The 144,179-nt window shown below is 43.1% G+C and overlaps 6 protein-coding genes across 9 annotated transcripts; 4 read left to right on the top strand and 2 right to left on the bottom strand.

Moving 5' to 3' along the window:
• Positions 1–28,056: 28,056 nt before the first annotated feature.
• On the bottom strand, positions 28,057–30,107 carry LOC138629874 (perforin-1-like). The gene is made up of 2 exons (XM_069713851.1): positions 29,575–30,107; positions 28,057–29,497 (listed from the first exon to the last, which is right to left on the bottom strand). The coding sequence occupies exons 1-2, from the start codon at positions 30,105–30,107 to the stop codon at positions 28,321–28,323; spliced, it is 1,710 nt and encodes a 569-aa protein (XP_069569952.1). The 3' UTR covers positions 28,057–28,320.
• Positions 30,108–35,112: 5,005 nt separating this feature from the next.
• Positions 35,113–37,152, bottom strand: LOC138629877 (perforin-1-like). Its single transcript, XM_069713858.1, has 2 exons — positions 36,632–37,152; positions 35,113–36,487 (listed from the first exon to the last, which is right to left on the bottom strand). The coding sequence occupies exons 1-2, from the start codon at positions 37,150–37,152 to the stop codon at positions 35,323–35,325; spliced, it is 1,686 nt and encodes a 561-aa protein (XP_069569959.1). The 3' UTR covers positions 35,113–35,322.
• Positions 37,153–44,810: 7,658 nt separating this feature from the next.
• On the top strand, positions 44,811–47,067 carry LOC138629868 (myeloid-associated differentiation marker-like). The gene has a single exon (XM_069713846.1). It carries the CDS (start codon positions 45,053–45,055, stop codon positions 45,944–45,946), a length of 894 nt encoding a protein of 297 aa, XP_069569947.1. The 5' UTR covers positions 44,811–45,052; the 3' UTR covers positions 45,947–47,067.
• Positions 47,068–47,163: 96 nt separating this feature from the next.
• LOC138629867 (testis-expressed protein 2-like) lies at positions 47,164–81,957 on the top strand. Of its 4 annotated transcripts, none has more exons than XM_069713842.1 (13): positions 47,164–47,957; positions 48,504–48,594; positions 64,507–66,091; positions 67,903–68,103; positions 68,971–69,301; positions 69,451–69,689; positions 69,890–70,054; positions 71,566–71,665; positions 76,243–76,369; positions 78,098–78,211; positions 78,326–78,535; positions 78,971–79,091; positions 80,035–81,957. In XM_069713842.1, exons 3-13 carry the CDS (start codon positions 64,532–64,534, stop codon positions 80,155–80,157), a joined length of 3,291 nt encoding a protein of 1,096 aa, XP_069569943.1. In that variant the 5' UTR covers positions 47,164–47,957; positions 48,504–48,594; positions 64,507–64,531; the 3' UTR covers positions 80,158–81,957. The 4 variants fall into 4 exon arrangements, with proteins under 4 accessions (XP_069569943.1, XP_069569946.1, XP_069569942.1 ...); XM_069713845.1 differs by having other exon boundaries at positions 48,501–48,594; positions 78,104–78,211; XM_069713841.1 differs by having other exon boundaries at positions 48,501–48,594.
• Positions 81,958–82,786: 829 nt separating this feature from the next.
• On the top strand, positions 82,787–95,129 carry ccdc40 (coiled-coil domain 40 molecular ruler complex subunit). The gene is made up of 18 exons (XM_069713860.1): positions 82,787–83,055; positions 83,185–83,239; positions 84,247–84,344; positions 84,659–84,742; positions 85,064–85,283; positions 85,997–86,154; positions 86,249–86,371; positions 87,117–87,238; positions 87,895–88,138; positions 88,254–88,436; positions 90,020–90,265; positions 90,362–90,575; positions 90,796–90,965; positions 91,053–91,144; positions 91,317–91,437; positions 93,000–93,188; positions 93,297–93,455; positions 94,705–95,129. Exons 1-18 carry the CDS (start codon positions 82,948–82,950, stop codon positions 94,975–94,977), a joined length of 2,859 nt encoding a protein of 952 aa, XP_069569961.1. The 5' UTR covers positions 82,787–82,947; the 3' UTR covers positions 94,978–95,129.
• Positions 95,130–98,174: 3,045 nt separating this feature from the next.
• On the top strand, positions 98,175–115,442 carry card14 (caspase recruitment domain family, member 14). Its single transcript, XM_069713883.1, has 20 exons — positions 98,175–98,531; positions 99,251–99,388; positions 99,464–99,789; positions 102,126–102,284; positions 102,923–103,042; positions 103,514–103,639; positions 105,898–106,041; positions 106,135–106,248; positions 107,231–107,328; positions 107,874–107,929; positions 108,115–108,160; positions 109,522–109,738; positions 109,951–110,077; positions 111,146–111,386; positions 111,489–111,552; positions 111,643–111,763; positions 112,389–112,553; positions 113,041–113,159; positions 114,285–114,400; positions 115,190–115,442. Exons 1-20 carry the CDS (start codon positions 98,318–98,320, stop codon positions 115,395–115,397), a joined length of 2,919 nt encoding a protein of 972 aa, XP_069569984.1. The 5' UTR covers positions 98,175–98,317; the 3' UTR covers positions 115,398–115,442.
• Positions 115,443–144,179: the final 28,737 nt, after the last annotated feature.

Here is a 144,179-nt window from a genome sequence, read left to right as displayed (position 1 = left end):
AGCTCTAAAAAAAAAAAAAAAAAAAAAAAAGGTGAGCCGGCTTTGTGTTTGAAAGATCAGTTTTGACCTTCACCTTCCGTCCTCCGTCCTCCGTCCACCTCCGGTGGCATCCGGTGCCGTGACTGCGGTGAACGAGGATTGAAGCATCCCACCAAGGTATAATGAGTGATGGGGCTTTCTTTGATTCCGCGAAAAGCTTTCATCTTCAGTCGAGGCCTCCGCTGCTAGACTGCACTTTCTCTTTTCTCCTGTTCTTCTTTGTCTCTTGCCTTGATGTTTGATGGCGAAGACGGAGAAAAAGATCTTTTAATATGGTCCCCATTCGATTACCACTCTCCTCTCGGCGCCGCTCGCATCCTGAATCCCTTCGCCCCCTTGTTCGTGGTTTCGTAATTGGGATACCATCACTGAACCACAGGAAACCAATTTTGCCCGTTGTCAGTGTGTGTCAGAAAGTTGGAAAGGCAACCTTTCGCGTATGCGACGGCTTCGAAATCATTACTGCCCGGGTTGGTAACTAACAACCCTCTGAGAAAGGCGCCTTTTCGGGGAGGGGGGCGGTGGTGGTGGTGGTGGTGGGTGGTGGTGGGGGGGCTTTAAGAGCACAGCGAGTCACTCGGAGGCGAAAGAAGAAAAAGGAACAACAAAAAAAAACCAAAAAAAAAAGATTTGCGATGGAAAAGAAGCAAAAGTTGAAAGGAAAACAACAAAGAAAAGCATTTGTTCTTTTCTCGGCGCTCGCACCCTCAGTCGAAGGTTCTAATCTCTTATTGTTTCAGACCCAAACGGAGACAAAGGAGTCGCAGATCAAAACAAATGACTATCAAGCTATCAAACGAGCACCACCCTGCTACGATTCCAAACGCTGACTGCGGGAGAGCGAGAAGAGAGTCGGAGTCAGACGGGTCGCGCATTGTTTCCAGTCACTTTGATGCAGAACTTAAAACGCCGGCAAAAAAAAAAAATCAAAAATCAAACGTGAAACCGTGCGAGAAGGAAGGGAGGAAGAGGAGGAAGAAGAAGAGAAAGAGAGGGGAGAGACAGCCTAACACCGCTCGCGTACGTGCACTCGTCTTTTGTTTCATTAGCGGTCCAGCTGATAACCTTTATTAAGCCTGATCTGGAATTAAACCGGCGGACCAGCGGCGCTTTGAAGCCACCGCGAGCTCTCTTCCTGTTTGTGCTGTAAATGCAGGTTGTGGTGTGAAGATAAAGCACTTCTGAAGGATATTAAGACTTGAAAGTCCCTCGGCTATTCACTGGTACATATTTGATGTTGTTCTTTTGCTCCTTGGCAAAATTAGCATATCTCTTTTAAAGCCTCCCCCCCCCCGCACACACCCCCCACACCTCGTCACCGCCGCCCCTCCCCTACTGACAAATGTAATCCTCAGCCATCATGTGTTCGCTAAAAGTCATAAATGATAGAAGTGCATTGTGTACGCCGCTGACACATCAAAGTCTGATAACGCGATTAGTGACGATGACTCGAGTTTGTTTTTTCTCTCCTCCCCCCCCCCTCTCTCTCTTTCTTCCTCATCATTGTAATCAGCACCCTCGTTTGCTCTCTCCCGTATTTTTTTTTTTTTTTTTTTTTTTTCTTTCATTTCGGCGCACATCACAGTCGACGTTTCAAAGTCGTCGTACCGGTTGCGGCGGGGTGACTCAACCTTTGCCTCGGTTTCGTTCGCTTTCATTCAGTCTCTCTCTCTCTCTCTCTCTCTCTCTATCCAGAAAAGAAAGTAAAAAAAAAAATTAAAAAAAAAAAAGGTTATCGCCGTCTAATTTTAGCTCGGATCACATCTCTCTCTCGACGTGACAGCTCTTTCTCACCGCGCACCCTCCTCTTCCTCTTCCTCTTCCTCGACTCGAGCCCTGTGCGGCGGGTGACGGGGGGGCAAGTGTGCCGCGCTACTGTAGATGAGCGGCAGTCTGTAAAGTTAAACTGCGAGGCACATTCTCCGGCTCATCACGGTGCACACATCAAAACAAAAGACAGTGACAGCCCCATTGTGATCTATTATTTAGCCCCCTCCGTATTTGATCACGAGCGCGTGCCGTAGTGATGATCATGCAGATTAGGGCCCTGTTTCTTCCAGCCGCCCCGCTGAACTCCTTTTTTTTTTTTTGGTTTTTTTTTGTGGATTTTTATTGTTTTGGGATTTTCATTTTTGCCTGTCTTGCAAAAGTGTCGTTAGGAGGCGAAGTGGAGTTTTTGGGTTTTTTTTTGTTCAAGAATGATGTGTTCTGAAGGAAGCCAGAAACGTGCGAAAGACACTTCAGGCCACCAGGTAGCAATACATCGATGAGTAAAAACAATACTTAAACTGTGTACACGCAAAACCACAAGGCCGTCAAGTGAACGTGTGTGTCCGTCTTTAAATATGTATTTCCTCATACTGTGCACTGATGACGATTTTCTTGTCTCCATTGATTTTTCTGAGATTTGTGGATGCAGCGATGAACTGTGTTCACAGACGACGGTTTTCACAAGTGTTCCTGAGCCCCTGCGGTGATTTCCACTACAGACTCCCAATAATGATTTTTGGCCTTGTCCTTTGTGTTCATAGATTTCTCCGGATTCTCTGAATCTTTCAATGATATTATGAACCGTAGGTGATGAAATCCACAAATTCTTTGCAATTTTACATTGAGCAACATTATTCTTTGATTGTTGCACTATTTTCCAACGCGGTCTTTCACAGAGTGATGAACCTCTCCCCATCTTCACCGCGGAGAGACTCTGCCTCTCTGAAATGTTCTTTTTATACCCAATCATGTTACTGATCTGTTGCCAGGTGACCTAATTAGTTGTGAGATGTTCCACTAGGTTTTCTTTTTTTCTTTATAGCATCACACAACTTTCCAAGTCTTTTGTTGACCCTGTCCCAACATTATTATGAGACGTGTTGTTGCTATCAAATTCAAACTGAGCACGTATTTTTCATAAAACAGTAACATTTCTCGGTTTCAACATTTAATATGTTGTCTTTGTTCTATTTCTAGTTAAATATGGGTTTACGTGATTTGTTTATCCTTACATTCTGTTTTTATTTACATTTTACACAGCGTCCCAACTTTTTTAGAAACGGGGTTGTATTGCTTTCAGGTCTGTATTAAAAGTAAATGCTGCACTGTGCGCTCTGAACTGCTTCATGCTGCCAGTCCGGCCTGCTTTTTCTTGGATTCTGAGACTTCTTGGTTACACAGGAGTAAAATCTGATTTTTTTAAATTTTTTAATTTTTATTTTATTCTCTCGCTGCAAACTGGGACTGTTGCAAATTTTCCTTGTCAATGCCTTCAAAGACGAGATTGGAGAGTCAGCTGCCAAAGAAAAGCCTGTATAATGCAATGAAAGATCAAACTCTTCGTACACTTTCAACAACTTCCATGTTCGCTCATTGTTTGTCTTTGATTTTATGACATCACTCATGAATTCAGGGCTTGTACCGGCAGAACAGCAACTCTTGGAAGTCAGAGTGTCCTTGAACGTATCCTGTTCTTGTGAATGCGAAGTCTCAGAAACCCCCGGAGGGAATTTCTTAACATGTTGCACGAAACATTCACATGGGTACTCGAGGATGAAGTGGTTCGAATTTGGAGGTCAAAGGTCACCGTGACCTCTCAGAACCACATCTCAAGAATTCATCCTCCAATGTCTCATAGGATAAAATGAGGTGATGACGTTCTATATTCAAAAGGTTAAAGGTCAGCGTCACTGTGACATCATGTTTCTGTCCATTATTCAGCACCAAAAAAAACAACAACAATCGTCCCGTATGGCAGCATGTGACTTATGCCAGCAAGCCCCTCCCACCTCCTAATACCGCCGGAAAAATCTCGTTTACTGCCTCTGTTGCGGAACCTTAGTCGCATTTATCCCGCGTCACATGACGTTTATATGCGTGTGACTGTCACGCCTTGACAGCCCGAAACGTGTCTATTTCACGCTTTGCCGTGATACTGCGTTGGTTTGTAAGGTGTCCTTTGGTCCTCTTAAAGGTGGCTATAAATAAAATGAACTGTTAATTATTGTCTGTGCAAGTTTCTGTGTCATAATAATTAAAAAAAATAAATGAATTGCTGCTTCACCAGATGGTAAAAAAAAAAAAAATCAGCTTACATACTCCGTGATACGTCCTGGGAACCTGTCAGCATCAATATAAAGCGCGCATGATTCACGGTTAAGAGGTTAAACATGTAAAAGAGAGTTTAGAGGGAAAAGCATAGTTTAAAGTGCCTGAGAACTGTTTCTGTTCTCACGTCTCTCTTTTGCTGCATTCCTCTCTTTTATCCTCCCAACTCCTGATATTTAGTCACTCATTATTTTGGCTTGAACACTGACAAAAGAGAGACTGCAGGGCGTTTAACTTGCACCAAATTAAAAAATAAAATCCTACATCTTGTTCTAGTTTGCTTAAATCTCGGTATATTTTTGCCCGAACATCTAAGTTGTCCGTTTTCCTTCGTTTTTTGTTGTTGTTGTTGTTGTTTTTTTCAAGCTTGACTCCAAAAAAGGTGGTTCAGGTACTTTATGAGGTAAATTATTCCTGAGAGGGGCTGAAGCGACACACCAATCACGGCTAATCTCGTTTGATTCCAAACACGAACGCTGCTCCCTTTAACCTTAACCACTCGGCTGTGCAATTGTTCACTCGGCAGAGAGAGCAACTCCGTGTGTAATTAGCGGAAGACCTCTTCATGAATGGAATTAGCATCATCTTTGTCCTCTCACCGGGAGCGGAGCCCTAATTACCCATCTGCATGTTGCAGGAGAGGCCGTATACGCCGGGCAGAAGGACGGAGGGGACAGGAGGGGGGTGGGGGGGGACGATCGCGCTCTCGGTCCTTCTGCTGGCCCACGTTCACTGGGCTGGAGACGAAAAGAAAGAAAGAAAAAAAAGATTTGGAAAAGAAGTGCAGACTTTTTGTCCAGTAAAATGAGGGCAAACTCTCGAGCGCTAATTGAAGTCTGAGTGCAGATGAGTCTCGTTAATTTTCCACCACCGGGTCACGCGGTAACCTCGGGCCCCCCTTCCCCCCCCCCTCACACACACACATGCGTGGAATATGTGTGTGTTTGACTAAATGTGTGCGATGTGTTTTGTGTGAGATGATATTTTAAGGGGAGAAGTGCGGGCAGCCCGGAGATTAAAGTAGCGGCCCAGCGCCGGGTTTGCCCGCGCAGCGTCCAGCCTCGCCTCTGATTAAAAATGCTAATTTCCCCTCGGGGATTAATAAAGTGAAATAAAAAAAAAAAATTAAAATTTTTTTTTTTTTAAATGTGGCTCCTTTGTGCTTTGATGTCGGACGAACAACGGCGGCGGCCGCGGCGGGGGGCGGAGGGGGGGGCGACGTTACCGCGAGACGACGTAATCCTTTATTTGTGGCGGCGCAGTGACGCCCAGCTGAGCGCCGTGACAGTCCGAATCAATCATGTCACAGGGAGCCGCCATGAGTCCACCAGCTAACTGCCCCCCCCCCTCCCTTCCCCTCTCCTCCCTCCCTCCCCACCCGCCACCCACTCCTCAACTTCCAAGGCTGCGCAGCAATAATTAGCTTCCCTCTCTTCATGATTCGGAAGGGAGGGAATCAAGAAAAGACAGAAAGTTCGTCAGCAGACGTTGATCAGACGTTTCAGGATAAAAGGGAAAACATATTTTGAGTCTGGATATTTAAAAAAAAAAAAAAAAAACTTTCAGAAACTCCAAAGTTGTCATTTATTTTAGGTGGCCAGTTAGGAACTAAAAGGTCGACGTTCAGAAACCGCCAGATTTTGAAGCTCGCTGCTAAAGGAGGCGTCAAAGGACCGTCAAAACAAACTGCTGCTCGCTAACTGCAACAACAGGAAGTGACGGGGTTTGTGGGAAATGTGTTCTTATGATGGGAAGGAGGAATATGTCAAACGAGTTTTCTCCACACTTCCAGCTGGAAGAGACTGAACTTTGTTTTAGTGTTGAATGAATGTGATTTAAAAAGCATGTAAAGCTCTTATTGTGACAGCAGATGGAGCTTTTGTTTTCTATATTACAGTCGCAGACTGTTCTGCAAAGCTACGTCACTTTGACTTGGGATTTATTTTAAAATTTTACTGCAAAAAAAAAAAAAAAAACTCACTTAAAACTCCACAAATTACATCAGAATTTTTGAGAAAAGTTGCTGCGAACTCACAACACCACAATCACAAAGACCCTGGAGGGACTCAGTGGAGTATTTTTGTGTTTTAAGTTCAAACTACTGCCTGTTTCTAGTCGCGTTGTCATTTTATAACCCTTACGTTGTCTTCGTTGTTCTCAACTTTTCTTTTGCAAGTGTAGCACACTGTATGAAAAATAGAATTTTTGCATTTTTCAACCTAACCAAGGAAAACCTACAGATGATTTTTTTGGTGGGGTTTTTTTGTTTTTGTTTCGCTGTACATTAAAACCGTTCCCTCTCTGCACCTCGGAGACGGTGTCACCGACTCTGTCATCCAGAGACGCCGCTTCACTTCTGCAGACGCTCGCCCTCGTCCTCCTATTGTAGCGCTCGCTTTCCCTGAGATTTTGACCAAAATTTCCTGGCATGTTTACCATGTTTACTCCGCTTTCATCCCGCCAGCGATCAGGATGTGACACCGCCGTGACTCCGTTTCAAGACGTCTCCTCAGCTTGAAACCGTCATCGTTGTCACACCCTGGCGATCCGTCGCTCAGCTGCACGCGCACAGAGCTTGAAGATATTCTCTTCAGAGAGAGCGCTGTGTGTGTGTGTGTGTGTGTGTGTGTGTGTGTGTGTGTGTGTGTGTGTGTGTGTGTGTGTGTGTGTGTGTGTGTGTGTGTGTGTGTGTGTGTGTGTGTGAGAGAGAGACAGAAAAGGGGGTGCTGGGATATGAAGTAGAAGGGCTTTTATCAGCCTGTGAGTTGGAAGTCTTTGAGGGCCTCCTCAGAAGCTCAGCATTTCTTCCATTGTTCTATTTCCATCCCTCGCTTCGCTCCTGTCACATGTAAAATTACAAAAGGCCTCCTATACACCCCCCCCACACACACACACACACACACCCCACCCCTTCCTCTCTACCACCACCACCCATAACCCTCCCCTACATTCCTCACACCCCTCTCCCAACCCCCCCAACCCCCCCCCTCCTCCCCCGCCCCCCATGTTCCAGCGTCAGAGAGGCGTATAACCCACTTAGATTATTCTCAAAATACTTCACAACTTTACAGTGTTCCCGCCGCAAATTGGAGTTCAGGCAAAGAGCTGCGACTGGAAAGCCGAGGTTGTGAACTTCTTTTGGTTCGACGCACGAAGCCCAATTTAACCCGAACTGTTCCCGCACGCTGCAAAACACGTCCTGTGTCATGGAGTGTTACGGGACGTTGTTTGTTTTTGTCCCCCAGATATAACATGAAAGATGCACTTGATCACACGCGTGACCCGAAAGGGGAGGGCGGGAGGAGTGGGGGGGGGAAGGGCAGACGGCCTGGTGGCCCGGTGTCGGCTCGTCATCCTCCGGCGGCAACGGTGTGTTTACTGTACACGGGGAGGTGAAATCCAACCACAATGAGAGCTGACTCTCGCACACACACACACGCACACGCACACGCACGCACACACACACACACACACACACACACACACATATGTGAGACGTTGAAAAGCCTGCCTGCAGGCCTGCACCCGTTAACAGGTGATGCCGGTGTGACATCTCAACTACACGAGACGCAGCACCTTCCTTCTGCTCTGCTTGTCTGTTTTCTCCTGTTGAAGGGATTGGCGCGAAGGCCCACGTTGTACCGCAAATGATTACTATTAATTAGGAAAAAGGAATCCCTTTTTTTGGCAGCTTTAAAACGCTCAAAAACTCATGAAAACTCATTAAAAATGAAGCGTTTCATAGATTGTTGCCACGGGCGTAGCAAAATGGCTCGCCGGCGCCCCATGAAATGAGACCTTTGGGATGAAAATCTATTAAAAGAATTTGTTTTCGTCGAACGGTGTACCCGTGGCGAGGCGGCCATTTTAAGCGTCTCCCCATAAAACGACGAGTTGCTGTAATTTTGATGTACGTTGTCCGATCTTCCTCAAACGTTACCTGTTTGATAAAAGTCCCGCCCTAAAGACATCTGCATGGTAATATTCGTTCATAGTCATAGCGCCACCTGCTGGCAACAGGAAATATATATATATATATATATATTTTTTTTTTTTATCGCGTTAAGACATTGCTGATCATATATTGAGAGATTTTTGGTAAAGGGCGTCGCCATGGCGATGCGGCAAAATGTAATGTTTCGCCATGACACAGAAAGTTGTTGTTTAAGGTCAAAGGGTGATTGAAACCTCCTTTTTTTTCACCTTGTCTCATCACCTCAGCTGGATTATTTCTCTTTTCTCACTCTGTCCTTTCTTTTCTCTCATCTCTGCTCCTGTTGTCATCCTCCCCCCCCCCTCCCACTCCTCTTTCTGCCCTGAGGTACCCGGTGACTTCAGGTTTCAGCGGCAGAAGCAGGAAAAGGGGATTAGTTGACCATTTCCCTAAACATAGACTGCAGCAGGTGCATTGGAAATCCCCCGCCCGGTCTCGCTTTTGTTGCAGCGGAGATTATACCTTTTTTGATTTTTGAGACGAATCGCCTGAGAGCACGTGAATGCAAATAGAGCTGTGTGTGTCTGTCGCCGCGCACCAAACGTTACAACGGCCCGTCGCCGGAGGTGGAACATCTCCGGAGCGCACCGCCGGCTCCTCCCTCGCTCCTCCCTCCCTGCACCGACCCAGCTGATCCTCTGTCCGATGTAATCAAAGACGACACCAGCTTGTGCAAACAACAACTCGGGCGGTGTAATCTCTGCCTTTTACCTCCTCCCCGGCCTCCCCTCTTCTTACCCGGCAACCCCCCCCCCCCCATCTTCATTCCTGCAGCGGAGATAACGAGAGGTGATTTCAAACCCGTCTGTATTCAGATGTGGAGCTCGTTGCTCTGCCTGTTGTGTGAGAGTTCATGTGTGTGTAAGGTGAATAAAGGTATCATTGTTGGTTGCAGGTGTGTGCTTGTGCCAGGCAGGCTTCAGCGGAGGATCCCGAGAACAATGGGCCTCTGTTGGAGAACACACCTGAGTCAGGAGGGAGGGGGGTGAGAGGGCCCAGATCGCAGCGAGATTACACAAGAGCAGACTTCATTAAACCAGAAGGAGGTGGGGCGGGGGGTGGGGGGGGGGTAAAAACGTGGAGGGAGACACAGATGTTGGGGAGAGAGTAGAGAAAGAGCTCGAAGTCAGCTGAATGTTGAAGGAAAACTAACGTTGAAGGTTTGAAGCCAGAAGGGCCGGTGGGGGCACAGCAGGTGCACGCTGGTGAGCTTTCTGCCTCCGTTTATTTTGCAGAAGAAGAAAGTAGCTCAGTCTGTGCAGATGTGGCCGCGGACGAGACACAAAAGAATTGGACCCAGTGCCGCAGCCCAATGCAAACTGACACGACATCAAAAACCAGCCAGATGGACTGAACTGATTTACTGAGTAATATCACAGATTATACCACGAATACAGGATTGGATTTTTCTTGTCAATCAAACAGACACGCCCCCAAAAACAGGTGTTTTTGAGGCTTATTTTCTAATTGACGACGGGATTATTTTCAGATCGAACTTCAGAAAACTAAGAAGGAGTGATTTTAGCCAACAACACTGAGATAACTGGTGGAGAAATGTATAGGATTAGCAATGAATTTATCATTTCTGGTTTTAAAAATGTTTTGGAGAATTTCTGAGAAATTGTTTTGTTTTTTTCTTTCTGGAAACATCTACGTAACTACAAGTTAATTAAAACTATGTGGTCGTTTTCATGCTAACAGTCAGAATATGATCAATCTATAAATTAACCAATAGAAATTAGCACTGTCCTGTTTTAATAATGGTCCTGGACGATTAAAAGTGTCAATATTGGAATAAAATCCCAAATCAACTGTGCTACTGTGCCTCTATAATCTTCTATCTCTTTATCCACTGTATGCCTGCACGACGCCTTCATTTCAACCTTCAGAAACACGTGTTATGGACGTAAACACGGCTCAATCCCACCACCTCATCCATCCCGTGAAAGTTTAAAGGAGAAACTCTGCGGCACCGCCTATCCAACCGTATTTACACTCAGTAAATTCAGGACTGAGGGGAACTCCTGTGCAACCGTCCGTCTGATGTCTGACGTCCGTCCACGAACAGCTGGAGGGATGCAAACACGGCGGCGCGCTCCATGTGGAGAATGTAGAGCACCAGCTCGTAAACGACAGGCTTTATAACAACACCGAAAGGCAGAAGGGCATGAAGAGTGCCCGTATATCCGGAGACGAGAGCAGATTTATGAGGATACACGGACATCTCCAGCTGCGAGACATATTTGATCATAACGAATCATACGAGGTGCTTTATGAAAAAAAAAAAAAAAAAAACTACCTTGTAGGTGATAGGAAGTAACGTCGAGGCAGACGTATCACGCCCATCGAGCTGGGTATCATTTAAAAATTCTGAAAATAATCCCGTCTAATTCGAAAATAGACTTAAAAAAGACGTGTCTGTTTGATTGACAGGCCTGTGGTGCAGTCAGGTTACAGCTATCGGTGGGCGGGACGTGGTATCGTCAGGTTTCCAATCAGATCAGTCGGACCCGCCGCTGGCTCCTCCCTCCAGCTCGTCCAAGTATGGTCACTTCCTGCACCGAACCGCTCCGAACTAGCGAGATGGCGACGGGCAAAATCCGAACTGGAGGCTTCATTACGGCCGTTCACAAACAGACGGGTGACGTCACCACCGGTGACGAGGTAGTAGATGAAGCGGCTCGGCTCAGTATTGAAGTTGTCTTCTCCTGCACGCAATTTAAACTCAAAGACAGACGGAGGTGACGCAGACGTTCGTTTGAGACGATGCTAACAAGAAACAAGCAAAAAAGTACTAAATTCTGCATGTCGATCTCATTTAGTTCTCTTTACTATCATCTCATACATTAGTCAGATAAAGGTAACTGCCGGTGTGCATCTCAGGTTTATTATAAAGCAGCAGACGTGAGGAACGTTCGGCTTTGTTGGATTACAGAGGGAATCTCATTCAAAGGCTTTTGTCACTAATTTATGACATGTTCACTCTAAAGTTGGACAAGAGGGAGGAGAAGCGGTGACAAGACGACAAAAGAAAATTGCACTGAAAAACTTGGAGAGTAATTTGGCTCCTCGTCTGTGTCCCTCCTCCTCCTCCTCCTCCTCCTCCATCCTTCAATCACGCCTCCCTCCTTCCCGTATCTCTCTCTGCAAAAGTTCAGAAAGTCAAAACATCCCTACTTTCACACAGGATGAACGCTGTTTCTGTCTCAACTCCTCAAACATGAAACGCAAATGGTATGTAAATGTCGTCTTTGATTCTGTTTAATGTATCCGGGGTACAAGGTGCGAAGAAGAAAAGATTTTCTCCCTCTCTCTGCCTATAAAGCGTTAACGGTACACCTTTACAGGACAGTGGACTCCCTGCTGGGAGGATAATAGGAAGAAATTGTTTTGCTATGAGATGAAGTGATAAAGGGAAAAGTATGATTTTTCAAAGACTTCGCCGCTCCTCTCCGACACCCTCCGTGCGCTCCTTCTGGAGTGCATGAGAGGGGAAATTTGTTGAGCACTAATTGAGTGATGGCTGATTGTTGAAGTGTTCATCTTTGATGTTTTTTTTCTCCTTTTTTCTGCCCATATAAATGAAACATCAAGAAGGAGGCGAATGTTTTTGAGAGGAATTAGGATGAAGTTGGAGTTTGAAGGGGAATAGTTTGCATGTGTGAGTGTGAGAGTGTGTTTTCATGGACGGCCAATGCAGAAGTGCCTTAAAGTGTAAAACCACTGAGGGCCACTAGGAGCTGGCTCCAATAGACTCCCATTCAAAAAGTTCTCTCCGGAAATACAGTCAGTAAATGTTTTCCGCAAGTCATTATGGTGTCATTAGATATATAATTCCAGCATTTATTAGATATTAGGAATCAAACACATATGTTTTGGGGTGTGACTGGTTTAATTGACAGGCCTGGGATGAAGTAAGGTTGTCAGTGCAGGTGGGCGGGGCATAGTCACACCATAGACTGTATATAAAAGTATATATATAAGTGCCGTAAGCTGCAATACCATCGAGTGCCACTAGAGGTTGGCTCCAAAAAGCCTCCATTGACTCCCATTCAACTTCTCTCGTAAAATACCAAGTCAATAAGATTTCTCCATGAGTTATTTGGGTGTTGTTAGCTAAAGTCTATCCTTCTTATTAGTTTTCTGGCGATCCATCTGAAAACGATCTCATCATAAGTTAGATATTAGGCCTAAAAAAAATTTTTTTTTAAAAACCTGATTATTTGGGGGCGTGTCTGTATGATTAACAGGCCTGTGGTGCAGTCAGGTTTCAGCTATTGGTGGGCGGGGCATAGTGTCTCCCCAGCTCGTCCAAATATGCTCACTTCTGGATCTAAAAATCCAATATAGCACAGTAGGTTGCCGCTTTTTCCCCAACTAAGGCAATCAAGCCCCACCTAAATTATTCTTTAATGTAAAATCTAAAACTCAAGTGGTCCAAACTAGACACTGCATTTTTTTTTTTTTTGTAAGGTCAAAAACACAAAACTCAAAGCTGCAAAGAAACTGACAAGTTAACAAAATACCAGGGAAAAATCTGGCTTTAACACAGACAGACTGGGAGAACATACACCAGGTGGAATGATGAAGAGAAGTGGGAGCAGGTGAGGTGGGCGTGGCCAACGGGATAAAGAAAGAGTGGCAGTGCGGAGAGAAAGGACAACAAAAGACAAAAGAAGAGAAAACCGAGGTCATGACAGTAAAATCTCTTTCTGAAAAAAAAAATAGCTGCTGGATGAATACAGTGGAGGAAAGAAATATTTCTGTCTGAGAAAAGTTGTATAAAAGTAACATAAAATGGAAAAAAAAAAACTTGAGTCAAGTCGAAATACCTCCAGCCTGTACTTTCCTCCACTGCCTTCCAGACATATGAAGGATGTGATGTGTTTGCCTGGATGCTGCTGTAGCAGCGCTGGGACAGACTGGGGGGGAGGGGGGGGGTAGGAGGGGGATCATAAAAAAATAAAAAAAAAGAATAAAAACTGCACCTTTTCACCATCATTTCAACACCGAATGCTAATGCCTCACATGAAACGCCTCGCCGAAACACACGAGTTTCTGCAGGTTTACCATCAGCGGTTTTAGCGCCCGCGCCGCTTCAGCAGCCAACAAAAGAGTGCATGTGACGCGGCTGGCAGGCCTGATCCAGCTGGGCTTGACAGCAGAGCACACATGAAAGAAAGGGATGGAGGGATGGAGTGGTGGAGCGCGGGGAGGAAGAGCGAGGGATGAACAGAATCACACACTGGGATCCTGCTGTTCACAGCAGCAGGTGCAAGGAGGGGGGGTGGGGTGTGGGGAGGGTGGAGGGTGTGTGTGTGTGTGTGTGTGTGTGTGTGTGTGTGTACAAGTGGTTTTGTGGAACGGAGAAAAAGAGCATGTGATGGGCTGGAGGGTGAGGAGGGTGAGGAGGGGGAACGTATGGGTCGCATTCACTGAATCACACTCCGGGGTCCCTGCATGGAGTCCGATAAATAGCGTTCCCGTTTGATCGTGCAGCCACGAGGCTTTTCATCACGAACCATTTGAACCTGCGACGACGACGCTGCGGACGGCGGCGGCGGCGGCGGCAGGAAGTGCCGCGCCGATCTGTCGGCTGCGCGAAGGTAAACAGCGCGTCGAGCAGCGAGCGGCCGTCAAATTGCAAAAAGACATCAAGAAGAAATAAAATACCTTTTTCCGCCCGAGTTGAAGAGCGCGAGTGCAGGATGTTCAAATAGCATGCTATAATTCTTTCATGGCACCTGAAATATGGGAACCATGTCGCCACAAAAAGTCCCATTTCTCCTTTCTGCTGCAGTTCTGAACCCATGAAACTCAACCATTTTTTGGGGAGAAGATTTGGTTTCAACCCTTTAAATCACCTGGAAACACACAAAAAATATCCACCTTTAAGCAATATTGTGCTTCATGAAAATGACGGTACCGGGCCACTGACTGTATACAGAAGTGTTTGTAGCTTCCGACCCAGAAAAATGAGGCCGATGCAGAAGTGCCTAAAGCTGCAATACCACCGAGGGCCACTAGAGGTCGGCTCCGAAAAGCCTCCACAGACTGCCATTCAACTTCTCTCGTGAAATTTGAAGTAAATTACATTTTTCGGTGTTCTTAGCTAATGTCGCTCCTTGTTATTCGTTTACTGGAGGTCCGTCTGAAAATAATCCCGTCATTAATTAAAAAATGAGCTTCAATAAGATGTGTTTTTGGGGGCGTGTCTGTTTGATTGACAGGCCTGTGGTGCAGTCAGGTTACAGCTATCGGTGGGCGGGACGTAGTATCGTCAGGTTTCCAATCAGATCGGTCAGATCCACCGCTGGCTCCTCCCCCAGCTCGCCCAAATATGGTCACTTCCGGCTCCAAACCTCTCCGAACTGGCAAAGACGGCGCCCGACAAAATCCGACCTCAAGACTTCATAACAGACGTTCACAAACCGACGGGTGACGTCACTGCTGGTTAAAATCACCTGGAAACAGCAAAAATTCCACCATTAAATATTGTACTCGTGTTTTTTATGAAAATGACGGTACTAGGTTGCAGGTAAAGTAACCAAGAACCACCTTTCTCTTTGTTTTTTTTGTTGTCAGTGAAAGAGGAGAACTAACTGACTGAACCGGAGCTAACATCTCCTGCGTTCCCCTGAGCCAGCTCACAAAGAAAAAAAAAGAAAACCCAAAAGTAGGGAAAGATGGAGCGGGAGGGATAAGCGGGTGGAGGGGGGGGGGAAGGGGGGCATCAAATTACAGTACATCAGTGTGGAGGAGAAGCATCTTGAAGACCGGGCGTTGACAGACAACAAGAGAACAGGCAAGGGAGGAAAGCTGAAGATCTCTGCGTTTGATGAGACATAACAATATCCAAATCCCCGACCGCCTCTTATTTAAGTTACTAAGGACTCTAAAAAAAAAAAAAAAAAAAAAAAGGAAGGAAGGAAGTTCTTCCAAAGTCGCTCAGAAGCTCGTGCGCTTTAGGTGAAGGGAGGGAGCAAGAAGTAGCATGGTGGAGGATGGGATGGGGGGGGGGGGGAGGGAGGGAGGGTGGGAGGAGGGGGGGGGATATAATGTTTATGCATTAGATTTTCAAAGCGCTTTTTTTTTTTTCTGCAAGGAAATTCAGATTCAAAGGTGTACTTCTCGCGGGGAAGATCTAAAGGATTCTTTCTCCCTCTCCCTGTTATTGCTTGAGTGACAAAGTCTCTCTGTAGCTTAGCCAGGACTTTGTGTGCACATGGTAAGTGAGCGTGAGCCGGGCCCACGCAGCTACAAGTACATCCGACCGAGGCGGGGACTGAGCGATGTACAACTGGTATATTTTATATATAATATTCTCTACGCTCAAACTACACATTTTGACATCAAAGAGAAGAGTAACGCCAAAGCAAGCGCCTTCAAATGCTGCCGTCAGCTCGGGAGTCGGGAACGCGGGCGCTCCACAATGGAGCCCGAAACCGCGTGGCCGCGCTTATCGCCGCTAACTCATCGGCGCAACAGCGAAGCGAGACTTTTCTCTAAGTGGAAGTTTGAGAACTTCACAAGGCGGAGCGCTTTGAAAGAGCTGAAGGAAAGCGGGGAGGGTGTGTGTGCGTCGGGATAGTTGCTGAGCGCAGCACTCGTACATACGTGTGATTAAAAATTCAAATGAGCGCCTTTAGAATCGATGGAAGGCTTTGAGGCTCCGTAATGAGGCTGATATGTGAAGTTTAAACATTGGAAGCGGCTGGAAGTGCCACCGTAGAAAAAGAGACAGAGGAACGAGGGAAGGGAGGCGAAGGGGAAGATTTGTGGCTTTGATGCGGGGATATCACCGCGGGGCATGGCTGGGTGGCTGGCTCCGCCTGGTACCGGGATCCGGAGCGCTTTCAGACTGTTTGCAACGCTCACCCAAGATACCATTTCCAGAAATCCCTCGCCAACAGCCCGGGACGAACTGGGAGGGAAGAGAGGATCGGAAGAAGGAGAAGAAGAAGGAGAAGAAGAAGAAGAAGAAGAAGAAGAGAAATCACGGGGTGAATAAAAAAAATAAAAAAAAGTGGTACAGAGAGGAAGAGGAGAGCTGGTTACAAGACAGTCCCTTCAGGAAATCGTGATCTTGCGATCGCAATAATTAACACAACTTCAAGCAAACTTTGAAATATATGCGGGAGCTTGCAATTTTTTTTTTTTTTTTTTTTAATTCCTGCTGTTTTCCCGCAAAACATTTCGTCAGCAGAAGCGGTGCTGAAAGTATTAACGACGTGAAGTGAGGTTTTTTTCTTTTTTCAAACGAAACTCACTTCATTAACAAAAATAACAACGGTTTTCATCACCAACTAAAACCGGAAACCGGAACGAGCGGGAAAAACAGGAAGTGCGGTCTCCATTATAAAAGCTTCTGATTAAATGTTCATTATCAATGGAAGTGATTACATATCACTGTATGCTGAAAAAAAATAAAAAGGGTTTATGAGACTGCACTGTGTTTTAGCGCATGTGCTGAATTAACATGAATTAAACGGCATCTGAAGCTCTTATTTTGACAGCTGATGTCGTCATTGTTTCTAGAATACAGTCACAGACTGCCTGTTCTGTCAAGCTACTGCAATTTTATGGTATTATTATTTTATTTGTAACTTTTAGACGCATTGTTCTTTAAGTTCAATAAATAAATGAAAAAAGATGAGAACTTAAAACATTTCTGTGATGTGCAGCACGATTACAATCACAGGAAGTGATTACATATTTATTTCTTTATCAGGTCGTGCTTTAAAAAAAAAAAAAAAAAAAATGGTGTTATTCTTTCTCGACTTGCAATTCTTTTTAAATTCCTGCAAAAAACAAAAAAAAACTCACTTAAAACTCCACAAATTACGTCGCAATTTTTCAGACAATCCACCACAAAATCAAAAAAATTTCATCGCAACAATCACAGAAAAACAAAGGAAAATCCTGCAGGGACTGACGGGAGATGTGACACAGGGAGGAGGGGGAACGATGAGAGTGATACACCTGTCAATCACACACACACACACACACACACACACACACACACACACACACACACACACGCACGCACGCACACACACACACACACACACACACGTGCACAAAATCGTTTGAGTAGCAAGAGAGGGTTTGGTGTGAGGAAGTGGGACAGAAGGAGAAAGGTAATAGTTCGTCTCTTTCACACACACACACACACACACACACACACACACACACACACACACACACACACACACACACACACACACACACACACACACACACACACACTGCTCTGCCTCTATCTGTGGAAGCAGTGGGAGTCTTGTGCCACTTTGAACTTGCCTACCATTAAAAGCCTGGCAGAGTTTTGAAGAGGCCTATTGAAAGGGAACCTGTGCATTTATGATGTAAATGTATTTTTTTTTCCAAACCCTTTCTTCTCCCCCCCCCACCAGCCTCCCTCCATTTTTTTTTTTTTTTTTACATATAATTTTTTATTTTGACAGCCTTTGAAATTTGTCATATGCACATCCAATTTAACAGCCAGAAGAGACTTCTTTGGCCCCCTTTTTTCTTTTTTTTTTTTTTCTCACAACCATCCATTTTCATATCCACTTGAAAGGAATTGGCTGAATATTTTTGCTTGATTTTCTTTAATGTGATCATTGCCGCTTCAGTCGCTCAACGTGTTGGGTGTTATATTGTTTTAGTCAGATCCTTTTCTGTCACATTTACTCTCATAACGGATTCTTCAAAGGGAGAAAACAAGTGATTTGTTTTAAAGAGGACAAACAGTATCTTCACTGCTTGTGTTTCGCCTTTCCTTTCACTTTAAACTGGCTGTTGTAACCTTTTCTTTAACGTCTGTAATGTGGTGAACCTACGTGCCGAGTCCTCAGGAATTACATACATTCATACAGGATGCTGCTGCTCACGCAGACTATATATAAAAGTGGACGTGACTTCCAGGTCCGAAAAAGTTGGCCAAAGTGGAAGTGCCTTCAACTGCAATACCACCGAGTGCCACCAGAGGTCGGCCTGTGGCTCCGTAGACTCCCATTCAACTTCTCTCATGAAATACAAAGTCAATCAAATTCCTCCACCAGTTATCTCGGTGTTGTTGGCTAAAGTCGCTCCTTCTTATTAGTTTTCTGGCGGTTCATCTGAAAATAATCCCGTCATTAATTAGAAAATAAGCCTCAAAAGGCGGCATTTTTGGGGGGCGTGCCTATTCGACTGTGTTGGGATATATCAACAGGATGTTCAGGCTCCTTCCTCGTTGTTCCAAAACATGACGAATCATTGCAGCTTTTTTTTTTGTCGCTAACAAGGCAGCTCACTTTGTGCGTGGGCTTTACTTTAACAGTTCATCGTAACGGTTTGTTTTTCCTTTGTACTGGAGCTCGGTGTTAACGGCTTTCATTTCATTCTTTGTCAGCCCTCAGACTCAATTTCATGATGTCCCCTGAAATATAATTAAACCGTTAAATTAACGTCATCAACCTGCGACGACTCCTTGACTGCTGACTTGAATTTACGGCTGTTGGTCGACGAGGAGAATCAATTTTCTTACCAAAGATAAAGATATGAAGTGATCTCTTTTTGGATCGGTTCGAAGCTGCCCCTGGACACAGCAGTGGTCGTTGGAGAGAGAATCGTTAAGGCAGGGTAGTGTGTGTGTGTGTGCGCGTGTGTGTGTGTGTGTGTGTGTGTGTGTGTGTGTGTGTGTGTGTGTGTGTGTGTGTGTGTGTGTGTGTGTGTGTGTGTGTGTGTGTGTGTGTCCTGACATGGGTGTGTTGGAGTGTTTGGGAGGGGTTTCTTGACAGCTGGAGGCCGACAGATCTTCTTCACTTGCTTTCCCACCTGTCAATAACTCCTCATGTCCACACACGCGAAAACACGAACATTAATATGAAGATATTGGCACCGTTGGCTCAGTCTCACACGTACGCATCGACAGCGGGGCAAAGGGCAACTCGGGAAGTGTAGAGACGCTGCGTTCATGTCCTAACACGAGTTATTGGAATTTTTCCTGACTTAAAAGAAAATTGTTTTTAAGTCAACATCCAAGTTTTATTTATGATTTGAAGACTCTCAGTACACACTGCGCTTTGAAAGTATGTTTGAATAAAACTGATGTTTTGTGATTGAATTTAAGCTTCAAAAAGACGTGGGTTTTTCTTTTTTTTTTGGGGGGGGGGGGCGTGTCTGTTTGACTGACAGGCCTGTGGCGCAGTCAGGTTACAGCCATCGATGGGCGGGACGTAGCATCGTCAGGTTTCCAATCAGATCAGTCAGATCCACCGCTGGCTCCTCCCCCCCCCCACCAGCTCGTCCATATATGGTCACGAACCGCTCCGAACTAGCAAAGATGGCGACGGACAGAATTAGAACTTGGAGGCTTCGTAACGGGCCGTTGACAAACCGACGGGCGACGTCACCGCTGGTTTCAAAGCTGTGGAACAGACGACACGTACACATCAGGGAAGCCAGCTCGTTAAATACCGCTGCACCTTTAAAATGCTCCGTTCTAAATGTCAACTCTGTTTTGATCAATGTGTTGTTTTGTGTTTCATTTCTTTTATATCTGTCTTTACGCATCCATCCATCCACCCATCCCTTCATAGCCCGTGTTATGTCACAAAACATCAGTTTGCGTGCGTCGTTTTGTGTCGTTGACAGCTTGTTTTGACAATCGGTGACACGGCGGCGCACTGTGCCCGTTTCAGGTCGCATTTTTCAAATAAAAGTTTCACTGTTTTCAACTGACAGAAAGACACACTGCATCAAAGTTTTACAGCTTTATGTGAAACATTTTTTTTTTTTTTTTTTTTTTTTTTTACAAATCTTATAAAAATAATACCTCACGTCAGCCTGATCGGTGCCAAGTCCCTTCTATATCGCACACAGCGTCGAGACGTCACCGCGACGCGCTGCGATCGTGGACGTCGCCGCGTATAATTGTGCAGCGCTGCAACACTTCCACACACGGGACACCCATTAGAGTTGACGTGTATCTTCCTCCACCGCCGGACCGCCTTATCGGTTGAGAGACACACTTTATGCCTCGCGCGCTCGCGCGCACACAAGCACACACCGCGCCGGCACGTCGTGCCTTAATAAAGCCTAAATCCCCGCCGCGCGTCCTCCCTCTGTCCCACCGACTCCCGCTGCTCGTCTGTCTCAAGAGTGCCGTAATTTACTGTCACACAACTCCTCAAAACCGGCCACCACGCAGAGCGCCGAGGGGGACGGGAGACGAGGCGACACAGATCACCGTCAAATAAAAACAACAAAAAAACATGAAAACCACAAAAAAAAAACCCCATTTCTACTTCCCTTTCTGGGAAAAAGAAAAGAAAAAAAAGAAGAAAGTCTTAAAAAATAATGGAGGAGGGGAGGGGGGGGGGGAGAAACTGTTTTTCACCGACTCAAACACACACAGCGGTTCACCCAGCTTTGTTTAGGTTTCCTCTTTTTTTATTTTTTTTTTATTTATTTATTCCAGAGACGAGAAAAAGTGTGTGTGTGTGGGGGGGTAAAAAAAAATTGCTGGGTGGTTGTCAACGGTTGAAGCTACAGCTGCACCCGGCATCGTGCTACCGGTCTTTGATCACTTGTTCGAGTGAAATTCCACCACCGGATTAAAGTGAAGGAGGGAGCGGACCGAGAAACGGTGACAAAGGAGGAAAAAGAGAAGGAGAGGCGGGACGACCCGTCTGGAAAACGTGGCCCCGTGCGTGGCTTTCATTTTTTTGTGTTTTTTTTTCTTTCTGCCTTTTTAATGTCGCGTGCACTTCCCTTGTTGGCTGTAATTAAAATCAGCGTGAATTGCCGCGTCGCTGCGCTCACGCCCCTCCCTGCGTGCCGCGGCGGCTTTACGTTTGGATTCGCACGCAAAGTAAAGAACGTCACCTTCGGAAAGACAGAATCACGACGCCGCGAGGTTTAGTTTGCTCGCGCAGCGCGGAAGGACGGGAGGGGACGAACGTCCCCTTCGACCTCCACGAGCGGGATCCCGCAGGAGGGGGGGGCGGAGCTTCACTGTCCGAGACCGAAGAAGGCGCGTCAGGTCGGTTCTCTGGAGTTTGATCTTTATTTACGAGGTGCGTCCGAGGCGCGAAGAGAGGAGGTCCGTCGGAGGTTTGCGGATGGAAAACGTTGACGGGGTGTCTGAAGCACTCGGCCACGGGAGCACATCAAAAACACATTGCAGCGCAAATGGAAAGCAGATTTTTGTTTTTGTTTTGTTTTACCATGAAGCGGTGACGCACATGAAACCGACGAAACGTAGACCTTCTGAGTCCTCCGAGGGTTGTTCGCTGGTCGGAAGCTTTCTTAGGTGTTTTTTGTTGTTGTTGTTGTTGTTGTTGTTGTTGTTGTTGTTGTTGTTGTTGTTTCGCTGGATTTTTGCGGAATTAGCTGTTTGTTAGCTGGTTGTCAGACTTGTCAACACCGGGTTCTACCGGGACCTCCTGAGGCGCCTTGATGGAAAACAACCGCTGCACAACCACCTGATCTGCGGCGCCGTGGCAACGGGGTTCTCCAGGCGCGACAACACGCCCGCTCAGCACGTTAAAAACAGCCGAGTTTCTCACCATCGACAACGCGATCGTAGCTCCCCCGAACCCCGGCTACTCGCCGGATTCGACTCCCGCCGACTTCTTTCTGTTCCCCGATAACTTGTCACTGACTTTGACGTGTGCTTAAGTTTTCGCTGAGGACAAAAAAAACACACCAAAAAATCACAGATGCACCGGGACCGCTGCTTACAAAAACGGGTGTAACTAAGGAACTCCGGCCTCGTATTTATGTACCAGCACATAAAAAATACATTCCACGGAGCTCATTGAAACTTCTACCTATACCGCCATCTTCCGGCGTCACCTTGAAGTCCTGTGTCTTTTGTACCACTTCTATTAAACAGCTGGTTTCCCCGTGACCTCGTCGTCGTCAAACCCCCCCCCTCCCCCCCCCGCGTTGCGTGACAGGCGACAATCGCACGCTGCAGCCCCGGCCGCCTGAAAGCAAAGCAGCGGTCAACGCTCCCCCGGACACGCCGGGACGTCCGAGCTAAACCGTTAGCGGTGCCGAGTTAACACCAGCGCCGTTGCTCCGAACGGTGGGAGCGGCGACCTTCGACGGAGCGACCAGGAATTCCCTCCACTTGACAGCTGGCTCTCGCGTGGTACGCCCTCGACTTAGCACGCGCTAAGGAAGGGAACCGCCGGCACGCTAATCTGCGCTATGTTTGCCACAAATGTGAGCCGAGCTGTCCGCGGCATGTTTCGGGGAGGTGTCGACAGCGGCGCTGCCAGTTGTTCGATCCCGCGCACCGGGGTGGGGGAGGGGGAGGGGGTGGGGTGCCGGCGAGATGAAAGGGACCGGAGGTTTCCCAGGTTGCCGCGGGCATCCTGCAGCAACTGGGTGAGTGAGTGGATGCAGGGAGGGGCGGTCGTCACGGCAGCTGCCTCGACGGTGATATCGCCGTGGGGGGTCCGCCGGCGAAGGACGCGCGAGCCACACTAATTCAGTCACATAACCCACACATGTCAGAAAAAAAAAAAAACCGAGGGGTTTGAGCGTAACGTCTTCGTCTTCGGAGCGCTTGAAAGCGCCCGCGCACACGAGCCGTCACTGAGTGTGAAAAGGCTTCTGCAACAGGTGACAGGCTTTACCATAATCCCTGCACCACAAGTACAAAGAAGAGATGTTTAAAATGACTGAAGGAGTAACGCTGAGCAGACACTCGCTGATGATTTCCGTGATTGTTGCGCGAGTGATTTAAAGGCCGTGTTCCAGTAGCGGAAAGGAAGGAGTCACCTGCAAAAGCTACGAACCTTCTTGAAGGAAGAAGGAAAAACACTCAATTTTCCTGCGAGACGAGAACAATTCCCGGTTCATTTTGTGGCTCAAGTGTTAATTGTTGCTTTTATTGTTTTGCAAATGATGAAACATAAGACGTTTCTGCTTCATAAAAACCAGCGAATGCTCTAATTTTTGATGTCGCTCGTGAAAGTGGAATATTTCACGTTTGGCCAGCAGATGGCAGCAGCTGCAGCTCATGAACGCTCGGCGTGTTCGTCCTCGTCCTGCTAACAGGTCGTGAAAGTGTGAATCTGTGGCGGGATTCGTGATGCTCGTGACGCGTGGTACAACTCAGACGAGGCGGCGGGACACTCGCCTTTGCGGTACATGAAAAAACTTCTCATCTCTGCAGACGATGGAGTTTCTCAAGCAAAAGATTGTCTAAACGAAAATAAAATAGATCGATGTAAATGTGTGAAAATGGGTCACAACTAACAATTACTTTCATCCATCATTTTGCATGTAAATGTCAAAAAGTGTGAATAATGTTCCTCCAACAGCCTCCAACCTAAAGACGTCTTAATTTATTGCAGTGGAAATGTAAGACTCAACATTTTAAAAAGAAAACTTTTTTTTTTTTAAATCTAATTGAGGCATTATTGTTTTATTTTATGATTGGCTTTTTATTGGGTTTTATTGTTTTAATCGATGTTTTAGAATTGAATTATTTTTGCATTGTTTTTATTTGTGTGTTTTATGTATTTATGTGCTCTGTGAAGCACCTTAGGATGCATTGTTGAATGAAAGGTGCTTTACAAATAAAAGTGAGTTTAGTTAACTAACTAAAGCTGCAAATATCCATTTGAGAAGCTGAAGCAAAGTGAATTTTGTGAAAAGAAAGGAAAAAGGAGGTTTATTTTAATCTAAAGACATCTCTCAAATTTGATCTTTATTTATTATGTGCAGCTGAGATACGAAGAGAGGAGATCCATCGAAGTTTTGCAGATGGAAAACATGACAGGGTGTCTGAACCACTTGGCCACGAGAACACTCCAAAAACACATTACAGTGCAAATAGAAAGCAGATTTTAGTTTTTTACCATGATTAATGGCTTCTGAATGTGAAATTCTGGTGAGTGTGAGGTGGTGACGCACAAGAAACCGACGAATAAATCTTTACGTTGTTTTATTTCCTCGACTCGACGCATGTGACTTCGCTGGGTGCAGTCAGGAGATAAAGGGAACTTGTTCTGGCGGTCAGCGTGTCAATGAGATGTTAAATGCGAGGACAATTTGTCTTCACAAAGGACAGCGAAATAACAGGACTTGTCATATAACAGGAATTGTTACTAAGACTTAAAAAAAAAAAAGGCACGGGTCTATTCACAGAAACACAAACACAACCAACTTCATGGAGTTCTTCAGTCATTAATCTTATTCACTACACTTGTTCTTTTTCTTGTGAGACGTTGAAAAGGTTTTACATGAAAAACACCAACTTAAACTTAAATCTCACGTGTTTTCAACTCAAATCTCTTGTCTTTGTTCAACAATTTGCTCAAATTCACCTGTTATATTTCAACATCCCGTTGGTTTTATCGGCCGTTATGAAAGCCTCAATTTCGGAATTTGTCTGTCGCCATTTTGCCAGTTCGGAGCGGTTTGGAGCAGGAAGTGAGCATATCTGGAGGAGCTGGGGGAGGAGCCTATCAATCAAACAGACACGCCTCCAAAAACAAGTCTTTTTTGAGCTTATTTGAAGGGACTGTTCTTATGATAACTTTTAATTCTAAACATGTTAAGAGGGCACAGACTCAATTTCAAGTCGGTCCGACAAAATCTGAAGGAGGAGTTTGTTAAAGTACAACATGTGCGAATCGCCAAAAATGGCAACTAAATTCCAAATGGCGGACTTCCTGTTGAGTTGACGTAATGGTGCAACGTAACTTTTTTGTACGTCTAGGTGTGATACACATGTCCACCGAATTTCGTGCATGTAGGTAAATGGAGCCGCCGGGGCATCTGCTTAGGGGGCGCCAGCGAGCCATTTGGCCACGCCCACTCGCGACTCCACGGGAGAGACGGGTGTACCAACTTTCATGAGTTTTTAGAATATGATAAAGCCTCAAAAAAATGCAGTTGTTTACGGAGAATCATAATAATCACTTGGATAACAATAGGGCTTTCGCACCATCGGTGCTCGGGCCCTAAATAACTCTAGTCCGTGGAGCCGGAGGTTTTTTGGAGCCAACCTCGAGTGGCACTCAGTGGCATTGCAGTTTAAGGCACTTCCACATCGGCCTCATTTTTGGGAGCCTGGAGCTATGTTCACTTTTATATCCAGTCTGTAGTTGAAACCAAATCTTCTCCAAAAAATGTTGGAGTTTCATGCCTGCAGAACTGCAGCAGAAAGGAGAAATGGGACTTTTTGTGGCGACATGGTTCCCATATTTCAGGTGACATAAAAGAATTATAGCATGCTATTTGAACATCCTGCACTCACTCTTCATCTTGGGCAGAAAAAGGTATTTTTTTTCTTGATGTCTTTTGCAATTGGACAGCTGTTCGCTGCTCGACGCGCTGGTTACCTTCACGCAGCGGGCAGCCGACTTCCTGCCGTCGCCGCGGTCCGTGATTTTATCATGGCTCATTATCACGCCACCAGTTATTAAAGTAGAAGATGAGAAGAACCGGAGGGCCTTTTGGTCTTCAATTCCTCCAAATCTCAACTTCATTTTGCATCCCTATCATCAATCAATTCCGATTTTTAAAACACCACATTTCAATAACTATACAATTTGGTCTGTAATTTTTGTCAAATATTTGATGACCTTGTTACTGTCCGCCCATTGTTGAGTTTTCGGCAAAACCAGCCGACGCACTACTGCTGTAGTCTCATTGTTCCTGTGCACATGTTGAACGTACGTTCAAGACAGGTGCAGATTCTTCTGTGCATGCGTGTTGCTGTGCGTGCGAGTCGTCCTGCGTGGGTGTGGCAGCCTCCAACCGGCCTCTCCGCCTCTCCTCGGTTCCATGGGAACCCGCGTGCAGCTAATCCTCCTTTTTGGTTAGCGAGGGCTTCTCCAAACAAATCATCCAGCCCTAAGACCCGCTGCTCCTCGAGCGGGGCTCCCGGCTCTCTTTGCCAAGCCTCACCAGAAAAACCTCTCCTTTTTTTTTTTTTTTTTTTCATATGCTACACATAAAACAGCTACCTACCGAGAGGCAAATCCCCCCCCCCCCCCATCTCTGTCTCCTTTCTTCTGAGAGCGAGGGAAGGAGAAAGGAATGGGGTGTGGATAAGCCCGACCAGCAGGAGACTGTCAAGTTGAAGAACTGAGATGACCTGTTTTGGAAAGCCGGAGGGGGGGGGGGCTGTAGAAGGGCTGCTGGTAAAGGGGTCATTGTTTGATAGCCGGCGTGGATCTGAATGCTGATGTGGATCCAGTCTTCATGTCTTATAATGATCGATGTGTTTACGGTATCGATTTCATTCCCTCCGCTGTGTCTGTTAGTTTTCAATCACCTCGGAGGGAATCAGTGTGTTTGTATTAAACTCGAGTGTCAGGGAGCGGTGACGTCACCCCGTCTGTTTGTGAACGGCCGTTACGAAACCTCCAGTTCGGATTTTGTCCGTCGCCATCTTGATAGTTCGGAGCGGTTTGGAGCAGGAAGTGACCATATTCGGACGAGCTGGGGGGAGGAGCCAGCGGTGGATCTGACTGATCTGATTGGAAACCTGCACGATACTACGTCCCGCCCACCGATAGCTGTAACCTCACTGCACCACAGGCCTGTCAATCAAACAGACACGCCCCCAAAAACATGTCTTTTTGAAGCTCATTTTCTAATTAATGACGGGATTAATTTCAAATGGACCGCCAGAAAACGAATGAGAAGGAGCGGCGTTAGCTAAAAGCACCATATTTATTTGTGGAAAAAAAATTACTAACTTTGTATTTGATTTTATGAGGAGTCGATGGAAATTGGCACTTTTTGGAGCCAACCTCTAGTGACACTCTTACAGTTTAAGGAACTTCCACATAGGCCTCATTTTTTGGAGCCAGAAGCTACAAACACTTTTATATACAGTCTGTGATTAAACTAAAAGCACTTGCAGTCGTAATAATAAGCAGGGATGACATTATTGTCTAGTTTTAGTCAGTTTAATTTATATTCAGGTCCAGATTAACTGTTATTTTTAACTGGTAATTTATTACATAAGAAAAACCTTGTGCACGGGTTTAAAATGATGATTTAACTGTTAACAACAACAATGTTTGAAGCCACAAAAAAACTTCTTCATCCTCATCTAATGTGACACAAATAGAGTGAATATTTAAAGTAGTAAAATTACAAAAAGGATTTAAATCAGATTAAATTGGAAAGTTCAAATGTGAGTCAGAAACCAGACATGACGGCAGGAAGTCAAGAGAGGATGAGAGACCAAAATAAAACGAGAAGCAAAGTAAACTGACAGAAAACAACAGAGAACTTGGTGCTTAACATGCGATCACTTCTGTATCTGTGGTATTGATGTTTAAAAGGCATCTTTTGTCAGTTAGATTTTGACAAGTTTTATATTTGACAAACTGCATTCACACATTTTAAATTATTTCACCTCACGTTGAGAGGGCAAAGAAGAAGGCAAAAAAGCAGAAGAAGGTTCTTTAGAGAAGATTTACAATAATATTTATACTTTTTTCTTTACTTTTTCCACCCTTTTTACCTCCTCCTTTATGACCAGGATCAGTTGTAGTTGGTAGGAGGATAAAAATCCATCTCGCATCTGACCTCAGGAAACTATATTTTGGATAACTCTTCTGCGTATTATGATTAAAAGGAAGCTTATGAAAAAAATATAGACTACACATTACGTGTTAATCATATCTTAATAATTTCAATAAACAAGAGCTATTACTGTTAACACAGATGATGTGTGCATGCTTGTGCAATTACATGTATACTCAAGACTTGGATGTAAACTACAAAAGTGCAAGATGTTTATTAAAAAATGGAAATAAAATGACACAGAGACCAGTTTTGTCTTTGTTGATGCTTTAATGGCAGATTAAGTAAAATACATGATGCAAAGAAAGAAAGATAAAAACTGAATCAGCAGTTTCTCACAAAAATGTGAAGAAATTTGAGCAGAAATTGTTTTTGTATTTAATAATGACAGTAAAAGTTGAAAAGCAAAACAAATAGTGCAATAAAAAAAAAAAAGTTTTTCTCATTCAGAGCTGAAACTTATGAGTTTGTTCATTTAAATTAACCTTTCTAATTTTGGTTTATTGTTGAATCTCTTTTCTTTTCTTTTTTTTTTTATTTGGACACAATGTAAACTGACAGCAGGACATACAGTCACATTTAGTTTCAATTACTTAATCTTTTTAATTGATCCAAATCCACATTCAAAATCACATTTTATTATCGTCCATCCATCCTACATCCTCCAGCATCCTTCCTGACTTTCCAATGACGCCCCACTTCCTGCTGTCGGAGCTTGCGGTCAGAAAGCCTACGTCAGGCGTGGGGATGTAATTCTGACACTGCAGACCACCGAGACTCGGAGCACAGTTCACGGCGTACGAATAGAAGAAGGTCCCGTGTTTGAACATGCAGCTGCCCGACACGTTTCCCTGTCGCAGGTCGATGGAACACCGGCCGAGTTGTTCGGTGCTCAACATGTCTTGGTCGTAAACCGTGAAGTTGAGTTTGGTGTCGCTCAGTTGGATGGGTCCGAAATGGAACGTCTCCGGCCATCTGGGGTTATTGTTGTTGTCTATAGCGGCGGTGCGCATTTTCTGGTTGCCGTATTTAACCTCCACCCAGCCGTCCGTGTGAGTCAGAATGTCCCCGTACAGATCCTTGGCGTAGAGCTTGAACACCGTCAGCGTGGCGAGACCGTACGCGGCAGGGCAGCAGTTGTACTTCAAGTTGGGGTTTTCGTGGCACACGCAAGCACACGGATCCCTTTTGCTGGACCGCTGGCCGATCTTACAGCTTTCCGAACACTTCTTCAGCACGGCGTTTCTCTTGATGTAATTCTCCACCTCCTGCTTCAGTCCGGCCCGGGCGAGATGAGCGTAGGGCAGGATGGCGTGCAGCGGCTTCAGGCTGTATCGGACCACGCCGGTGGTGGTTTTCAGAGAATCTATCCAGCGCTTGTACACGGCGGGGTTCGACTGACTTTTGAAGAGGATGTCAGCTCCGTCGATGTTTCCACCGGTCACCTCCGTGCTCCGCTCATTAAACATTCTGCTGAAACTGGGGACGGAGAGCTTCTTCTTCTTCGCATCACAAAACTCCTTCATCGTCCTGACGCTTTTGGGGTGAGCGAAGTCGGCCGAGGCCTCGACCAACAAGCAGTCGCTGATTTCTGTCGCCGACAGCCCTCTCAGTGTCGCCTTGCAGGTACCAATGGCGGTGACGGCCTTTATTTCTCCTCCCAGAAACACCCGCGTGATGTAATGTGTCCCGTACGTGTCAATCAAACTGCGATACTGAGACTCTGTTTTATTTGAATACGAGGGAAGGGAGTTCACGGCCGATTCGAACTCGTGACTCAGAGGAGAATTCAATGCCAGTTTGTAGCTGTGAAGGACACGGATCGGATGGATTAGTCAGGTTTATACTTTGTGTTGATTAATAAGAAGAAGACGCACACTCACCTGTAGACGTTACAGGAGATGGAGTGTCTGAAGAAGGTGTACCGGTCGTTTTTTGACTTTTGAATAGCGAAGGAACACTCTTTGGAGCGGGAACCTCCGTAAACCGGACTGAAAGCGTCAGCCGGGACCGCAGGCAGATTCAGGCCGTTTCTCCAGTCGTTGGTCACCGCTGATGTGGAAGCATTGGCAAAGGTTTCAGCAGAATTATAGACGACACTGTTGATCTTCAAGCTGCACTGTGGGAGGACTCTCCAGTTCACCACGGACACCGGGACCTTCTGCTTCTCGTTCATGTAGCTGTTCTTGTACAGCCGGCACATGCCGTTTCCGAGCTTCCAGGTTTCGGTGTCGATGACGGAGGCTCCTTTCCTCTCCATGGTGACGATGTCGAAGCCGTCTCCACCGAGATTGTAACCGGGGACGAAGTGAGCCTTCTTACACTCCCGAGGTGATCCGATGAAGGTGACGCCGGAGGGAAGACACGGGGGAGTCCACGTCCAGAACAGGACCACGAGTGTCCACAGTCCTGCCATCTGTGGGGACGGAATAAAATCGGAGACATGCATGGACACGTTCAATAAGGCCGACCTGAAACGTACTCAAACTGACCAATACTTTTAAATTACTTTGAAGAAGTTGACACAAATACTGAATACAAACCTCTGATACTTTACCTGAACTGTTAACAGCCTGTTCTGGTCCATCTGACTTATATTGAAATTTGTATATCCTAGAGGTGGAGTCTGTCACAGTCCAACCAGTTCTGCATTTTATCATCCGCATTCACACATTTTCACTGACTTCCACCATATTAACATGAGATGTAAGACAAGATTGAAAACCCACCTCTTCAACCTTACTTTTAATGGCTTTCAGACATATCTTTATTTTATCATACTCACTTTGAAACGTTTCTGTTTATCTATTTGCTTTTCTTTATTAATTTCCTCCACACTTTAAAACCTTTTAGCATCCGTTTAGTTATTTTTACATTCTTTTAATTCCTCTTACCCATCCTGTCTCATGTTTTATTCTTCCTTCTGATTAACTATAACTTTTAATCTTTTTAATGGATTGTCCTCATTTTTATCTTCTTATCTCACTTTATTTCACCAATCTTATTGTCACTTTAGCTTTTAATCTCTCTTCTACATTTATTTTATCTCTATCGTCTTGTGTGCATTGGTCTCAAAGTGGTTTTTAAATTTAAATTTAGTACATTTTTCTGCTATACAACTGTCTGTCTTATTATTGGCCTGTCAATCATCTGTAAAGCACTTTGAACTGCACTAAAATGCACAAAAAGTGCTGTATAAATAAAATTATGATTGATTGATTGATTGATTGATTGATTGATTGAAAATCATTCATAATGTGTCCAAAAAGGACTGGTTTAAAGCATGTGGTGCACATTTTTAAACTTTATCAACCAATCAGACTTTATTGGATAGCACTTTTTATTCAAATGAAGTGCTTTAAAAAAAATTAAAAAAACAAAAAAAAACAATCCCAGGTCTGTAATGAGGAAACAGCAGAGGCAAGAATTACAGTAAAATTAAATATTAAAATAAATAATCAATTTGTGCTGACTAACTGACTAACTAAAATGCATAAATAAGTAGTAAAATCAAAAAAATTCACCAAAAACTTAAATGAAATATTAAAATAGAGTAAACAACTATATAATTAAACTTCCATTACTATTTTTTTTTTAAATTGATAAGCTACAAAAAAAAAGATATAGATTTTGTGGAGTTTAAAACATAATTCCTGAAGATATGCTTTCACAAATGTAGCCTTTAAATTAAATTTCTAACCATAATAGTGCCCAAAAGTTATAAAAGTGCAAGACTGGATGCCTTTAAGAATACAAAGCTCACAGTAAAATTAGTTATCTGTTTTCTATTACATTGGATTCACTTTAATTTGGTTAGACTGCTTCTTTCTAAGCAGGAAAATAAAGTCAGAACATGTTATGTTACAGTATGTGATGATTTTAGAGTAACTTTTTTTTTTTTTTTTTTTTTAACCTGTAAAACCTCCTGTTTTTGTAATAGTGTTAGCAGTTGTCTGGCAAAAATTATTGGGGAAACAATTGTTAAATTTTGCAGAGATGACATGTTTAATACCGTTGTCTTAAAGTCTAAACACAGGTTAGGTGAAACGTAGTAAAACAAAACTTGTAAACTATATCAACCACCCGTTAACTGTTAAAAATTATAGAGGTCAAGTGCTGATGTTGTGCACTTTCATGAACGATGACAAGCAAGAATCCAAAAGGGTCAATGAAAAAGTAATAATGATGATAATAATAATAATAATAATAATAATAATAATAATAATAAAGTTTGTGGAGCACTTTTCATTCAAAAAAATGCAGCTCAAAGTGCTTCACAGCAAGAAAATGACATGCAGTGTTTCGCATATAAAGGAACGTTAAAAAATATTTTAAAGAAATCAAAATAAACGCAAATATATTTAAAACATGACATAAAGCAATATGCATTTTAAAGGCACGGTAGTTCAAAGGACAAGAGAGCTTCACAAACATAGAAAAGCTTTTCACAGTTTGTTGAGAAGTGACTATAAATGAGTAAAAAGATGCAACAAGTGAGAGTTCACACTCGCCGTTCTCACCCGCCCTTGTCACCCGCCCTCACAAGTACGCCAACACTCTGTTTACGATCGCAGGGAGCGACTCGGCTTACGTGTGATACAGAAATGTGATAATGAGGCGCAACAAGCTTCATGCACAACGTGACAGAAATAACGTTAAAGTATATTCATCTGTAGACTTTAACAGTTTGCAGGATGCCAATGAGTCGTAGTCGAGAGTCCTGGTCCTGCATCCAAGTTTCAGTCTTAAGTAAATATTAAGTTTTCCAAAGTTTAACATGACCTGATTTAACAGGTGTTTTTTAAGCTGAGAGTTTAAAAAAAAAAAGTATCTTCACCATCTGGACTTTTATTTTGTTAAATTTTTGTAAATTGAAAAATGAGTTTTTGCCACCAATCAACAGAAAATGTCAAACAAAAATGACTTCATTATAAATATATTTAGCCTACTTGAAGTAAATATGTCGTGAGGATGAGTTTTTGAATAGTTACAAAACAATAAATACAAATCAAATAGTTTATGACACTATCATCTTCTGAGAAAGTATATATTTTTCCTTGTTTTTCTCAGCGCCTGCTACTGAAGTAAACTGTTAATTTAGTATCTGATCCACCAACGCTGCACATATTAACACAATACAATGAAATGATGTATATATATTCATCTACTTTAAATATTTAGTGAGTTAGGGTCATTACTTTTGAATTTTTAAATACTTATTATATCAAAAAAAAATTGAAGTTTATGCAACTATCATCTTGTCTTCGAAAATGAAAATTTTTCTTTGGTTTTTCTCAGCGTCTGGTATTAAAGGAAACTGTTAGTTTACTGCACATATTATTATAAAATAGTTTATAAAACAGTTTACATGTGTGCTGAGGAGTCAGGTGGAGTTTCCTGTGTTTGCTGCTCTGTTCATAGGATGCAGATGTTTGTTCACCCTCTGCTGCTGCTCCTCCTGTACTGCAGGGCAACCCCTCCATCTGTTTGAGACTGTTGCGGTTCATGTTGTTACCACACGGGGGCAGCACTTTCATGTTAAAAACTGATTGTAAACGTGCGATATTCATGACAGCTGTTTTGCTTCTGCACTTTTCTGCAGCAGAAGACAAATTCACGGACTTACTGTACATTTTAGAAACATGTTTTTTTCATATTTATTTATGAGGGATTCTGCAGAGACATCAGCGTCTGCTGGGGAACTGATTATATTTCAATGTAAGTGTATTAACCTTCAGCTAAACCAGGTTACTGTTTAACCTTTTTTTTTTTTGTAAGCAGTTAATAAATGCATACAAACAGCACACACACACTGCAGCTGTGACTTTGTGATGGCAGGCTACCTCTGTTTACCTCCATTGTGCGTCTTTGTGGAGTGAGTCTTCTCCCTTCTGTCAAAACAGACAGTTGAAGTTTTTGAACTTGAGCTGTTTGACACGAGGGAATTGATGCATCCACCGTCTATTTATAACAGACAGCAGGTGCAGGAGGCAAAGTGATTGGTCGGGATTCTCACAGGACTCTTTGTGCTTGTGTAAACACACAACACACACACACACACACACACACACACACACACACACACACACACACACACACAGCAACATACTTGTATCAGTTCTGTGAAGAACACGCAAACACTGATCTGCAGAAATAAAAACCTTTGGGAGAGTCACACACATGCGCATGGATGCTTGAACATGTAGACAATGAAAGATTTACAGCTTGCTGCCGGCAGCCACACAAACACTCCTTTTCATTCATGCAACATTTCTAAGATGTTCTTCACAAAATTAACTTCTTCTCCCTGCAGGGTGTAAATCACATTCACACCCAGTTCCAGATCGACTGAGCAACACTTTACTCAAATCATCTACAGCACTCAACAAATTAAAACAGAATGTCCTAAAACAAGATGCTGCATGTAAACAGCTTTTCATTCAGACATGTGGACACGCCAGCAGCAGTGAAGGTTAGAGAGGTGGCCTGCAGGTGGCAGCAAATTAACCCTCAACACCCACGTAAAAAACAGATATGGGCTGTAAAATGGGTTGTGCACATTTTCTACTTGATAGTTGCTCTTAAAAAAAAGTCAAAGAAACCGTTCAGCTATCAAAACATTCAGCTTTTTGAGGAAAATGCTACTTTTATACAACTGTTTTATAATATTCTTAGTTTTTGAAGTATCTTATGAAATCTTTTTTCCAAAAGTAATTCATCCAAATATGTCTGATTCATTTAAGGCAGGATTCAAAACCTTGACACTGATTTTGGAAAATGGAGCATTTTTATCAATTGAGCTGAATCAGTTGAGAGTCGATACGTAATGAAGCTGCACCTGCGATCAGCCTGTTTCACTCTTTCTACCTGCGACTGTAAATGAAATGAATCCTGGAGAGAACAAACCTCCGTCTGCCTCCTCCTATGCACGACTGCAATGCTGGACTCTGTGGACTCTGTTTCTGTCTCTCTGCTAGCAGCAAGTTACGCATCAAACAAATTAAAACCCCAAACAAAACTAAATATAAATCCCCTAATAACCAAACTAATTAATACAAAAATATATATAACATAACACAAAACCTAATAATGACAAATCATCACAAAAAAAACCCTCAAACTACAAATAATCAAAGAAGCAAAAATAAAACAATGAATTAAATTTTAAATAAAAAAATAAATAAACTAAAATTTGCAGTTTTCAGAGACATGTGGTCCCTACATCCTACAGAACTATCACTGCCCATTGTTTCACATATGATAACTTCTCTCTCCCACTATAACATACGTCCCGACAACATTTTTGGACAGTTTATTCTGTCCTACATGTAGAAAAAAAGACTATTTAAAAAAAAGTAGACTTCATATCATAAAAATGAACAGATTCTGATGTTGTTGCTGCAGATGCTTTATTAGCAGGTTTAATTACACAGAAAACATAAAGTGTTTACATGTTATGTTCTTGAAAATTAAAAAAAAAAAATTTTTTATTTAATTTGAAAAATGAATACATGAGGAAATTATGTTTTCTCATGATAAACACAGAAAACCAACATTGCAGAAGCGAAACAGCATAAATGAACTACTGGAAAAGAAAGCAACGTAAAGGTAACTCTGCACTGGATATCACATCACAAGCTGGTCTGACATTTCCCATCAGTGTCTCCAACGAGGACCCCGTTCCTGGTGTAGAAGACCCGGGCCAAAGAGGAACTCATGGGAGACCGAATGTAATCCTGACACTGGTTTCCACCCAGACTCGGTGCACACTTCACCGTGTACGACAGGAAGAGGGTGCCGTGATTCAACGTGCAGCTCCGGCTGAACGTCCCGCTCTGCAGTTTCACAAAACACTTCCCAAGCAGGTCGCTGTTCCATCTCGTGTCCTCATCGTAAACGCTCAGCTTCAGTTCTTCCCACATGTTCAGTGTGATGGGTTCGAACTGTAACGTCTCCGACCATCTGGGGTTATCGTCGTTGGGTATGATGCTGGTGCACGTTATCTGGTCGCCGTATTTAACCTCCACCGAGCCGTCCGTCTGAGTATGAACGTCCCCGTACAGATCCTTGGCGTAGAGCCTGAACACCGTCAGCGTGGCGAGACCTTTCTCGGCAGGGCAGCAGTTGGACTCAACCATCTGGTTGCCGTAGCACACGCAATCACACGGATCCCTTCTGTTGGACCGCTGGCCCATGTTACAGCTTTCCGAACACTTCTTCGACATTGCGTTTCTCTTGATGTAATTCTCCACCTCCTGCTTCAGTCCGGCCTGGGCGGGATGAGCGTAGGGCAGGATGGTGTGCAGTGGCTTCAGGCTGTATCGGACAACACCGGGGATGGTTTTCAGAGAATCTATCCAGCGGTCGTAGACGGAGGGGTCCGACTGACCTTTGAAGAGGACGTCAGCTGAGTTGAGGTTTCCTCCGGTCACGATCGTGTCCCGCTCACTGAACATGCTGCTGAAAGTTTGGCCGGAGCCCAGACTTTTCTTCTTGTTTTTACAGTGTTCAAACATGGCACTGATGCTGACAGGAGATTTAAAACTAGCCGAGGCCTCGACCGAGAGACAGTCCTTGACCTCCGTCCCCGACAGCTTGCTCAGGGTCGCCATGCAGGTCTTAGCAGCGGTGATGGCATTGACTTCCCCTCCTAGACTCACCTGTGTGCTGTAATGTGTACCGTACGTATCGATCAAATCGTGATATAACTGCTGGGTCCCGGACGAATAGGGAGGAAGGGAGTTCACGGCCGATCCAAACTCGTGACTTAGAGGAGGTTTTGCTGTCAGTCTGTAGCTGTGAAACACAACAATCACATAAGAACGTTTTTCACTGTAAAGAAATGAAATAACTTCTGCACTGGAGTCAAGAATTAGCACGCACGGGAGTTAAACTTTTCTTAGCCTACATTTGGATTTGATAAGAGGACAAATGTCTCACCGGTAGAACTTGCAGTGGACCGAATGGCGTAAGAATGTGTAGCGATCTTGTTTCGACTTCTGCGCAGCAAAGTTAGAAGCTCTGGAGTGGGAACCTCCGAAGCCAACGCCTCCGATTCCCGGGATGTCGAGGCCGATTTTCCAGCTATTGGTCACCGCCGAGGTCGAGTCATTGATGAGCGACTCAGCAGACTCGTAGAGCTTACTGGACACCGATAACTCGCACTGTGGGAAGATTCTCCAGTCCACCACGGACGCCGGGACCTTCTGCTTCTCGTTCATGTAGACGTTCTGGTACAGCCGGCACGTGCCGTTTCCGAGCGTCCAGGTTTCGGTGTCGATGACGTAGGCGCCTTTCCTCTCCATGGTGACGATGTCGAAGCCTTCTCCACCGAGATTGTAACCGGGGACGAATTGAGCCCTCTTACACTCCTGAGGTGATCCGATGAAGGTGACGCTGGAGGGAAGACACGGAGGAGTCCACGTCCAGAACAGGACCACGAGTGTCCACAGTGCTGCCATCTGTGGAAGAAATAAAGAACAACAAAAAGGAAAAATCTGAGTTAAACTTTTAGTGTACAGCTTCAATACAAATGTAAAGGCATGAAACAGTTCTTCAAGCTTTCCGGTGTCTTACGTTACCTTGAGTGTCAACAGTCAGCTCTGCTCAGTGGTTCACAAAGTCCAACATAAAATACTGTACTGATGTCCAGGAGGTGGAGTTTTGAAAGATTGTTTAATATTTCAGATTCTAACAAGTTTTAAATTTGACTCACACCACGCCCTGCAAGTGCCAGAACACAAAAAAAACTGATGCACCAACAGGACGTTTGCTTTTAACACGCAGCAAAGAACCAAAATGATATGTGATAATTTACCTTAAAAAAAAAGAGAAACATCTGACAATTGTAATATATGAAATGTATAAATGAATAAATATACAACTACATAGCAATCCCAGTGCTAACAGAAAGGGCAGATAAACACAAGGAGAAGAAGGGTTCAAAATTGATATATTGCAGTATTACCATCTGGTACCTGAAGTGTAAAAAGGTTTAAGGAAGTGTTCCTGAGCCCATGTAGTGATTTCCACAACAGAATAATGTCACAATCACCAATGTGAGGAAAGCACGGTTTCCTATTCTCTATAAGTAAATAATATGAACACCTGTAACGTTTGAGCTTCCTAATTGTTTAAAGGAAGATTTGCAGACTGATTCCACTGAACGAACCCTTAACTTATGTTGTGTTTGGAGCAGATCCTGCTCCAGCCTCCCCGAACAGGATGCACACAAAAATAAACAGATGAATGAATTAACTCTCTTTGGAACTTAATAATGACCTGCAGCAGAATGTGATGTTTCTCAAAACGTAACGTTATTAGTGAGGTTGTTTCTGTGCACGATTCTTATTCGGAAACATAACTTTTATATTATGGATAAAAAAAATTACAAAAAAAATCTCTCCTTTTAAATGGTTGTTCAGAAGAAATGTTGTGTAAGACAGAAAAAGATGGTGTGAGAGAAGTCACACCAACGCTTCACACTTCACCCTGACAAGTTCACAAACATCTGTTTTTCTGTTCACGCAGAGCTGCTCTGTGAATACGGGATCTACAAATGTGTTATTCAGCTAAACATTTATAAAAAATAAAAAAAAAAGATATACATCTGCTTTTAGAGGCGCGACTGATACTGAGAATTCATATACTCTACTTTTTCTTGTTTACCTGTGTCACCAGGTACCGCCTCCTCTCCGCCGGTGATTGGCTGCACCTGATTCAGATTTTCCATCAGGGCGGTTAAAAGGTAAATAAAAGCCAGAAGCAGGAGTCAGTCACCTTCTCCCCTCAGCCGGGAGAGAATTCATTACTGTGTCAGAGTTCAGTTTGTTAGAAGCAGAACTGATCAGTTGTTCTTTTTGCTTTGTTAGTCACAATCATCGATACCTGCACAACTTCTTTTAGAATCCCTCTCTTGCAATGTATTAAAATACCTCTGGTTCTCACACACTGGCAAAATGTCTAATTTAAGCACAAAGCGTCATCTCTAAAAAAAAAAAAAATCATATTCTGTACTTTTCTAAGAAGACTATTGATATGCTATATATCTTGTGTACAGTCAATGAGACTGCTACTCTTCTGTTCCACAGATTTTAAGTTTATAAAAATCCTCTGGAATATTTCTGTCTTCCTCAGGACGAGGATGTGGACGCTGTGATTTCTTTTCAGCAGCAAAAAAATATTTAATTTACCTCATGTAATCATACCTCAGCCTACACATACAGGTAGAGTCAGCGGGCGCCCAATGGAGGGCGCTGTTGACTTGAATAGGAGCTTACAGGATACACTGCCAGACCCTGTGTACAATTATTTGGAAAACATCATGTGAGATATGTCCACGTGCTGGCTTTAAAGTTATGATGTTTGACTCAGCAGCTAAAGAAATGCAAAAACAAGTTATTAAACTAATTATTCTTGAGCTTAGTAGTGAGGAAAAATAATGTAGTTATTAGTAAAAGAAGATTACGTTGTCAACATATATGAAAGTAATTTATTGACCCTGACCTCTCTATTTATTACAGATGACCCCGAAATACAACTGACTGCACTACTGACTGAGTGTTATCATCCTAGTTTGTTTTATATATTTTCTTCATTTAGAAACATACAGTGATTTAACAGACATCCTCTTTGATAACAGCACTAGAAGCCCTTAAACACGGAGCAGAAATAGTGACTTTGAAAATAAATAACAGTGACTCGTCATCTTGATGTGTAATAAAACGTCCTGTCTCACTCAGTAGTTTCTGTCTGTTTGTGCTGTAAGGCTACAAAACATTTTAACTGAAAACTCGACAAAAATAATCTGCACACTGCATGACTACGAACTCGGCATCATAAGAAGCGTCTTTTTTGTTGTTATAGTAAACTGTTACTGTGACCTTTCAGAATAAAAGGACTAAGAACATATTTTCATTGTTTGCACTGGATCGTCAAAACATTTCCCCGTTTTCCAAACCGCATGAACCTCCACGTCACATGATCTGTCTTTGTTCCGTTTTCATCGTCTCACTTAATTCACACTGCGTCTCCTGTGGTCCTTTACCTGGAAGAGGAAGCTTCATTTTTGGAGTAAAAGTATTTCAATTATCTCATATTATTAACTCCTGTGTGTTTCAATAACACCAAAGCCACTGTTGTTAGTTATAATTATAGCTCGACATTTTGAGGGCAGTTCCTCGTAAAGAAGCGACACACAAAAATCAGATGACGTAAGCACACGTTTGGTTATTATTCGAGTATTGTTATTTTATTTTATACCTTCAGCTCAAACAAAAGAGAAATCTTGCGCATTACATTTAAACAGGTCTTGTAGGTATTTAAACAGGTCGTAACTCTTTTAAGTCCAGTGATTGCACCATTGCGTGCACATGTTTGGCTATTTAACTACATTATTATTGTTGAGGTGCATGTTAATCTGAAAACTCTGCACTGTGTTACCTGTTAATATACATAAAAATGAATCTCTCAACCTCATATGAATAAATCACTAATAGTCAATCATTTTATGCATTTTCTTTCTTTTAATTTTTTTTTTAAATGTTCCTTTATATCTGTTTTTATGTGAAACACTGCATGTAGTTTTCTTGCCGTAAAGCACTTTGAGCTGCATTTCTTGTATGAAATGTGCTTCACAAATACAGTTTATTGTTATCATTTTTATTCATATTAGAATGCACTTTCCAGATGCAGATTGTTGTATAATTTTTTAACAATCAGATATTCTTATTTGTGACAGCTTTAAATAGATGTGTAACACATTATGATATATATATATATTTTTTTTGTATGAATATATGTGTAGTTAAATGCATTTTGTTGGTTTTGTCTGTATTTTTTTTAGACCAGTTAGCGACCTTTTGTCTTTTTCTGTTGATCCGTATCAAGAAATCTAACTGTCCTCTGTCGTGAGGTTCCACAGATTCATTGTGTGTAAAAATAACAAAAGATATTGAAGTGACATAGAAAACTTCCTGTGCAGGAACCATGCTGTCTCTCGGTGCTGCAGGTTTGCAGATGCATGCAAATGTAATGACTAATGTGTGCCGTTATCTCACATCATGTTTTTTTTGTTTTTTTTTGTTTTTACAGTTTGTAATATGTAAATTAGCTTCATACTGGATTAATTATAGACTTCTAGTTACGTAAAAGGATGCAGGTCTCACCTTTAACAAGAGAACCATAACAACCCACATGAACCAGTGTTTTTCTATTGAGTTTTACTCACCGGATGTGTTTCACACCTCGTCTCAAATGGTTGAGCTCTTTTTCTTTTAATAGAGAATCATCATTTTTCCAGTAGACAAAGGCTGCTTAAATAAAATAAGGACTACAAAATTGAATTCATCACTGTTGCATCGCAAAGCATCGCAAAGCCTATTTTTGGTGATCGCCAAAACAAAATCCTATGTCATATAAACAATATAATAGCTTTTAATAGTTCCCTCGATTAAAACAGCTGTCACAATATCTACATTACTGCTTTGGATGAATATCTTGAAGTCAAGATACAACATTCAACAGCAGTAATGTGTACACACACAAAATACAACACACAGTAAACACTTAAAACTATATGATTCGTCTACAGTATAATATAAATATTTTTTATTCTAAAACTGGATATTGTGTATTTTGCCAGTAAAGAGGTTGTGAACACAGCTGCAGTTTCCTTCCACTGCATTTTGTTCATGGTGAGTTCACCACCTCCTGCTGCTGCTGTTTACTGCAGCTGTAACCGGCGCCAGACCTAGTGGTATCTGGACCGGTAACATGTGATACACAGGCTAAACAGCGCTGTGGATCAATGAAGAGACATACGATGACGTAACGTCTTCATCAAGCCAGCGCCATTTTATTCTGACTCTATATCAAAATATTTTCCCGTACTACACTCTTACATAAGTATTCAAAACAATAGGAAAATTAAATTTGTTCTGTTACCCAACTTAAATTTATGACTATTGCAAATACCACATTCACAATAAACTCACTCAGTTGGCAAAAAGCACAACATGGCGGGCGGTGGCGGCAACTGCCGAACAGCAATATAAAAACAACTCGAAACAACATTTTATGGTGAAACTCATTTCTAAACACCGAAAGGCTGTGACATTTTAAGTAACATGAATATACGTATATGCATATGAAGTCATTTCTCAAAGATACACAGAATTACATTCACAACCCTGCTTTACTACATGTAACAGGCTAACTAGCATCTGAACCGCGGCAATTACTCTCGGCAAATTCATTCGGTTTAACTCAGTATTTCTCAAACTGTGCTGCGCGCCCCTGCAGTGGGGCGCAGTGGTATTACAGGGGGAAAGGCAGAATTTTTTTATTTCAAGAACTTTATTGAGAACTTCACATATTACAAAAGTACAAAGTACACGGACATAAAACTAAATCATTAATTTAATTTTCATTTTAAATTTTCGCCGGTACTTTCGTGTAAATGTTTAAATTACGCCATTAACAGGTTACGTTTGCGCACGCGCGACGGCCAAGATCCTTGGCGACTCACGTGTAGCTTAGTGTGCACGTCCGACTCTACCCGGAGGCTGAGGTTTACAGCTCAAACACGGAGTGAGTTCTGGCTCGGTGTGGAGAGGGACCATCCACTCATCGGACAGAGGGCTGTGGGCATTCTGCTTCCCTTCGCCACATCCTACCTCTGTGAGATCGGCTCTTCTGCTGTTGCGTCTCCAAACAAAATACAGATCTAAGCTCAACATTGAGCCTGATTTGAGAGTGGCCGTATCAAGTCTGCAACCCCGTTTTAAAGAGATTTGTATTGGAAAGCAGGCTCATTGCAGCCACGAATACCGATAAAACTTGATGGCTCACACATATCTGCACTAATTTTGTTTTGTTTTTGCACAGGTTGCACGTTATTGTTGTGAATGGCATGTTCTCCAGGCAAATAAGTAGCCAATCCTGGAGTCATACGTCGTATGGGACCCAGGATCTGCGCTAAAATAGAGTTAATCGCTCTGCCTCATCTTTCAGCTAAATAATCTCTGGCTCCTTACAAAATGCAGTGAAAACTCAGTAATACTCTTTATTGTGAATTATTTGAACTTGTTTTGTTTAGTTTTTACAGGTTGCACTTTATTGTTACTATCTTGAAAAGATATTCAGTGCAAAAAAGGTTTATTGCAGCCACAATAAGCACTTCTTCTTTTTTTTGCCAAATATTAGTTCTTTTTTGCACAGATAGAACTTTGTTTGCATTGTTCTAACAAAGTGATTGCACATTTTATTTGTTTTTGTCAGATGGAGCAATCTGGTTTACTTGAAAGTGATTGCAATTTTATTTATTCTATTATTTGAAAAAGCACAGATGGAGGAGTCACAAAATGTTTTTATTTCAATAAAAATTCAACATGGACCATTTTGTTCAAATTTTGTTGGGGTGGTGGGGCATGAACATTTTTCTTCCTCCAAAATGGGGCATGACAAAAAAAAGTTTGACACCCACTCAGACATCACATGTCTGTCACAGTCATCTCAAAACACAGCAAAGTAGTTCCTGAATTATTCACCTTTGTGCGACAGTAAACTAAAGAGTTTTAAACACATTTTACACTACATGTGTATCAATGAAGAGACGTATGAGCCAGCGCCATTTTATTCTGACTCGCCCACGTGTTGGGCTTGAAGGGAAACTACAGTCTCTCAGTCTGATCCACAGAAACGCGAAAGCGCCATCTACTGACCTGGTGGAGTAAGTCCACGATGAGTTCAACTCCACTCGGTTAGCGTGGTTCTTCACAGTGGTATCTCCAAAAAATAAGAGGGGTGTCTGTTTCATAATACAAACTTTACTTTAGCGTTTTCAACCTGTTACACAGCCAGCCTCCCATCTCTACTTCAACACTGTGGGACCTCTGAAAAGCTGCAAGTTATACTGTGACCACAGGACGGCGCACACAGGGACCCATGACAGGAAATGTGAATATTTTCATGAAATGAACATTTTTTTATTCAAGGCAATCTTTGAGTTTACAAATCAGAAAACCTCTGTGTCTAAAATTACTAGATTATTATTAATAATTTATATTTATCATTTTTGGAAGACTCAGGCACTTAATTGATGGGTTTGCAATTAATACTGTTTACAATGTGAGATTTTTATTTAAAAAAATATATATATATAATAATTTTTTTTACCTTTTTGTCCAAAATAAATAATTAAACATAACTCAGATTTGTAAAATGGCTGAAATAATTTTTCTGTCGGTTTCCATCTGAGCTGTTATTCAACTCGTGTGTGTGTTTTTTGTGTGCGCCTGTGTTTGTGTGTGTGTGTGTGTGTGTGTGTGTGTGTGTGTGTGTGTGTGTGTGTGTGTGTGTGTGTGTGTGTGTGTGTGTGTGTGTGTGTGTGTCTGTCTTTGAGGAGTGAATCTTCTCCCATCTGTCAAATACACCAGTTTTTGAAGTTGAGCTGTGCGACTCGAGGGAGCTGATGTATCACGGTCTATTTATAACACACACACACACAGCGCAGGTGTGCCGTTACACAAAAGTGACTAGATCCTCCGAGGACTCTCTGCGATTGTGTAAATATGTGCGCACGCATGGTGAACCTCTTCTCCTGTGAGAACATGCATGCACACACAAACTACTGTAAATCTTTCTACAGTGCACGCACACAAGGACACAGGCCTTCCCGTAAAGGCACACAATCAAGGCAATAAAAGGTTTACAGCCTCACTTCTCTTCACACAACTCAAACACCTCCAGGTGTTGTCAATTGAAAGGAGATGTTGGCTTCTCTTTCCCTCACAAACAGATCTACTCAGGTGATCAGGGCTCAACAAATCTTCTCCTCTAATATAAATACACCACACACAACTTCACACAGACGGGCCTGTCGTTTATTACCGGTGCCTCCAAAAAACGGAACAGCGTTTCATGAGAACTGAGAGTGGGAGGAAGTATAGCGTTTGTTTGCATTTTGCTTTTTTTTTTATTGTGGTCATTTGCACCTACCTAGCTCTGTGGAGAATGAAAGTGCACTGCAACCTTTGAGAGGAAGTAGGCGAGGTCTGCAGCGCTTCAAAACACATTCCAAGAGGTGGTTTTTTTTTCACTTTGCATGTGAAATGATGAAGCGGTGCAGAGCGGACGGCAGAAAGAGGAGCTTATGTTTCAAGGAATTTGGGGGGATTTTTTTTTTTTAAGATTTGTTTTCTATGGACTCTGCTGGAGAAGACTCGGTGGATGTTTGGGGATTTCAACTTGTCGGTTGAGCTTTTAAAACCACAAGACTTTTAAAATAAATCTAGAGGAACTGAGACTGAGACATTGTTGGATACACCTATTTTGTCTCTTGGATCCCCTCAGACTGTGACGATGCCTGTGATTGTGCTAGAGGCCAGAGACTTCACCAGTCCCCTCTTTGTGTTGCGGACGTGGGAGGTCCTGTCGACCTGTACGGCTTTCAGTCTCGTGGCCTCTCTAGAAGACGAAGAGTTGAACCACTCTTCTGACCCCGGCACCTTCAAGATCTTCTGCATGTTCACCTGGTGCTTCTTCTTCGCCCTCACCCTCCTCATCCACATCCTCAGCATCATTCAGTTCCACAGCCTCATCCCGATATCCTGGAAGAACCTGACCGTGACTGCGGCGGTGCTGGGAGCGCTGATGAGCCTCAGCACCTCTGTGATTTTCCCCTGGATGGTTATGAATCAAGACAGTGTGTTCCCGCGCCCTGTGGCGGCCACGGTGGCCTCCTGTCTCACCGCCCTGGCCTACGCCTCCGAGTCCTACGTGCTCCGGACCCAGACCCACGAGCAGAGGGGCTACATGGGCAGCATGCCCGGCCTCCTCAAGACCCTCCAGCTGTGGGGAGGCTGTCAGATGGTCCCCCTGGTTGTGGAGGTGGTTCGTGAGCTGCCCAGTAGAGTACAGGGCTGGCAGCAATGGGTGTCCGGCGTGTCCTACGGTGTCTGTGTCCTCATGTCCCTAGTCACCCTGGTGGTGATTTTGGGAGACCTTTCTGGGCGATGCCTCATACCTTTTGACAGACTGTTGGCGGGCTTCAGTATGATCGGGGTGCTGCTCTTCATGGTGGCCACAGTGATCTGTTTTACTCGGATATTGCAGATGAAGGGCCAGCAGAGTGTCGTCAACAAAACTATGGAGCTAGTTATCATGGAAACTGTGATCGCCAGTATCACACTGTTAGCGTACACAGTGGACCTCGCCTTCTCCATCAAACTCTTGTGTGACAGGAGTCACATGTAAAGTTGTTTGAAAGTTTAGGATCTGAATGAAAGATTTTGTTGTGTAGTCAAATTCTCTTTCTAAAACAATGAGCTAAATTAAAAGATTTTTACAGATATCAAAAAATAATTACTACCACGATGACACTGTGGTGTTCTGTTGAGTTCTATGAATGTGTCTGGTTTTACTGACGTGAAAAAGTTGTGTGTCATTCATATAGCAGTTCACTGTGACACACAGAGGTGTCATGGTGGGGTGAAAAATGGTACCGCCAACATAGGGCCCAGCTACGGGGAAGGTGCTCTAAAAGCCTGAGATGGAGAGAGAAATGCCAAATCAAAGTGTGCAGAATTAAGCACATATAACAGGTTATCATTGCTTGTTTTAATGTGGTATGAACAGTTCCGCTGATACATATGACCCAGAATACGACTGTACAACCATTAAACCTGGGCGTGACAGGTGCAGTAAAGCACAACAGCATCTTTTATGGACATTATAACGTGTTGCATCATAGTTGCAGGCCAGTTGTCATTACTGATATATATCTTTAAAAGACTGTTGACTGTGGACATGTAATTTAGAATATAGGAATTTAAAGAAAGAAAGAAAGAAAGAAAGAAAGAAAGAAAGAAAGAAAGAAAGAAAGAAAGAAAGAAAGAAAGAAAGAAAGAAAGAAAGAAGAACATTTACCCCAAAAGATTCAGACTGATAATAAAATCACTGGCTAAAAATTCATGAAAATTCCAAGTCTAATGTTTATTTTTTTTTTCAGATTATAAACTTGAATAGCTTCCATGTGACCCGTTGCCATTCACCAACACTAGATGGCAACACCACATTAACATGTGCCCCTGTTCAAATCACAGGGCTAAACTTTACCTTGAATGTTTTCCTCCAACCGAAATATATGTTTAAAGATAAGATAAGATCAGATCAGATAAGATGATACAGGTAGGAAAAAAAAAAAGTAGCCTACAGAGAGAAATATAATACAAATACGCATGCAATTAAAAAAAAGAATAATCAAAACATTTTTTTAAGGAAAATGTAAAACAATAAATACCACAGTATAAAATAAATACACACACACACACACACACACACACACACACACACACACACACACACACACACACACACACACACACACACACACACACACACACACACACACAGAAAATACATTTAAAAAATACACCTTGACCTATACATTGAAACATAAAGAAAACAGATAATAATTGCATGTATATATAACAATATATTGTTAATTGTACATTTCCAGGATATATTGTATATTGCACAGTTATAGTTATATGCAGAGTTTAGTCTGAAGATTTTTAATCATATAAACCACACCAAGCTTTTGATGCAAATAGTTCGGAAAGACTGAAGAGTTGCTGTATTTATTCACACTGACAAGAATGACATTGATTAGCCTCATATGCTTTCCTTGTAAAAAAATGACTTGATAAAACCAGGTAAACACATTTTCTTTCTAGGTTTGTTTGGCCGGTTTTGTTGGGAAATGTTTAAATTTAAAATACACTCATGGCGTTGTTTAATATTTAGGTCATTTAAACTTTGTAATATCACCTAACTCTTTTGTACTGTTCTTATTTCGTTATTAGTCCGAAACCCACCGCGTAACATTAACAAAAACTTATTTCCATTCTACACGGTTTACTTTCTCACATCTGCCTCATCTGCGTCAAGGCTTATAAAGCAGCTGTGTCGAAAAGTCGATCGGTTACCTCCGGCCGCGTAGCGAGCCCGTTATCCAGCCGCTCGCGCTCGATTGCTCCGGCCTGGCGTGTTGTTTTTGTTTTTTTTTTTTTTTTTGTTCTTCAAGGAACTTGAGCGCAGTTAGTCGATGTCAACAGGCTGCGCGAGGAAACCAGCCGTCGGAGGAGCTTACTCGGCTCGAGGAGCCGACGACAACAACAACACGTTGGAAATCTTCGTGCTCCTTTCTTTAAAGTTTAATTTTTGTTTCGGTGTTTCCGGAGAGAAATGACATCCCCCACACTCGGTAAGCTTATCTTTTGACTTCTCTTTTTTTTTTTCTTCTTCTTCTTCTTCTGTCTGCGAGTTCGGGTCAGCAAAACGGACTTTAAAACAAATTCACTTTCTATCAGGCAAAGTTTTTCCCCTCTCTTGTTCGTCCTTCTGAATACGTTGATATGAAGCCATTTTTAAAACGAATGGGCGCTTTTAAAAATAATTTAAAAAAAAAAGAAAGAAAACAAAAGTGTGTCAGTTAACGTTGTTGTTGTTGAGCTGGTTATCTTACCTGCATCAGTAGACGGGCTGGTTTCACTAGTCGCTGTTAAGGATTCCTGTTAAAGCTCCAGAAGTGTGTTTACACCGCGTTAGCACGGATATTAGCTCGTTTAATTCCTCCCAAATGCTAAATTGGTACGAGGAAGACATTGTGATTTGCCATATCGTTTTGGTCACAGCCCTTAAACAAGTGTGTTCAAAGACCACACGCATATAAGTATTTATATTTATGTTGTTTTTGTGCAATCGTGTTGATTTGGACCACTTCTCTTGCTGATGCTGTGTTTCCCAGAAGCCCCCCCGAGCACCACGGACATGTGAAACCTGACTCTGCAGCAGGCAGATGCAAGTCCCCAGGCTGGATTGAATGGCGATGAGGATACAAGGTAAGCACTTAGCCAGTAAATTTGAACTCGTTTATTGATCCGTTTCCTGAGCTACAAATGACCTCAGCAAGGGGGCAAAGTCCAGAGAGATAGAGGAAGAAGAAGATAGGAAGGACAAACATAGCTCTGAATAGTGATCGGGAGTCTGAGGGGGAAAAAAAAAACCCTCCTAAAGTAGGATATCGTAACTACAAAGAGGTTTAGCGTCTTTGTCAGTCACCTGTGCTGATGCTGGTGCGTAAATGTGAAATTGTGATAGTGCCACGGACATCAAGTCCTTGGGCGAGAGGAGCGGCTTGTTTTTTTTTTATACAAACACACAAATATTACAAATGCAGCTCGGGGCCTCTTTCTCTCAAGTGTGGGCCCACATTTTCACTTCAGGGCCCAACGTGCATCTGCTTAATGTCAACAGCAGCAAGGTGTTTTACAGGTTTCTTTGCACACAAGGTATATTTAAAATGGTAAGAAACTCACTTTGCATAAAGACTTTCTACCATTTAATCTCTTTTTACTCCTGACAGAGGTCTTTATAGTTTTGTATTTCATGTGGCTTCTTGCTACTCCCCCACCCCCCCCAAAACAAATGCCGAGATTTTATATTTTGAGTCCTGAGTCATGTAATGATAACTAATTGATGGCGAAAGCTGTTGCTGTGTGAAAGGGATACACACAGTCGTAACCTGAGGCCATGCTAAAGGCAGCAAAACATTTTTTTTTTTTGTGCTATTTGGATAATAAATTTATTTTTGTCACTCTCCTTATTCTCTGTTTTATTCATCACATGATCTTTTTCAGTTCTCGAATATGATGCAACACCATTATTGTCCTGATCCTTGAACTTGTCTTTACAATCACAAAACCACAAAAATTGCTTTTCTGTGTCCTAAGATTGAACTTAAATGCTGTTTGTGAGTGTATAATTCACAGTAAATGGAGTTTTGACCCTCAGATTTGCATAAACACGAGTTAATCCATTTTGTGTAATGCGAGTAGACCACTACTTAGATTAATGTTTGTTTCTCAGTGGTTCCAACAAACTGATTATCAAGGTTCCTGACATTTAGGTCTCCAATCAATTGTTGATATTTACATTTTTTTACGCATACACAACATACTGTATGCTTTAAATTCATGTTATGTATTGTAGTATGTTTTTGCATGTTTCTGTACAAATAATTGATCCTTTGCTTGGATATAAGAGTTGAATCAGATATGAAAGTTATTGTTTTGCTCATATGAAGAGTTTGGCCTCATGCAGCGCGTAGAAATGAAAGAACGTGCCATATTTCGAATCACACAATTCAAACTAGTGATCTGAAATGTGTTTTTGGGAAAGTAAATCCATACAAATATTACAGAATATACATTATATATGTAGCTGACATGTGAAAGAAAACATCAAGAAATTGAATATGTGTGTGACAGAAACGGAAGTTTACATCCAGAAATTTGCCGCCTTTAATCTTTCGATGGTTCAAAACAGCACACAGGTCAGAAATTAATGTAATTTGTTTTAATAGTAAGTTTAAAGAAAAGACTGGAGTTTTTCACTGTAAATAAATCCCTTAAAAGAACCAAACCCAAGAATTACCGGCTGACTAATAAGGATTATGTTTACACCTAAAGTGTGATATTGCGTACACCCACAAACAAATCCAAAGCCATAAAGTACCATTAAAGCTGAGAAGCTCACGTTTTCTTGTCGAAAATAACGGATAGGATGAATATGAAAAGGATTGAGAGAGGAAGATGTCATTTTTCTAGTAAAGTAAAGGCAGAAACAGGATCCTGACACCTGTAAGAGACAGACGGAGGTTGAGTTGGGAGCAGCAGGTGCAGTGAAAGGAGAAGTCACACTTCTGCGTGTCTCGGCAGCCGAGCTGGCGGCGTACCTAAATGATTTGGAGAGGGTCGGTTCTTCATTTCCTGTTTCTGGAAGCGTGTTAAAAATAAATTGAGCGATAACCGTTCAGAATCAGAGTGCACATCACCTTTTGCTTCGGTTAAAATGCTCTTAAGCCCTCGGTTCGAACACCGAACAGGTTTGACTAGAGGTCGGCGGTAAAGCCGAACATTTCTGCCTGCTCTTTCTGTAATGTAGTAAAACAGGTACTGTAGTAAAACAGGTAATGTAGTAAAACAGCGCTTTGTATCTTCTCACCACTGTTATTTATGTGGAGTGTCTTCGACTGAGACGAGGGACATGCTCCGTGTAGGAACTGGCCGACACCCCTGTTGACTGTACACCTGTTCACGGCTTTGACTCACTTTATGGCCGTCCAGGTTCTCAGCAGGTCTGACCTATTTTTACACAAGTCTTTTTTTTTTTTTTATATTGGTTTGGTCAACATTCGGTCACAGCTCAGATCAGCTGAGAAGCAGCATCGTAATATTTTCTCTTCTACTAACAATTTAAAGGAAGCTAATAACGGTTTGCTTATTAATTTGAGCTGACTGCAATCACTTTGCAGAATCATTTGATTTGTTTACAATCATCTTTATGAAAACAGCTGGATGAAAACTAACACTTATATTTCCATCACTATATCCACATTTGGAGGTTTGACTAGCAATTTTAACGTCATCCTCTGTTGGTACTAAAGTGATTCTGATTGGAAACCTGAGGGCACAAAGCCCCGCCCACTTATAGTTTAAACTATAGGCCTGTCAATCAAACTGACCCACCCCACCTCCCAAAACACGGCTTTGTGAAGCTTATTTTCTAATTAATGACAGGATTATTTTTAGATGTACCGCCAGAAAACTAATAAGAAGGAGTTACTTTAGCTAACAACACCGAGATAACTTGTGGATACATTTTCTTGTGTTTGTATTTCATGAGAGAAGTTGAATGGGAGTCTATGGACCCGCAGGCTTTTTTTTTAGCCGACCCCTAGTGGCACTCGGTGGTATTGCGATCTATTGCACTTCCACATCGGCCTCATTTTCAGACCCAGAAGCTACGTCCACTTTTATAAACAGTCTGTAGTTGCACTTCCTTCTTCTGATATGTTTGAATGGCACAAGTTGGGAATTAGCAACTTCTAATATTCGACCGACTACATTTCGATGAGCATCTGTTGACATTAACGTCATGGATTTAGTTTCTGAGCCAAACACCGCTGTGGGCAAATCTTTGTTTGAAGCCTGAAACTTTTGGAGGCGATTTGTTGAATTTACAGCAAAAACTTGTCGATCAATGGGACTGTTTATATGTTCCAATGTTCAGTTCCAATAAATTGCTCTTATTCTGGCATTAAAAAGACGATTATGTCATTAATCGCATTTATTCATATGACAATTAATGGTCAATTAAAATGTAATGATCACAATGGCCCCACTTGTACTTGGTGACATTAAGCCCATTGCCATACGTTATAAAGGCACATAAGATTTCAGTTTAATTGAAGTTCACCACAGGGGCCGCACTGTATGCATGATATGACAAAAGAAGGGTTGTAGATAATACTCCGAAAATATTTTTCTACTCTAATCTGTTTAAGATCGGAATCTTTATGGAAATTCCTCAGTTTGACTTTTGGTTCCTGAGGCTCTTGACTCAAAGTTTTATTGAAATTCAAAGTGATAAAAACCAAACCTCTTCTTACAGTATGTCTTTTTGATGTACTTAACAAAGGGAGGTTAGGTTAGGTAGTTACTTTATTAATCCCCGAGGGGAAATGTTTTCGCTACAGAAGTTAGTGCTTTGCTTCAGGCCTCGCTGCGTATTCGACCGTCTCGTCACGGCCCCTAAAATGAGTTTATTACTCTTCATGTCTGCGGAACTTTTTACTAAAGTGATGAAAAAGTTAGACATATAAACATCTTTTATTGTTAACAGCAGCACCCTCTTGACACAGTTGGCAGTCTGGTAGCGCAGAGTCATTAAGCCCAGCATAGTGTCACATGAGTGTGCTCGTGGAGGCAACTTAATGTAGTTTTAATTGGAGCAATGTCCTCGGCTTTGTTGAACATGTGATCCTACTATAATTCCTGTGTCTGTGCTGGTTTCTATACAACTCTTTGTAGACCTTTATTGTGACGTTGGTGGTAGTAGGAGTGCACAGGGCAGTGCAAACGTATACAAATTTATTCTTGGATATTTTTTACTTGTAAACAACTCTAGAACCAAATCTATTGGCGCATTCATGAGCAACTGGAAAGCGGGAAAGTATCCTACCTTCTGAGAAATCACCTGAACGCCTGACGAACTGGGAATTTCACACTCGGAAAATCAGAGTTTTTTTTTTTTTGAGAGAGAGATCAGAGAAGTCGGTCTGACGTCACTCGACATGGAAATGTTTGTGGTGAAAAGTCCTTTTATGGTTGATTTAGGTCCTACTAATTAGAGCAGGGTGTCGGTCCATTAAACAATACTAATTACTATGTTGACAGGCAACGACAAGTGGTAACAGCCTTTGTGCTAAAAGCAACACGTAGAACTGTAATGTACAAAAAAAAAAATAATGACCCCAATTTGTCCCTGTGATGGTCTTACATGGGTGATGACGAGGTTGTTTGTCACTCTTCTGTATTCTGGCAGCAAATAGAGCAGATTTTCTGGATGGCTGCCATGTTTGCCTTTTTGTTGTTGCCACGTGAACGCTCTCAACCGGGAAGTCGGCGGTTTCCAAGTCTGAACTTTTCCCCACTTCCCAGCATGCCTCAACGCACCATATGCTTACATTGAGTTTAACAGTCTGCCGTTAAGAAGGGACTGTTATTCAGAGTTTTATCACGCTGACGTTATGAAGCCGCCTCATCGTTCACGCAGGTGTGCCGGCGAGCATCGCCGCTCTCGCGCACAGGTGCGAGAGATATAATGACCATCACCGAGACGTCGGGGGAGGCGGGGAGTGTCAGTCTGACAGCGAGCGGTGACTTCAGGCCCGTCTCCTCCGCGCCCCACGCCGCTGTCAAAATAATCACTTGTTACAGGAGGGAAGAGATGGGGAGGAAAGGCAGCAGGAAGTGTGTAAATATAGCCCGGCTATAAATACTGCTTCAGAGTTTCTCACTTGAAACTGAGGCACAATTCACAAAGCGTGCTTTCACCGGCAGGCAGACTATTGCACGAGAGCCGGACACAAGGTGGACGTGTCTTTCATTTGCAGTTTTTAACTTTAGCCCCGGGCAATCAGCGCAGCTGTCCATCACGAAGATTAAAGCCCCTCTTTTAGAGTTTCAGTCAGTCGTTCACCATCTCGGGGCTGCTCCCGCCCCTGATAACAATGTTGTCTTTTGTCATTACAGTTTTGGCCGATAAATGCTTCGCCTAATTCCTTTCACAGCGTCCCGCCCTGATAACAATAAACGCACGATTACAGCATTCCAGGCTTTTAGTTTCCGTTTGAGTTCTCGTTGGCAGGCCGTTGAACAACTAAGTGAAAATGAGAGATAGATTTGAGAAATGCCTGATCGGACTGAAACTATTTCTTTTCGTTTACACTTTTAATATTTTTTTTTTTTATGCAACATTTTACAATTTCATTAAATTACATCAGATATTGGAAATTAAATCTTTCATTCCTGTAAATCATTCACTGATTAAATGTGCAGCTCGGTAATCCGCAGATTTTGGTTTTGATCTTTTGTTCACTTGTGAAGGAGCTCCTCGGTGTTTGATGTCGTGGAACTGCATTGAGTCGCACGAAATTTAATTACAGCGGACAGAAGAGTTTGTTTTTTTTGTTGTTTTTTACAGGTGTGTTGAACGTAATGAGGAAAAATCTACATCACCAATCTACCAGAGAAGAACTCCTTTAATGTAATCCTGCTCTCAGACACTCATCAAACTGCTGTGGTTGATGTAATTGTCTGTTTTTCACTCTGTGTTTTGGGGTAAACTTAATGGTTGTAGCATGTTGACAGTAGACAGCCGACGGGGCCGGGAAACTATTTGGGAGAAACAGGAGAGTCTTTGTGGAAGTAAAGCAGGAAGTTGTTCATCCTGAGTTCAACCAGATGTGGCTAGAAGTTTCCAGACTGCGGCCTGATGTTCTGCAGCGTTCCCATGTTCTCTAGTTAACGAGAAGGCGTCATTCGACTGTGGCTTGTTTTTGGATAAATCACTGTAGTCCTGAGGAGATTTACTTCTTCATTTCTCCTGTCAGGTTTCCCAGAAATATGATCCAAACGGTATGTGGAGGTCTTATGAAACGGGCGCCGCTCGGCCTTGACACCGTGTGCAAAACATGATTACATGGTTGACCTTTGGAATTTAATAATAGTCATCTTAACTCATCTTTGTGTTTAACCAGTGTCTTTTTTTTTCTTTCTTTTTTTTTTTTTTTTAATCTGAAGAAATGTTCATGTGACTTCCTGCTTTGGGGTTATTGATCTGAAACAAGAGTTCAAATCATAGAGAAAGGAAGTTTAAATAAAAACTAAAACTCACAAAGTGAGCTTAAATCTCTGCTTTATAAAAATCAGTTTAAAGTGCTGCCATCGGGTTTAAAGTTCTATAGAATGAAACGGAGCTGGCGTTCGGGCTGACTGAGTCCGTCTCTGTAACCGGAGCACGGAGGCTCATCTCTGATCTGTATCTCACTTCTGTCACCGTTGCAGCCAAGGAGGTCATTCAAAAGTAATGAGGGCTTGTTGATAAGCTTTAAGCAGTTAGGCATGAGTGCATTATTTAACACGAACAACGTCTGGGTCACTGAACTGTCCCGGTTCGAAAGAGGGCCGTAATCAAACGGTATTAAATCACATCCGGAGTGCTCGACTTTCAATGTTTGGTTTGTGTTGCTGTGGTTGTGTGAAAACCTATTGTCACGGTCTCTGTTTCTGAAAACCGGATTTAAAAAAAAAAAAAGTTTTTACTTCCTAGTCTTGGTGGAGGCTCTGTCACATGCTCTTCATGAGGCAGCGTGTTCTCGCTGTTGCGATCCATAATTGAGCAATCCAGCCATCTGGATGACCATTTTAAAAACAAGAGTTAACTCTTCAAAATCTGTCAAAATAGCTTGTTCACAAGAATGTGTGAATATTAGCAAGAAAAAAGAAACTTTAAGAGGTTACTTGAATTCAGTACTTCCGTTTACTAAATCATTGCATGTATCTGTAGTTTTAGCTTTTAGTTAGCTTGAAAGTTATCTAAAGCATCTTTAGTTTTCTCCACTTGAATAACTCGCAGACGTTTTGGATGCACCAATCAGCAATTTCCGTGTTGTTAAATACACAAATAGTGCAAGCGTACAAAGAAAGATATTAATACACTAGTATAATTTAGCCATCAGACATATGCCATTTCTGTCTCCTTATTCCAACATTAGAAATGAGCACACGCCACACTTTCAAATCATTTGCACATGTCTCAGTAATACTTAGAAACCTGAAGTATAAAGTAAAGCCTGACCGATAATGGATTTTTTTGGATATTAGGAAGTAAAAATATTCAAAAATTGTGATACTGACTGAACTGCAGTTGTCAAATACTTTGGACAATGATATTTAAGAGGATAAAACGATAAACTTTAAATTGTCCAAAATAACATCGGTCCATTCAAACAGTAAATTACTAAAAACACAACTAAAACGATGGTTAAATTACCCCAAGCATCTTTTTCTGCATTATATTGTCTAAAACAAAAAAAGTTCAGTCAAGCTCTAGTATAAAAAATGTCATATATACAGTTGAGCTAAACTGTGATTTTGGCTGCTATTCTTTACGAATTTGGAATTTACAGGAAATACAATTAATTCAGTTCAATTTTATGTCTGTCCCACCAAAAATCACAGCGGGGCATTTTACACCGTAATGTCCTGACAACATTTATAAACAAATCAACGATTTCCACATCAGGAAAAACTCCGCTTTAACAGGTAGAAACCGCCGACAGAACCGGGCTCAGAGGAGGAGAACAATCTACCTCCGCTGGTTGGGGTGGAGGGAGAGCGGAGAAAGAAAAGAGCAGCATAGGACAGAAACGGTGTATTTAGAGTACGTATTTAAACAAAACCGTTCTGCTGTGACAACACGACCATGACCATCTCTGCAGCCACCATATCTGATTCATGCATGTCTTTCGGACCGTATCTCCTGCGTTCGAACAGCGTTGCCTTGTTAAATCCTCCCTCCTGTGTGTGGCCCCTCAGAGTTTATTATGTGGCATTGTTTGTTTTCCTGTCCATTGTCCCAGCACGAGACAGCGGATGCTCACTGATGAAGTCCTGCGACGGTACCGAAGCCTCGCACTTATTGTTTACGGAGGTCGTATTATTCAAAAGATACACTTGCACCTCGCCGGTTTCTCAGTTTTGACGAGTCCAAATGTCACGAGACTCATTTGTACATTTGCAACTGTAAAATTTCATTTCACGGAAGCGGCAGCACCAGAGGAGCCGTGAGTTGTTGTGTTTTTTTTGTAGCAGTGATAATGAGCGAGCGCCATAACAGCAATAATACAATTATATTTTGTTAGGACAATATGCCGTTTATGTTGTTGCAGTCGGCTGAGGAATGCTGGGAGACGGTCGACACCCGTAATGACCTCACCGCCTGCCTCTTCGATCCCCGCCTGTCTCACCAGTTTGTCTGCATTCTTAGGAACAGTTTCGGTTCTGTCGGGCTGTTGTTGTTTATGTCGCTCCAGAACAAGAAAACGGCCGTTCACAAACCCGACGGGCGACGTCACTGCCGGTCGCCGCTTGACCTTGACAACGTTGACATAATCAGAGAGACGGATACATGGAGCCATTCTTTTTAAAAAAAATGTGTCGAGTCATTTTAATGGTGCATATAACTCCTGTGCAGCTATTACAGAGCTGGAAGTGTTTGCTACCATTCCTGCAACGTTGGATAATGTGAGCTCTGGGCTCTGAGAGGCTTTCGCTTGCATCTCTGCCCGTGTACACACAGGTAAAGCCATTACTGCTGAAAATAAACAGCAGGATTTAAAGTGGGACTTCCTCTAATCCGTTCCTCGGCAACAGGAGCGGTGTTCCGGGACTTCATTATGTCTTCCCTCCTCTCGGGGTGTTTTTCTCTCGGTAGTTTAAATCTCCCATCGCGCAGCGAGCATCCTCTCAACGCCACTGATATCATCTGAAACGGTGGCGTTTGACATTTGAGATCCTCCGACGGGGGGGCTGCCATGCGATGTTGTATTGGCAGAGAGCCGCGCGCACGGTGACTTGCATAAAACACTCTCACTGTGAGGTTACTGGGCTGCAAACACTGGAAACGCTGTCGGACGCTTCCACTCTTATTCAGCCTCACGCACACATTTAGGAGTTCAGGGCTCTAATCTGGGGAATTTCACTTGTTAATCCACACTTATATTTGTCTATGCAAATCTTTACACAGTGAAAAATCTTTATTTAGCGCCACTTTTGAGCTTCTGGAAAACAGACACAATATGCACCATCATTGTGTATTGTAATATGAAGGCAGTGTTTCTTTTCCCAAAGCCACGTAGCAGCAGTTTCCGTAACTGTTCTGCTTATTTTGATTAAGGCCATCTCCTAAGTGACCTACAAAGAGCTGTTGGGTGATATTTGCTGCACGGCTCTTAAACAAACATGCTCACCAATCAGATTAGATTTAGCTGGAGAGGTGAGGAAAATTGGCCAATGGATTTTTTTGGGGGGGGCAAAAGCAACTCCCGTCCCACTGGATTGTCGGATGTTGTGTCCTTCGCCAACAACTGTAAGGAAGCTACAGCAAGTCATCCAACCACACTCATGGGTAGGTGGGAAAAACATAGGGAGAGGTCAAGGGTATTTCCACAAAAGCATTCTGGTTGCTGGTCTCAGTGTACGTAGAAAAGTGAAGGATTAAGATTGATCTTAAGCCTTCACTGGGGCCCCGACAGCGTACGTGACCATTTGCAGCATGTTGCAATTGTTGTTGCACAACGATTGTTGACCCCATGCAGTTCCCTCATGGGAAAGAAGTTTCATAAACTGTTGGAGGACCCAACAAGTCCTTTGTTTGGAGCACACTGACCCTTACTCCATTGACTGTCACATAACTCCTACTGTCAAAGAGACTTGAGGACATTTATCAGCCTGTTTTAGATACACGGTAATACTTGACTTTTTGTACACTTTTTAAAATGAGGCCAATGCGAAGTGCCATAAACTGCAATACCACCGGGGGCCACTAGTTCACTCCTTTAAGTGCTTACATGTACTGTAGCTGTGGTTGATGAGCGCCTTAAACTAGAGACCAACAGAGGTAATCTTCACCAACCTCCATGCAGGTTGTGTACTTGGCGCTGCCTCTGTGGCTGAGGTTTCTCCTGTATAATACTCTCCGTGGGACAGGTGATCTCCTGAATAAACCTTTTGACAATGCAGCACTTTGAATTTTCATATGTCAGACACAAAATAAATGCTGAGAAGTAATATAACCACAATGATCCCAGTAGCATGACCGAGTATCGCAACAGTCATGTGTTGCGGGAAAAGAGATGATGAAGTGCTTGGATGACACATGGCATGGTGGGAGTTTCCTTCCCTACAGTCACATTCGTGGCTCCAGACCGGCTGATGAAGTGTGATTTGGAGCTTCCGATGAGGTCATGGAGGAGGAGGCCTCGCAGTGAGATGCTGAGTCATGCTGCTCCGAGGACTGGGTTCATTAAGGAACCCAAAGTTTCTGAAATATTAACATTGATTTCAACAGCATATTTGATGTTGAAAGAAGTATTGAATTTCCAGTGAGCATCAGTGACTGATGGTTGAAGTGTTTTTAATTCAACCAAGTAAAAGTCATCAATTCTTGTTTCCTCTTTTTGTTGATACACTTTTCCTCATCTGACTACATTTAGATACTTCTGCTTTAGTGAGGGAATTCCTTTATTTCATGTGATATTTTTGAATCCCTTTGAGAGCAGTTGTGAACTTTGAACTCAGTGGTTACTAGTAGAGAGAACAGTTGAGATACAGCTGCAAGCGTGACTTTCAGGGGAAAACTGTTTTTTTGCATGGATGGCATATTCTTCATTATTGGGGGTTTTCTTATCACTTCATTTATATTTGCATATTTGTACCATGTGATTTAGATTTTTTACAGCTCAGTTCGCTTGGAGCTTTGACGGAGGCGAAACCAAAACTACTACCGAGTACCAGGTACTATCCACAAGCTGTGCCAAATGGTGCACGAAGGAACTGGCCGTGGAAAAGGAGCTTAAAAGTTACTTGTTCAGCTGTCTTGATTTATCCAATCAACAGTCCAGAATCCAACACAATTCAATTTATTATCACAGAAGACAAAAAAAACCAGCGACTATTTCATTTTGAAAGGCTGGAATCAGTTTTTACAGCAATAATGGTTAAAAAAATAAAATAAAAAATGTAATAGTTAATTGATTGTATTTTTCCTGCTGATCGGCAATTATTGCAGTTTTAAACTCTAATACAAAATATGATGGCCTGTTTATATTTCCTTCCTGTATTTGTTTCTGTCATTTATTGTAGCATCGCATTCAAGAAGCCAAGTAGGACTACTGGTTACAGATCCTGACTTTAACTAAACTCCTAAACTACAGTCTATAATCTAGCTGTACATTGATTGTCTGCATTAATGTTGGCTTTATTTGTTCCTACGTTTGCCAATATTCCTCTGGTAATATTAAAAATGTGCCTGGTATAAAAGCTGTGTAAAGTTGGCGAGCTAAACTCTTTTATATCTTAGGTGACAAATAAGACCTTAAGACACTTAAAAAGTTCACAACTATGTTGAATTAGTTTCCTGCTGAGCTAAAATGCAGCACTGATTTGACTCCTGATTGCCGGAAATATTACGTTTATAAATGTACCATGGCCCTTAAGACAGGATAAATCCATTTTAAATTTAGGCCACTACACATGTTGGTAAAAAGACACCGCTGTGAAAAATAAACATTTCATATCAAAGGTTTTTAATTACAACGACATCTTTCTCACATCCCCGGCTTATTATCATTTTTCTCAACAATACTCGGAATAAACAGGCCCAATCATGTTCAGCCTCTGAGTCCATGTAATCGCTCTCTGTGAGTCACTTTTTTATTCCCTCTGCCTGCTGCTCTATAAAGAAGAAGTGAAGTGTGAACGGGTCCCTAATGAGAGCAAAACACGAGGGTTAATGAGGCCGGCTTGCTTCTTGTAATTAGCTTCATCAGCATCAATGGCAAAGATTGCGTTCTGCACTGTCGTCTAAGTCTGTTCATTGGCTCGGAGAGAGGCTCTGGGGACACGAGAAAAACAGGAGTCTTCATTGTTAGTGTGTGAAGATACACACTTGGATGGACGGCCAAATGCATAAATACGTATTTGTACATGCCCACTTTTTGATGTGTTTGTTTGTTCCACTTCCATAGTGCTTCTTTTGGAGATAGAACCAGCTCTCCAACCATACACGCCAATCATGTACCTACTCACCCATCTTACCACTAATCCTAAAGCGCTGCTGGCAAACACCGCCTGTTCCTCGGAGTCCTGTATGCTAAAGTGAAATCCTCGTCCAACTGGCCGTCCACCAGAATGGCCTCATTGTGTTGCCGCGGGCCCGAAGGGCTGGATCGCCGGGGACAGAGGTGGCTGGCAGACTGCCTGGCTGAGTAACAAGCTCACTCGTGACCCATGTGACAATGAGTGGCGAAGTTTTGTCTGCAAGTGAGCGAGCCAGCGTGACCTCTTGTCACCTCCGCTGTCCGGACAAAACACGAGCCAAATGTCAACAAGGCACCGCCGTTATTTCTGTTTTCACATCCCGAGGACGTCACGCAGAGACACACAAGAACCAACAGATCGATCGCGTTGTGTTGCCAGAAGAGTCTGGCGACGTCTTCGCAACGAAAATGGATGATAGCAGTTCTCATCATGAATTACTCTTAATAGTGAATGTGAAAGAGCTGTGTTGTGTCAAGTCTAATTTATTTGTATAGTACAAACACAACGACCGAGGTTGACCGAGGCGCTGTGGTGTCAGAGGTGTCTGTGAGCTACATCAGACCTGAGCGTGTGCTTTAACTTCATTTATCGGCACGACAGTGATGCGGTCTGTAAGCATCGCTGAAGTCAGTAGTCTCTTATGTGATGTATGCAATGTTTGCTACTCCAGGAAGTAGTCCGACCCTTAGCAACGACCTAACAACCCAGACGATTTCTAGTCCGTTTTATTGCTTTCTTAAACTGAATAAATACAGCACACAGGACCACCAAACTTCTTGGCTCGCTCAGTCTGGTTGTAACCAAGATATCTGCTGAAAAAAAATATATCGATGGACTCGTGTATTTTTAAGATTTTAGCACCGCGTCACGTGTTAAAACCAAACCGGTCCAGCTAGCCGCCGCTAGGATTTTAAGTACGTGACTGTCCGTGGTGTTACGGTACGGGTGCTGGGAGCGACAAAAAAGGAGCAGGTGAGAACCGATTTCACCAAACGGGTCACAATTAACAGACCTATAACAAGTAAAAACAACATTATATTGTATATTATATGAAAATCTATTCCAATCATATATTCCCATTAAGGAGGTGGAGGGATGTTTCTAGTGATGAACAGGGTGTGATGTCATGCTGATTTTGCAAATGTACAGTTGACCAATCGGATCTCTGGGTCAGAAACTACTTGTTGTATAATTTGGCTTTTTCAACAAGCCACATACCAAGTATGAAGTGAAGGAAAAGTGCAGCTTAACAATGAATTCTTCCCTCATAAGCACATTGTTCTGCATTACACCGGGAAGTTTAGTACCACCCTAAAATCATAGTTACACGAGTCACATGCAGATGTGGAAGTCTGAACACCGATGTACAATCTCACATGTAAACTATCAAGTTTGGTTACTTGCAGTCGAACCATCACTCACAGCTTCAGTCTTCACTGCGATGTTAGGAGGCGAGTTTCGGCGGTATTAGATGGTCAACGCTGATTGGTTGAGAGCTGCTCCAGCAGTTTCAAAATCAAGCTGACCTCTGCACCGCTAAGATGCAACAACTGGAAACAGTCCTCGGTGGAGCTCGGCCAGATCAATGTATTAATGTTTGGTGGTACCAGCACACAATAATCGCCATCATTATTAAGTGTTACATCATTCAAGTTCGTTATCTGGACTGTGGCTGTAGTCTGTTGTCTCTGGAGTTGTGCCCTCCAGGTCTGTGTTGTAATATGTGTGTTTAACGGGTGCCTCACAGTGTAATTACGTAATAAAGACCTTTCAGGATGTTGGGAGTTTTACGGACATTGTTAAGCAAGAAAGTCAAAGTCCAAAAGTCTGGTTTTTGTTTATGTTTGCAACCTAAAATGAAAAAAAACATTCATTATTCTCGAAACCGTTGTAAAGTTTCGTCCAATTGTCAAATATAGAGTTTTGCTGCAGCGTTCACGCGCTTCGTCGGTCTTCCTTGTCGTTGTTGCCTTCTTTGGTCTCGATTGCACCTGATGAGGCTCTTTGATTGTGCTGAATATTTAAACGGGGTTTGTGGCAGGTATTTGTGAGAGTGTCAGCAGGTGGTGAGTGGGATTTGGCGCTCTAATCACAGAGCGTTTCGCTAATGAACCGAAGTCTGACACAATCAAACACTACCTTTGTGAGCACCCACACAGTCGCAAATACACATAATTTCCTTGAAACGGGAAGCTAAATTAACATGATATACACCAGTTGTAGTTCCTTAATAGATGGCTGGGGATTCAGTAATGTATTGACATCAGCATCCTGTCTAATGAGAATATGATGTTTCATATCTCCCCCAGACAGGAATGAGAAATTCTCTGTAGAGAAGTCTTTTTGAGGGATGGTGCACACATTTGCTTCTTCTAATATACGTTGTTTTTAAACGCCTTTTTATTTTTTTTTTGTAACCTTTTGGCTAGAAACTTCACCAGGACTGTCTGTTTTGCACTATAACGGATTGAGAGATGGTCTTTTTTTAAAAAAAAAAATTTTTTTATAAAGAACGCGAGTCTATCATCATAAATAATCGACCAGAGCGGCCCAATTTGGGGTTTGGCCCTCACCTTCTTTGTCTTGGCCCACCGTGGGACATCTTTTTCGCCTGATTCTCAAGTGCTCTAAAATCCAAACTGTAGGTTTTGTGCAGCTAATAAACATGATTTAAGCTTCTCTATTAAATTCGATCAGCCTCCGTCTTGCATACGAAGAGTGATGGTGTTCTCTCTATCGCTCCTATTACTGTGTCCTACGTCACTGACTCGAGATTAAAGAGTAGTTTGTACGATTTTTCTGACATTTTATTTTTGATTTAGAAGGTTATTTTTCTGTAAAATATTTTAATTTGAAGTGAAATGTATTTTCACACAATATAAACATTTATTTTTGGCCCGCAGCCTCCCATCCAGATTAATGTGTTTCTCTTCATAGGAAAGAACCATTGACTGTATATAGAAGCGTTGTAGCTTCCGGCTCTGAAAAATGAGGCCGATGGAGAAGTGCCTAAAGCTGCAATACCACTGGGAGCCACTAGAGGTAGGCTCCAAAAAGCCTCCAGCTCCATAGACTCCCATTCAACTTCTCTCATTAAATTCCAAGTCAATCAAATTTCTCCACCAGTTATCTCGGTGTTGTTAGCTAAAGTCGCTCCTTCTTATTAGTTTTCTGGAGGTCCATCTGATAATAATCCCGTCATTAATTAGGAAATAAGCTTAAAAAACATGTGTTTTTGGGGGCATGTCTGTTTGATTGACAGGCCTGTGGTGCAGTCAGGTTACAGGTATCGGGGGGCAGGATGTAGTATGGACAGGTTTCCAATCAGATCAGTCAAATCCACCGCTCGCTCCACCCCATCTCGCCCAAATATGGTCACTTCCTGCTCCAAACTGCTCCGAACTAGCAAAGATGTAATAAAAAAATTAAGAAATGAAATAATGAAAACATTTTCAGTTATCAAAATACCTAATTATATTTCTGTTATTTTATTAATGTGGCGTGATCTCTGTTCTGTCCTTGCAGACTGCGTCTCAGTGGGAGTACTGAAATGACCAGCCGGTATCCTCGCCATGCAAAGAGTACTCACTCCACAGATAAACAGCCACAAGCTGTGGTCCCCAAGCTCCATGTCCAGCGATCGCTGTCAAAGGACTCCATCACCATCCACTTCTCAGCTCTTGGGAAGGAGGAAGAGGAGGAGGAAGAAGATCTTTACAGAGCAACTGTCTCCGCTACCTCAGCCGCTCCTGATGACTCACAAGTTCTGACAGCCTTAGAAGCTAGTGAGGAGTTGTTTGAAGGCGTGCCATCGGACTCCGCAGCCGGTGTCGCTCCCGAATCATCCAGACTTTCACCTGTTTCGAGACATCACACTAACAGTTCCCCCACGCAACCTCGGTCTTCAGTCATGTCTGAGCAAAAAGCTGCGGCGTCCAACTCCTCTCCGACGAAGTCTCTGAGCTTCCCCTCCAGTGACAAACCTTTCCTGAGCCTGGTGAAGTCTTTCTCCTCCGACGCCGAGTCTCGTGATGGAGCCTCCTCTGTTCCCGCTCCGTCAGTGAGGCACCGGCATCTCATGAAGGCTCTCGTCAAATCTCTATCCTCGGATACATCCCAGGACTCCTCCTCCTCTTCCTCCTCCTCTTCCTCCTCCACCACACCGTACCGTCCTCCAGAATCCCGCCTCAACCTGCAACTCTTCAAGCAGTTCACGCAGTCTCGGTCTGCCGCCATGTCGTCGGCGGCGGCAAGCGATTCGAAAACCGCCCCCACCTCGCCGCTGACCTCGCAGGACACCCGCAGCTTCTTCAATGTCTCGGAGGTGGAGGCGCGGATCGAGGACACCAAGCGCCGTCTCTCCGAGGTGATGTCCGAACCGCTCCAACTGCTGAGTAAGATCATGGACGAAAAGAGCAGCAGCTTGGTCGGCAGCAGCATCTACCGGCCCAAGGCGCTCTCCGCCAGCGCCTCCGAACTCTCCACCATCACCTCTTCCAACGGGCAGCTGGAGAGCAACAACAACAACTACTGCATCAAGGAGGAGGAAGGAGGTGACTGGGAGGTCGAAAGCCCCAACAGCGAGGCCTCTGGTCCGGATGAATCGCCCGTCAACCTTTCTGTTGACACGAAGAGCCCCAACAAATCATCCCTGCTTTCCATGTCGTTGGACAAGTGCTCCATGTCTGCTCTCGCCAAACAGGAGGACGAGGACTACTGCATCCTGTACAGCGAGGACTTTGAGACGGGTACCGACACGGAGGGCGACGCCGTCGATCGATCTGATAATACTGGAAGCCACAATAAAGTGCCACAGAGTGGAAGTACTGAATCCTGCAGCGAAGATGAATCTGAGAGCATCGAACCGCCGAGCGTGCCGCACTATACTCTCCTCATCCTCACTTTACTGCTCTACGGGTGTTTTGTATTACCTCTGCCGAGCTACGTCGGAGCCGTGCTGCTTGGGATCGGACTGGGATTTCTTTTAGCCATCGGTGTTGTGTGGCTGACGGGACCAAAACCTTCTGGAGGAGACTTCAGACATTCCAGACACCACGGGAAGTCGTGGAATCTCACCAAGTTGGACATCAAGGAGCCAGAAATCTACAAGGTCGGTTAATATTCGCCTCTCTTTTTTTTTTAGTCAATTAATAAACTTTTGGATTTCATTCTGTCAGGGCTGCAAAAAATGTCATGACAGTGAAGGTTTTCCCTCAGACGCCTCAGAAGGTCATAATATAACTGTGTTGACAGTCTGACAACCAGCTAACATTGCAAAAAAAACCCAGCTCAATTCAAGTTAACATAAAGCAAACAATGCTAACAACCTGCTAACTGCTAATTTAGCTTAAAACCATCTTAACTCAAGTTAGCAAACAGCTAACGATGCTAACAAACACCTAACGACGCTAACAAACAGCTAACGATGCTAACAAACAGCTAATGACGCTAACAAACACCTATCAACGCTAACAAACAGCTAACAACCCTCAGACGCCTCAGAAGGTTCCAGTAGAACTTGTCGACAGTCTGACTCTGGGGGACGAATTCACGGTGACACAACCACCGCCAACGTCAAAGAAAACCCACCTGGTGTCTCCTGACCTGAAGCGTCTTCTTCGGTCTCGGACAGTGAAGCTCCGCCCCCTCTCGAAACGTGAACGTCACTCAAGTCTACTTCGTCGCCGTAGACTTTCTGAAGCATTTCCAGGGTCTCTGTTGACCGTTTCCAGAGTTTGACCCAAAATCTGATGTTTCTCTGCTCCAGTTTCAGCTCCGCAGTGAAATCACAAATGTTCACGTACCAGTTGTCCCAGAAACGTGCTGAACTCGGGTGCTGATGTTGATCACGCGCCGAATACTTGCTCATGAAGGTTATTGGCTCCCTCTGCTCCGTGCACGTTATGCTGCTGTGCTCCGCTCGTTTGCAACACCGATCCGTCTCTGAACTTATTTGACCACTCTCGTATTCAACAAATTTCCATTTTGTTTTGTTGTTACTTGCATTTGAACAAATGGATTAGGACATTCCTGACATTAACAAAAGGGGACGCTTCTGCCTGCACTTCAATATGCAACAGTTTGGCTGAAATATGATTCGACACAAATTCAGGATGAGTACATTGGTACGGAGTTCATTTGGTTACACGGCATCTTCTGCGGATTATAGTTGTGACAGATATTATACCTATGAAAAGATGTGCCTATCAAATGACGTCACCAATGATCATCGAGCGTAGTAATGCAGCTGATCAGAATTTTCTCCTTTGGTTTGTTTCATGGATAAGATGGACGCTCCGGTCAGAGTTAATACTGTTCATTACATCCAAAGAAACATTCAGAAAGATATTTATAGACCTAAAGCAAAAATCATTCAGAGTCATTCATGTAATATTGACGAATCGTTTTTTTAACATTCATTTTTCTACTCCGAAAACAATGAGATACTTTATCATGACACTCCGTTCGGCTGCGTCCGTGAATAAAGTCAAACCTGCCTCTTTTTAAGAGGCATTTTTCCACGGCGGTTTTCACACCGAAGTGACAAAGCAGCAACTGAACTGCTGACAGATGCCGGCTGAATATAGCCGGATGAATTTCAAAGGCTTCCTCGCCGAGCAAGTGACAACAAACTCGTTTGTGGCTGCGCTTGAAAAGACGGTAGTTCTGAGACGCCGTGTGTGAACTTCAGCTCACCTTTTCTATCACCGTGGAAATATGTTACGCAGGCGACAACGCGGATATTTACAGTGTCCTCATCAGATCGCTGTCTTCTGTGTATCTCGGAAAGGAAATGCAATACGGAGAGTATTTTTTTTTAAAAAAAGGGAAAAATTGATCCGAATGGCAATACTCGTCTACTTTTCTAGTTCGACGTGATTTTTGCAGCTCGGTCCTCGAATCTGTGCGTCTTTCTCGCAGGGCTGGATGAACGAGATCCTGAACTACGACCCGGAGACGTACCACGCCACCCTGACGCACTCCGTGTACGTCCGCCTGGAGGGCTCCATCATCCGTCTGTCCAAACCCAACCACAACGTCGCCCGCCGCACCTCACACAACGAACCCAAACCAGACGTCAGCTACATCAGTCAGAAGATCTACGACCTCACCAACAGTAGAGTACGTGGTTACACTGCTGTCGTCGCACACGCGCACACACACACACACACACACACACACACACACACACACGCACGCGCACACGCGCACACACGCACAAATTAGAAATGTATATATCTGTACAGTTTTTATCATAACCTGCATATTCCACCGAAATCATGTTTCCTTGTTTTCGGGTCTTTTATTGGATGTAAACGTCGTTAAATGGCTTCTTCTTTTTTTTTTTTCCGTTTTGTGGTCATTGTTGTCATTTCCTTCTCTGTGCTGCAGCCTACTGACAAACTTAATACAGCCTGCTGAGTTTGAGTCATTAAAAACACGAATCCTATTTATTGTGTAACTATTTCACGTACCGTGTGTGTGTGTGTGTGTGTATGTGGCAGTAGGAGAATGCAGTAGACGGTGATATAGTGATGTGTTTTTACGATCTGGAGTTTGCACGTTTTGGTTTATTTTTTTATTTACCGGATTTTCTCCCAACACACTTCCTGCTCGCTCGCGGTGGTCTCCGAGCGGCTTCCGTCAAAAAAATAAACTCACCGCCTACCTTCAGGCGAGCAGCGCAGCGATTCGCTTCTGGGACGCTACTGATGTGAAGCATTAACTTTAATGACGGGGATTCACTCCAGCAGCCGTGTCGGAGACGGAAACAGTGGAAAATAGCCTTAAATCGTTCCTTATCTTTGATCAGTGGAAAATGTCACCTTAAGCTGATAAATCTTTGAACAACACATTTTTCTGGTATTTAAGTCCATTAAGTAGATGGTAGAAAGTTGGCCGTCATATCTTGGAATTATTGAGAAAAGGTTTGGAAATTTAGAAGATCAAACTTTACGAGACATTGATTTCTCCTGAATCCTCCCTCAGGTCTATCTGGTGCCTCAGAGCCTGGCCAGGAAGCGAATCTGGAACAAAAAATACCCCATCTGCATCGAACTGGCCAAACAAGACGACTTCATGTCGAAGGCAGAAGGTGACAGGTGGGAGGCCAGCGAGGGCGTGAGCGCCAGAGACCGAGGAGAGGGGTCGGGAGGAGCACAGGAGCGAGGACCGCCGTCCTCCTCCGGCAGAGACCTGTCCCTCTACCTGTTCGGGAGGACTGGGCGGGAGAAGGAGGAATGGTTCCAGAGATTTCTGTCTGCCTCTAAACTCAAGGCGGAGATGAAGAAAGGCTCCAGTGTTGTCGGGAGTAAGAAAGGCGAGTAGAAAATTTGTGTTGAGATTTTTTTTTTTTTTTTTTTTTTTTTCCAGGGTTTACATCACCTCGATCCATTCGTAAACAACAGAAAGAGCACAAACTGTAATATGAGTGTCTTTAATTTCTGATGTTTGCCGTGGTCCCCTCAGCTCTGAGCCCTCACAGTCGCAGCAGCAGCCGCGGCAGTCTGGACGAGGTGCTGGCCTCTCAGCCCAGGTCCAAGGACTCGCCCGTCTCCTCGACGACGGCGGGAAGTGCCAAAGCCAAGCCTCTGCTGGACTACGGTGTCTACATGGGCTCTTTACTGCCAAAGCAGATGGCAGTCAGCCCTGCAGCTGCCAGCCCCGATCTCCAGAGTCCACACAGCAGCCCCGGGGCTGATAAGAAGGTAGCACGGTTTACACTATTAACACATCTTCCTCTCCCCGGTGACAAACTCAGCATCTCACTTGCAGTTACAAACAAGCTAATTACGAGGACGTAGAATCGAAGTGGTATCAGTCAGGGATTAAATGTTTTATAGTTCTGTACGGAGATTTGGGATTGATGTCCGCCTCTCCTGGTGTTTATCATCTGCCCTGTGTGCAGCTCCAGGGCGCCTCTGCAGCTCAGATGCAGCCCCGAGGAGACGAGGAGGATACCGTTGCCTGGGTGAACGCCGTTCTCGGCCGGGTCTTCTGGGACTTCCTGTGCGAGCCCTACTGGGCCGATCTGGTCTCCAAGAAGATTCAGATGAAGCTCAGCAAGATACGGGTGAGTGGAATTACACCCGTAGCAACCTTTACCTCTGGAGTGGAAACGAACAGGCCGACAAGTGGAAAGGTGTAAAAAAAAAGATTGTGCGCGACTTCCTGCCGGCAGCATGAGTCCGATTCCCGCGTACGGATAAGCTCTCCAACTGTCAGCGGGCTTTTTTGGTACGGCTCTGGAAATGCCTGAGCAGCTCCATACCGGGGTTACAAGCAGAGAGACGGTCGCTCTGTATCAATCACCTCCTTCTCTTCATCCTGCAGCTTCTCTCTGATCCCGCGTCCCGCCTGACTACCTCGTCGTATAAAGAGTTTCAGTCTGCGTTGCTGTCCACGACATCCAGTAAAAAAATAATGAAGTCAAACACTTGTGTGACTGACACAAACGGCTGATTCTAGAGTTTACTTTATTAGATTTATTTACAACAGGGACCATGTACAAAATACATTATGCTGCACATTATAAGAGAGAGAAGATGATTTTTTTTTTTACCTTGTTTGAAAATAACCGTGTGTGTCTGCCCATTCGTCTATTTTATTTTATGCATTTTACAAGTTTTTTATTCTTTACAACCGAATCATTCCCTCCAAATTAAGGCTGGACAATATATCGATTTTGTGATGTGAGCTGAGATATCGTTTTAGATTTCATGACTTGGCATTAATTCAGACTTTTCATGCTTTTAAAAGACTTTATTTCAGTAAATGGAGGATATTTTCTGAACCCAGCAGACTAATCTATTATTTGCCTTTCTGCACTTAGTCTTTATATCCACTTTACTGATGATTATTTATTAACAATCTCATTGAGGAAATACGTTGTGAAAGCACTGATAGTCGTCTCTACAATACTGTGATAATATTGATATCGAGGTATTTGGTGAAATACATTGTGTTATTTGATTTTTGCTGCGTTCAAATGACATTCGTGAGCTCGTGGCTACAACAGGGGAAGTCGTGTGCAGCGCATGTTAAGTCATAAAAACATGGAGGGCGTCTAGAAGCCACAGCGGCTAACAGTTTATCAAGCTAACAGGGGAGGTAACGTCATGCAGGAAACACAGACACAGGGAAAAGATGAGGCCGTCGGGAAAATCAACATTTTCCTCAGACGCAGGCTATTATCTAAGTTATGAGGACAAACTCTACGTGACTAAAATTACAATTTATTAGCTGAACAGCCAACCAAACATGAACTTCCACGACCTCTGACCTTTCTGTAAACGTCAGCGAACACATCACAACTCCTGAACTAAAGGCTTGTAAAAAAAGAAATCTAAATTCTCACGTCGTGAATGCCACAAGAGGGCGCCGTTCATACGGACTCTTCTTATGTACACTGTAAACACGACAACATTTGAACTCAGAATTTGTCCACATCACACAGCCCGACTCAAAATTACACCGAATGATAGTTTTAATATTAAGCTGACCTCTAAATCTGCTTTAATTAAAGAAGGGTTTATTTTTTGTTGTTGTTGTTTATGTTTATTCGTGTGCTCGTGTCTCTTTCAGTTGCCTTACTTCATGAACGAGCTGACGCTGACAGAACTGGACATGGGCTCGGCCACGCCCAGAATCCTCAGGGCATCCAAACCCTGCGTCGACTATCGAGGCAAGACAGAAATAAATGACAAACCATCATACACACACACACACACACACACACACACACACACACACACACACACACACACACACACACACACACACACACACACACACACAGAGGATGTCATTGTTTTCTTCATTGTGCAGGATTTACTAAATGTTTCTCATTGTTGACATGAAGAGATAACAAAGATAAAAGTGCAGCAATATAAACCAATAATCTATCAGGAAACATTCTGTGGGATTTCTCGTGATCCCGTCAGTTTCAGGTTTTCGGTTTCTAGGGAGTTACTCTCTGCACGGCTTTAATGTGCTGGTTAGAAATCTGATATTCCTCCTCTTCTTAACATTCTTTCATCCCACTGACTTTATGGATTTTATATTTTGTGTAGAAATGCCTCAGTAATCCAAACTACCACTCAAACTGTCCTTTTTAAGCCCTCTTGGGCAAGAAGTGTCAAATCTGACACACTTTTTTTTATTTTTTTTTATAAATCCGCTTCATGTAAACACACATGGAGGAAAGTGACACTATGTCTCATGACTATCTGCTGCCCCCATTCTTTCTCTGGTCGTCTCGCTGTGACTAATAAGATCACAATACTGAGGCTGTGCTCTGCACCCAAACAACAGCAGCAGCAGTGGCGGCGCTGGTGTGATAGCTGTCCCCAACCCTTCAGTGAAAGCAACTCTGTCCACACTGAGACGCCCACCACAGCCGCTCCGAACGAGCATTTAAAGCCGTGGTGGAAACGACAAATGCTGAATAACGCAAAAAAAATCCAAATCAAAACAATGGCAACATCTCCGTTTATTCATTCTGTACTTGCAGTAAGAAATGCTGACACTAAATCTGATTTTTTTTTTTTTTTTTTTTTTTTTTTTTTTTTTTTTAATGCAACAATGTTGACACGTTTTGTGTTTTTCACTTTTAATAAACGAGGTTATAGTTGAAACCGCTGACAGCTGCTCTGCTCGGCAGGAAGAGGTTGACTATGGGTTACGGTCCGCAACGTGCACTTCTACCCACTCAAGCAGGTCAGGCAGCGGCAGGATGTTGATGTTTTCAGTTCAATGCTCTGAATGTGAAGAAATCGCCTTCACCAGCGGTGTTGCAAGGAGGCTGTTTCCACCTCGCGTCCCTGGCGTCATTGGATCACGGGCGTCCAGATTTAAACCGTCCCGTGTGACCGCTTGGGATCGGGTCTCACTTCCTGTATGTAAATGAGCGCTCTCTACACCACGGAAAGCACACAAGTAAATAAGCGCGAGAACAAACACGGAAACACGAGGAGTTTATGCAACAAAAAATGGACATCTTCGCTCACTTGAACCTCATTGAAATGCTCCACCGTTCAGAAATATGTCAGAATTTCAGAAATTAAATGTCCGAACGCTCGAGTTTGTAAACCTGATTCACAGCCTGAAACGAGACGACCTGATCGGCTTGTTGGATGAATTCCTTGTTCCGGAGCGTCTCCGCTAACTGCGGCTCAATAAACCGTGCGAATGGGCGGGGCTCTCTCACAGCTGAGGTTCTGATGCCTGTCGCAAATAACACGATATACACTTGAATAAAACAACAACAACAAAAAAAACGATAAACACAGAGGAGGCTTTGGTGAAACGAGCGTAACGTACAGCCTCTAAACAGTCGTTGTCTAGCTGTTAGTTAGCAGTAAATGTTGTTTATTGTTGTTTGATATTCGGATGACGTCAGCGGGGTAGGCGGTCCTTCACTGTGGCCCAGAATGCATTGCGTGTCCGCGTGCGTCCCACCACCACCTCTGATTGCGGCCCGAGCAAATCAGATCTCGGACGCGTCTATTTTACCGACCACTTGTGATCCGATCACACCGGGACATTTTGATGAAGTGGAAACGGGGTAATAGTGTAAAATCCTGACCTCACGAAAGCCTTGTTTACAGCGGTTCTGATGGAATCTGATTGGTCGGTGGACTCTTAGCCGAGCACAATGCAGGCCGGCCCTAAGCACTTTAGCAGGTCTTATGGTTATTTTGGATGAATTGAAGCTTAGCTATGCGAGGTCTTAGCTCCGCACGAGCATGCGGGCTGCAGTGCTGCTCAAATATCAGCTAACTGTGTTCCAGTTTTGGATCACACGCAGCTCTTCGTGCCATTTTTATTTGAGAGGAATTCTTCTGTGATCATTGAGACGTGCATCAGCATGGAGCTTTCCATCGCTCCGTTCCTTTTGTCTTCCCTCCTTACAGTCTCCGACAGATCTGTGCTTTCATTTGTCTCCCGTTCTCTTCCTCGTCTTCTCTTCCCCTCGCGTTCCCTTTCATTTCGTCTTCCTCTTTCTTCTCAGTATCTCTCTTCCTCCTTCCTCTGCTCCGATTCGCTGCCTCATTTTTTTTTATTTTTTTTTATTTTTTTTATCACCGCAGCTCTCGCATAACCCCCGTAATGAGAGCAAGAATTGATTTCATCTCCAGCTGGATCGGTTCCAGGCAAAGCACACCTCAAAAGCCACTTCAAACCCGATCGGCGTGCGCGGATCCGCATTCCAGTGATGGCGCTGGAAGTTTGTCGGCTTTAATTGCATTTTTTAAAAACAGCGATATGTTGCCAAATTTTTTTGATTTCTTTGAATAGACCCATCAGCCGCAGTCAGTCTTAAACACTAAAGTGATGCATTTTTAGAGATGTTTCTCGGAGGTGAGAGGAAGCAGGAAGGAGACGCATGCTTCAAACAGAAGACTTTATTATATTTAGCTTTACTCAGCGCTGTGCATCTTTTTGTTCAGAGGCTCTCCAGCTGCACAGAAACATGTTCAATTCCATTTTTCCACTGTGTATTTCCATGATAGTGTTACGGTAGTGTTACAGTGGTCTCACATGGCTCTTACATTGGTCTTACAGTGGTGTTACAATGGCCGTACAGTGGCCTTACAGTGGTGTTACAGTGGTCTTACAGTGGCGTTACAGTGGTATTACAGTGGTATTACATTGGCATTACAGTGGTGTTACAGTGGTCTTACAGTAGCGTTACAGTGGTATTACAGTGGTCTTACAGTGGTATTACATTGGCGTTACAGTGGTCTTACAGTAGCGTTACAGTGGTCTTACAGTGGTATTACATTGGCATTACAGTGGTGTTACAGTGGTATTACAGTGGCGTTACAGTGGTGTTACAGTGCCCGTATCCTCCAGCCTTCTCCCGTTCTGCCTCACCCCGCTCCTTCCTGGAACAAGCATGCTGAGTGCACCGGATCGATGAACTTCTCCAGCTGTGTGCGCACGCATGTCTTCGAAAGCAGCAGCTTTCTCAGCAGGCCGATACATTTGTATTTATTTTACATATAATCTGCCAACATGCTCATGACTTTCTCGAGTGTCCATTTCTGGAAGCATGCACCCTTCATATGCGAAGGCATTTCTTTCTGTGACGCACACGACTCACTCCTCACCATGTGGCTTCACCCCAATTAAGGAAGCTCTGCCCTGCTCCGGAGGCTCCTCTCTCTGCAGACTAACAAAGCCCAGTGCCCTGCATGAACCCCCCGACTCAGACTCGCCTCTTAACACCGGCGGGTCAAACAGGACCCAGGGAGCTCAGCAGATCCCGCGTGTCCACTCTGCCTCGCTCCCCAGCTGAGTTTTTTCTGTCTCAAAACTTCCTCGCCTTCTTTTCTTTCTTTAATTTCCTCTCAACTTTCTGTTTCTTTTCCACAGGCTCTTACACTCATATCGATTTTCTCTCGAGCACAGCAGACTCATTGCATTATCTCATTTAGAGCGAGGCAGCCGGTAACGGAGCAGTGAAGAGAGGTGCTGCTCGTCTATGCGTTCCCACATTACATCTCCTGGTCATATCTTTGCTTTTATCACTTTTTACATTCGTAGAATGATAATAACGACAATGCAATGCATTTTAAAATGCTTAAAAAAAAAAAAAAAGGCAAAGAAAGTGACAAAATAAAATCAGATGGTAAGAACAAGTAATCAAAGCCAACACGTTCGTGCACACTTCTGCCAGATTAAAAGCCTCTCTAGGTGTTTGAAAGCTCTTCAAATCCTATTTATATGAATTTCTTTCAACTGTCCAGCCAGTGTCACAATCTGTACAAGATTGTTTTGGAGTTTTGCACTGCATACGTGCACCTGTGTGTTTCGGTCTTTCCTTCTCACTTCAGCTCTTCTTTCCTGCGTCATCTGTCGACCTCTGCTGCCCTCGGGTGGTGTAAAGAGAAACCATTGTACACAAGAAACATGTGATCCTGTGTTGTGAACTAGAAGGGTGGGAGAATTTTTGTTTTGTTTTTGTTTTTGTTTTTTAAAGAGCACACACACAGCCAGCCCCATGCAAGACAGACTTTTGATGAAGGCTTTAATCCAGATTACAGCAGATTTTGTAGTGCAGAGGTAAAAGGAATAGAGGGAGAGTTTCTACAGCCCCCTCTCTCCCCTCCCCCCTGCTGATATCAAACAGGGATGGGGAAGAGTGGGGGGGGTTGCTCTGACTGTTTCTCCTCCGTTTAAAGGACCTTGTGATCTCTCCCTCTTTCTTTCCCCATCTTCTGTAACATCTATAATAATCATCAAGCGTGTCCTCAGGTCTGTGGTTCGACCTGGAGGTCTCCTACAGCGGCTCTTTCCTGATGACCCTGGAAACCAAGATGAACCTCATCCGTCTGGGGAAGGAGGGAGAAGGCCCCCGCGTGGGGGAGTTGGGGAAGGACGGGTGAGAACACTTTTAGAAGAGCCTTGGTTGGATGTGAAGCCAATCCCCCGCCCTCGCCCACCTCTGGTTAATAAAACAGTGCTTGTCTCTGGTGTCTGCCATGTTGCCTGACACCTCCCCTGTTTCACTCAGTGTTCTGTATCTTTTATACCCCCCTCCCCCTATCTCTCTCTCTCTCTCTCCCCCCCCACCACCTCTCTTTTCCCGGCCTTTGCCCCTTTGGATTCTACCTTTTATGCGGCTGTTAATCGGATGTCTTTCTGGTGAGTTCCTGCTTGACTTTCAACAGTGATCTCTACTGTTTTGCTTTCCAGTTCCGATATCTTTAGTTTAAAGGGGTCGTCTCATTCCCTAACACCATCCATTTTCTTCATCTCATTAATTATTAATCTCTCTGCATGTTCGGTGCTTTCATCAGTTTATTTTCATTTCCCTAAAGTCTCAGCAACAAATAAGTGCATAATATGTTCACATGTTTGCATGAATACAGCACAGATACGATGCTGCGGCACTGAAACTAAGTGAACGATCTGTTGTGACTGATACGGAAACGCTGTGTTGAATGTTAAAAAAATACAGAATGTGATGATTCGCAATTAATGTAAACCCATATTTATTTTAAAATAGAACAAATACAACGTGTCAAATGTTGAAACTGAGAAATATTTTTGTTTTATGAAAAATATATGCTTATTTTGAATTTTATAGCAGCAACATGTTTTAAATAAGTTGGGACAGAGGCATTCGTTTTAGAGGTTTAACCTTCATTTGTGGATGCAGCGATGAACTGTGTTGACAGACGATCGTTTTTCAGAAGTGTTCCTGAGCCCATGCAGTGATTTCCACTCCAGAGCTTTGTCTGTTTTTAATGTAGTGCCGCCTGAGGGCCCAGTCAATATTGGTTTTCGGCCTTGTCCCTTGTTTTATACGCAATCATGTTACTGATCTGTTGCCAGGTATCCTAATTAGTTGCCAGATGTTCCACCAAGTGTTGTTTTTTTGGCGTTACACAACTTCTCCAGTCTTTTGTTGACCCTGTCACAACCTTTTTGAAACGAGTTACTGCCATCAAATTTAAATTGAGCTAATGTTTTTCCTTAAAACAATACAAATTTCTCAGTTTTAACATTTGATGTGTTCTCTTTGGTCTATTTTCAATTAAATGAGTCAAACTTCTCGTTCTGTTTTTATTTTCATTTTACAGTGTGTTAATTTGTAAAGGGTTTGAATGAATAAACTGTATTAATTGGTATCAGTGGTACCAAACATGCATTCTGAATTGGTGCACCTTTGAAACAGTGTGTTACAGTATCTACCTCTAGTCAGTGGATTTTTGCCAAACGAGTTTAGATTGAGTTTCACATGAAAATTCCATCTGAAAGGATGAAACTCTGTGAACACCTTCTGATCTACAGATTTTTTTTAATACTAACTCCCATAATTCTTTGTTTCCAGAAGTTTATCATTTGTGCATGTGAGTAGTCTCACTTAATGAGCACAATGAAACGCCATCTGCATGTGTTAGTGCATGCGTACAGTAGGTGTGTGTGTGTGTGTGTGTGTGTGTGTGTGTGTGTGTGTGTGTGTGTGTGTGTGTGTGTGTGTGTGTGTGTGTGTGTGTGTGTGTGTGTGTGTGTGTGTGTGTGTGTGTGTGTGTGAGAGAGAGAGTAAGTAAGTGTGTGCTCATCCTAATACATTTTACATTGGGGTTTTTTCATGCGTTTTCAGATACAGGCCTCGAACGTATTGCCTGGCCGATAGCGATGAAGAGTCGTCGAGCGCCGGTTCATCAGACGAGGAAGATTCCTCAGAGCTGGCGAATGATTCTGCAGGAGCAGAGGGGTGAGAGCTTTTCAAAATGTATAGACTATTTACATATATCGGATACCTGAAAAGGTTTTATTGAAGTTTTGAGTTCGGTTTAAATCCTAATTCTCCTTTTTTGTTTGAATCCAGTTTTGTCGGAGGACATAAAGCGAGCAAGATCATGCGCTTTGTGGACAAGATAACGAAGTCCAAGTACTTCCAGAAGGCCACAGAGACGGAGTTCATCAAAAAGAAGATGGAGGAAGTGTCCAACACACCGCTCCTGCTCACGGTGGAGGTGCAGCAGCTCCAGGGAACGCTGGCCGTCAACATCCCTCCTCCTCCCACCGACAGGATCTGGTACGTAATGTGCTGTTCTCTCTTGCTGCAGTAACGTGAGGAATGCTGTGCAGAGTGAGTGACAAATAATCACATTTCCCCTCTTGCCACTTTACCACAGACAGGAAAACACAGTTGCAAACAAAGCTCTTTAAGATGACCCATGATTAGTTTAATTTCCTCTTTTCTATCAGCAGATACTCGTGTACGAGTCACGTATCTTTATTTCTAAATGATGGCTCTTTCACTACAAACTTACACAGTTAAAAATATCTCAACTCAGCACAAGTAAAAATCTATTCTAATGTGCAACTGTAGCTTTGAAAACAAATAAATGTAGCTTTTAATGTCTTTTTACAGTCCATCGCTGCCCTCTGCTGGTGGTCACTGCACGTGTTCGTTGTGTCAGCTGCTGGCAGTGTGAGTTGTGGTTGAGGGTGTTACTTCCTGTTGCAGGTATGGCTTCAGGACTCCGCCTCACCTGGAGCTGAAGGCCCGACCTAAACTGGGAGAAAGAGAAGTCACTCTGGCTCACGTCACAGACTGGATCGAGAAGAAACTGGAGCAGGAGTTCCAGGTAAACGCTACATTTGGGTCTCTTGTTTCTGTAATTCAGCCCAGCAGAGTTTATTTTTCAGGTGATTGCAAAATAAGTGGAGCTGCAAGTGAACTGCAGAGGCTGCGAGTGGTTTGTTCCCAAATGGATCCTGTAATGGAAATCAACATTGCAATTTTATACCTTTTTGTTTTTACTGTTACTGCACAGTCAGAGTTTACTAAAACCAAAGAAAATTTAGTCCAGTCCTTAAGGGCCACTTTGTTTGTAGCTTATTGAAACAGAATGTAGTTGATAAACTGTAGCGTCGTCTGATGAGAACATAAACTGTATATAAAATGTTCGTAGTTTCCGGGTGTGAATAATGAGGCTGATGCAGAAGTATCTGAAGCTGCAATACCACCAGGTGCCACTAGAGGTTGGCTCCATAAGGCATCCGGCACCATAGACTCCCATTCAACTTCTCTCATTAAATTCTAAGTCAATAAAATGTTTTCCAGGAGTTATCTTGGTGCTTTTAGCTAAAGTCGCTCCTTCTTATTAGTTTTCTGACGGTCCATCTGAAAATAATCCCGTCATTAATTAGAAAATAAACTTCAAAAAGATGTGTTTTTGGGGGCGTGGCCGTTTGATTGACAGGCCTGTAGTGCAGTCAGGTTACAGCTATCGGTGGGCGGGATGTAGTATCGTCAAGTTTCCAATCAAATGGGTCAGATCCAATCAAATGGGTCAGATCCACCCCTCGCTCCTCCCCCAGCTCGTCCAAATGTGGTCACTTCACTGATTCCTTTATTGGCAAACTGCACAAGACGTCCAACATCTTATAGGAAACAGTTTCACACTCACTGTTATGTGCTCACTACTTTTGGTTCATTAAAGACAGGACGTGTTCAAAAATGTGTCAAGAATACCAGAAAGTGACGGACCACTCACCGTCTATCCGTTACTCCTTCTCCTCTTCCAGAAAATCCTTGTGATGCCAAACATGGATGACATATGGCTGACCATCATGCACTCTGCCATGGACCCCCGCACAGCCACCGGACCCTCCGTCGACCCGGAGAGGGACGGCACCAGCCCGCCATGAAGATTGTTTACAGTATTTTCCTAAAAGCTTCTAATAAGCCTCGTAACGGGAGGCGGAGCCAAAGTCGCCAGGTCCGACGCTACTGTAGTACAAACACATTCCCACCTGGAGGCGCTCTCTCTCACTCGCAGTAGAGGAGACAACAGGAACGACGTCGAGTCGACCAAGTAAACACTAAACACAAAGTGCTGCTCCGTCAGGTAGTATTTGTCAGGAAGGGTTTAGACTGAGATGTTGAAGGTGAGCCACTTTAGGCTCCTAACTTGGAGGTGGGTTGAGTTAATAAGCAGGAATATGTTGTTATATATGAGATGGAAGCATTCACCAGAAACCTTACACGCTGCGCATGAAGAGAGTCACATGGGGCGATGCAGCAGGGTGGACTCACCGTGTGACCATATGTTGAAGTTAGAAGCGTTTTATAGCGAATGATTCGCATGTGAAGGAGAGTTTCTGTTGTCGAGCAGGTAAAAAATTTAAAAAAAAAAACAGTACGTTGGGGATACCTGATGTTATTTTTATTCACCATTTAAAAATAATTAAAAAAAAAAAAAAAAAACTTAAAGTGGCTTTACGTCAGCGATTGTTGGATCAGGTGTTAACCAACAGTATTCACCTTGAACACCTCGTTCGATCGTGAAACCCCTCGTTTTTTTGTTTGTTTTTTACGCCACCGATGCCGTTATCCACGTCTGCATGGAAATAAAGCTCAACAGCAAACATGCGTTACGTAGGAAAAGTGTCATTCGCCATATATATCCCTTATTAATGACAAACCCACAACGAGTGCAATGTTAGAAACGCTGCACAGGCTTTATTCTGACCGTGTACTGAGAAGGATTCTCGGCGTACATCTGATGAGGCCTCCAACACGTCTGTTTGAATGTATGTTGTTGTTCTTGTTGTTTTTTTTGCTTCCAGTTGTTATTGAATGAGAGCAGTTTCCACCCGGTCACCTTTGGACTTGGGTGTATGCAAATTATTGCACAAATGCAAGTGAAAGTTTCCTTCTTGTTTTTTTTCCTTTCTTACGACAGATAAACACTATCTCATCTCAGAGAACAGATCTTTCTCGATCACTACGGAGGCCCGGGGGTGGTGTGTTTATCCGCGCATCGCTTCGTACTTTATGGTGTTTAATATGGATGATGACGTCGGGGGTGAAATTTAAAACTCTTGATATGTGACGGCTCTTTAAGAAGACTCTACTCCGCCAATACTGTCTGCAGGAAGGTACGCACTGAATCGGAACGCGTCTGTTGCCAAGAATGTAAAACACACAGTTTCTGAAAACACTTTTACAACCGTGTTTCTGATCTCCAACCAAAGTTCCTTCCGATCAGGCCCGTAGTACCGGATCGCTCCCTCCGCTTCGAGGTACACATCTCGTATTGATAAAAGCATTATGAGGCAATGTGAAAGAAAAGAAAAGAAAAAATTACGACAATACTTGTTGTTTACAGGTGTTCTTGCCTTGTTTTCATCTCTCGCTCTCTCTCTGCATACTTAAAGCACTGTAGCACCGAACGGACCTGTGTTCTGTGTGATCGCCTTTTCCTTTCTGCCACGGTTCCTTTTTTTTTTGGAGAAGTATTTTTGAATGAGTACATGAAGTGTGGTCTGCTTTCAGTTTTTGTCTACTTCTTTTGGTGTAAACTGAGTGACTTTTTTGAGGCTAAATGAAGACTATGATTTGTATCTGTGAATTAATGACTTTATTGACATGTAATTTTAAGGCCAAATTAAGTGATTGTGTATCTGCCTTATTTATAGAGCTAAATAAATCTGTCCGTGACAGCCGCTTTGGGTTTGTGCTTCATTTTGTGTTTTGAATTGCTGATGGAAATCTTCTTTGCCTTGTATTTATTTGCTCAAAGTGAAATGTTATTTTTTAAGGCCTTTTAAAGATAAAAAGTACATTTATTTTAAGTTAAAGTACAGAAGTACTAGCAGTAACATGAAAAGTGTAGTGTTGCATCGGTGTTACGTCACGTATTACCGGATAATATTTCTAATTCTTGTTAGTTTAATCTAACTCATTATAGGATTTTCTGCAAAGTAACTACTACTGCCCTCCAGCTCTGTCTAAAAAGCTTTATTAGGACTTTTACACACTAAATAAATCCAAAACTAATTGGTCCAGCTGACTTGGCAGGAAATAAGATGTGACCAAAGCATTAGGCAATGAGTTAGATATATGTCTCATATCAATAACTACCAGTAATGATTTTTATTATTGACTTAAAGGTCGAAAATAAGCACCTCCAGTCGTATCAACGCACATAAACTTCGACAAGGTCACCTTTATTGACCCTGAGATGATGAGCACTGCGCATGCTCCGCCCAAGGAAGTTTGCTGTTGCCTAGTAACGCCAGTAGGAGAGACGGTGGTAAGTACAACTTAAACGTTGAATTGTGTCAAAATTACGGTATTATTAAGATGTTCCTCAAAAATATGCCGTGTTTCTTTTCATTTATTTTTTTTAACAGTTCAAGATAATGTCCGCTACTGTAACTGTAGAGGTCATGTTTTTTTTTCCCTCAACCTCTCCCTGAGCTCCATTCAACCGTTGTTACCGGGCTAACGTGCTACTAAGCTGGCGAGAGGAGAGCCAGTCGTTAAGTGAAGGTTTCTGTCTTTTGCACCAGCCAGACAAAAACAAAACAAACAAAAAAAAAACATACAACGAGACAAATAGAAGGGCGGCGAGTTTATAAAGTTGTTACGCAAACTCCCGTGTGGAAGTGTGACAATATAACCCAGTTTAACGGCACTTCCTGTCAGGTTCAATGCAGAGATCAGTGGACGAGGAGGGAGGAGACGAAACCTCCAGCCGCGACGGAAGAGACACCAACCCGCAGGAGGACAGCGGAGGAACCGAGCCAGCTGTTCCGGAGGTGTGATAGTCTGAGGGGGGGGGGGTCACTTTGTTCCTCCTTTTATCATTTTGATCCTGGAGACACGTTGGGTGTTTAACGATGTGTAAAACGCACTTGCCTTCGTCTGTTTGTGTCCTCGTCACCCAGCCTCAGCCTGACCTCGGTGTGATGGATGAATACCACCCTGCGTCCACGGATTCGGGTACGTCCTGCAACAGCACAGCGGTGTTCAGTACATCATAATTTATTATCCTCAGGGAAATTAACCTGGGCAAAATGTAACGCAGAAATAAGTGCATATTAAGTAGGTAAAGTGGCTTAATTAGGTCGGTTGGCTGGAATATCCCGGAATTATTAAAAAAAAAAAAAAGTCATCACGGAGTTCAGTTTAAATTTGATCAAACTAATATTTTCCCTGCAGTATTTTTCTATCTTTTATTGAAGTAAAGTTTGTAAAACTACTATGGATGTATTATAAATGCTGGAGAGGGAGCCCTTCCTCACCATGCCAAGAGTAAGAAGCATGCTGCTCTGCTGTAGCCCACTGGAGGAGAAGCTTTAGGATGTTCCCTCATTGCGGTCCATTTTAAGAAGAAATATTTTTGATCTGGAAAAAAAAAAAGAAGTTTGGTCCTGAAAACCTGTGAACTAATAAATAAAGCTCACAAACTGCTGGGAGTGAAATCACGTGACTGGATTTAGTCTGATCAGCACAAAGGAGACTGTTTTACTTCATTGGAGGTCATTCACATCACATTTTTATGATTGAAAGTGAGAGAATTTAACATTTGACTTGGAGTGTGTGTTGTTATATGGAGGAGAAAAAAAAACATACTGATGTTGAAGACATTCAGAGAGACAAGAAATACTTCTCAATCAATCAATCAAATACTATTAACTGTCCAAATTCACCACGGAACCTACCAATACATTTTACAGTTAATACATTGATGGACAACAACATTAAAATATGAATGTTGGTGAAATGTTAATACAACATGCAGTAGTAGCATAGAAATGCATGGAGAACAAAGAGAAAGCATTACTGAGTTTTATTAGAAATGAAAAGTTTTAAGATCATTTTAAAAGTCAAGAGACTCTGAGTCCATATCTGCAGGTTCCCCTTCACGCGGCAGTTTTCACATTTGTTTATATCTTACTTTGTATCCCTGGAGCCCTTGATACCTCATCTTTTAAATCTGACTACAGTGGAGGACGCGGAGGACATGGAGGACCAGGAGGATCAGGGCCCGCTGCCGGCCGACCAGGAGGACGAGGAGGAGTTCATTTTTCTGGATCCTGAACATGTCTGTAGCTTCTCCTTCAATAATACCTTCAATATATTCATCATAGGCACTCAGTACTTTGTTCCATGCATAGATTTGGTCTCACTGGTCTTCAAACAGGTCAAATTTTTTTTTAAAGTTTATCAACGTTTTCATCTGTGTGTTTAGTATCAGAAACATCAGTAGCACTGAAACATTAAGCTTGTGCAAAAGCCCTCCGAAAAATGATGTTTATTCAGATGAATGTGCTCCCACTCGCAGACATTTGTTTTACAGTGAGTTTATCATCTTCACACCACGTATCTTGAACTCTCCTCTCCTCTCGTTGATGGCAGCCGCTGGTCCAAAGACAACAAGCTGCTCTGAGTAAACAGCTGAGCAGGCAGCTGGAGAGGATCAACCAGGAGCTGAAGGAAAAGGTCGGCTAAGTCTCTCTCAATAACAAAACATATTTTTCTTCCCTTCTTTTTTTTTTTTTTTACATTTTAGCTCAAAGACACACACAGGAAACATGTGCTGATATATGTCCACTAGATGGTGCTGTTGACCTGTTTTGGATTGAATCTGGACTTCTTTTTTATTTTTTTATTTTAACCTTTTATCTTAAATCTAGTAAATACATTTTAATACCGCGCATGGAATGATGAAACACACGAGCGAAACCAGAGTCAAACAAAGCGTGTCTGACAGAATGACGGACTCCGTGCTTTGTTCCCTGACGTCTCTCCTGCTGCCCTCAGCTGGCCACAGAGAAGGCTGAGTCCAAACTCGATCAGGAAATCGGTGTGGAGATGTTCAGGGTTCAGGAGCAGCTGGCCAGGCTGCAGAACCAGCTGGACGACCGTCATCAGACCAAGGGCCAGGCCGAGGCCGAGCATCGGCAGGCTCAGGACCAGCTGGAGATGACCAAGAGCCGCCACTCCAGTACGAACAGCCAGGACAACGAGGCCAAGGTCAAAGGTGAGACTCACCATGTGTCTGGCCTGATCCAGGATTATATTTCAGTAAAAACTGTGTTTCTCCTTAACTATAATTAACAGATGTATTACATGATGGTTTTCATGGCTGACTAGAAAGAAATATGTGAAAAATATGGGTCAGAAAAGTAAAAATAATCATATTTAGAATTAGATTTAGAGTTTATTAATCCCACAGTGGGGAAATTTAGTTGTCACAGCAGCATAGAAACACAAAAAGCTGCAGACAATAAGAAAAAAAATATTTTCAAATATTCCGAAAGTTACAGTAAATTTTCGACCAAGTTTGGAGTTGAATTGTTTTTTTACTTTAAAGTTTCGATCCTCTAAAAAGCCACGGCTGCATATATTCACCGCTTCTGCTGAAGTAATGTGGATTGAAACACATGTCAGTGCGTCGTAGTTTAAATTGATCTGAACTGTAATGTACAGTAAAACACAATAACGTTGAATCACATCTTAGATTAAATGGAATCACATTAAGATTTTAGGTTTAAAGGTTTATGAAAAAAATTCAGTTGTTAAAACTAAATTCAAAACTGGTTTAAACTCCTTGTTACTGCTCAGTGGGCTTTTTTATTTAAAGTCGTTCGGTCCATTATGTATTCAGTACAATACCGCAGCAGCATCGGTTCATTTTTAAACGACATATTTGGTGCGTTGCGTTCATTCTGCAACTCTCATATCTTCTCTTAGTGTCTAAGCTGCAGGCGGAGTTGGACGGTCTGATGCTGCACCTCATCTTCACTCAGGGAGTCAGTGAAGATCTGAGATCTCAAGTCAAAACCTTGAACAATACCAGAAGCAAAGCGGGAGCCGAGAAGACTCAGGCAGAGGAGCAGAAACTGAAGCAGGTGGAGACGGACACGTTAAAAAAAACAAAAAAAACATCCCATGATCATCACAGTCGATTACTGTTATTGATCACGTGTACTCTGACGTCCTCAGGATTTGTACGTGCAGCGTCTGATGGAGGAAGTGGACCGGCTGACGCAGCAGGTGGAGATGTACGACGCCCAGACCAGCGCTCAAACGGAGGAGACGCAGACCGCCAGAGAGGCTCTCTCTGAGGTACCGGTCGTACGACATCGAGACGAAGTGTCTTCAATCAGTAAACAGTTACTTTAAATCAGTGCAACGATTAATACCACAAACATTTGTTATTAATTGACAGGAATTTGTAAAGATCGAAGCGGCGGTTATATATGTATTGGCCACTTGGGGGCACCAGTGGTCGTCGTAAAGAAAATAAAGTTGCTATGGCTAACGTGTTAGCAGTAGAGTTTTATTTCTGGCCGCATGATAAATGTGTCCAAAACTCACCGCACCTTTTAGCTCTGCTTTTAGCTTCATAAATATCTGACTACTTTTAATCCTTCACTTTTTCACTAGCTCGTCACTCGTTTTGCTGTTTGATGACAAAAAATTTTTTCTCAACAAATATAAAAAAGAAAATAGAAACCAAAAAATGTCTATTGTTAATGTAATAGTAGTTATTTAGTGTACCTTTAATACTTCAGAAAGTGAATTTATCACTTTTTCATCCAGTAACTAATTGAAGATTGGTCTAAAAACGGACATTAAAGCATCCGTGATTTTATGACGGTATTTGTTTGATTTGATTTAACGGACCCCAACCAGCCTCGGCCTCTTTTAAACCAGAAACATGTCGTTGTCCTCATTCATTGAGTCTTTTCAGAACTGATGAACCAATTAGAAGCGTTCATGTCCGTTCTCCTGCCGAACAAACTAATGACAGTTGAAGTATTTGAACGCGAGTCTCGTCTCCTGTCCGTTCTCCTGTTTCTTCGTGCAGGCTGAGATGGAGATGGAGTCGATGCTGGTGGTGCGTAAGCAGCTGCTGCAGCAGTGGAACAGCAGCCTGACGGGGATGAGGAGACGGGACGAGGCCTTCGGCGCCATGCAGGAGGCCATACGGTGAGGAGGAGCAATGTGTTCGATGCGTTCCTGATGTTCACGTTGTCACGTGACGTTGCTGCTGCAGACGTGGTTTACAAACGGCATCTTTGGGATGATGTTCAAAGGTTGTTCGGTTCGCGCCTTTTTTTTCCAGGCCGGAAGTATAAATGGAACGAAGTACATTAGAATCAGGATGATGGATTGCGATTGTTGTGTCAACTTCTTTTAACATTTAATGCAGATTTGTGTCAAAATCTATTGAAAAATGTCTAAAATATGTCTAAAACCCAATGCAGTATTTTGAGCACATGCAATATTGTTAATCAATTGAGATTTTAATAGAAATGAACACATATCTCAATGGAAAGCATTCATTCATTCATCCTTTCATTCATTCACTTACTCATTTATTCATCCTTTCATTCATTCATTCACTCACTCATTCATCCTTTCATTCATTCATTCATTCTCTCATTTATTCATTCACTTACTCATTTATTCATCCTTTCATTCATTCACTCACTCATTCATCCTTTCTTTCATTTATTCATCCATTCATTCATTCACTCACTCACTCATTTATTCATCCTTTCTTTCTTTCTTTCTTTCTTTTAATTATTCATTCATTCTTTCATTCACTCATTCATCCATTCTTTCTCTCCCGTGTCCCTCAGTGACGTGGAGCACCACGGGATCCTCCTGTACAGAGAGATTGCGGGCTGCAGGAAGTCCACCACCGCAGAGCAGGAGCTCAACGAGACTCTGACCCTGCAGCTGAACTGCTCTCAGGGCAACGGCGTCACCTTAAGGAAGCTGATAAGTCAGAAGCAGGCCCAGCAGGAGGCTCTGCAGAACCACTACAGCACCTGCCTCCGAACCCTGCGAGAGACCGAGCGCACCATCGCCTCGCTCACAAAGGTAGGACAGAGGACGAGGACGTCTGTCCGTCCGCAGAGTCGTCCCGTCACGGCGTCTGCTTCCCGTCCTCTGGATCTCCGCTCCACTCACTTGTTCTTCTTTCTTTCACTTCCAGGAGAGCAGTTCACACCAGGCCAACATCAACGCTCAGTGGAGGGACCTGGAGAAGAGGAGTGCTGCACGTCTGGAGCTGGAGAACGAGATCATGACCTACATCCAGCAGAAACTCAACCACAACAAGGCCGCCAAGTACTCCCAGCAGCTCACCGGAAAGATAACCAATCTGAAGAACGAGAAGGTAACGGTGGAAAAGGCTCTGAGAACGTTCGGGAAAGTGTAGCCGGATTATCGTTCGACATCCGTCTCCGCAGAGACCTTCATACACGCTTAACAAAATCCTGTAGTTGTCATTATTTCCATATTATTTAATGTATACAGAACGCAGCAGTGACTCTCGGCTGGTTTTGCGTCAGGACCTTTTTTTTCCCTTCGTCATTTTAAGACATTTAAATGTTTTTCACAGAAACATGGTGCAGTAACACACAATGCTCCTCATGCACTGTAAAAAAAAAAACATGAAATACACAAAACAAAGTGCAGCAAAAGTGAAATTAGGTCAAAAAACCCAATGAAATAAAAATGGAGACTTAAATTAAAGGCGTATAAAAAGTTTAAATTGATGATGTTCATGTCTCTCGAATATGATATGAAAAGACAAATTTATTTTCAATTAAATAAAAAGTCAGACTTATCTCATCCTGAATTTGTTAACCCATCCTCGAACGAGGGATAACTACCGATCTGAAGATGTAAGCTTAACTGTTGTGACAACACGCTAGGCGGGTCACGAAAAATGGTTGTCCTTCAAAATAAAAGTTTCAGTTCTTTCATTTCGTTCCCTCAACCCTTATTTTTTAGTTTTTATGTACACATCCATTCAAACTTTCCCCCAACAGCTGAGAAGCACTGATACACACTATTTTCACACCTTCGGTTTTCTACTTGGTCTGTTTAAGTTGAATGGATCTCCGCTAATTTACTACTCCTGAATTTGAGTATTCTTGAATAAATTTGGGGAACTCACAAGACACAAAAAAAAAGGCAAACTTTTTAAATCAAAGCAGCAGCGGGTGACTTTTACTTAAAAAAATAGATGCACAGCTCAAAATTAAGACACAACACTATTTGGACACCCAATAGTGGCTTCACTAAAGATCTCATTAATAATGTTTTAGCAGTTTTGTTTGTCACTTTTTAGCTTCATAACATCTGGAAGAAGGATCGACCAGTTTCTGTCACAGCTGTAGGGAAAGTTTCCTCATTGTTTCTGTAACCACATGTGGCGTTCATCACATGACGATCAGAACTTATCCATATTGGGGATGTTCATGCTTTCTCATGTAATAAATGGATTCATTTAGCGTATAGAACATATTTATTTACGGCCTTTTATGGATTTAATACCTTTTATTGTACCTGTATTTTATAGAAAAAAAACAACAACGTATAAATCTCGTGGAGGATTGCTGATAAAACACTTTTTGGAGCCACCGTACGTTTCCCATAATGCAACTCGGTAGCGTGTTTTCATCAGACCGGCCCGCTCCTTTAATTACTCAAACATCAGTTATTTTGTTTTTAAACTGTGGCTGGTTTTTATGCATACGGTGCTCCTTTAATGCACCACTATGAAACACACTATCAAAGGCAGAAGAAATTGAACAACCTGAAAGTAAAAAAAAAAAAAGAAAAAAGGTGCATGTGTTGAAGTTAGAACAATTACAAAAACACAACAGTAACACAAACAGCAGATGGACAATATGCTAAGGGTAAAAAAAGTGTCATTGTTTCAGTTGCCCTCGGTCTCTTCCCTTCCTTCAGAAGTGCCAGCTGCAGCAGCAGGAGAACATGGTGCTGACCGTCAGTCTGGAGTGTCAGCAGGTCAGCCAGCAGGTGGACAGTTTGTCCCTCACCCAGGAGGCCCTCGACGAGGAGATCGCCCACTACAACAAGCTGCTGACTTTCAACCAGAACAATATCTCCTCATTCGCCACGCTCATGGAGCAGAAGCAGATAATCATCACCAACTACTGCGACAAGATCGGCCAGATCATGTCCAAGACTGGGGTGAGACGTCACGGAGATCGAGGCGCTACGGGTACTTTCCACGTCGGATGTAAAGATTACAGGCTGACTTTTTGTGTTTTCGTTGTTTTCTCCCAGCAAGAGGAACTGGGTCCTCTGCAGATGAAGACCCAGGCGCTCGCGGCTCAGACGGAGGACCTGGCGGCGGACATCAGGAGCGACCGGCAGCTGTGGATGAGACGGCAGGGGACGCTGATGGGACTCACACAGGACACCGAGGCCAACAGCAAGGACACGCTCAAACTGCAGATGGAATTCACCGCATTGCAGCAGAGGAAAATACGCTTCGAGAGTACGCAACGCGCGCGCGCGCGCACACACACACACACACACACACACACACACACACACACACACACACACACACACACACACACACACAGAGATCACCAAGAAAATTTAACTATTTGTGAAGTTTTAAACATCAGAGTCTAATAAAAAACAAAAAAAAACATTTTTTTTTTATCACCATATACTACCCGCTCTGACTCCAACTCCTCCTTCTCCGATAGGTCAGATTGAGTTGGAGCACCGAGAGGGGGCGGAGCTGGAGAGGAGCCTGAAGGTGCTGAGGAGAGACCTGGTGAAGCTCGACACGCTGCTGAGCAAGAACGGACAGCTGAAGGAGGCGATGGAGGAGGAGAACGCCATGACGGAGACCGACTTCATCCACAGGCTGAAGGCACGACCGACGCCTCCGATTCATCTCCGTTTTTTTAATACAGGTTTTATAGGAAATCATTTTTAAAGATTAAAATAATGTGTCCAGGAGGCGGAGCGGGAGTCCATCGAGATGCAGATGAGACACGAGAAGACGCAGGAGGAGAAGGAGAGGCTCCTCAACAGTCTGGTGGAGGCAGAGTCAGTCACATCTTCACTGATTAATTTTTTTATATCGCCGTGTTAATCAACTTCAAAATGATATTCTCTGATGAGATATCCCCAAAAAATATACAATGGTGTATTCTAAATAGTCATATGTATTTTCCTCCATGTGTCCTATGTTGTTGTTGTTGTTGTTGTTGACCTGCAGGCGTCAGATCATGCTGTGGGAGAAGAAGACGCAGCTGCTCAAAGAGACGAGGGCGGTTGTGGACTCTGAGGCGGCACACGGAGACATCCAGGCGATGAAGACGGAAATCCACCGTATGGAGGTGAACACGCTGAACACTGTGGGATCGAATGGGGAGACAACAAACAGTAAACGCAGAGTCGTCGTCCCGCTGTTTACTTTTCATTGTACATACAGGTGCTCTATGAGGGTTGTACAAACTCTCGGGACTGGGACATTTAATAATCTGAGAGGTATACAACCGTCAGAACTGTGTCAACAATGAAGGAACTATTTATTACTAAAAACACAATGCACTTCTTTTTTTTTTTTTTTAGCATCTGCGCTGTAGAGAAATTATATTTCGAAGTACAATAGATCCTGATGTTACAGCATCAGTGAAAAAAGCTGGATCTCTTCATTGTATACGAGGGGTTCTCAACCTCCTGTTTTTAGACTCAAGATCAGACATTTAGATGTCGTCACCTCTTTTATTTCCCCTTCCTTCTTTCTAAAAAATATATATCAAGCATGGTCAGACTGTACGTTTTTTATCCTGTTTGTCTTTTCTAAATAGTTTTCATCAGAAGCGGAAACATGGCACACACATATCAGGTAGCTGATCGATCCACTCGGATACTGACGATGAAAAATAAACTGCAGGAAGAAAGAAGCATTGTGAAGTTCAATCCCCAGCTTGATATGATGTAATGTTTGAGGAATGTTTTCATCAGGACGGGTTTCTGTTTTTCCGAAAATTTGAGTATCGTTCTCTAGAAAAAAATGCATCATAAAAACATTTAAAGAATGTTTCCTCAAAACATTGGTGTAGTGTTTTTAAAGCACGTTATCCTGCTCCAGCCAGGTTGAGTGTGTGTGTGTGTGTGTGTGTGTGTGTGTGTGTGTGTGTGTGTGTGTGTGTGTGTGTGTGTGTGTGTGTGTGTGTGTGTGTGTGTGTGTGTGTGTGTGTGTGTTGAGTATCAGTTTGTTATTGTTCAAAAGAAGCTGACTCAGCTGGTTTGGGTGGAGCTCAGCTCTGTGAATAAATGTTGCTCAACATCAGTAAAAAGTTTGGAGACCCCCTGTCCTGCTCTAAAATAAGAAAATCATGGGACCTGCGACTGAAAATATTTTAATAATCAGGAAATGATGTTCTGACAATGTGACGGAAAACATTTTAAGAATGTAAGACAAAATATTTTTTGTGAACTTTCTCCTCCTTTTAAGAAGAACTTTCTGGGAGCAAACAAAATCCTCCCACTGAGTACGTTCCTAAAACATTTCAGAATATTTTTAGAACAAAAGAATTGGGGCCGTGATGTCACTGCTGCAAAAAAATATATCCTAGAAAGTTATTATTATTCCCCTTTTTATGGGAATCAGATGTCGTCATTGCAGCCTTGATTGGGAACCTTTGATCTGTACTACACATCTAAAAAAAATTATGTAAAGCACAGCGAGCATAAATGGATTACTGGGTCTAATATATAATTTATATAATATATAAACATAAGTAAGCATTTTGTTGGCTTTAATTCACAGTTTGTATATCTGCATTCATGTTTCACTGTGTGTGTGTGTGTGTGTGTGTGTGTGTGTGTGTGTGTGTGTGTGTGTGTGTGTGTGTGTGTGTGTGTGTGTGTGTGTGTGTGTGTGTGTGTTCAGGTGCGTCTGAACCAGCTGATGAAGCAGCAGGAGCGTCTGCTGAGGGAGAGCGAAGCGACGGTGTCGAGGAGGGAGACCATCGTCCTGCGGCGGGACGCCATCACCCACAGTTCGCACAAACAGAGCACGCAGGGCGAGCTGAGCCGCGTCACGCGCAGCCGCCAGCGCATAGTCCAGGAGACGCACAAGGTCGGTGAGACGGCCGCGGCCTTTCGCCGTGACCTTCGCGTGAGGTCGTACCCTTTCGGCAGGTTTTTGTACAATAACGTGTGCGTGTGTGTGTGCGTGTGTGCGCAGCGCGCGGCGGAGTGCGAGTTGCAGGTCGAGGAGCTCCAGCGGAACCGGGCGAGTCTGAGCGACAGACTCGGGCAGCAGAAGCAGCAGCTGATCGACCTGTGCAGCACCGACTGCATCCTGGAGTCGGAGTCGGCGCACCTGCGGGACACCAAGGACGCGGTGAGGAGGACACGCGGGGGAATCTGATCTAACATGCGGCGCTTGAACCACACTGGTCCATACTCACTCTTTAACTGACGTGATATTCAATAGAACACATCCTGTTCCTTCTTCAAGTAATGATATAGGAACGGCATGCGTCGACGAAGTCTCTACTGATTTGGTTTTGATTTATGTTGCACAAATTTAAAAACACAGAATTTTACAAGATGAAGAAAATAAATGACTAAATCTGTGCAGTGCAGGGAGAGGCTAAAAAACAACAACCAGAGGGCCTATTTGGCGCCTAAATAAAATGTTAGAAGTTTACGGTTATAGAAAACACAAAGTTTACATGCAGTAATAAATAATAGAAACAAAAGAAACAACAACAAAATGTGTATGACGACAACGGCGGAAACAATAATGTCAACATAAAAGCAGCAAGATATGAGTATCATGATGATTGAGAGTGTGTGTGCGCATGTTGCCGTTACAAAACAGCAGTTCAATGTTTTTTAAGCACCTTTTAAAGCATTTTATAGAAGAACAGCTTTTTGTCAGATGAGAAAAGCCATCCCATAATTTGGTGCCCTTATGTCATATCGAGATACTTGAGAATTTGAGAAATTTAGGAGGATGAAGATCTAAAAAAATTGATGGGCAGCGTAAGAATGAACCTGTGAATTTACTTTGAAGTAAGTCTTGAACTGTTCAGGAATATTTCCCTCTTTTAACTGTATCTTATAAACATAAACACATATTTTAAAACGTCTGGATATCATGAATAGTAAGGATGTGGAGTTTCTGAAATAGAGGGAGAGATGAACTGTGTGAATCTCAACAAACTGTTTCAGGAGGATCAAGATTTTATTGAGAATAGTAGGACACTATTTTACGACATGAAAGATAAATTAGACGAGAATATAGAGGGAGGAGACCGTGTGTGGTGACTAACCTTCCTTATCATACCAATAGATTTATTTGTATTTATCCAACTCAAACTCTCATCACCAAGAACTCCCAGAAATCTCGTAAGAGGCATTCCTCATTGTATTCATATCCTGAAGTGTTGATCGGCTCCTGTGAGGGTTTGGGTGAGACTCTTCTTTGGAGCATCACAGCCTGGTTCTCGTGGAAACCTCCCACTGACCAACGATACCGGACGGAACTGCTAATTGTGCCGTGATCATTGCTGCAGCAGGTACAACTTCCTGTATTCCTGTCTCTCTTTCCCCCCCCCCCCCCCCCCCCCACGCCCCTCCTGCAGAACCTGGCCCGCCTGGTGGCTCTGCAGAGTCGCACCAAGAAGCTGCGGTCGGTGTGTGACGGCAGCTACCGGGCCTCGTCCACCGGCGAGTCGGTGGGCCCCGCGCTGCAGGTCCAGACGGAGCGCATCCACGCCACCAGAGCCATCCTGCACCGCCTGTGCGAGGAGTTCCCCGAGCAGCAGGGGGCGCTGCGCAGGCTGTCGCTGACTCTGGCGGCTGGGCAGCAGAACCTGGAGCAGAAGACGAAGGAAGTGCAAGAAGAAGAGACGTGAAGATCAGAGAGGCGATTAACTAAGTGGAACAGGAGGTCATTTATCTTCGTGTTTCGTCATCTCTTTAATGTTTTGGAAGCAAATTCTGATTAGTGTGTTAAAAATACAATAAAGACCAATGAAACGATAACACAAATTCTCATTTCAGTCGGGTCGCGGTCTGTTGGAAGTGTTGTTCAGTGTTTGAGGTTGTTGAAGACGTTCCGCCTCGGAAGTGAAGAACACGTGACACACGCACTCCTTCAAAGAACTTCTTTTTTTTTTTTTTTTTATGTTTTATGTCAATGTTCCTCAGAAATACAACATTTGCACATAAATGGTGGGTACTGATTCGGCATGGGACATGAATTTTCAAATAGTCGTTATAATATATTTTTTTTTAAATCGATTCGTAAATAATTGTCGGTTAAAGATTGAATAGGTCACTTTAAACAAGTTTTTTTTTAGAAATTCAGTTATCCAGTAGCTCACATATGAAGCAAAGGTTAAAGACAGGACAATAAAACTCAATAACCAGTAACAGCAAGTGGTGATAAACAGAAGAGGAAAAAGTGAGTTTTGTTCTTGCACAAAGTAAACAGAGTCCCAACAGAGCGTGGAAAGAGAGAGAGAGAGAGAGAGAGAGAGAGAAAGCGCACGGACAGGTTTTTTCATGTTGGTTTTTTTATTATGTGACAAAGTCCTTTTTTTGTTTAATTCAAATGAATACTCCCACTGAAAGGACAGTTGCATCATTCATCTCATGTAAACTAGTTTCTGTTGACGTAAAGGGAGCAGAAAATATATTTATAGCCTTCTCCCAGGTTAACGGCACCCTAAGAACATTAAACCTTTAAAATAGTTTTTATTAAATGGCATCTATTATAGATAGCAGGCACTTTCTTCATGCTAATTAAAAAAAAAAATTAAAGTACATTTTATGAATTCAAATGTTGTTTTTGGTTGTTTTGAAGTGCAAGATGATCTTTAAACTTCTCTGTCGTCTTTTCAGAGTCTTTCCCTTCGGGTCTGGTCAGACAGCAGGGTTCAGGTTTGTGAGAAGGGATTATTACCATCATAATATGTACAAACTTCGACATACAGAAACATACAGTACCTTTCTTTCCCTACAAATTCAAAGCTGAGTTTAAAAGCAATTCAAAAAACACACTTTCTCAGTTAAGTACCATTTAGTTTCCTTCTGCAGTTTGTTTTGGTTTGACTTGTAGTTCATGGCCTGAACTTGTCACACGTTCCCTGCATGTGAAACATGCGGCTGCCGTTCTGTAAAAAGTTGCAAGAAAACCTTTTTTTTACAGTAACAAACTGCAGTTGTCATTAATAGTTAGCCTCCTCCACACTGGTAAAACAAACCTGTGGTCACTGTGTCATCACGCTGTTAAACACTGAACTGGGAAGAATCCCTCAGCAGCCATGTTCTCCCTTCATCCCTCCCTGTCTCCCTCACAGGGTCAAAGTCTAATTAACCACAGTGTGTGTAGTATATTTCCTCCAGAAAGTCTCGTGATCGGTTGATGGACTTCAAAATCCTTAAAGTGTAATTCTCTCTTTCCTGGAATGGAAACTTTTTTGTCTTTTCTTTAGTTTTTTCTCCAGGGTTTAAAGTGTAGTTCCTTCTTTTACGATCCCCGTTCTGCTTTTTCTTCTGTATTATCCAGCATGTTCACCGGGGGAAATTCCTGGTCGTATTCAGCCGTCCTGCTCGGCGTGTGAAGCAATATGAGGGGAGATAAGGCGTCCTCGTATTGTTGACAGAAGACGGACAGGTTACAGAGGACTTTTATGATGTTTTGTAATGTCTCATTTGTTTTTTTTGAATGAGCGCTGAGGTTGCGCATCAGACGCACCGACACTCACTCACAGTCACAAACTCATACAACATGATACACAGGAAAGAAAACATCTGAATATCACATGCATACAAAAATGAGTAAAGACAAGCTGTCGAATTTAAAATCCGTGCTGACAAGTCTTGTTATTTCAAATACATGTTTTAACTTGGCGGGAGAAGATCTGGCCAGGTTGTTTTTTTTTTCTTGGATTAACAGAGAAGTTCATTCCGTTCATTAATAGTTTCAGTCCGCTCAAGTTCTCCACAAAGTTTACAGTTAATAATCTCGTTGATTTTTCCAGTTAAAACATATTCCCACACACATTATTTCTTTAAATTTGAATATTTCCTGGAGCTGATGAGTCTTTTTGTTTCCCTCTGAAGTCTCTCTTGCCTGCACATCATTCACAGCGGTTTCCACTTGTTTGCATAAACCTTTTACAATATCCAGTAAACAGTGAGTTCAGACGGAGACACCGGGAGTCAGCTGACAGTGAGAGAAACTCTCTGACACCCGGCTTTACCCCAAGCCTCATTTCCTTCTCTACGGGGAGGACTTTGCCCCTCGCTGCTCAGTGTTTGCTCCTGTCTCTCTCTGTGTGTGTGTGTGTGTGTGTGTGTGTGTGTGTGTGTGTGTGTGTGTGTGTGTGTGTGTGTGTGTGTGTGTGTGTGTGTGTGTGTGTGTGTGTGTGTGTGTGTGTGTGTGTGTGTGTGTGTGTGTGTGAGATTGCGTCAGTGTGATTAGGAATTATTAAGGTGAATATCTAATGTCTCTGAATTGCTCATTCAGGCTGTGACTCTTCAAATAAATCTGCGTTCACTCATTAATGCAGCGAGGCAGAGCTTTGTGATGCAATCAGATATTAGATCAGCTGCTCTGAGGAAACAGAAGGTGTGAATGAAAGACACACACACACACACACACACACACACACACACACACACACACACACACACACACACACACACACACACACACACACACACACAAAGAGGCGGTGTTGGTGCAATGCTTGCTGATTGAGTGCATTTACACCCTTGAACTCTTGTCATACAAGTTTTCCAACACACCCACACCCACATATTTACGCACACACACACACACACACACACACACACACACACACACACACACACACACACACACACACACACACACACACACACACACACACACACACACACACACACACACACACACACACAGACACAGACACAGATGCGTGCTTGGACACAATCAGCCGTGGGGGGGCGTGGAACGAGATAGACCGGCCCATTTACACTTCTCCTCCTCCGCCTTCTGCTTCCAGTCAGTCTGCAGCTCTGTCTTGTGATTCAGTCCTTCTGCTCCTCCAGCTCCGTCCAACATCCCAGCACCAGGTGGGACACCGTTCCCTCCACACACACACACACACACACACACACACACACACACACACACACACACACACACACACACACACACACACACACACACACACACACACACACTCTCAGCGGACTCGGGTGATGGCCGGGGAGTGTGTTCCCGAGGGCCCGGACCTGAAGGAGATGGGCGAAGAGGAGCTGTGGGAGCTGATCAACGACAACCGCCACCGGATCTCTTTGGGCGTGCGGCCGTGCATCCTGATCCCGTACCTGAGGCAGGCCCGGGTCCTCACCGAGATGGACGAGGACGAGATCCTGTCCTGCCACAACCTCACCAACCGCTGCATGAGGACAAGTGAGACTCTTTGTTGTTGTTTAACCCTCGTGTTGTCCTTGGGTCAAAATGACCCACAGCTGCGTTCAACCAAGTCCTATTTTATTTTCATATTTTTTGGGATCATTGGTGACAAGGAGGCTGTGAGGGTTTCTTTAAAGAATGATGACCGATGATCCCAAAAAAATATAAAAATATAGAAATAAAATAGGACTTGGTTGAACACAGGTGCGGGTCATTTTGACCCAAGGACAACACGAGGGTTAATGGAGTTTAATGACGGAGTCTGACTCAGATTGGAGGTGATAACTGCACCCGTTTGTTTACACCGACTGCTGAGGCAACACCTGAAGGAGCAAAGATTTATCATTAAACCCAACAGCACAGTTTCAGAGTGTATTTTGTAATAACTAAACTCAGATTTTCTGCTATTAGCTTGTTTTCTTGCTTTTATTCATGAGCTAAATTTTTTTTAACAGTAAACAAAATCTTTTGAAAAAGACTTTTGTGCTTTGATGAATAATAATAAAAACGTTGTTTGTACAGCAACTCAGTGATTTACAGCAAGAAAGTTACATGCAGTGTTTCGCATATAAAGGAACATTTACAAATATAGAAAATGCATCAAATTAAACACAAATAGAGTTCAAATATTTAAAAAAAATTAAGGAATATGAAGTTGATTTAAATGTTAGAATTGGAGTTAGTGATCATTTTAAATCATGCTGTGCTGTTTCCAGGCTACATGCTGGACCTGCTGAGGACCCAGAGCAGGAACGGTGCCGTGGCCCTGCTGGAGAGCCTGATGATCCACTACCCGGCCCTCTACACCCAGGTCACCGGACGCAAGCCCAGCACCGAGCCCTCCAGGTTCAGCGGTCAGTGGCTTCCCGCATCTGTCGGTAATATTTCCCCGTTTTTGTTTTTGTGTCTGACCGCTTCTCTCCTCGCAGGCCTGATAAAGTACTCGGAGCTGACGGAGTACCTGGTCCGAGCCGTGACGGGGATGCAGAAGGAGCTCCAGGAGGCCCGCTGCGAGGCCGGCAGGATGACCGCCCGCTGCGCCTCCATGGAGTCGGAGATGGGGCAGATCATGGACCAGGAGGAGAAGTCCCGCTGCCTGCGGTCCGAGAACCAGCGGGTGCAGAGGCACCTGTGCTCTATGCAGCGGGAAGTCACCAAGCTGAAGGACGAGAAGTGGGACCTGTACATCCGCTACACGTCAGCCATCGAGGAGAAGGCGGCGATGAACGAGAAGCTGCACGCCCTCAACCTGCAGGTCAGTGATGGACAGGAAATAATCAAGCGCACAGAGGGAACACAAAGCTGTCATCCCCGGGGGAAAGTCCTCCGAAGGTCAGCTGAAACCTGAGCAGAGCTTCATGTGAATACCGATTATACATTAGAAAACAGGTGGAGGAGGTCTTTTGTGGAGCTGCTGGACTCAAATGACATCACTCTGATCTGAAAAGCACACAAGAAGAGTGTTATCAGATTTATTCTGAAGCCACAGCAAGGCTTCATACAGCTTCTTTAACATGTGTAGCAGCGGACCTGTAAACTAATTCACAAAATTTCCCTCTTCTAAGCAGCCTACAAGTCCCCTAACTTTATGGAAGTGCAATACTAGATTTCTGATGGACTCTTTAATCATGTGGCTCAGGCTGAGGAGGAGTTCATACAGTAACAGAGCAGTGCAATCATTAGTGACTTAAAGAGGTTGTTTTTAAGAGCTAAATATCCATGACTGAAAGAGCAAATATTAAAAGTAAAAAAAAAAAAAAAAAACAATCTTAGCATTTTTTTTTTTTAAGAGTTTAACAAAAGAAAACCACCTGATACCTGGTACTTGGCTTTCTTCAGCTGGTGAGAGATAGCTAGCCGGTCCTCCCAGGGAACTGTGAGTTCGGCTACTAAGATGTTTTTTGTGCTCCTGGATAGGAGAACCATGTCTGGTCGGAGTGAGGTTGTCGCCACCTCCTCTGGAAAGACAAACTTCCTCTTTAGGTCCACTCGCATCTCCCAGTCGGAAGCTCGCTGCAAAATGGAGGGCACGTTCTTGGAAGTTGTTCTTGCTCATGGAGTCTCATCTCCTTCCTTTTGTAAACTGACAAATTCAGGTGGTGGTGCCTGGTTGGCTTGGTTGCCTGGTTGGCTTTGACCCTCTGCTGCTCCACCCGAATTGGCAGTCTCTATGAGGACCGTGTCGTGTCCCCACCTGTATTACCCTTGTCCCAGTGCTTTGGGACATCCGGTCAAGATGTGATTCGGGTGCAAACGGTGGCTCTGCACTGCTTGCAGGATGCATCTTCTTCCTTGCCCCATTGCTTTGGAGTTCCTTCCAGGACAGCGATCGCTCAAGTCCCTGGTCCCACTGCGTCCACCGTCCCTGGCAGGTAAGCTCTACCGCTTTCACGCGGCGGTTTTCTTCTGCTGCCTCTCGGACCCTCTGCACCACAAGTCCCCTCTTGCCTTTCGCATTGGCCTCGCTCCACCTCTTGGCATTGTAATTTCCAAGTCGTAGCCATCCTTGTCCGACCACCCCGACAATCTCCTGATGTTTCCAGTGGGGTTTCAGGCGAACTCGATGGTCTTGTCGGCGTGTCGCACTTCCTCATTCTCGGACAGGAGCAGTTTGCTGACGACATGGAGGTCTTGCTCTACAGGTTGACTGAGCTGAAAGCCGGGGGAATGCCCAGCCGTTTACGAAGAAGTTGATGGCACAGTCTCCATCGCGTCCAGTTGAGTCACGGGAAAAGTCATACAGCAGGAATGGACATTGCAGTCACCACACCTTCCACCTTCCAAGAAGCTACCTGATGCCTTGAGTCAGATGTTTGGTTAACCTTTTGTGTCTTTGAGGTTAGCACCATTGTTAGGTTCAGAACTATAACATAGCGCTGATAGTATAAGAATCAAACCCACAGTCAGACAAAACAAGGCTTGGACCCAAATCTGAGTTTTACTTGCAGCAAGGGAAGTCCGTGCAGGGTCTTAGAGTTGTAAGCTCTTCACCTGGCATCAGCCAACTCCAACACATACTTCCCTCTTTGCTCCTTTTATTGTATACATGGGGTTATAAAACAGCATGTGGTCTCTTTGTCTCCTATATGGGTATGTTTGCTTTTAACATCCATTTGCTTTTAACCTATGTGTGCTAAACTAGATAAGCCAGTTCCTCCTTCCCCCAAGGGGCCATATACTGCAAGAGAGGAACTCTTGGAATTTGCATGCAGTATGAGACATTTCAACTACAGTTTAATGCATAGACTAACGGAAACTTTACACACATAACAGTAACTTAATTTACACACTGACAATGAGTTACTATTTTTCCTAACAACCATCCTTCAGGGTGCGGTCATAATGTCTACCGAGGCGTCGGATCTCTTGAATCGTCGGAACCTTGGAACCTTGAATGCTGAAGATGTTTCGTGTCAGCTTTCCTTTCACGATACTTCAGCTCCTAGATTTGCCTACTTTGAATTGCATCCGTGCCCACGTAGCCATCTTCGCCAGTGAGCTTAGGATCCATCGTGGTCCTTGGATTGATGGCGTCATCACCTGATATCACCAGCTGCAGACTGATTGTTTTTGTTTGTCCTGTGTTGGCAGGTGTACCAGCTGCAGACTGAGCTGCAAACGGTCCAAACAGAGAACGAGTTCACGAAGCGTCGCTCACTCAGGTGTGTTTCTTCTGCTGAGTCACTTCACCTGCAGGAGGAAGTGAAGAATCTGCGCTGCCAGCTGGCCATAGCTGAAAAACTGGATCCGGTGAGGATCAATCAGTCACTCACTCTCTGCTGATAGCTGAGTCACTGTTAATACTATTTACACTGTTTACGCTCATCGTCTTTACAAAGAGAAAGACGATTAAGTGGCTGTTTGTGTCTTCATGCATTATCACACACACACACACACACACACACACACACACACACACACACACACACACACACACACACACACACACACACACACACACACACACACACACACACACACACACACACACACACACACACACACACACACACACAGGCCCATGAAGATGCAGATTTATACACACAAATCCAATGCTAAAGACAGTTAGATGGCTATTTTCCGTGACTGAGATGACAGTCATGACATGAGAAATAGAACCATGAAAAGTGTAATCCTTGACTTTAATAGTTTTAGATAAATGTTATTTTAACTAGAAGCCTAAAAATAAAAATGCAATAAATAAAAAGTAAAATAAAGTGAGATATCTACATTTGTCAAAGTACCAGTCAGTTGGTAAACTGTGTGTGTCTTCATGTGTCCCCTTTTGTCTCCATGTGTCTTCATGTGTTTACATGTGTCTCCGTGTGTCTCCGTGTGTCTCCATGTGTCTCCGTGTGTCTTCATGTGTCTCCATGTGTCTTCTCCAGGCCCGGCAGGACATCCTGGCTCAGGATCTGGCCGAGGCCATCAGCAATCAGGTGGAGCTGGCGGAGCAGCTCAGATGTTACAGAGATGAGAACGAGCAGCTGCTGCGAGACAAGCAGGGGGTACGTGTGTGTGGGAATATGACCTTTCGAGAACAACGTTGTTACTCAGCACCATGATATGCAAATAAATAATGATAATAACAATAATGAAAATATAATAATAAATAATCATAATAATAGAAAAATTAAATAACTACAGTACATAATCCAGTAAAATACTCGATATTTATTATCAGATGTTTTTATGATCCCTTAAATTGTGTTTTTCTTTAAAAAAAAAAAAAAAATTCCTTGTTTATGTTCCTGTGTTGCTGATTGTGTTCCTGTGAATATTTCTCTCTTGGCAAAAATATCTTAATCTCAATAATACTGCCTGATTAAATGAGGATTCAATAAATACTTCGTTTTCAGCCAGAGGAAAACGTCTAATTACAGCATTTCATGAATTGGCTCAGAAATATTTAGTATTTTATAAAAAAGCAGAGAACATCTTAAAGGACTCACGTGTGTTGCATGTGTGTGTTTTATCAGCTCCTGGATCAGAAGGAGTGTCTGAGCCTTCAGGTGCAGCAGCTGACACTCGACTGCAAGATGCACCAGCAGAAGAGCACCGTGATCCAGAACCAGATGAGGGAGCTGCAGGCGGAGAGAGACCAGGTAACTCCATATTGTCTGTGTAGATGTGGAGTTATTTACGTGTCTGCATATAAAAGAGTTCGTAGCTTCCGTCTCTGAAAAATGAGGCCGATGCAGAAGTGCCTTAAGCTGCAATACCACCGAGTGCCACTAGAGGTCGGCTCCAAAAAGCCTCCGGCTCCATAGATTTCCATTCAACTTCTCTCATGAAATACAAAGTCAATCAAATTTCTCCACCAGTTATCTCGGTGTTGTTAGCTAAAGTCGCTCCTTCTTATGAGTTTTCTGGCGGTCCATCTGAAGATAATCCTTTCATTGATTAGAAAATAACACGTGCTTTTGGGGGCGTGTCTGTTTGATTGACAGGCCCGTGGTGCCGTCAGGTGACAGCTATCAGTGGGCGGGACGCAGTATCGTCAGGTTTCCAATCAGATCAGTCAGATCCCCCGCTCACTCCCCCCCCCAGCTTGTCCAAATATGGTCACTTCCTGCTCCAAACTGGCAAGATGGTGACGGGCAAAATCTGAACTGGAGGCTTCATAACTAAAGTTCACAAACCAACGGGTGACGTCACTGCTGGTTGCCACTTGACCTTTGATTGGTGGCCCTGGAGAAACCGGAGATAATATTGTTTTTGTCATTCAGCAGTGTCCTTTCAGTAAAAGGACACCACACTGCCATGAACATTACTCGTCGACTCTCCTTCAATTGTTATTCAAAACATAAAAACATAATCGAGCCTTTTTTCTGTCACGAAGAATAAAATGAAAAAAAATCCACCCACATCCTGAAAGCTGTTAGCCGGCTTTGAACTGCCAGCGGCTCCACTGGAGCTGTGCAGAAAACAGCCTCACAGGAATGTGATTTATTTACTCGCTCCAGGGTGTAATTTATGATTCATACCTGCAATGTGATGTGTGACACTCACAGGATCTGCATGAAGGCTGTCGGTAAATTCTCTCAAAGACATTCTGGTGCTTGAGGACGACACCGTTTTCAAAAGAGTTAGGACACACTGTAAAATATACATGTGATGATTTATAATTCATGTAAAACCATATTTAATGGAATGTTGGCCGAAGACAACATATCAAATGTTTAAACTGAGAAATGTTTTGTTTTATGAAAAATAAATGCGCATTTTGAATTGAACTGCAGCAACACGTCTCAAAAAAGTTGTGACAGGCGGTTTCTTCTTTGAATGTTCGAGTTTTAACCTGCATTTGTTGCTGCAGCGATGAACTGTGTTCACGGACGATGATTTTCAGAAATGTTCCTGAGCCCGTGCAGTGATTTCCACTTACAGACTTGTGTCTGTTTTTAATGCAGTGCTGCCTGAGGACCCGAAGATCACCACCATCCAATAATTGTTTTCAGCCTTGCCCCTTGTGTTCAGAGATTTCTCCAGATTCTCTGAATCTTTTAATGATATTATGAACCGTTGATGATTAAATCCACAAATTCTTTGTCATTTTATGTTAAGGAACAAATTATCTCCCCATCTTCACTGCTGACAGACTCTGCCTCTCTGAAATACAATTTTTATACCCAATCATATTACTGATCTGTTGCCAGGTAACCTGATTAGGTGTTTATTTTAGCGTTACACAACTTTTCCAGCCGTTTGTTGACTCTGTCCCAAGTTTTCAAAAACGTGTTGCTGCCATCAAATTGAAAACGAGCACATATTTTTCATAAAACAAAAAGTTTCTCAGTTTCAACATTTGATATGTTGTCTTTGGTCTATTTTCAATTAAATATGGGTTCACGTGATTTGTAAACGATTGCGTTCACGTTTTCATTTACATTTTCCCAACTTTTTTGGAAACCTTTTTGTAATTTATATTCAGATACTGGTCGTGTTTGAAAGTCCGATCCCATTATTCAATTTGTGTTGTCATGTTTTATGGTCTTCCTGTCGTACATCGTAGACAATGAGCGATACATGACTCCAAATCATTTCAGGACACTTATCATCGATTGTTATCTTCGCGAGAATGTGTGAAAAAACAGAAATCTGTCGGCGCTTCATTAAACATCCTGCATACCACGCGGCTGGATGGCAGCTCACGGTCACGCGGATAATACACAACGGCGCCGTTGCGGGTGCAAAGTTACAGGGGAAGCTCGACGACTGTCACCGCAGTGACATTGTGTTTTCTCCACGAGGCATTAACTCGGCTCGATTGTGTCTCTCTGCATGAAGAAGAAATCGAGTGGGTTTATGTGCACGTGTCAGTTACGTGTTAATTAAATCTGCCTGGGTCCTGTGCCTCCAGGCGTACCAGTCGAGAGACGAGGCCCAGGCCATGATCGCCCGCGTCCTGGCTGAGAAGGACACCCTGAGGTGTCAGCTGGTGGAGCAGCAGCAGAAGGTGTTCAACCTGCAGACGACGTGCACGGAGCAGCAGCAGAGCTCCGATGTAACTCCTCGCACGCACGCACACGTCGGCACGCGCGTAAACACCGTGAAGAAGTCCTGATTTTTCTTTTCTTTTCTAATGTTTGTGTGAAAGGAGAGGGAGGTGGACTGGGAGAGCCCCGGATCCTGCTGTGAAGAATTCACCTTCCAGGCCAGACGCAGACTTTGCCGCATGGATGCAGTTAATCCGATGTCTCTGTGCTCAAAGGTGTGTGTGTGTGCGCGTGTGTGTGAGAGAGTGTGAGAGAGATCAGCCAAAGTTATGACGGGTATCGATCAATACTTTCACACATTTCCAGATCCTAATCATAACGTTTATTTAATTTTTTTCAATTCAAAAGTCTTGTACACCCGACCATGAAGGCTGGAGATGTTGTTAATATTGTCAACAAATACCATGACTCAAGAAGGTTGTTTTTTTTCTTTCTCCGGGCCATAAGAACTCTTAATTCCACTAACATACAGATATAATATGATGAATATCATCTGCAGGGACATTTTATATCATTCTTTAGTGCAATATTCACTTTTGACTTTTCATTGCAATATTGTGAATTGTTTCCCAATTTTTAAGTACATTTTCGCACTCCTAATTTAGTTTTTGTACAATGACATTACGATACAATGTACTTAATTGTCCCCACAGTGGGACATTTTTCTTGGGCAAGTGTTGCTGCATTTGATAGAATTCAGTATTTTGGACATAACATAGTATTATTCCTAAGAAACATGCATTTATGTGCCTTAAATAGCCAGATTTAAGTAAAAAAAAGAGACATTAAAGGCTTTCTGTATTTCTAGAAAAAAGAGCCTGATATTCTTCTTTGCCAAGGAGCTTCATTCATTACGAAAAGGATCCAAAAATCTGACGCTATATTGGTGATCTGTTTTAAAAGGTTTACATCTCTTTTATCGTATTTTACTTTATTCTTTTTTCCTTTTTGCCTTCGTTAAAATGAAAACATCATGTTATTTTTAAAGATAATGTTTCAGTTCTGTTCCAAATAAAAATGTTAATAAAAAAAAAAAAACTTTACATTTGCAATAGGAACCAGTGTCGACTCATCAGAAATCCAGATTTTATATTTTGGATTATTTCACCTTTTTTTTTTTTTTTTTTACACAGTAATAACTTTATAATTATTTGTTTGTGTTATGTTTGTTTATGTACCACGTGTACGTATGTGTAGTATGGTGATGCTGCGATGAGCGTCCGATCCCAAAACGCGGAGCCGCCAAGTACGGAGTCTATCCGCCGGAGGAGGGAGTCATTGTACACAGACAGCAGGTGTGTGTGTGTGTGTGTGTGTGTGTGTGTGTGTGTGTGTGTGTGTGTGTGTGTGTGTGTGTGTGTGTGTGTGTGTGTGTGTGTGTGTGTGTGTGTGTGTGTGTGTTTGTGCTTTCAAATCATCACTTCCATGCACTTTATTGCCCTTCAACCAGGAAGGATGAATTTGTGAGTGAGACTGACCTCTGCATTCTTTCCCGCTGACGGAGTTTCAGCTGAATTACCGGGTCGTGGGAATAACAGGGAGACACACACAAACAAGTGGGATCGAAAAGTAAATTATAGAACATAAACTCAACGAGCTGGAGGTGTTGAGGAGCCTCGAAAAAGACTTTCGATGTTTTTATTCAGACTCAGATTCTTCACATTTTGTATCAAAACTTAAAGAAACTTTTGTTCCTCGATGTTTAAAGTTTGTGTTGCAGCATGACAGGACACTTATGTCACATTTAGCTTGACACTTCCTAATGAATGTAAAGTATGCAGTGCATTTACAGACGTATCTGACAAGAGGTGTTCATGTTTCTTTTTTTCTTCTCCCGCAGCCTGGAAGCGGCGGAGACGGATTCTCTCCTGGACGACTTCGTGTTCCTCCCCGACGGTACGCACAGAATAACGTCTTCATTTGGAGTGTTTGTGTGTGGAGCGGCTGTTGTTCATGAGCTGGTGTTCAAGTGCTGGATGTGTGCCCGGGCTGTAAAGTGACACATTAACCCCGGCGCATTATTTCCAAGTAAACAGCCCCTTGATGGCAGATGATTAAAAGCGGCCTGTTTTTTGTTTCAGTGCTGACAGAAGACAGGTCCTCCTCCAGGGGCTCCACATCATGCGGGTGAGGAAGACCTCGGACCTTCTTCCTGAAGGTTTACAGACTGTAAACTGAAGGGCCTGCTTATCCTTGAAGTCAATCGTGAATTTATTGTGTTGATAATGAGTAGAGGAGGAGATTAATAATCAATAACCAGCAGCTGCTGAATGCACTTCAAAGTGCTGACTCACACATTTGAAATAATACTCAACCAATTTATCCCTGCACTCCTGTAAATGATTGTCCTCTTTTTAAGTTAAATATTCTTTTTTTTTACTTGCAGTCTTCAGCTCCGTCCCACGGTGGCACGAGGTGAAGACATTTATTGGATTTGTCACAACTCCCTCTGGAGCCACAAACAGCTTTAACAGCAGATTTAAATCTATATTGGTTAAATAGAGCTCACAGCTCTTTTTAAATTTTGACGACAGATGATGTGGAAAACTCAGACGGGTTCGAGTTTGATCTCCAAACGGTATACGATGTTCTTGTCAGGTTGGATGTTTGACTTCAGAACATGTTCTGGCAGCTCGTCAACAAAGAAGGCGTCAGCTGATATCTGCGTATGATTTGTAACTAGATATTAAATATAATTTGATTTAGTTTTGTTTAATTTGTCAAGCACAGTTCGGCGGTTCTGTGAGGCTGTAACGAAACACAGCACTGCTCATGTAACCGTGGCAACATGCTCACAGTGACGTCGCTATGTTTACTTTTTGTGACATTCATTTTAAGTGCTAACGGCTACATTCTTTATGTCCATATTGGATTTTAAAAAATCGAATTATTGGACAAATCGATGAGAAAATGAAAATCCAAAGATGTTGTGTGACACAAAGTGCAACAAAGTTAATGTCTGTACCAAATTTAATAGCAATCCATCCAATAATAGTCAAGACATTTCTCCCTGAAACACAAATATCAACAAGACAGCAAGATGGGAAAAGTGAAATAATCATTAAATTAAAGGTTGAATATCTGTACCGAGGTTTACGAAAATCCATCCAGTATTTGTTAAAATATTTTACTCTCTATTAAAGTGATGAACTGACCAACTAAACAAATGATATTTCCACCACTGAGGATCCACTAGTTTGGCTAAAACCGTGTTCATGTAATGCAGCTGTAACTCTTCTCAAACTGAAGCTGAGATTCAGCACCTCAAACTAATAGACGTAGTTTTAGTTTCGAACCAGAGTGCAGAGTCATCACTACTGATAATATAAAACTGTCCTGACTGTAATTTTGAAGATGTGGTCTGAAAGGATTGAAAGTTTTCCGTGTAAAGAAACTTTTTTCCTCTTCATAAAAGCTAAATAACCTAACAATAATCCAGATGTTTCCTGCTCCGTTTAAATAGTTTCTCCTCTCTCGTGTGTCCCCAGCCTGCCGAGGACCTCCCCTCCTCCCTTCCTCATGCGCTCTCGTCCAAAAGCCATCCGCGTCAACGGCCGCGTCCTCAGCATCTCCCTCCAGGGGGAGGAGCTGCTCAGCCAGCTGGCCGTCGTCGGGGGCAACAAGACCGGAGTGTTTGTGCACCAGGTGACCGAAGGGAGCTCTGCCCACACGGTGGGCATCGGCCCCGGGGCTCAGATCATCGAGGTGTGTGTGTGTGTGTGTGTGTGTGTGTGTGTGTGTGTGTGTGTGTGTGTGTGTGTGTGTGTGTGTGTGTGTGTGTGTGTGTGTGTGTGTGTGTGTGTGTGTGTGTGTGTGTGTGTGTGTGTGTGTGTGTGTGTGTGAGAGAGAGAGAGAGAGAGAGACTGGCTACTGCTGCCTGCTGTGAAGGTGTTTCTCATCACTCTGTCGCTCTGTAGGTGAAGTACGAGCAGAACCAGAAGGCTCTGAGGATGGTGCTGGAGGACTCCACCTTAGAGGAAGCCATGTGGGCTCTCGGCCAGGTCACGGGGATCTGTCACCTCTCGCTCCGACCCAGGCAAGACGGTACGTCCCACAGCATGAGGACGTTTGGTCCCACGTCTTCCAGATGTTAGTCTCATCATAAATTTGTCAATTCGATTCCAATTCAATTTTATTTATATCGCGCCAAATCACAACACAGGTTTTTTTCACGGCACTTAATATAGTGAAGTCCTTACAACAGAACTTTACAACATTATACAGAGAAACCCAACAATTCAACAATTCCCATGTAAGCTAGGAGGGGAAAAAAAACTCCCCTTAAAGGGAGAAAAACCTCCAACAGAGGGAAGGAAAACCTCCCTTCCGACTGAAACAAGCTTCGATATCCTCCTCTGAAACATTTCTCCAGTCATGAAAACAAACTGGTGTGCTTCTTTCTTCTTATTCAAAACAAATTACATTCATTTACACAGGGCAGGGCTGTGATCCTCTTCGTCACTGTGGCTTTAAACATCAGCTGGAAATACCAGTTTATGGTTTCAGGTGGTATGAAGCCTTCAGTAAGCAGATTTTGATGGCTGGATGCCATTTGAGGCAACTCCTCACTTTGTCATGTGGCAACAGGAAATAATGTTCATTAACTTGTTGCATTTATGAGAGTTCCTTTGTTATGGATCGTGCAAAGAATCCAACCGGGTTAAAAAAAACAACAACAATCTCTCAAGTTTATATCACCGTCAGACAGAAAGAAAAAAGCTTCATTATCAGCTCGTATTTAATTTCATTGGGACTTTAGAGGAGTTAGGTATCTCTGTCTTCTCAGATGGCTGTCAGGTGTTAAACAGCAAGGAGGTATTATAGTAAAATAGACGTTGCAGTTTTCTTTTGCTTTTCTACAGCACATTAAATACTTACATCAGATTATTTTTGTATACATTAGTCATGTATGTGCTCTTGTTTGGTGTTTTTCGAGGGTGTTTTCAGGTCTTGGGTACAAATATGTTGATGAACTGTAAGAAACAAACTACTATTCCTTAGAATATACTCTGAATATACAAGTTTTAAGTTCATTTCCATATGTAGCTTCACCGTGAAGCGCGGATTTGGAGCTACAGTATGACTTCAGCGCGTCCTCCTCTTCCCGTTCAGACTACGAGGTGCTGCTGCAACAGCTGCAGCGCACCGAGATGTCCTCCGGAGACTCCTTCTACATCCGGGTCAACCTGTCCCTCCCCGCCGGCCCCGCTGGAAGCCTGGCGGTGTCCTGCAACGACATCCTGCACGTGGCCAACACCCGACCCGCCGGCACCGAGGACCTGTGGCACGCCAGCCAGGTCCACCCCTGCCAGCTGCTGGACCTGCAGAGCGGAACCGTACCCAACTACTACAGGTTGGTGCCACTGAGGGGGAATGTGAACATATAAGGGGGGTTCATGCAAGTCCATTTCGGAAAGGCGGGAAATCAGCACTGACAGATTCTCTGATGTCACAGGGCGCAGCGGCTTCTCATTCGATCCATTGAGGAAATGAACTTTCAAACAAAAAAGTCTCAGAAGGTAAGAATACTCTGAAACACTACCAACGAGTGCATTGATCCAAATGCTCTGCGTGCTAACTATCCCGGGATGCTTCCCGCTCCTCACCAGGCTGGACACGTGGTGGCCCAGAACAAACAGAAGGCCGTGAGGATCGTCAGCACCGGGCGGCACGGCAGGAACCCGCTGTGGGTCAGCGTGGAGGACGAAAAGACCCAGAGCTCAGAGTCAGGTAGAAAAACCTGCAGCGGCACGCTACACAAAATATTCACCTTTAATCTGCTTCAACATTTGTTTGACGCTTTTTAGATACAACCCTATTTCCAAATAAGTCGGGAGGCTATGCAAAACATAAATAATAATAATAATAATAATGATTTGCAAATCACATAAACCCATATTTAATTGAAAATAGACACAATTCTGTCGTGGAAATTACTGCATGGGCTCAGGAACACTTCTGAAAACCATCGTCTGTGAACACAGTTCATCGCTGCATCCACAAACGCAGGTTAAAATTCAACCACGCAAAGAAGAAAGTGTTGTTAGAAGAAGAAGTGATGCAACACGGTGGTACACATGACCCCGCCCCAACTTTTTTTTTTAAACGTGTTGCTGCTATCAACTTCAAAATAAGAATATATTTTTCATAAAACGATCAAATGTATCAGTTTCAACATTTGATATGTTGACTTTGGTCTACGTTCATTTAAATATGGGTTTATGTGATTTATAAATCATTGTCTTGTGTTTTTATTTACATTTTACACAGTGTCCCAACTTTTTTTTTTTTTTTTGGGGGGGGGGGTAGGGTTGTAAATGATAACTTGGTGTGAATATTTTTTTCCCCCCTGTAGCTGCTACATCTGCAGCCAAAAGCTGTGTGACCCTGATGCCCTACACCCTGGTCACGCCCCACTTCCCACCCATCTGCAGGCCGGTGCTGCTCCTGCCCACCGTCCTGGGACGCATCCTGGGCAAGAAGCTGGCGGGCTGGCAGGGCTTCCAGCTCTGTGAGCCTGGTGAGAAATAAGCTTGTATTTCACACATGTGACATCGCAGACCAATCTGGAGAAGGAACACAGTTTCCTCGGGTCGACGCGTCCCGTTTTATTGGTCAGCCTGCTTGTGTGTCTCCTCTTCTGTTTCCGACGTCATGCCGTAATGGAAGGATGTGTTTGCTAGCTTGGTAAACAGCCAGTCTCATTCTGCACAGCATTGAATATTTTATGGGTTTGTCTGTTGCTGTAAAAAAAAAAAACCAGGAAGGAAATCAACTTGGTGGATAAATAGTGATAAAAAAAAAAAAAATTACGCAGGCTGTGGAGAGTAAATGTTTCAGTGTTCCCTGAAACGATAAGGTAAAATTCAAGTTTAATGATATCGGTGGGAAAGTTTGATCATCACAACAACAAAGGACTGAAATATTAACGGGGGAGGGAGGGGGCGGACACAGGAGGAAGGGAAATATCCTTCTGTACTGAGCGATCCTTTTGTTTTGCTGTTCAGAGGTGCTGAGTTCCAGCGAGCACGCTGCCCAGCTGCAGAGGTCCGAGATCCTGGAGGAGAGCGAGCAGGGAGGGAACTGCTGCTTCACCCTGCAGGGTGTCGAGAAAGTCATGAAGAAGGTCAGACCTTTCAACGACACAATATCACAGGGGTTTTTTTTGGACTCAAGAGTGGAACTGTAGTGTAAAACAAGAGGAGTTAAAGGTTCTGTGGGAAAGATTTTGGAGGATCTATTGTCAGAAAGCTGAATATTTATAATTATGTTTTGGCATCACCTCAAACTAAGAATCAACGTGTTTTTGTTAGTTTGAGCCCTTCATATCAGCAGGACATGTTGTCAACGTGGTGGGCTCCTCTTTCACTCCATGTTGCACCCACAGACTGTATATAAAACTGGTTCGTAGCTTCCAGGTCTGAAAAATGAGGCCGATGCGGGAGTGTCTTAAACTGCAATACCACCGAGTGCCACTAGAGGTCGGCTCCAGAAAGCTTCCGGCTCCATAGACTCCCATTCAACTTCTCTCATGAAATACAAAGTCTGCTAATGTTTTCCACGAGTTATTTCGGTGTTGTTAGCTAAAGTCGCTCCTTTTTATGAGTTTTCTGGCGGTCCATCTGAAAATAATCCCGTCATTAATTAGAAAATAAGCTTCAAAAAGATGTCTGTTTGATTGACAGGCCTGTGGTGCAGTCAGGTTACAGCTATCGGTGGGCGGGACGTAGTATCGTCGGTTTTACAATCACATCAGTCAGATCCACCGCTCGCTCCTCCCCCAGCTCGTCCAAATATGGTCACTTCCTGCTCCAAAACAGCAAGATGGCAACTCAAGGAATCACAGCGGCAGTTCGCAAACTGACAGTGACGTCACTGTTGTCCACAGTAGCCCGGCAGGGACAAACTAAACACAGACTGAAGACTATTGACTAAATTGTGTTAAAATGGGTCTGAATTCATGTCTGATTCCAGCTTAAAGGAAATAAATAGAGCTATTAGGATGAAGATGCGGTTTATAGTCCGAAGTTTGTTCGCTACGTGACGGGTGGAGCTCCAGAGATGAAAATGTCTCGGTAGAGATTCATTTTGTAAAACCATTAGAGCTTTAATAACTTCATCTCTAGCGCCATCATCTGGTCAAACTTAAATTTTTATTTTTTTTCATGGTCTTTGGTTTATAACAGATTATGCTTTGAATTTTTTTGGACTGTTAACCCATCTTCCTTCTGTTCTGCTCCTCATCGTTCAGGGGATTCACTGTGTGCTGCCGTTGGGTCTGGACTGCGTGCGCCGGCTGCACCGCTCCAACATCTTCCCCATCATCATCTTCATCAGCCAGTCTGCTCGTAGCGCTCGTAAACTGAGGTAGAGTCATCTCTCCTCTTCTTCCTCTTCTTCTTCTCACAAAACATTACTCATTAAACTGATGTTACATTAACGCAGTTTAATCACCATAAAAACTTATGAAACAAATATATTTTACTCTTAAAGTAAACATGAATTTTCCACTCAGGAGTCCAAAGATCAATAACTTTATATTTCATATTCATCAGTTGTTATTTACAGTAATCTTTTTTTTTTCTTTGGTTTCACAATAAAAAGTTTGCTTTTGCTGTTTAGTTCCTGATTATTCTCACATTTGTACCACTTTCATAGCGTTATACATTTTATATGTTTATCTGGAAGGAACTACAACAAAGAAGAAACTGTTTCTCTTTCATTTTTTTCAAATTGTAATTTACATTGAAAGCTCCTCTTTATTCTCTCCAGTCTGTCATCAGCTCTCAGTGTTTGTGAACCCGACAGAATTTCTATTATTTCTGCATAAATATAAACCAAAAACATCAAATTAATACAAACGCAAGTCCTAAAAGTAGATAAAGAGAAGTTAATGAAACACGAGATATAAAAATATATATATATATATATATCACACCTGGTCATTTATCTATTGAGAAAAAAAAAAAAAGATCAATTATTTATTAAAATACACTGATGTGAGGTTGAATTTTCACAGTCTGGACAAACCCAAACAACAACAACAACAACAAACAGGATGTCACCCTGTCGTGTGTACTTAGTTTACTGTTTGTTTATTGTTTTTGTTTCTATTCGTACGTAGTTAGTTTACCGTTAAGTTTCTCCACCTTGCAGGGCGAAGCTGAATCGCCACGGCTGCTCGGAGGAGCAGCTGCTGGCGTGCTCGGGGAGCGAGGAGCCGCTGCTGGACAAGCTGCCGTGTCTGTATCACAGCGTGGCCTCGGACGCCTGGTGCGACCAGACCTCCCTGCTCACCAGCCTGCGCACCGTCATCTGGGAGGAGCAGAAGAAGATCGTGTGGGTGGAGCCCGACCTGTGGTGAACGTCAGAACTACGGGAGTTAAAACCCTCTCGCGCTGCCTTTTTATTTTTTTTTATATACGATATATAATATACGAGATAAGCTTTACAAGAAAATATTTTCGTAAACACGAGTATGTATCTGTGATACTGATGAGTAAACGGGGTAACTGAAGGTGTGTATATTTTCTACATCGTGTGTTGCTTCTGAGGTATTTGTTTAAAACAAACGTTGCATTAAAGACATTAAAACGTACTGTGACGACTTGTGTTTCCTGGATCTGTCAGAACCTCCTGTCTTTTTCTCAATTTTAAGTTTTTCAATTTTTCATTTATAGGAGACGTGATTCATATTTGGACAAATAGAAAAGAAGTATTACTCTGCTGACGTCTTCACATTATGGGCCAAAACAAATGACAGAAAGTAACGTAATGTTGTTTTGACCGAAGAATTTGATTCTAAAACCCTGTTGGAAGACGCTCAGATGGATTTCAACGTGCTGGAAAGAATCCATCAGGCAGTATAATCCTGTTTTCCACGACGATGAAACACAACTGCAGAAAATTGACTTAACATGTCTCGCACGCCACCTAAATAATACTGTAACAATATTCATTTGTTTGTTTTTTTTGGTAATTGGTCAAGTTGAAGCTTATTTTTACTCTACTAATATTTTCCAGGGTATTTGATGCATTTTTTTCTGTGTTTATATGAACTGTGAAATCTCCTACATACACTAGATAACTTTCTATTTAGTCAATTCAATGTCAAATTTCTAGATTTAATTTTCAGACCGCGTAGAATTTATGAAAACAAATTTCTCTGACCTCGAGTCTTTTGTTTTGAAATAACGAGTCCAGTGGATGCCATTTAAAGAGGAATGATCAGCGCATGAGGAAACTTCCCAGCATGCACTGGTCCAGAAATCCTTCTTATTGTAGTCTGAAGGAAACATGCTGTTGGTCTTTAATAATCACATAAATCCTGATTGATTTCTCTCATTAGTAAATGATATTATTTGAATTATAAAAGATAAACACTATTAATATACGGTTAGATTTCCAGACATTAAACTTTCAGAAAACTACACGTGTAAGTTTGTCGTTTAATGTCATTTAATTGTAACCAAACTAACTGGAGGAGGATGCAAATGTATTGTTTTCTGGAAACACTGGAGTCAGTAGAACATACGAGGGATGTTCAGATGCTGTTTTTGCAAAGATTAAATTATAGAGAACGTGACAAACTGTCATTGCTGGCCCGATGTAAAAATCTGTTGTTATTTTATGATAAAAAAAAAAAATTTAAAAAGGTAGAAAATCCGGTACGTAAGGGTCACCGCAAGAGGGAGCAATATTAAAACGTTAAATTTAACATTTTGAGGAGGGAAAAAAAACAAACTAGGCATGTTGTTTACAGGATGTTTAATCCTGGGACTGACGACATCGTCACACACTGTGTCACGTGACTGGAGTGGCAACTGGAGCTGAGCGGAAAGGTAACCAGGTGGGTTCTCTGCTCTGCTTCTACCGCCCCCTTCTGGCCGTCAGAGTAACTACAAAAAGAACCCCGTCGACGTGCTTACGTCATAGGCGTCACCGTCGCCAGCAGTTGCGGCCTTAACAGTTTGCAGGCGACGTAAATTGTGGCCGCGTGAAATTATAAGACGTCAAAACCTGCCGCGAAACGACTCGTTTCTCCGTCAGAAGTTGATTCATTCAGTTTTTAGGACAGATGGGAATTCTAGAAGAGGCGCATTCAAGTTGCCCACATGGCTAAACCGGAAGTTAACAGGTACGGCCCGGCAAACATTTCTAACACGCCGTTTGAAATTGACGTCACCAGCGCGGGAACGTCGCCCCAGTCAACAGATGTAAAAAAAAAAAAAATAGTAATAATAATAATAACGGCGCACTGTGAAGAACTGAAGGATTTATCAGGCGTTGGTAAGTTTTATCAACTATGTGGGAAGGCGTTCATTTAATGTAACGTTTTAATTACACGTTGTTGTGTCATATTTAACTGGCAATCACAGCACTTCCGGGTTATGAAGGAAAGAAAATATCAGAAGGTTTCTTTTTAAGAAAAACGTTTCCAGGATTTGTTTGTGATGGACTCTCCGTGGAAACGGAACAAGCTCGTCTTAAAATATGTTTCATCGTTGAGATTTAACTGAGCTGGACAGTTAAATAATGAACTGTAACTTAAATTTAATAATTTTGCCCACTGAGTCATTATAGCCACATTATTGATGTTTTTTTTTTTTTGTTTTTTTTTTTATCGAAGATCTCACTTTGTAAATATTTTGTGAAAGTAAGTCTTTTCTACAATAGATATCAGAGGTATTTGGCCAGAAAGTTTTGAGATATTAGATTGTGTCCACATCTCTTTGCCTTATTTGTAGATATGCTTTAATGTAAAGTGGTACAACATGGTTTTGATATTTAAAAAAATATATATATATTAATCGCTCTAATCAGGTACAGTTCAAGTTTGTTTATTTTTGTTGTTGTTGACTGTTGTTGACTGTTTCACTTTAATACCTTACAACTTGTAATGGATATATTAGTTTACACTTTTCTGTTGGTGAATTACTTATGATTGCAGTAGCTAGTATTTTTTTTTCCAAATGTTTATTTTACTGAGCCAGCGAACCATATACAACTAGAATAACATTTACAGTGCTCAATTTCATTTATTTACAAATAATAATAAAAACGAACAAACAAAAAAACCAGCCACAGCCAAAAAGCACAACCGAAAAGTTGCATTATTTATCTTCAACAAGCAAAATATCTGCTTCAACAGTTACGTTTATTCATTTTGTTTCTGAATTGGGCTGTCGTGACCATCAGTGGCCACACGGGGGCGGCGGAGAGAAGTGAATGTGGTGCTGGAGGGAGTGGTTGGGAGGTGAAAACATGAGAAGGAAGGGGGGAGGAGCGGGGGGGATATGGGGGGAGGAAAGGGGGGCGGGGGGGGCGACTATTTTGCTTTCTGCTCATCAGACTGTCGTGCTGCTTCACTGGCTGTTTCCCAGCTCCTTTTTTTTTTTTATGCCTGTGTGTACCAGAAAACAAGCCCCCCCGCCCTCCCCTCCCTCACCCGTACTCCTTCCCCACTTTTTTTTATTTTTTATTTTTTTATCTGGTCGTGATTATTGACTGGATATGAGAGATTTCTTTTTCTTTCTTCCAAGATTTCTCCACTGAATCAATTTCCTCTCCTGGAAGACGTTTTTGGCTCCATCAGGGTCCAAAAACCCTCCAAAAGCCTCCCTCCCTCCCTCCCTCCTGTTGCTGGGAAACCACTCCAGTGATTTGTGTGTTGTCAGAGTGCATTATAGACAGTGACAGGAGAGAGGGAGGGAGGGAGGGAGGGAAATCTTTGGCGGGAGGAAGTGGAAGGAAAAAAAAAAAAGATGGAGATGAAGGTTCGGGAGGAAAAATGATTACATGCTCATCTTTGGCTCGCTTCTTCTGTCTCGTAGTGTCTCTGTATAAACACATACTGCACTGTAGGGCTTGATTAACATGCTTTGATTCCCCTGCCTGTCTCCCGCCCCCCCTCCCCCCCCACTGGCATTTGAACTGGATTGAGTTTCTGCTTTTGGGATTAAAGGAATGAAGAATGTGTTTGGCAGCGAAAACTGTTGGGGAGAATATTTGATGTTTAATTGATAGAGGTTGAACATTGGAGCAAAAGGCTTGTTATTTGCAATTACCCTAAATCACAGTGAGTGTGTTTGTGCTGTGTGTGTGCGTCAGTGTGTGCGAGTGTGTGTCAGTGTGAGACCGGCTGCCAGGAGTTGTCTCTGAGAGCTCTTAAGGTTCAGCGCTTTCATACCAAACGTCTTTCGCTGCCAAATTCCTCTTGAACTGATTGTGAGAGTAAAAATGTCACATTAAATCAGAGCGAGAGGCTCGCCGTGAGCTGCTCCGAATACGTGCGAGTTTTGCGGGGTTTTTACTGCGTCATTGCATGAGATAGCACCTTTCAGAGTAAATACAGCAGCACCAACTACAGCCACAATAACGTTCACGGTCCAGTGAGTGGGTGGTATGTGCCATAATTATAGGGAGAAATCCTAGACCGTAAATAAAAATGGAGGCAAAGTGTCTTTAAGTGCAATACCACTGAGGGCCACTAGGGGCTGGCTCAGAAACACCTCTGGCTCCAATAGACTCTTTACATGTTTTCCACAAGTCATCATGGTGTCATTAGCTAAATTCCCTCCTGCTGATCAGGGTTCTGGTCCTTCTGGAAATAATTCCAGCATTCATTAGATATTAGGCCTCAAAGTGAGGTTTGTTTGGGGGCGTGGCTGGTTTTGATTGACAGGCCTGGGATGCAGTTAGGTTTCCGGTATAGGTGGGCGGGGCGTAGTGTCCTTGGGTTCCCAGCATTGACTGTATATAAAAGTGGACGTAACTTCCAGGTCTGAAAAATGACTCCGATGCAGAAGTGTCTTAAGCTGCAATACCACCGAGTGCCACTGGAGGGTGACTCCAAAAAGCCTCCGGCTCCATAGACTCCCATTCAACTAGTCTCATAAAATTCTAAGTCAATAAATGATTTTCCACGAGTTATTTTGGTGTTTTTAGCTTAAGTCAATCCTTCCTATTAGTTTTCTGACGGTCCTTTTGAAAATAATCCCTCATTAATTAGAAAATAAGCTTCAAAAAGATGTGTTTTTGGGGGCGTGTCTGTTTGATTGACAGGCCTGTGGTGCAGTCAGGTTACAGATATCGGTGGGCGGGACGTAGTATCGTCGGGATCCGCTCGCTCCTCCACCCAGCTCGTCCAAATATGGTCACTTCTGACATCTGACATCACAAGTTTTGGGAAAAAGCTCCACAAAATCAAAAACTTTTGATGGCAACACTCACAAAAAACACTCTGAAGGAGAAAATGTTTTATGACTAGAATATGTACATTTGATTGATATACTATGAGATGTTTGTGTTCTAATTCAAAATCACAAAATTTTGAGATACATTCGTGGTTTTCACCGGACAGAACAGGGATGAAAAAGCTGTCGGATATAAAATAAAAAAATAAAAAGTACAAAGTGCAGTAGTTTCTTCTGAGATTTGTAGAGTGGAGTAGAAGTATAAAGCTGCATTAAATGGAAATAGTCACGTGAAGTACAAGTACCTGAAATTTGTACTTAAGAGATACCCTGTGTACCGCTGGATTATCAGAAGTTATTTAATCATATCTGCTTGCCTGCTTCGTGACGGCACGCTGAGAGTAAAATGAGCTAAAAGAAGCTTCAGAAAAAGAAAGGGTAAATCTGAGGCTCTATAATAATAATTCGACACTTTTTAAAGGTGCTCAAAATCATTTTCTGCTAATTTTCAGGACGTTACGTTTGGAGTAAAACTTCACTCGGTGGCAGAAACAACCTCCGATTTAATGCTGCGGATTCGTGTTTTGAAATGGAAAGCCGTCTCTCTCTGCACAGCGCTGACCCTCTGATGACCCGACGCAGTGTGAAACATGCCACACAGGAGTGGCTGCAGACTTGTGTGAGTCTCACACACACACACTCACACACACACTCACACTCACACTCACACTCACACTCGGAGCTCACCTTGAGGGCAGCCCTGACTCTCGGTGTACCAGCATGGATTAAAACCCTCATGGGAACTCGGCTCAGTCAACAGTTTCTCCGAGCGGTATCAACACAAAGTCCGGCACCTTTCATCCGTGCTCTCCTTCAAAACAACAACCCCGAAGCCGTGCCCGTGTCTCATCGTGACACAAAGCCCTGTCGTAACATGTTTGGGTCTTTTGTTAGGAGCAGAGTGGTTAAATGACAACGTGACCAGAAACGAACACCAAAATATGTGATTGTTCAGTAATTCGTGTGAGAAGGAGGTACGGTGGCCCCTGAGGACAAAACGCATACAAGGAGATACAAGCACAGATATCAGTGGACATGCATTTACAATTAAAAAAATTTTTTTTTAAATTTAAAAAAAAACCAAAGGGCAACAAACGTTATAGAAAGCTGAGCAAAAAACAAACAACAGAAATGGCCATTAGCTGTAAACTACCAGACCTTAATCACTTCAAACATGTTGATTGTGGTGAAAATTCATATTTTATAACCTTTAATGAAGGCTGAGTCCAATTAAATGTCCTAATTAGCTGAGTGCACTGTACCAGCAGCCTGAAAGAAAGATCTCCTGAATAGAATGCAGCCGTTAGTCATCTTAAAACTTAAAAAAAAAAAAAAATCTTTCTTTACTGTGTATTTTTTTTATTTATTTCATTTTATTCATGTTTATTTTGTTCTTTTGTGAAGCAGTTTGTAACTTTTAAGAAAAGTTCTCGATTTTAAAAACAAGCTTTTAATAATAATAATCCTAATGTTTTCCTGTGCTGCTCTGTCAGTGCTTGTAGCTGCTGTGTCAGTGAGTAAGCATTATTAATATTACATACCTAATATCATTATCGCCTTAATGGTTGTCATAACGACGACGGTTCTTGTTCAGAAACAACAGCTATGGTGTTTTAAGATGTTTGAGCTTTTACTTGTTTGAGCTTTTACTTGTCTCTGCGTGATTTTTGTAATTTATTTTTATTTTTTTAGCATTTCCATACATTTCTGTCATTTTTTTCAGTGTAAAATTTAGTCCCTTCAGCAATTATTAACACAAATTCAAGTAATCACAAACATTTTATAATAGAAGCAATAGAACGGCTGTCACCAGACACACACACACACACACACACACACACACACACACACACACACACACACACACACACACACACACACACACACACACACACACACACACACACACTAGGCTGGAGGGCTGTGAGAGGAGTCTTTGTGCCCAGAGGTCAAGAAGAGTCCGAGGCATACAATGCCAGAGTCAGAGTCACCGTGGCGACGGCCCGACTGCTCAACACACAGTCGTACGGTCCCACCGAGCCAGATAAACCACAGTCAGAGAAACGACGATTCAGAGATGGAGGTGGCACAATGAGAGCAACAACAAAAAAAAGAAGTAATAAGTTCAGCCAATGCAAAAGTTCTGCAGAATAATTGTAAAAAAAAACAAAAAAAATCTGAATTACAGCGTCGCCCTCTTTCAAAACAGAAGATGTGCAAAAAGGGGATTAAGTAAGTTTATTTAAAAAGCGCGGCTTATAAGTGAGGCTTTCCGATGATGATCATTACAGTCTAATACTCCTAGAATTGGATCATTTAATACATACAATAATCATATTCGACAGTTTCTTTTGTCTGGTTAATGTTCCTAAACCTCATGGGAGTATTTACAGTAAACCGATGGTGTCATTTTTCGATGGTGCACCGCAGTGTAACGCACTTTTTAAAAAAAAATTTTATTGAAATGTTCCAAAACTACATGTTTAATTGTAAAATAACTAAGAATTATTTCATTTTTTGAATAGAATTTATTATTATTAATTTTCATTGAAGCGTACTTAATTTGGTTGCTTTACTCTGAAAAGTTAACAGGGAAGAAGGCATGCTGGGAAATGATCGTTTGTTCGCCCCTGTAACTCGATGTTGACAGTTTTTTTTCTTAGCTTGTTAGCAAATGGAAAATAAGTTAGTTCTTATAATCCCAACAGAACGCGTGTCTGTGATGGAAGAGGGCCGAGAGAATATTTGTACCAGGGCCAATCACAATTACGTTACGCTTCAGAGTGAGACACATTGATAATAAGAGTTGTAGTGTTTAAAATCCCGTCTTTGATTGTTGTTTACCACTTAAACGAAACACAACAGGAACCAGAGGAATGTGAATTTTGGTTGGAGCGACCTGTTTTGTGGTCCAATTTGGTCTATAGTCCAATTTTTCTACCAATATGTCATGATATGCACATAAATGAATGAATCCTGTGTGTGTGTGTGTGTGCGTGTGCAAATAGGTTGTGGTGATTAATGGGGCTGCAACTAATAATTCTTTTCTCGCTCAATCAATTAGTTGTTTGGTCAATAAAATGTCAAAAACAAATGGTGCAAAATGCCGAGCACTCTTTTTCCAAAGTCCAAACCATCACGCCACCACCAAAATATATTCAGGCTAAAGAATACAGAAAATATCAGAATGTTAAAATTCTTCGTATTAAAAAAGAATTGACTCAAAATATTGAATTGTTCATGAAAACACTTGATATTCGAATCATTGCCGCTCTAGTTTATACAGAGATAGTAAAGAGGGCCGTAATGCCGGCAGATATGTTTTCATTTCTTCAGCGTTTTACATGAATATGAGACATAATGTTACATTCAATAATCGCCTCTTGTAGTTTACTGCCCATCTTCGCTGGAGCGCTAATGCGTCGGTCCCAAGCTCTCCCCAAGTCTATAAACGAAGCCTCGGCTGGAATAACCACCATCTATTAACTGACCTGCTGTCACCCGGCCCACCAAACGATCAATACCTCCCGATAATGATGTCATTTACTCACAGTAAACCATAGACTGTTAGGCTCCTGGTGCTGCCTCATCTCGCGGCTTTGTCTCTTTGTGTCGCGTAAACGAGTCTGTTTAAGGATCGGCTTGAGCTGAAGCCTTCAAAGACCTTTGAGCAGCTCGTGGGAGCATCTACAGTCACGTGACAAGAGTCCAGCACAACGGTTTGACATATTTGGACAAGCGAGCCTTCGATTCTCTTTCGCACGATGCCACAGATAAAAGTGATGTACTTTAAACAACAACACGAGGAAGTTACGCTTTTTCAATCAATTATTCGACATAAAAATATCAATAAAATGTGATATCCTAAGGAGAAAAGAACTACACCCACTGGGATCCAAAGCTCCTATTGCATAAATAACTTCTTTTAAAGGCGTTTAGCATAATTGTCTTGCAGTCTCTGACATCGGCTGGCTGAATTTTGTGCCCACTTTAACATGCAAAATTCCATAATTGGTGGTTTTGGGGATGCAAATCTGGGCTTTGACTCTATAACCCTTCATTTCTTCTTTTATGAGCCAATAGTTGGTGGAGGATCACCTGTTGAAAAATAACAATAACTTTCAGACAGACGGCCTTATATTATCTTTTAGCACTCTTTAATATGATATTCAATTGAAAATAGACCAATGATAACATATCAAACGTTGAACCTGAGAAGTATTTCTGTTTTATGGTTTATATATGCTCATTTTGAATTTGATGGCAGCAACACGTTTAAGAAAAAGTTGGAACAGGGTCGACAAAAGACTGGAAAAGAAAAGTTGTGCAGCGGTGCATTTCAAAACCGACACAAGTCTGTAGTGGAAATCACTGCATGGGCTCAGGAACACTTCCCCAAACCGTCGTCTGTGAACAGGGTTCGTCGACATTTCACATTCGAAACTCCTGGAAATGGTCTCCTCAGTTACCAACTGTTTACAGAGTGTTGTTAAAAGAAGAGGTGATGCAACACAGTGGTAAACATGCCCGTCCCAACTTTTTTGAAACGTGTTGCTGGCATTAAATTCAAAATGAGTCTATATTTTTTAAAAGAACAATAACATTTCTCAGTTTCAACATTCGATATGTTGACTTTGATCTATTTTCAATGGGTTTACATGATTTCCAAATCATGGCTTTCTATTTGTATTTACATTTTACACAGTGTCTCAACTTTTTTTTTTGAAACAGGGTTGTAATACTAAAGCAGTGTTACAGTATATAAGTCCTGTTTATTTGCTGCAGTATACATACCATGCAAGTTCTAACAAAGTGAATGCACCAGATGCAGTTAATGTATTTAACCTAAAGACTCCACTCGGTCTGTACATCTGTGTTTTAACCTATTTCTTTAGATAATGTACCAAACCTTCCAGTTAACATTGTATTCTTAAAGGTTCAGGAATAATATATATATTAATCTGTCATTTCTAATTAAACACAGATATTTGTATGTGTTTTTGGTGGTTGTTTGAGCTCACCTAGATAACTTCCTAGCAAATTTGGAATCTTGAATATATTAACACGGCATATCTCGCCCTCCCTGCTATATATTATGTTTTAACATTTCCCCCCCTTTAATATTTAATTAATCTACAGATTCAATAACAATCACATTTTTACTCTCAAAGCTCTTTTTACTGAAGTATCTGGTAGTTTCTACTTTGAGCCCTTGTTTTTAATCCCGTCCAGACCTACTCATGAGGAAATGTAACTGTGTGTGTGTGTGTGTGTGTGTGTGTGTGTGTGTGTGTGTGTGTGTGTGTGTGTGTGTGTGTGTGTGTGTGTGTGTGTGTGTGTGTGTGTGTGTGTGTGTATGTGTGTGTGTTGTAAATTCATGCTGAGGTGAGGTCTGAGCCTCAGGTTGATCCATGGTTGATCTGACAAGAAGCACAGGGAGCCAGAATCCGCCTCCAGCCAACTACCCCCCACCTCCACACACACACACACACACACACACACACACACACACACACACACACACACACACACACACACACACACACACACACACACACACACACACACACACACACACACACACACACACACACACACACACACACACATTCACCCCTGCTCCTCCCCTCACCGCCTCCTCCATCCCTCCCCTCTCCTCCCTCCAGGATGCGGGTAAAGACAGCCAGGCTGAAGTGGATGTCGGGGGGAATTAGACACTAGCAGACAATTTGATTTCTTCGTCTTCAAGGCTTCCTTCGCCTCCACAGACGCAGGCAGCTGAGAGGGTTTGTTTGATATACTCACAGACAGCAGACAGGCCTGTCTGAGAGGAGAAAGAGACAGGCACGGAGAGAGGCAATATGAGGTAAAATAATAATACCGACAGCCAGAGATAGGAGGTGAAAGATAGAGGCAGAAGTGAAGGGGGCAGTTTGAAGCATTTAGGAAATAAAGATGCGGGCAATTAAGAAAATAAATAACAATGAAAAGAAGAAACCACAGAGGAAAAATAAAAAGAACCTAGCAGGCGAAAGGTTGAGAGTGTCAGTCGGAGAGGAACAGAGGAAGACAATAGGAGAGGTCACCCAGGCAGCCACTTAGTAGTCCACCCACTCGCTGCTGTCCAAATGGGCAGATTGACGCCTCTTAGCTCCTTTAATAGCTTCTATAATGGAGCGCAGTTTAGGTGGGCAGCGGGAAGGGGAGCCATCCTGTCCAAAGTAACTCAATTCCTCTGTTCTGTTCTCCTGTTTCAGCCCCTTTCAGCACATCAGGGCGGCGAGCAGATACCGCACTCTTAGCTCGCCTTCATTGTGTGCACGCATAGATTTACGAACCCACAGAAGACTGTGAATTATGGCGAGAGTGGCCGACCCTGTGGTAACGTAACGTCAGTGGGAGTTTTGTGTCTGTGGCTGCTGTATATTATGATCTTTATGAACATAACACACCTACTGGAGTTTTTTTTTTCTTTTTTTCTTGCGTCTAGCTTGTGTGTGTGTGTGTGTGTGTGTGTGTGTGTGTGTGTGTGTGTGTGTGTGTGTGTGTGTGTGTGTGTGTGTGTGTGTGTGTGTGTGTGTGTGTGCTTTAGTGCACGTCTGGCTTTTTGAAGTTCAGTGTGTATGTGTGCTGTACTGCAGAGGAATATAAAAAAAGAGAAGTAGTCTGACACATAAACAGCATTCAAAATCACAACTTCATTTAATATTCTAACAGAAATCCATAATTTCCCCCAAAAAATATCTATGCCATATTGAAATTTTTATAAAATGATGCACAAAACAATTAAAATATATCCATTTCAAAAGAATATAGTCATTTCTATACATTTGGTCATCAGGGTATTTTATTCAAGGCTGTGTGAAGTATTTAATGGATCATACAGCTTTAGATGCCGATTTAAAAAAATAAATAAAATACAGGAATAATACAAATAAAATGGTTAACAGTGTGGAATAAGATGATTTTATTAAGCTACAGTTGAAAAAGCATGGGAAGATTGGATGACTGGATTTTAACAGGTTAAATTATATCTGTTTCAAAAGATACAGGCTGAATAATGCAGTTTTGAAAAAAAAAAAAGATATTCATGTGGATTGAAAATATAACCGTGTTTCAAAAAACATTGGGACACTTTGTAAAATGTAAATAAAAACAATGTGATGATTTACGAATCACACAAACCCATATTTAACTGAAAATAGACCAAAGACAAAATATCAAATGTTAAAACGGAGAAATTGTTGTCTTATGAAAAAATATGTGCTAATTCTGAGTTTGATGGCAGCAACACGTCTCCAAAAAGTCGCAACAGGGTCAACAAAAGACTGGAAAAGTTGTGTAAAGCTAAAAAAAAAAAAAATAATAATAACACCTGGTGGAACATCTCACAACTAATTAGGTCACCTGGCAACAGATCAGTAACATGATTGGGTCTAAAAAGAGCATCTCAGAGAGGCAGAGTCTCAGCAGTGAAGATGGGGAGAGGTTCATCACTGTGAAAGACTGCGTTGGAAAATAGTGCAACAATCAAAAAATAATGTTCCTCAACATATAATTACAACGAATTTGCGGATTCCATCATCTACGGTTCATAATGTCATTAAAAGATTCAGAGAATCTTGAGAAATCTCTGAACGCAAGGGGCAAGGCTGAAAACCATTATTGGATGGTGGTGATCTTTGGGCCCTCAGGCAGCACTGCATTAAAAACAGTTCTGTCCAGTACAATTCTGTTGTGGAAATCACTGCATGGGCTCAGGAACGCTTCGGAAAACCATCGTCTGCATCGCTACATCCACAAATGTAGGTTTGCGATCATCAAATTCTCTTTTTATTCATATTTTACGCAGCGTGCCAATTTTTTTTTGAAAAAGGGGTCGTACATGAGTGCAACACTTTTAGTTTATGAATTTTTTTTTAAAATAAATTGCATGCCTGGCAAATTTCTGCACACTGTGTGAAATTAACCCGCGATCTGTCATGTGAGCAGAAAAGTGAGAGCGAAAGAGTCTAACATTCAACACAGAATGTTTTAACAGAATTGATCCAACAATTAAGAAATATCTTTTGGGATTATGAGAGCTTTTGAAGTTTTCTAGATATACTGAAGGAAATAAGTCATACAGTAGCACAAGCATAAGAGCACGGCTTCATTCTTTAGGTATGAGTATGTTGGGTAGATACGATGTGGCTTAGAGTATATTTATAATATATAAATTAAATCAAACAATGCCTTGTTTAATCAGCACATAAAGTCTTGGTAAAATAATGAATATTTATTTTATTCAGTACATCATTGATTTGATTGTTGTAGATTATCTTTACAGAGAGTTTCATTGGCAGGAACGTTTTTATTAATATCATCTCTTATCTGAATGTGTCTTGGTGTTTATTAAATCTGGATAGGATGCTAATGTGGCATTCACGAAGAGTTCGTAGAGGCCGAGTGTAAGACTCTGGGAGAGGGAATGATCTTTTCCAGCTTATTGCCAATAAAAAATGAGGCCGCTTTAAGATCGGCTTGTTTTCAGGTTTCAGCTGTAATGTTTATAGTCACATTGTTGTGATGTTTAGAGCTTGTAAATGTAGAGGACAACATTATGGCTAGTGGAATACCGCAGTCTTCTTTTTTCATTGCAAGAAAAAAGGAGTTATAGAGCGTTGTATCTGCATTGAACGTAATGCTTTTTAGACGAGCTGCCCAGAAGTAGAAGAAGTTCTCCTTGTTGGAGATTGTGTGGGACTTTTTTTATTCCTTAAAAAGGGGATTAATATCGAACTGCTGTAGGAAATTATTGTATAGTTTGTACAAAAAAAGAAGGTATTTTCAGCAAAGAGAACATTTTATCAGCATTTACTCTTTGATTGGTGGAAAAAAGAGGCAGAATTTAATATATGACTGTAGAAGTTTTATATATTGATCACACCTTTGGGAAAATTACTATTGAATGAGTAGTGCATATATTGTGACGTGTTGTTGTTATTATGATATTCTGCATTGATTGTAACCAAACGGAAACAGTGGGGTCACTCATTGGTCGGGTTTCGGCCGTCGGCATCTCGTTTTTTTTGGTGCCGAAAGTGACCATATGTGGACCAGCTGGGGGTAATAAATGACGGGCTTATTTTCAGATGGACCGCCAGAAAACGAATAAGAAAGAGCGACGTAAGTGAAGGACAACATAATAACTCCTTCACGTCGCAATTTTTGAGAAAGTCTGCGACAAAATCAAACATTTTTGATCGCAACCATCACAAAAGAACTCGATCATCGTCCTCGTTTTATTAGACCCCGGAAGCTACGTCCAACTTTTCCACACAGTCTACGATTGTGAAAACTTTGTTTGCGTGAATGTTCTCTCGGCTGACCAATAAGTGTGATGAAATCCAATGCTTTTATTTCTAAATGTAGAAATAGAAACGTAGCGACGTCTCCGGTGGTGTTTTGGTGCCTATCGTGTTGACATGGTGGTCAGTGGCAAACGGTTTAAAGGCTGTTCCAGCGGTTCCAGAACGAACCGGAGGTCTACGCCCGTCAGGGTGCTCCAACGACCCCCAGTGGAGACTGCACAGATCCACATATTCGCACTGTGAGTTCGGGCGTGGTCATTTCAGGCTAACAAAGCTGTTGTTAAATTCGAGAATGTAATAAAAAAAAAAACTGCAAAAGCCTGCGGTGTACACATATTTCACACGGCAGGCGCTGCTGCCGTCTCAGCTCTGCAGTCACCGAACCACCGAGCGTCCGTTCCACACCTCCCAACACGCCCCGAGTGACTCGTCGACCGTTCACCGTTGGTTGCAGTACACGTGTCCAACGCAACACTCCCCCCCCCCCCACACACACCTTCCCCTCACATTCATCACACCCACCCACCCACACACACACACACACACACCCCAGCTGTGGGCTGCCAGATCGTAGTAAGCCCACGCGGCGTGGAGGGGGTCCGAGGCGCTGGCTGTGGCCCGCTGCCACACTGGGCCCGGTTATTATCTCCAGATGACATCAGCAGGAGCAGCAGATGCCTTTTTGGCCACAGGGGCGAGAGAGAGAGAGAGAGAGAGAGAGCGAGAGAGTGTGTGTGTGTGTGTGTGTGTGTGTGTGTGTGTGTGTGTGTGTGTGTGTGTGTGTGTGTGTGTGTGTGTGTGTGTGTGTGTGTGTGTGTGTGTGTGTGTGTGTGTGTCTGCATGCTGTTCACAGCGGGATCAGGCTATTTATTACTTCCCCACTTATCAGGCCATCTCCCTCACTCAGCGAAGGAGGAGTGTCTGTTTCAGTCCAAATACGACTAATTCTCCTCGCGATGACACACACACACACACACACACACACACACACACACACACACACACACACACACACACACACACACACACACACACACACACACACACACACACACACACACACACACAGATGAATCACTTAATAATAGTAATCGTTATCCAGTTGCTGTGGCAGTGACGCTAACAAACATGTGAAGACGGACGTGCTAATTAGCCTGATGAATAACGATGGTGATGCTAATTGAAAGTAATAATCACAGTGAAATAAATCTCTGGAATACATTTTGCATCCCGGCAACACGTGAATAATGTTGTGATTTACACCTGAAGACGTCGCAGTTAATGATGGTGATCGTGTTTGTTGTGTGGGTAACCTGTGTGTGTGTGTGTGTGTGTGTGTGTGTGTGTGTGTGTGTGTGTGTGTGTGTGTGTGTGTGTGTGTGTGTGTGTGTGTGTGTGTGCGCGCGCTGTTTTATTTATGCTTCCTTTGAGGGACAGGCTGAAGAGGCAGGAGATTAAACTCATGGAAGCAAATCAAAGCAGAGGCAGACGATTTAGATTAAAGCGCCCGCGCCACGCCAGGTTTTAGCAAGCGCACGACGTCGTGTGTGTGTGTGTGTGTGTGTGTGTGTGTGTGTGTGTGTGTGTGTGTGTGTGTGTGTGTGTGTGTGTGTGTGTGTGTGTCTGTCTGTCTGTCTGTCTGTCTGCTCTCTGAGGCAGCAGCAGCAAGTGCGGCCCTTCCCCGTCTATCACCTCAGTTATTCTACAGTCCTCTCTTCCCCGCAGCTTATTATATACAGTCTATCCCCGACCAATTTAATAGAAGGAGAAAGACGGGCGTCAGGAAATGATATTTCTAATCAGACCACAGAAGAGGGCCCCTTTTATTAAAGTGGGAGGGGGGGGGGAGAGAGAGGCGGGGGGGGGGAGGGAGGGAGGCGCTGCTGCTGCTGTCTCTGTCTGTCTGTGTTGGTAGAAGTGTACACGGCTGATAATGGCCTCGGTGTCATCATATTGAAGCGTTGAACGACCCTCCTCCTTTTCGTCCTCCTCTTCCTCCTCCTCCTCCCCCTCCTCTGCCCCCCCTCCCTTCCCCCCCCATTGAAAATGGACACTTTTGTGTTATTTATTTTATTTGCCCATCACCCCGACGCGTCTCTTTTGAAAGAATATTGAATTTTCAGGGCCAAAGCAAATCGCGCCTCGTGAAAGCAGGCGAGGTTTTAGCGACGCGCCTCTCGTGCAGCGCGGCAGGTGGACGACGTGAACACCGTGAACGTCTGTAGCGTATAGTGACGGAAATGAGAATTTATTGTTTTCATGGTTTTTTTTTTATTTTTTTTTTTATGTTTCACTTTACAGTATATGCAAAATGTAAATAGTGGTACTCGCTCCTATCAGGAACAGTTCAACAGAGCTCACATGATTTTAAGTCCATTTTTCTTTCATATTTAACCTCTAAAATATTTCAAACTCAAGCCAGACAGTCAAGCCGGGAAATCGCTTTTTTTTTTTAAGAGTGTTTTTTTTTTTTTTCTCAGTCAAACCTCTCGGCGACGCCGTCTGGTTTGATTTAAAGGATGTAATAAATCTCGGCCCTCCAAAGGGTCTCCACCTGTACTTTGATCATTGGACAGTGATGACGTTACGCAGGGAAAACCTCTCGGCAGCTGATGCACTGATGACCTCACACTGATGTCGTAACAGTAAAAAAAAAAAAAAAAAAAAAACACGTCGGCATCAGGAGACATTTGGCAATGTCAGCAATTTCACTGTATTCCCTGTTTATTTAGTGTGCGAGAGTAACAGCCTAATGTTGGAGCAAAACATCTACCTTGAATTCACAAATTTACAGCCTAGTTTTGGCAGTGCCTTAAAAAACATTATTCATCTCGGCCAAGGCCGCGGGAAGCAGGGGTGCGCTGAAGGACGGTGGAGGAGCTGTACTCCACAGCTATAAATAAATAGAGAAAAATAAGTTTATTCCTTTTTCAATTTTGTTTATATTCTAGGGATATTTTGATTCAGAAAAAGAGTTAATCGTGGCTTTTAGGATCCAAAACTCAAATTCCGGTTAGAAGTGTTATGGGGAAAATTCTCTCGCGAGGTGACCACAAACGACCTCAAGACAATGCTAATTTTTGAATTCCACGTAAAGCCCATCAAAAGGAACAAAACCCAGCAGACCTGGTTTATCTGACAACAACAAAAAACACGATGATAGACAAACGCCTCTGCGAACTGTTTCCCAGTAAGAGAAAAAGAAAATCAGCTTTTCATCAGCGAGGAGAGGATGACGGTATTGCCAACGAGGCCGCCTGTGTGTTTGACCTTCTGCATATTCCGACAACCGTTCGTTTCACCTGCTTCAAACTGGCCGGCTGTATTGTCGGGGACCCGAGGACGTGCGCTGTCGAATTTGGTGCGTTTTGGAAGCACTTTAATATGGGTTAACTTTAATCAAACGGCAACCGCCGCCCTGTGAAACAGCGTGGGCGGGGGCCACCGCCGCGTAAGCTGCAGCTGCAGGGAGCGTTGAAACGGACGGGGTCGAGCGGGTCTTCACCTTTTTATCTGCAGCGAGCTGTTCTTGAACAAGCTACAGAGCAACACCACAAGCCAGCCAATCATACTGCCGAACAGGCACTGCACGAGTCGTATTAAGCGAGAGGATCCCTGTGATCAACCAGGTCGTGTTCGCTTGTTGGGAAGGGGGAAGGAGGAAAGGTGGGGGGGGGGGGAGCTGCACCTCAAATTATTCTGTAGGTTTAACGCTGTTGACCTGTTATTTCCCCCTAAAGATCCTGTCCACCTTTAAAAAAAACAAAAAAACAACCGACATAAATTAGTATGTAGTTAAATGTATAAAAATACATCAAATGAAATAAACACAATGGGGAAAAAAAAAGTCGAATATGTTGGACTAAATGCAGCATAACCCATTATATAACTTGTTTTTTAATGAAAATCTGTCTTCCTCAACGGTCAGTGCAGAGCTGCTGTTGTTTCAAGTTTTTCTTATTTTTTTCTCCCCCGTTTGATCATTTCTGCTTTGTGACTAAACAACATGCACCGTCTGTTTTATTATCAACGTTTATTATTTCATTCTTGCCACTGTTGTGTGGCCTATATTTTCCGACGTGATTATTATTCCTTTCGTACACAAATGATTCGTTCATTTAACAAATGCGGATACATTTCTGAAAGGCCACGATCCTGCAAGTAAGAAAACATTTACGACCAGTGTACATTTTACAACATATGTCACTTATGCACATCTTTTTCATATCTGTGTCGAAGCACGTGTTTCCCCAAGGCGTCTAGTTTATGTCTTTATTTGTCGTGGTTATAAAATGATCTATAAAAATCTATAAAAACAGCTTGAAAATTGAAATCAACTCATCAGTACACTGAATTAAAAAAAAAAAAAAAAGTCAGACTGGACTGACTATTTTCCTGCTGTATACATGTTGTTTTATTGTTATGTCAGGCTATTATTTAGGCTGTAAAAATAACGCTGCACACAAACACGTATGTTGCGGGAGCCACACGGAGAAGTGTGTGGAAGTCGAGTTGCTCTCAGCCTGTTTTCCTGCGGTGGGAACGCAGAGACTAAACAGTTGCTCCGGGTTGCATCAGTTGTGTTTTTCTTAACTGCGTGCCGTATCATCACGCTGGAGCTAAATCCAACTTAAAAGTGGTAATTACAGGCCGCGGGGCGGCTGCGAGGGGAGTTGTCCCAGAGACACTCGGTGGTTTGGTGTTGAAACGGAGCGGACGGCGTCGCACAGGTAGCCGAGTCTTAATCTGGTTCAAATTCGTTGTCCTTTCCTTAAACTTTGCGTTTGCATCGGCTGTGAAATACAGTTCCTATTTTAGAGGCTCTTTTTAAATAACCCCCTCTTCCTCCTCCCTCTCCTCCTTCTCCTGTCGCCCTGCAGTGAGTGTCTTTTTCATCCCTGCGCTGTCCTGGAAGAGTTGACTGGTGACCACAGGTGACGGCTCTGCAAAACCACCGGCATGCTGTCACCCACACTCAGACACCACCTCCAGGTCTGAGCTCAAGGTAAACACACACACACACACACACACACACACACACACACACACACACACACACACACACACACACACACACACACACACACACACACACACACACACACACACACACACACACACACACACACAGAGGCCATATGCATATACAAATACCCGGCACAAAGCTGCACACAGAATGTCTGCTGCTCATAAATTAGGGTTTCTGACGCACACACACACACGTAGAGCAAACATGTCACCCTAACACACACACACACAATCATCCCCACCCTGAACTCTAACACACACACACACACACACACACACACACACACACACAGTAAACAGTGTACGGTGGCTGTTGAATACTCGGCCCGTCTCTTGGCGGTGTGTCGCTCCATCTTAATCCTTCTGGTATTTACAGCATGTGACAAGTGCAGCAGCAGCAGCCGCCGTTTCTCAGGGTGCGGTTTTTGTCTTTTTGTTTCCTGAACCAGCACACGTCCTCCCCGCGTTCGGCCGCGTTTTTTTTTTATTGTTCTGTGCGAACATTGTTGTTGGAAACCCGACCGGCTGTAGACATAACTCGTGTCAACTTGATGGAAGCTAACGTCAACACGAAGTTTAACAGATGGTGCTTGGGCTGACTTGAATAAGGCCGTTTTCACACCGACCTTGTTGAGTCTGAACCAAAGGACCAAAACTTGGTACGACCTAGAGATAAGTCATGATTTTTGAATATTCGCGTACTCATTAAAATATTTAAAAAAAAATCGATTAGTATATGCGACTACCGTTTTATCTGATTTCCTCATTTTACCTGTGCCTGGTTGTAGTGCGCTACTCCCGTCAGAAGGTGGCGGTAAATCACCTGAAAGCTCTCTGCCAGCTGCCACTAAACAGTATAAGGGGAACTGGAAATAACAATGAAGCGTGCCGCTCGATGCGCAGCATCGGAAGCTTTTATTTTGAAAGCTCCAGCTACGTCCTGTCTCGGAGTTGGCGAAGCTTCAATAGCAGCACGTGTTGAAACGTAGGAACAAAGATGGTGCATCTACTGATCAACTATGAAACTTGCAGAAAAAAAGTGTGCACGAGCTGTTGAATTTAAGCTGTTGTGATACAAAACGTGTGCGTTGGGTATCACTTTGTTCTTGTTCACATAAAGGAAGCTGATTCAGCTGGTTTGGGTGGAGCTCAGCTATGTGAATGAATGTTCCTGAACAAAAAGGTCGGAGAGCCCTGCAGTAAAACACTGACGTACGGAGAAAAATTTGTGGCATCATTTAAAAACAGCAGATTCTTCTCGACGGACAAAACTCATAATATTTTTTTTCTCCGTGCTGTGGAATAACAGAATAAATATTTATAAAAACAAAATTATAAAAAAATATATAAAAATATATTTTATATAAATTATATATATAAAAAAAATAAAAAACAGATTCTGCCTTTATAACAGCAGATGTATTAACCATCCTGAACTGTTAACTAACGAGGTGTTGTTGAACGTCCGCAGGTTTGTGTCCATCCTTTTTTTGTTTTTTTTTTAATCTTATTGAGTTTCATTACTGCATTAAGCTGCTCTGAGTGCCGTAGAGTGGAGCTGCTGTGAGTCGATGGCGGCCTCATTTTAAAGCAGCTGTTTTAATCGGTATCGACGGCAGGTTTCAGCCTCGTCCTCCCACCTCGCTTAAAAGCCCATGTTCCACTGATTAGCTAATTAAAACCTGGAGCGAGGGCTATTGATCCAGGGGGGAGGGGCGGTCGGGAAGCACCTGTCTCTCAGCCTGAGATGGCCCTGGACACACACACACACACACACACACACACACACACACACACACACACACACACACACACACACACACACACACACACACACACACACACACACACACACACAGAGCACTTCCCCATTAAGGCCTGAAAGCATCACCAAGGCCTTTTACACCTCACCAGATCTATAATGTCTGTTGGCTTTAAGTGGGAGTTATCTCTTCTATTTTCAGAACATTTGTTTGTTATTACCAGTTGAAGAGGTGATATTTTTGTGTCTTTATGTGTGTGTGTGTGTGTGTGTGTGTGTGTGTGTGTGTGTGTGTGTGTGTGTGTGTGTGTGTGTGTGTGTGTGTGTGTGTGTGTGTGTGTGTGTGTGTGTGTGTGTGTGTCTCTTCAATCGTCCCCCCGGCGACCTCTCAGTAATGGTAGGTATTTGTATCCGGAGCCATCAGACACCTGATGGAGGCAGATTACAGGCTTGTGGCCGGACAGGTAGCTGTCGAGGTGTCAGCCCTCACTTTCACAGAATCAAGACTCTTTTTTTTTTTACTTTTTTTTTTTTTTTTTCTTGCCACCTCACATTACAGCTAACACCATGATATCATCAGACAGCATGTGAGACGGCAGCTTTACAGGATAAATACAGTGGTAGATAAATACAGAGTGTTGCGTTAAAAGCAGAAAGGGAGGAGTGGTGACATGTCGGGGAATCCGTCATCACCGCGGGATAAATGTTCGCGAATCAACACATTTAAATGGAAAATCTGTTCTCGGTCGTGTTTTGGCTGCTTCTGATGTCTTTTGTTGGAATTCATGTTGAAATAGGACACATGAAGGAAGGAAAACTGACCAGATGGAACAAATACCGTATTCGTTCAGCCTCATTACGCACTCATTATCAGTGGGCACGCACACAACTCTTCTCCTTGCCCTACTTTTTTTTTTTTTTTTTTTTTAATACATTTGTTTTTCTAACATTCTTTAAATATTTCTTAGCTGTACCATTTGTTTTATTCCAAGTTCTAATATTTAAGCCGCAGAGAAGTTTTGTTTTCCGTTTTGTCAATAAAACATTATTTATACTGCAGTAATAGGAGAAAAAAAAAAAAGGAAAAACAGTTGGAAAAAGGAATAAAAAGAAGAAAGAAACAAGGACACAGCTGCCCAAATAACACGTGGCAGCCAATCGCCCAGTTTCTTTTGAACCTTTTCAAGGTCTTTACACACCGGGGACGTAACAAACAAACAACACAAAAATGGGAAATATTCTTGGGGGTTATTTAACATTTTGTGTCGTTTATTCATCAAAACTATTCATTCTGGCAGCGAAGTGAATTTGCTACAGGTCATTTTATCTACTTTAGCTAAATTAAAAAAAAAAAAAACAGTTATCAACTACTCAAGTTAACAACCAGCTAACAAAATTGAACAGACTGCTAACATCACTAACAACCCTCGGACGTCTCAGAAGGTCCCAGTGGAACTCGGTGTTGACAGTCTGACTCTGGGGGACGTATTAACGGTGACACAACCACCGCCAACGTCAAAGAAATCCACCTGATGTCTCCCGACCTGACGCGCCTTCTTCGGCCTCGGACAGTGAAGCTCCGCCCCCTCTTGAAACGTGAACGTCTCGGCGGGCTCGTCGCTTCATCGCCGTCGACTTTCTGAAACATTTCAAGGGTCTCTGTTGACCATTTCCAGAGTTTGACCCAAAATCTGATTGTTTTTTTTTCATGCAAGACAGACTTTGTTCATTTTATATCTAAAGCTTTACTTATGTGTTTTAGATCATCTTCAGTCAATTTAATAAGCTTCATAATAAGTTAATAATCCCAATGCTCTGAAGCAGTTTATGGATTTAATTTAAGTGAAAAAAAAAAAAATGAATCGGTGTGTTTGAGCTCCTGGCTGAAGCGTGACGGTGAGCTCAGGTTGATGGACAGTAAATATTTCATTGCCATGGTTATGCAACTTACACACACACACACACACACACACACACACACACACACACACACACACACACACACACACACACACACACACACACACACACACACACACACACTCACTCACTCACCTGTGTGGAAAGTAGGTCATGTTTGTTCCATAATGGCACTCTTTCAAAATAAGACTTGTGTAACCACTGATCCCGTCTTGGACACGTTTTACACGGCCAATGAAGCGTGTGTGTGTGTATGTGTGTGTGTGTGTGCGCGCGCGCACGTGTGTTTGTTTGTGTGTTTGCAGTCGAGCGTTTCCTCTTTCATTGCATTGAATATGTAAACTGCTGACCAACAGCCGAGTGAACAAAACGCTGTGAGTGTACAGTGTGTTGATGCATTTATGCAAAGTGTGTGTGTGTGTGTGTGTGTGTGTGTGTGTGTGTGTGTGTGTACAGTATGTGTGTGTGTGTGTGTGTGTGTGTCTGATGGCCGTGTAGCTCACAGACTCGCACTCCGTATTCATTAGCCCGCCGCTCGTCTCTCCTGGGACGGAGGATTAGCCCGAGAAGGGAAATGAAGGCTTTCTCGGGTAGCGGTCGTCCTCCCTGCCTGCGTGCAGCAGGAGGTCCATTGTCTGGTTTGATATCCACGCAGGACACGGGGACATCTGATCTGGCAGGCGTGACACACATGACACGGACGTTAGCAGAGGGGGGAGGGAAGGGGGGGGGGTGTGAAGAGGAAGCCGATGCACCCCATCGGGGGGGGGGGGGGGGGGCAACATGTGATTGACTTGTTAAAAAAAAAAAAAAAAAAAAGTCCAGTAATGAAGACTTTATTGGCTTCCTGTTGTCGAGCGGGGGACACGTCAACAGGAAGGTGATGGTGGTGTGAATCATTAAAACGTGTTGAGAATTGATTTAGGTTTGTAACAGGATTGTGGACCGTCAAGCGTTTCAGCAGCTTAGAGAGGAAACGATCAGAAACGACTTCAAGACGAATGTTCGAGTTCTTTTGTGATGGTCGCGATCAAAAATGTGATTTTTTTTGCAGCAGCAGATTTTCACAAAAAATTGCGACGTAATTTGCGGCGTTTTAAGTGAGTTTTTCGGCAGGAATTGGAAAAAAAAATTAAGTCGAGACATTTTTTCATTTTTATTTTTTTAAGCACTACCTGATTAAAGGAATACATTTGTAATCACTTACTCTGATGATAATAATCACATTTTACGTTACTGTGCCGTAATAGTTTCAGCACAGCTTCTGCTGATGACATTTTTTTGCATAAAAATCCCTGGAATTTTTTTTAAATTCCACGCTCCCGCAAATATTTTTTGAGATTTCCTGGAGGGACTGATTAAAGGCTCGTTGAAACCACAACGAAGTCTTCGTAGCTTCCGGGTTCGAAAAATGAGGTCGACACGGTGTCTTAAACTGAAATACCACCAAGAGCCACTCGAGGTTGGCTCCGAAAAAGCCTCCGACTCCCATTCAACTTCTCTCATGAAATTCTATGTCAATAATACAATTTCACGAGTTATCTCGGTGTTGTTAGCTAAAGTCGCTCCTTCTTATAAGTTTTCTGGCAGCCAATCTGAAAATAATCCCGTCATTAATTAGAAAATAAGCTTCAAAAAGATGTGTTTGGGAGAGGGCTGGAGGGGGGAGGGGGGGGGCGTGTCTGTTTGATTGACAGGCCTGTGGTGCAGTCACGTCACAGCTATCGATGGGCGGGACGTAGTATCGTCAGGTTTCCAATCAGATATCTGCTCGCGCTTCCCCCCGGCTCGTCCAAATATGGTCACTTCCTGCTCCAAACTGATGGTGAAGGACAAAACCTGACCTGGAGGCTTTTTAAGGCAACTCGGTACTGAAGCACTCTGGGAGGAGGAAGAGGAGGAGGAGGAGGGAGCTGGAGTGAAATTTTGATGCAATCAATAGCAGACACATAAATGCAAAGAGGTTTTCATAATGCATTAGCAGCTTCTTGTATTATTCTGCTTCATTACTGAATAATGCTGCATCAGGAAATAGATTCTTAAAAAAAAAAAAAAAAAAAAAAATGTGAAAAAAAAATTCTCCGGCACCAAATTACTTTCTGCAAATGGTGAAGCATTAAAGCTTCTGAGGGGAGAAAACTGCCCCCGTCCCCTCTTAGTCCACAAAATCCATCAAGGGAATTTAAGTAGCTGTTAATTACTTCCCCGTCCCCAGTTGAAAAGAGGAGGAGAGAAATCAGGAGACCTTAAAGGAGCTGAAGCTTTGCTGCTGTGCAAATCCTCTCCGCCTAACCAAACCAATCCAGTCCACAAACCGCACGCACACACACACACACACACACACACACACACACACACACACACACACACACACACACACACACTAGAAGATGATCCCGTAAATCTGCCATCTCCGGGGGCTGTTTGAGTGCTGCTCCAGGGGTTGGTTTTTGTTTTGTTGTTGTTGTTTTTTTTTGGAAGGGGGTTTCCATGGGGGGGTTCACGGATTGAAGGAAAAGCGTAAATATCCCCAAATTGCAGCTAAAACGTAACATGAGTGTCGGTAAGCCCCACTTCTGTTCGCCGGCACTAAATGACCTCTATTACGGAGCCTGAACCCATTAAGTCAACACGGGAGAGATTACCTGTGAAACGGAGAGCGGTTTGCTCCGACAGATGGGGAAAGGAGGGGGGCTCCAAAATAAAATAAAAAGAAGAAGAAGTGGAAGAAGCCGGGGGCAGAATTAGATTTAAGGGTCGGGTGTGGTGAGCGCCTCCGGGCTAGAATTAGAGGATGTGGTATCGACCTCTGTCTGCTTGTTAGGAAGGAATGGGCGCGCGGGGGGTCTTCGGGGTGACGTGGGATCCCGGAAGAGAGATCCTGAAAGCTGAAGGAGACCGGCTGGGCGGACGGGTGGTTAGCGACGTTAGCGATCACGTGTTGGAGTCCAGCAACAGTCAGCTGTCCTGACGAAGCCCATTGGTTGGTATGAAATTTGCTAATTGGCAAAAAAAAAAAAAAAAAAAAAAAAATTACAAAAATTCTTCATGTCGTGAAAAAATTACAACTTTTTTTAGAATCAGATTCTTTCAGTAATGGCGGAAAAAAAAAAAGGTCTTCCTCTTAACCTGAGACATTTATTTTCATGTCAGGTTCTCCTACAATGATTTTAATGCATGAAATAATTGATAAATATCCACGTGAGTTTGTAGTTTTGCAAAACTCGCGCGATTTTTTTGAAATCGCTCAAATAAAACCTCAATCCTTTCCTTGAACTACTTCGCCGTCGTCTTCTTTGTTGGACTTGTTTGTCCTCCTCTACTTCATTTTGCTCTTCTTCTTCGTTGTCTTCGTCGTCTTCGCCTTCTTTTTCTTCATCGTCGTCGTCGTCGTCTTCTGCGCCTTTTTCGTCTTTTTCTTCGTCGTCTTTTTCTTTGCTGTCTTCTTTTTTACATTCTTCACCATCCTTTTCTCCTCCTCCATCTCCTCCTCCTCCTCTTCCTCCTCTTCCTCCCTGTATTTTCCACCATTGAATCCTGTCTCTTCAGTCCTCCACATGTTTACGATCACGCTGCTGAAAATGAAGTTGGATATTGTTTGTTTTCTTGTCACATGTCGTACGATCAGAGCAGAATGATCTCAGCTCTGTGGTCACGCCACTGACGCTACTCTTTGTGTCATACGTGTGTGTGTGTGTGTGTGTGTGTGTGTGTGTGTGTGTGTGTGTGTGTGTGTGTGTGTGTGTGTGTGTGTGTGTGTGTGTGTGTTGTTGCCATAGTAGACAACCCTCAGGGAGCAGAGTGGTGGAGATGGAGGACGTTTTTAAGTACTTCAAAGTGGCCTCATTCCACACAGCTGAGCTCAGAGGTGTGTGTGTGTGTGTGTGTGTGTGTGTGTGTGTGTGTGTGTGCGTGAGTGCGCGTGTGTGTGTGTGTTAGGTGAAGATGGACCTCTGTACCTGTCTTTGTTTATTCCCTCCTCCAATCTGGGCTCCTCCTGGGAACAAAGTACAGACGGCACTGCAGAGCTTTGGGCCTCTTTTTGAGGTGTGTGTCTGTATGTGTGTTGAATGCTGTTTCATGTGTGTATAAAAAGAAGCCACACACACACACACACACACACACACACACACACACACACACACACACACACACACACACACACACACACACTGGGAGAGTGAGGGGCTGCAGAGTGTCAGAGTGACTGATGTGCTGCTGGTTGCAGCCTCGGCTGTTGTTAAAAGTGAAATCCACTTTCTGTGTCTTTGTCTCCTCGTCGTTGTTCCCTGCAGGAGAAAATGGAAATAGCCGACATCGAACCGCTGCAGTCGATACCACTCTCTCTCTGGAAGAGAGCTGAAAGGGCCGCCGGACTGACAGAGGGAGGAGGACTGACTGACAGAGGACTGAGGGAGGGAGGGAGGGAGGAGGACTGACTGACAGAGGACTGAGGGAGGGAGGGAGGGAGGAGGACTGATGGAGGGAGGAGGACTGACTGACAGAGGACTGACTGAGGGAGGGAGGGAGGGAGGAGGACTGACTGACAGAGGAGGGAGGGAGAGAGGGAGGGAGGAGGACTGACTGACAGAGGACTGATGGAGGGAGGGATGGAGGGAGGGGGACTGATGGAGGGAGGAGGAATCACTGACGGAGGACTGATGGAGGGAGGAGGACTGACGGACAGAAGGAGGAGGACTGACGGACAGAAGGAGGAGGACTGACTGACAGAGAGAGGAGGAGGACTGATGGAGGACTGACAGACAGAAGGAGGAGGATTGATGAGAGAAGGAGGACTGATGGAGGGAGGAGGAGATCGCTTGAGCACGTCACACTCTCCCTCCTCTCTAGTTCTCCTCTTCCTCACACACTCTCCTTCCTCTCTTGTCTTCCTCTTCCCCACACACTCTCCTTCCTCTCTAGTCCTCCTCTTCCTCACACACTCTCCTTCCTCTCTAGTCTTCCTCTTCCTCACACACTCTCCTTCCTCTCTAGTCTTCCTCTTCCTCACACACTCTCCTTCCTCTCTAGTCCTCCTCCTCCTCACGCACTCTCCTTCCTCTCTAGTCTTCCTCTTCCTCACACACTCTCCTTCCTCTCTAGTCTTCCTCTTCCTCACACACTCTCCCTCCTCTCTAGTCTTCCTCTTCCTCACACACTCTCCTTCCTCTCTAGTCCTCCTCTTCCTCACACACTGTCCTTCCTCTCTTGTCTTCCTCTTCCTCACACACTCTCCTTCCTCTCTAGTCTTCCTCTTCCTCACACACTCTCCTTCCTTTCTAGTCCTCCTCTTCCTCACACACTCTCCTTCCGCTCTAGTCCTCCTCTTCCTCACACACTCTCCCTCCTCTCTAGTCCTCCTCTTCCTCACACACTCTCCCTCCTCTCTAGTCCTCCTCTTCCTCACACACTCTCCTTCCTCTCTAGTCTTCCTCTTCCTCACACACTGTCCTTCCTCTCTAGTCTTCCTCTTCCTCACACACTCTCCTTCCTCTCTAGTCTTCCTCTTCCTCACACACTGTCCTTCCTCTCTAGTCTTCCTCTTCCTCACACACTCTCCTTCCTCTCTAGTCTTCCTCTTCCTCACACACTCTCCTTCCTCTCTAGTCTTCCTCTTCCTCACACACTCTCCTTCCTCTCGCACACTCTCCTTCCTCTCTAGTCTTCCTCTTCCTCACACACTCTCCTTACTCTCTAGTCCTCCTCTTCCTCACACACTCTCCTTCCTCTCTTGTCTTCCTCTTCCCCACACACTCTCCCTCCTCTCTAGTCTTCCTCTTCCTCACACACTCTCCTTCCTCTCTAGTCCTCCTCTTCCTCACACACTC

The sequence above is a fragment of the Brachyistius frenatus genome, unplaced genomic scaffold, assembly GCF_029030835.1.
Source record: "Brachyistius frenatus isolate BFR_SWC_R1_liver_20210118 unplaced genomic scaffold, ASM2903083v1 Contig_123, whole genome shotgun sequence".
In the NCBI taxonomy this organism is placed as follows: domain Eukaryota; kingdom Metazoa; phylum Chordata; class Actinopteri; family Embiotocidae; genus Brachyistius; species Brachyistius frenatus.
This window is presented reverse-complemented; position numbering and strand designations above follow the sequence as displayed.

Bases quoted from the DNA above. Each gene is read 5' to 3' on its own strand.
- LOC138629874 (XM_069713851.1), bottom strand. From the start codon at position 30,107: ATGGCAGGACTGTGGACACTCGTGGTCCTGTTCTGGACGTGGACTCCC. The intron at 29,498-29,574 runs GTGAGTGTGCGT...TGTCCTTCACAG, and splicing joins ATCTCCTGTAACGTCTACAG to CTACAAACTGGCATTGAATT.
- LOC138629877 (XM_069713858.1), bottom strand. From the start codon at position 37,152: ATGGCAGCACTGTGGACACTCGTGGTCCTGTTCTGGACGTGGACTCCT. The intron at 36,488-36,631 runs GTGAGACATTTG...TGTGTTTCACAG, and splicing joins GTCCACTGCAAGTTCTACCG to CTACAGACTGACAGCAAAAC.
- LOC138629868 (XM_069713846.1), top strand. From the start codon at position 45,053: ATGCCTGTGATTGTGCTAGAGGCCAGAGACTTCACCAGTCCCCTCTTT.
- LOC138629867 (XM_069713842.1), top strand. From the start codon at position 64,532: ATGACCAGCCGGTATCCTCGCCATGCAAAGAGTACTCACTCCACAGAT. The intron at 78,536-78,970 runs GTACGTAATGTG...TTCCTGTTGCAG, and splicing joins CCTCCCACCGACAGGATCTG to GTATGGCTTCAGGACTCCGC. The intron at 79,092-80,034 runs GTAAACGCTACA...CTCCTCTTCCAG, and splicing joins AACTGGAGCAGGAGTTCCAG to AAAATCCTTGTGATGCCAAA.
- ccdc40 (XM_069713860.1), top strand. From the start codon at position 82,948: ATGCAGAGATCAGTGGACGAGGAGGGAGGAGACGAAACCTCCAGCCGC. The intron at 83,240-84,246 runs GTACGTCCTGCA...ATCTGACTACAG, and splicing joins CCCTGCGTCCACGGATTCGG to TGGAGGACGCGGAGGACATG. The intron at 86,155-86,248 runs GTGGAGACGGAC...TGACGTCCTCAG, and splicing joins AGGAGCAGAAACTGAAGCAG to GATTTGTACGTGCAGCGTCT.
- card14 (XM_069713883.1), top strand. From the start codon at position 98,318: ATGGCCGGGGAGTGTGTTCCCGAGGGCCCGGACCTGAAGGAGATGGGC. The intron at 99,389-99,463 runs GTCAGTGGCTTC...CTCTCCTCGCAG, and splicing joins CGAGCCCTCCAGGTTCAGCG to GCCTGATAAAGTACTCGGAG. The intron at 103,640-105,897 runs GTAACTCCATAT...CTGTGCCTCCAG, and splicing joins TGCAGGCGGAGAGAGACCAG to GCGTACCAGTCGAGAGACGA.